Source organism: Melospiza georgiana, chromosome 3, assembly GCF_028018845.1.
Source record: "Melospiza georgiana isolate bMelGeo1 chromosome 3, bMelGeo1.pri, whole genome shotgun sequence".
Lineage (NCBI taxonomy): Eukaryota > Metazoa > Chordata > Aves > Passeriformes > Passerellidae > Melospiza > Melospiza georgiana.
In genome coordinates this window covers 14,698,545-14,841,798 of record NC_080432.1, presented here as the reverse complement: position 1 = coordinate 14,841,798, position 143,254 = coordinate 14,698,545, and the positions used below count along the sequence as shown (strand labels likewise).

The 143,254-nt window shown below is 44.9% G+C and overlaps 1 protein-coding gene across 3 annotated transcripts; it reads left to right on the top strand.

Moving 5' to 3' along the window:
• Positions 1–28,493: 28,493 nt before the first annotated feature.
• CCDC85A (coiled-coil domain containing 85A) lies at positions 28,494–97,343 on the top strand. Of its 3 annotated transcripts, XM_058020241.1 has the most exons (5): positions 28,494–28,727; positions 31,213–32,128; positions 80,354–80,430; positions 89,868–89,987; positions 95,364–97,343. In XM_058020241.1, the coding sequence occupies exons 1-5, from the start codon at positions 28,509–28,511 to the stop codon at positions 95,451–95,453; spliced, it is 1,422 nt and encodes a 473-aa protein (XP_057876224.1). In that variant the 5' UTR covers positions 28,494–28,508; the 3' UTR covers positions 95,454–97,343. The 3 variants fall into 3 exon arrangements, with proteins under 3 accessions (XP_057876224.1, XP_057876225.1, XP_057876226.1); XM_058020242.1 differs by lacking the exon at positions 89,868–89,987; XM_058020243.1 differs by lacking the exons at positions 80,354–80,430; positions 89,868–89,987.
• The last annotated feature ends 45,911 nt before the right edge of the window (positions 97,344–143,254 follow it).

Genomic DNA, 143,254 nt, shown 5'->3' with positions numbered 1-143,254 from the left:
CTGGAAGTGATTAACCCAAGTGCTCATACCTATATTCTCTAAGCATCCTCAAATAATATAAGGCTTCATTCATGTTCCTTAATAAGGAAACAAATGAAAATTGTCTCCAGCCTTCATTCTGTGGCTTGTGTGTGACAAGCTGTTCTGCCTTGTGCTCATTGATGGCTGTTCAATTGTTTGTGATTATGCTGCATTTTAATTACAGAGCTGAAATGCTGTTTGTAGAAATGGAACGTGATTCTCATCACAGCCATGACCCACGGAGGGAGAGAAATCAGATAAGGATGGGAGCCACCTGAGCAAACAAAACCTGGCACACTGACCCTGCACACTCGTGGGGATGGGGGTGGGATTGCTTGAGTTATGCCTAAATTCCTCCTGGCCTCTGCAGCATCAGAGTTTTCATTCATTGAGGGACAACAAGGAACAAAACCTGGGGGATTTTGTTTATCCCTGCAGGGATAAAGCCCAGCAACCTTTGCACATTCTGGGTGAACTCCTCTCCTTTTCTCCAGAAAGGGGCAAAAGAAGAAGGGCTGATAAAGCAGTTTTGCCTTGTCTGTTCTGGGAATATTCCTGGGTGTGTTTCCACACTAAATGAATTTTTGTATTGGCAGGAGCATGGACTGTGCCACGCACATAGAGAGGGAGGCAGATACCTCCTGGGACATTCCTACAGGCTGTCATTTAACTCTTCCTACGCATAAAATGTAGATAAACCAAGATAGCCTCTCAAAAACATGCAAATTAATACAACTTCCTTCAAATTGGTAGCATAGTATGTCACAGATTGATAAATAACCCATACAAAATTTCAAGAGTTTCTACGAGACCACAAAATAAAAATCACTGTACGAAATTCCTGAATTATAAATTCTGTAATTGAAATTTCTTCTTTTGGTTCACTATCAATTGTGTGGTTCTCACAGCAGCTTTTCAGTGATTCCTTAAAAGGGATTATTCTCATGGAATATTTTTTTACCTTTAAAATCACTCCAGTTTTCAGTCTGAACTTGTATCCATGTTTTCATTGATGTCTCAGCTGGATATTGCAGGAGAGAGACACTGCATTGGGAAAGCTTTGAAGAGAAGCATTTCCTAAGCCAAGGTTTTTATCTGCAGCATTGCACAGCACAAAAACTTTTGCATAGACCAGTTTAATTTGACAAATAGGGATATAAATGCTATGGGAGGTTTGGATGGACTTTTAATATTAAGGAAGAAAACAGATATGAATCAGGTCCTGGTTTTCACCTGTGCTGAATCCCAAATCTATTGATGCATCTCCTTAATTTTCATGGATTTCTAACAGAGCTCAGCTCCTCCATAACCATTTGCTGAGATGCATTTTGGTTGAGTTCATCAGAGTTTGTGTTATTCTCTAATATGATGTATGTAATGGGATTTTACAGGAAATAGAATTTGTGGCTTCATTTCCTGTGCCATGCAAATGGAAGTTCTGTGTAATTCATACAGAAAAATCTGCTTAGGCAGCATTTGGCATTGGCTGCTGCTTGCCCTCAGGCTGCAGAAAGAAGTGAGAGATTGGCAAATCAGACAGGTACATTTGTGTGGGAAATGTCATATTCTGTCTCTCCCCTCAGGGCTGCACTCACTGAGGGGTCAGTGGGGGCCAGGATCTTGTGGGATCCTGCCAGGTGGACACGAGCATTTTGCATTTGCTGTGATTTTGGGCAAAATGTATTCACTGAGAAATGAGGGGAGCAGGGATGCTGTGGAAATAACCTGAACTTTCTGTGGGCTGTGAAGCCATGGGGGTGTCAAAATGGGATGGTCTGGTTTGCACCACTGAGCTTTTTTTGTGACAATCCAGTGGAACCTAGTGCCCCCAGGCCCTGGAGAGTGGAAAGAAGAAATCAGGGATGGAGGGAAGTTTCCTGTTGGGTCTGAGGTGGAAAAGGGCAGTTGAGAGCTTTTTCCAAAACCTCTCAATTCATGGCAAGGTAGTGGAAGCATTTCTGCCTAGAAATATAAAATGTAGAGGGTTATTACTTGTCCCATCTCACACAAAATGGGAGCTAGGGAAGATCCCCAGCCTCCAAAACAAACTCCTCATCTTTGCTTTGCTCTGTTTTGCCTGCTTTGGTTGAAAATCCTCGGCAGGGAGAAGCTCTCACCATGAATTACACCGTGCTTAGAACAGCCTGTCTTCATCATGGCTGGTACTTCTAGGAATTGCTGCTTTTCCAAGGGAATCCACATCATGGAGAAATAATAATACTCATCCTTACTGAATGTCCTTTCCAAATTGCAGGAACTAAATGGAAATAGAGAATAAAGCTACTTTTCTGGTTCTAAAAATAATTCTTCTGGGTCATGTGGAAAATCATCGTGGAGGTTATTTGTGGGAGTTCAAATGTTCAGTTGTTCTGCTTTCCTTTTTCTAGGAATTGCTGCATGGCTGAGTGTCAGCCTCTAAAATTCTCAAAAAGCTCATGAAAAGAGCTGCTCTGTTTCCTTTGGAAAAACTGGATGGCAGTGGAAGGAGAGAAAAAAAAAGTGTTAGAATGTCTCAGCTTTACTGGGATTTGGAAATAGAGTTTAGGATTTATCTGTTTGTGTCACAACTCAAACAGGACAAGAAATTAATTTGGGGATAGAATTAATTATTTTTAATGTATTCCACCTGTAGGACTGCTCAGGGGTGGAATGTCAATGGAAAATCATGAGGTTTTCCTTGAGAAACAATGCCATTCCTCAAAGATTGGTAGTGTGCAAGAAAGGAAGCTAATGGAGCACCTTCAGAGTTAACAAATACTTGTTTTGCATTCTAGAGTTGAGAGTTTCCTGCTTTTAAGTTGTCCTGATGTCACTCTTGAAATGACTGTTAAAACTAAGCTATGAGTTCGTTGCATTTATTTTATATTCTTGGTTGTAATGAAAAGGAATTGACTTTGCTTCAGTGTGAGTTTTTTTAATAAAATAATATTAAATTAAGTTTGAGATGCTGAACCATGGAGGGACACAGCCACCAGGGAGAGTCTGGGTGGGCTCTGGGGACAGGGTAAAGTTTGCCTGAAAAAGTGATGGGTTTCCTGAAAGCTGCTGGCAAGGGCAGGATGCTGAGGCAGCAGGACTTCTGACCAGCAATTCCTGCACTCTTAACTGGTTGCCAAAATGTAATAAATTTTTTTTATAGTCAAAGGTTGAAATAGGAAAAAAAAAGAAGTAAAGTGAATCAGTGCCTGTCCAGTGTAGAGCAAGTGGTTGCTAAAGCAGTTGTCAAACCACAGGTCATCAGCTGCACAGTTTGCAGCTCTTTCTCTGGAATAAAAGGAAGTCAGAGCTAAAGAAGCAGCAGAGAGGTTCCTCTGGATACACCTACACTGTAAAAGGCTACCTTGCTCTTTTTAGCTGATATACCAGCATGTGTATTTAAAAGATAAATGAATCAATCAGGACAGGAGCTCCTAGCCCTTTGCCCTCTGTAATATTTTTTTTTCCAGCACAAAATGTCTTTTTAAGCCAGGGAGTTATCTCATATATGGGAATTCCTGTGTCCTGGTAACAAAAAAGGGAGATGGGACAAAGTTAGCAGGACTATGAATGATAGGAAGCTATATAGCCCGTTTTCATTTTCTCCAGCTCTGTCCCATTTCTTGTGAGTGTCACATGTTAACAGAAGTAGAAAAAAATTGGTTCTGTAGCCTGTATGTTGCATTTTTTGTAATCCGTTTGCATGGAAGAGAAAACTCTGATGTTCCTGTAAAACTTTTTACATCAAATAATGGAAGAAATCAGCTCACCTGTCAATGCTCATCTTGTTTCCAGCACAAACATTTCATCCCATGCTCTTTGTTGTGTGCTGTGCAGGGATGAGGGAGGGGGACACCACAGCACTACTCGTTTGGAGAAGAATCTGTTGTGCAAAAATTGGAGGGATCTTGGCCTCAAACTTTCTATTTCTTGATACCTGTCAGCTGCAGGAGCGCAGCATTTGCTTTTCTGCCTCTTCTCTGTCATGTCAGCAGGCTGAGAGAGGCTGAAATGAGCTGATTGTCTCACTCCTGAGAAAAATCAAGGTACAGCCAACAAATAACAAGCACAGAAATGAACACCTGACAAGCTTTGTCTTCTGCCTTAATAAACTTCCTTGGCTCTGAGATCCAGTCTGCCTAGGTACACATTTAGCAACGAGGTTCGCAGAGCTGAAAAATGTTTGCACTATGAGATATAACTGCTTATCATGTTATCCAAGCCTGATAATAGATGTGCCACCCTGGGAGCCAGAGGTAAGATCACTTAGTTTTAAGGAAGACTAAATGCTGAAGGGATTTTGGCTTAGTGAAACAGCCATAGGCAGGAAAAAAATTAGGATTTTACTAAAGAAATATGTGGGGGAGGGGGGGGGGAGTTTTACTACTGTCTTTTTTCTTGGCTTCTCAAATATATAGAGAGACTGGAGAATAATTACTGAGTAATTTGTAGGGAGAATTAGCTGTGTTCTGCTGCGTTAGATGTGTGTGTGTGCAGCATTTCTTCCATGCCTTCAGCCACAGCTTTCTGTGCTGCTGCTGGTGAGGATGCTGACTCCCAGGTGATGAATATTCACCATTCCAGGCATGGCCTTTGTGAAGCTGCTCTCTGAATTAGGCCCAGTCCTGCTAGAGGGGCCCTGGAAACTCGGGAGACCTCGCTTAGGATCTTACTGGGGCCTTGGGCTGACTGCTGGAAATTCTCCTTTCCATGAGCAGTTTAAACCCTGTGGAAAACTCCCACTGACTGTGCAGGGATTATCCATTTGTGGAAAGTTATTTGGAGGGAGGTGCATTCCTTTGTAGGACAGCTGGCAGTGGGTCTGGGCAGTGCTGAGGTCTCAGTCCTGGCTGTGGGTTTTTGTTGGTCCGAGTCTGTCCTGTGCCGCGTGCAATGGGAACGCTCTCTGTGACTACTGCTTGCACTTTCTATTTTTGTCCCATAAAAATAATCATAAAAAAGAAAGCAAGACTTCAGTGCATAGGTGTTTTCAGATATTAGACCCCTTGGGCTATATGATGTTTGTGTCTTTGTGCAATTCTGCTTGAGAAGCACAAACCCAGCATGACCTGTCTTTTGCCTGGACCTTTGGGTTCCCTGGTGAGGAAGTTGCATTCTAAATGGAGCAGTGTTTTCCTTAATTTTGTGAGCATTGTTATTAATTGTGCTCTTTTTCTATTTTAATGCCTTGTAATTTTATTTCTATTTGTTTTATATTTGATCTCATTCATTGGTGTATTTGCAATAATATTCCAATATTCAATCTGAAGGCAAAGTGGAAAAGTTCTCATGCTAATTCATTTAAAGAACATATTATCTGCTGTCGGCTCAACACATTTCCTGTGATGCTTTAGACAGAGAACCCTGTGCTGCTTTTACATTTAAGGGTTTGCTAGTGAAAATACACCTCTCCTGAGGTTATTTAAAATCAGGACCTGCATTTCTCACCTCCCCCTGTTGTCTCACATACAGAATCCCATCTGATACTGCTGTGCCAGAAAATGTTAGCAGATAAAGTGCAGAGCAGGTCAGGGTATTCCTAATTCAGATTAATGACCCCATTCCGCTGCCTCCTTAGCAGGAAATTAGAAAGTGCTGGGCAGGAGAAAATAGCGATTCATAACACGGGGCTCTCTGTATTGGCACTTGCACTCATTAAAGCCAAGATATTGTTTTGATATAAAATAATTGAGCCTGACTTATTTATGGGATGTGGCTCATGGAGATTCCTCCAGAAGGCTGCTGGCTCAATGTCTGGATCCCCCTTCCTAAGGGCGAGCTGGCCTTCCCCTGAATTCCTGCTCATAGGATATGAGTTTCTGTGCAGAAGTAAAATTTTTGCCTGGCTAAAGAGTCCCAGTTCAGGAGCATTTAACTCCAGTCCAGCATGGAAGCATGGAATTCTCCTTCAGAGAGTAACATCCACCCATGTCACACAGGCACGGAGTAGGAAGGAGCTCTGTGATGTATCAGGTGAGGCTGGGCAGAGGCCAAGGTGTGTATGAGCTTGGATTTTCAATTGTCAGCACTGGCACTGGTAATCTGCAGCCTGCTGAAATCCTGTGGCAGGTGTATTGGGTGTCTCTTCTGACTCTGGTTTGGCTTGTAATCTTTAGGGACTGTACTCACCAGATACTCCAAGGCGGCCCCATGCACAGCTCAGTGTTGCCTTGATTGAGCACTGGGGTCGGAGGCCAGCAGGAGCCAGAGGTCCCTGCAAAGCCACCCCATGCACGGGCCCGCCGAGCTCTCTGCCTCTGTGTCATGAAGACAAATGGCATTTTTTAAAATTCTCCCAATGAACTAACATTCATTTTCTGGTATCTCTTCCTTCTTTATTGCTTCCTAATGAGCTTTTTTCCCATCACCTCTATCCTCCTGCTTCCCACCCTGCCTTTACACCCTGGCATGGAAGAGAAGCAAATTGAACAAATTAATTAAGTTGACCTGTCTAATGAAACGGTTTTGGTGACTTCTGGGTTTTTGACTCTTGCTTTTTACAGGAATCTCCTATAAATCTTTAATGGCCACAATTGCTGGGCTTTTTATCTTCATGGTTGGCAAGAACATCACATTTTCTTTGTATGGTGTCTCAGACTTAACTGAGAACATTTCATTCTCTGACTATATTTATATTTATATATAGATATATATGTTACGTACACGTGTATTTTTACTCTTTATTTTTATATTTATAGTAGCTATTCTGCCTCCTTGTTTATTTTTTTAGCAATGGAATTTTCATAAAAGTGCTTTTCAGGAGCTATTTGGAATAGCAGCTGTTTCTTAGGAAAGGGGATCTGTGCTGTTACAGACCACAAAACCTCCTCTTGACCCTGGACTGGTCAGGGTGTATTTTTGTTCCTGTTCTTCTCATGCTGCTTTGTTTGCTCTTGGACAAGTCAAGAATGGTTCAGAGTCAAGTGTTAGCTAGATCATTATTTCCTTGCTCTTGCAGATGACACAACTTCTAACACAGCACCACTCTTACCAGATGAAAGTGCCGTGGATTCTTTCCAAGGAATATGTGAACAATTTTAAATTCCTCTGCTGACACTGCTTTTACTGAACCTTTCCCCTTCCAGTCTGCACTGTGTTTTCACTTTGAAGTAATAAATACATACAGGCCTTTGGTATCTGCTTACCTTTCCTCATTTTCATTCCACAGCTCATCACTTCATCATACCTGAACAAAGTGATGCTCCTGTGAAGTGCAGCTTGTACAAAATGCTGTTCTGGTGTGAAACAGAGCCTGAAACTTCTGTGGTGGTTCATGTAAGGGCTTACATGTCACTTGTTCAAATCCCAGTGGGAACCTGATTCAGCTGCCAGTTTTGCTACCCTGTAAACTTCAGTGGTGTTATGGCACAATGAGAAATATCAATTTTAAACTCATCCTTCTGTTTAATTCACTGCATATAAGCATGTCCAGGAGGAACAGCATGAGATTTTTGTTCAGAAATTATTGTGCAGTGTTTTGCCATTCTGCAACCAGAATGTGTACAGATGGATGATAAACAGGAGGAAATGATCATTTTACACACTTGATACATTGTAGTGAGTACAATGGGTTCATTTCAGTCCCTGGGTGTGCAGTTGCTAATACAGTCTGAGAAGGAACAAAGGAGATCCAGAATGAAACAAAAGCCGTCAATTGAGGGTTGTTATGGAAAGAAAGAAATTCTCAAAAATTCTTTCAGCTGCATTCTCTTTCTATCCTTGTGTGTTCTTTATGTGCTCTTGGTGTCTTTATGTGTTCTACTACCCCATGATAGAAAGGCCATAACAGCTCCCTGTGGGGAACTTAAAATGCCAGAAAGTGCTGCAGAAGACATGAGCCAGGTCAGGGCTGGCACAGTGTTCACCTCTGGAGTCAGACTTGCTACTTGGAAAGCTGCAGATCACTGGTGGGTTTACTTGTGGTTGTTTTCTTTTAGTTTGAGATACCAGGAAAAGATTATCTACGCTGAGAAGAGTGGCAAGGGTGCCCTCACCTCCAGTGAGATTCTGGACAATTTCATGAATCCTTCTGCACTCAGGTTCACTCCAGCTTTTTCTTAGTTGAAGGACCCTCTTCCTGTCTGCAATTTCCTGCACTTGAGGCAGTAACAATTCAGCTCTTTTGGGAATTTTGTGAGCAGTTTGCACTCAAAAACTGGCACTAGGACTTAAGAGAGGAAGCACCCAGCAGTACTTGCTGAGATGGAGGGTACCTCACAGCAGGATGAAGGTGAAATAATTTGTTGAAAGCTGCTGTGCAGGAGCAGTGGCCTGGGAATGATTCAGCCTCCTGGTGCCAGTTCTTCCCAGTGCCTCCCAGTCTACAAACAAGGGTGTTTGGCCTCACAAAGGCATAAATTCAGCAAAACCTAGATTTTGTCACCACATACCTGTCATGGCTCAGGAGGAGCAGTTCCCTTGCTTGTGCTTTGGAAAGGGGCTCTCTAGGTAATGTAGTTTTGTAAGGAATAATCCAATCTCTTTAGATATTTAGGAAGAAGCCAAATAAGGAGGGAGACAAACCAAGATGTGCAAAGGACCAAAAATAGCATGGGGGGTTTTGTCAGTTTTCTTCAGGAAAAGAAGCCCTGACAGCTCTGTGCTCAACATGTCTGATGTTTACTCACTCCATGGGATCTGGCCCTGCAGAGAGTATGTATTTATAGGGATGTGTTCACACGACTTTGATTTGCACACACTACTGATTTAGATGTCTAATTTAGGAGCACAGGCACCCTCTGTCGTCAGCAGAGCCTGAATGAAGGTCTCTGAGCTACCCCCTGACAGGAGGCACCTTTCTCCAGCGAGTTCAGAGCCACCTGAGGTTCCTAATTTAGGTGCATAAGCCACATGTGCAGTGTGTGAGCCTTGAGTAAACAGCACTCAGGGATTAAGGGCTGGCCCTGGCACTGCTTCCCCCACAGGCAGTGAACTCTTTGGAGATAGGTGTATGGCTAAAGAGAAAGATCACCTTCCTTCCCTGCTGGATGTAGCCAGGTTCATGGGCCTCAGTGACTCAAGGGCAGACACACACTTGCATAGGAGCATGCCCAAAATACCATTTATTCAGTGAGGGAAAAGGGAACTCCCTGCCCTGGACCCAGCTGTGCATGCTCAGCCTCAGGTGGCAGGGCAGGAAGAGGCACAGCCCCTGCAAGCTGCTACGTGCACACCTGGGTAAATGGCTGTTATCCTGGCATGGACAGAGCTGCAAAAATAAAAAAAAGGCAAGAAAACTCCACCCCAAAGCAGCCCCCACCTCTGCAGAAGTGGAGGTTAACAAAGTGAGGACCTGTGAGCCCCTGGCTCCTCCATCTGCCTCAGCCAAGAGCTTTTCCTGTGACCCCGCACAGATTGTGGAGCTCTTGCTGCTTCTCCACCTCTCTGCAATGAGAATGATTTTATTCACAGAAGGTGATGTCACGAGATTGTTGGGAGGGGATGTGACTCAATGTTTGTATAATGCTTTGAAGATGAAGAGTGCTAAGTATTGTTATTTGAGATGGCAACAAAATAAAACAAAATATGTTCGGTGCAGCTGTTCCAGCCAAATCCATTTTCAGTTAATCTTCCAAGCAGGAATTCAAAATCAAAGTAAAAATCCTTGCCAACTGGAACTTTACAGCTTGATGGGAAAGTTAGAAAGAAATTAATTGGGTTTTAAATAGTTGTAACTGTATTGTGATGGAGCGTGGAGTGCTCATCTACTCCTAATTGCCAGTCAGTTTGGAACTGGGAATTAAGGCTCACTCAGGGGAATCTCTTTTCAGAAAAGGAAAATAGTTGGGCTGTCTTGCATGGCACACTGTATAAACTGTCAGAACTCTGTCTTGCGTGGCACACTGTATAAACTGTCAGAACTCTGAAAACATGTGCTTTTTCCACTTTATGCTGCCTTTTTGCAGTAATGCAAACCAGCAGAAGATGTGGAAAGCAATGAAACTGCCAAATGCCACCACAGAGCTCCTTGGGGGAATCGCTGTCCCCTCCCAGGCAGCTCAGCCTCTGATCCTGCCCCAAAGGGCTGCTCCAGTAGGGCAATGGTTCTCCTGGCCCTGGGCAGCTTCTACCTGGAATAATCTGGGATCAGGTGCTGTGCTGGCCCCTCCACATCTGCTCCTGGTTGCTCATACAGGGGTCCATGACCAGAGGATTTTCCCTTTGGATTGGGGATGTCAGTTACCTCACAGCACTCACAGTGTGATAGAGCACAGTGTGTGCTCCCCTTTAGCTCCTCTCCCCTCAATTTTGGGAACACAGAATTTCCTGTGCTGAATCAGACTAATGCTTCAGTGTTCCAGCAGCAGCAGCTGACCTGACTCCATTAAGGACAGATGTGCTTCAAAATTGTTTCTACCTCGTGGCTGATGTTTCAAAATCTGAGAGCAAAAATCTGCTTCCTGCAGTGTGCCTATAAAAAGGACACAATAATAACACCTTCACTTCCCAGGAGCAGTGCTGAACCTGGACTGTTTGCAAAACTTTCAAATCCTGGACTTAAATTAGCAAAGCTCAGCTATTTTTACCTCCCAAAGACCTGCCCCTTTTAAGGAAATGTACATTTGATTTAGAGTTTTTCCTGATGTTCAAAGGGGGCTTGGACGTGTCTCTCAGCCTCTTGTGTTTGATGGGATTTGTGCATGTGAAGCACCTTCATAAGAGGGTTATTCATCACTTCTCACTTTGAGTGAACTCTCTGTTTTCCAGCTAAACCCTCCTGTTTGAGTTTTGCTGTCCTGTGCAGAGGTATGCCTTCACATCTCAGTTTTTGTTTTCTTAATACTTTTGAAGTTACTTGTTCCTAAAATACGGCTCTCAGTAAACATTTCAGCGCTTTAATTTGGCTTAAATTTACGCTTGAGCATTAAAGTTCCAAAATAGTTTTATGAGCAAATAAAAATACGATGGCTCTGAGAGCCTTTCTTTTCAATATCTTTTAGTTATGTTAAACTCTGTACTCAAGTAACTGCCTTATAAACAGCTTTATATCGCACTCCATTGCAAGTCATTGGAACAACATTCTGTAATGGGTTGCAAATGCCATAATATTATGTGCCCCAGTTTCTGCAGCCAGAAGGAACAAGATCATTGGAAAGGTTGGTGATAAAAGTGGACATAAAAAAGATAACCTTAAATCTAAACCCTCTATATCACAAGTAATAGAACAAAGTTAAAAAAAAACCCATATATTTTTCTTCTCAGAAGCAACATGAGCCAGCTCAATCCTGCTTGCTGAAATGCTTTTTTCTTATCATATTCCAAGTAAAAGTTTTATTTCCTTTAAAGCTGTGCTTTCTGTGAGAAAAAATGATTGCATAAAAAAAATGATTTCCTCACCTTGTGAAAGCTGATTCTCTCTGAGAATCAATTAGTTAGCTGATAGAAAAAAGCCTGGATCATATATTCTGGAACACTTAGTGGGCAGAGCAGTGTTGAAACACCCGTGGCAAATGTTCCTTACTTGAGGTCTGGCAAAATTAAAAAGTGCAGCACAGGACTGACATTTTTTCCCCATTCTGCAAATAAACCTGTATAATTAGATGCTTATATTTCTTTCTGAGGTGTAAATCTTTTCGATTTGTATGAATGTTGCCATCAGCTACAAAATGGGAAACAGCAGAAAAGAAGCTCAGTGCTTTTATGGTATTTTGCAAAATCTTGATTGCAGAAATATCATCAAGTCCCTGAAAGATATACATATTTTCCAATTATTATCTTGAAAATCTTGGTATTTCAAGGGCTTTCTGGAACACATCCAGAAACTTATGCGACCCAGTTCCATGAGGTGCAGCATCTTATGCCCCTCCCGAAAAAACCCACCAATGAAATACCTTGCCTGAGAAGTTTTGACAGAAAATAAAGCATTGTTAAGTGAGAGACGTATGTGCCTGCTTTGTGTGGGCAGTGTTTTGGGTGTCAGCTCTTTGGTGATCATGCATTTTAATTAAGGAAGGGCACAGTGATGTGTGCACTTTACTTGAGCTTGTTCTCCCTTGTAAGCCTAATGAACTTAACCAGCCCCACAGGCAGAACAAGGCTGTCAGGTCCCTTTGCCAGCAAACTCTGGCACAGATCATTGAGCAGAGTGTGAGATGGCATCACTCAAGAGAGGGAATTGTCCTATCCCATAGAAATCCAGCTACTGGTTTTAGTAAAATTCAGTACTCTAAGGTGGGGGAGGCATGTTTTCCTCCTACCTTTCTGTGAGGAAGGCCATGCACTGGGGGAGGAAGATATTTCCCAGACACATTTCTAGGAACAAATGCTTTTGGAGGTGGCTACATCACTCAAATTCTGGCTCTCTTAGTGCTTATTTTATCAGCTGCTCTCGAGCTTATGGGCTGCAGCTGGATGGACTGTGGTCCTTTTGGGAAATGTGCCTTGGTTTTATTTCCTCACAGTTTGAGAGCTGTAACCATGAGTTACTGCACAGTCACCTTTACATGCACTACACCGCAGTAAAAGCAAATTGCTCAGGTTTTTGTTTTTATTTTTATTTGATTTGATTTGATTTGACTTGCACAGACTTTCCTGACTTGTATGCAATAGAAGAGAGTGAGGCAGGAAGATCAGGTGGCAGTTTTCACAGGGATGGTCCCAGTGGTTAGAGCAGCAGTCGAGGATCAGGATTTCTGTCCTCAGCCATGGCTCACTGTCACTGAGACCATTCACCTCCTCTTGCTGAGCTCATGTTCACAGGGATTTCTGTCTGATACAGTGTGAGAGCATTGACTCCTGGTGTGGTGCTGAGAGAATGATGCTAAAGCACAGACTCAGACAGGAATCCTGTTCTGCTCTGATTTACATCTCTAAGCCATGCCTGAGCTTCCATCCTCTATCAAACAATTCTGTAATCCTGGATTTTTTTAAGGAATCCCCTCAGTGGGTAACCTCAAAGTGCCCAGCAGTACAAAATGTCGTGTGCCATGTCCATACACAACAACTGTGAGGGGAAACCCTGTAAAATGGTGGTAGATTCTTGGGAATCACCCGTGGAAGTGGCTCTTTGTGAGAGTTACAAAAGGCGTGGGCCTTTCTCTGGGGAGGCAAAAGGAAATTTCTCTGCAATCGCTTTCTGTGGTGCCATTGCCTCTTGGCCAGTACCAGGAGAGGAGGCCGCAGGCAGGTGCAGACCCTGAGGTGTGGGATGCTCCAAAGGCCGTTAAGGAGCACGGCCTGAAGTGAAGCCCCTTTTTTCTGTGGAGATAAAGCAGGAGGGAGTCTCGGGCTGCCGGAAGAGTACTGATGTACTTATTTATGTAAGTGTATAATTTCTGTGTATTTAATACCTGTCGATGGCATTGGGGCCGGAGCGCTCAGGCAGCACTGTGTGCGGGCGCCACCTGCCGGCCGCAGGGCCCTTCCCGCCTTTTTCCCGCCCTTTTCCCCGCCGATCTCTGTGGGACACGGGTGAGCCGTGAGGGGAATTGGTTGAGGAGGGAGCCGCCCGCGCAGGCTGCAGGTATTTTGAGCTGTGGGCGATGTCCACATGCCGTGTTACATGTCACTCACATTTATCCCTCTTTATTTTTAAGTTTTTCCAAGGGAGAGCCAAGCTCTGAGCCCCAGAGGAAATATCCTCTGTGCTGTGGGGAGATTCCCCCTCAGGGGAGATGCCCGCTCATCTCTCAGTGTCTCCACTGAGTTAATGCCAGCAGGGATTTCTCTCAGGGCACCCTGTTCTCCATTAGCAGCTATTCCCACCCAGGGTTGCCCTCCCAGTGCTCCCAGCCTTGGTCTCTGGTCTGTGGTGCTGAAGTCACACATTTTTCCAGCTCTCTCTGATGGAACACACGGCCACAAAGGCCTGGATCTGCCCTGTGTACCCTGTGGGCACAACGGGCCTGAGGCAGGCAGCCCTCACCGCGGGGTCTGTGAGCTGGGGATGCATCCAGAGGCTCCCAGAGAGCTGAGCCATCCTCTGAGATCCCACTCACCCCATGGAGTGACTGGCTCCGTGTGGGCACATCTGGATAGGTGGCAAAGGCTGAGGAAGACAAGCCTGCGTCAGAGTTTCTTCACAGACAGGTGCAGAGCAAGTTTATTTAAGCGGTATTTTACTTACCTATATAAAAGCCAGACAGGAATGTAACTCTTGGCTCCTCAGTACTATTATGTTTTATTTGATGCTTTATGTCTAATTTCTGCCATTTTAGTGCTCATATTAATTATTTTTGAAAATTTCAGTGAGTAGGTCAGGGGTTAGTTTGTTTGTCTGTTTATCTCCAGGTGATGTTCACTAAATAACAAACCCATGCAGTTCACTGAGCTGACTGAAGTCACTCCACGGCTGTTTCCCTCCTTCCCATGCAGTACTTCTCATGGACGGATGAGGCTGCTATGGAATTGGTTATTTCAGCTGGGGGAGAGATGTTTAGGGGACTGTCCCCTCCCTGCTTGATTCTTGCTGAGGGCTCTGACAAGCCTTGACACAAGCAGTTACTCCTGCCTGGCTTCTTCTAGTCTAGGTCACCATGAAGTGGAATAACAGAGGGCTTGGAGGCTTTGGGTGCTGCTGAAGGTGAGCAGGAGTTTCACAGTGTGACACCTGCACCAGTGCTCCCTGTTCTGTGCCAGTGTCACCTCACTGCCACGGGCACATCCAAACTTTGGTTTGCATTTAGAGGGCACAGGGCTGCCTTGAGAGCTGCTTCTCCCTCCTGCCAAAACATTCCTGCCAGGGCTGCTCCTGCTGTTTTTTACCATAACATTAAGCTTGTAGATATTAAAGCACTGTCAGCTGAAATCCCTGGCTCCACCACTGACTTTCAAATTTGTAGCCTGGCCTTAACCTTAGCACAAGCAAATGCTTATTTAGGTTGTTTTGCAGGTGTATGATTTAATGACATCACAAAATTTCTGGCTAATCAAGAACTTTCCAGAAGCAAACAATAAATGGCAACAAACCATATCCTTGAAGTAGATTTTATGTACAAAAACTGAGAATTAACAATCTCATTTTCAGTAATGAGATAAAAAAACCCACAGAATCAGTTTTTAGGATCAAGGATACATCTTGCTCTACACATGACAACACATTGTGTGGGATGGTGATGTATAACAAGCAGCACACCTGACACCCCCTCAGTGAAAAGCAGTGTCTCCAGGCAGATTTGGATTGATAAATTCAGTACCAAACTCTTATAAATCCTAAAGAAAATCAGGTTATATTGTCCCAAGAAGGAGCATCAGTTAGAGCAGACCCAAACGTTATTTTCCCCCAAGGGAGCACATTGAATGAAGCACATTATTCTCTAGAAAATGGACAAAAACCTTCTTTATTATGAAAACTTTATGCCCTTTCATAGGCATTAATAATGCTGGGGGTGTGTGGGTGGGAGAGCAGGTGGGTAGGAGTGCTGAATGGAAAAGCAAAAAGCAGAGTTATGAGGCTGTAATTTCTCATGAAATATTGCTCCATATGATACCTCTTTGCTTCAGAATATTTTTATAGAAGAGAAATATTTTGCATTTCCTGCAGTCTCCAAGTTTTTGCTGGATTTTGGGACTGCAGTACTTCTGAAAGGCAATGGGGAAGGGACAGCTTAGGAAAGCCTTTATTTATCCCAGTGATGTACAGTACCAAGCAGTGGAAATTTCCTTGTGCTCTGGGCCAGTGCCTGAATCTTGTCTAAAATAATCTCCTAGCTCAGAGCAACATCTCTGCCCAGCTCTCCCAAGATGGGACTCATTGCTGTTCTTCCAAAACCATTTCCTGTGCTGTAGAAATTGGGTGGTTTTCCCTCATTGTCCTCCTCAGGGGTCACAGGGTGATGGTGGCACACAGGGATGGACTCAGGGGCACTCCTGGGGAGGGCTCCATGTCAGAGTACCTGGAACCCTTCCATCTTCTGTTTGCTTGGGAAATTCTGTCACTGAATCTCATTCCTACCTTGTGGCCACCAAATGTTTCTGTTTCACAGCTCTGGCTCATGTGGCAAAATGGCACTGGAGGTTTTTTCCAGTTCCAACCTGTTTGCCTCACTATTGCTCTTGTAAAATTGTGAAATATTCCCCACAGTTACTGGTAAGGGTTTAAGACTGTCCTGTTCATGAGAATTCCAAAGGGAATTTCCATTCAGGGTTCAGAAAACTTTATTAGCACACTTCTGTCATCCACAGTGTCCAAAAACTTTTATGGAGTGATCAGATTGAAACTTGTCTTCATAGTTGCACAGTTTTTTCATGGCTGAAAGTAAAATCCAATGAGCTGGAAAATTCAGTATATAGACCTCACCAGCCAACTTCTGTGTAAATGAAAGAAAGAGTCCATTTTAAAGAATAATAACATTATAAAAAAATAATTAACACGAGAATGAATATTTGCAGCCCTATTAGTCAGAAGCAGGAGAGGTAATGAGCAAGATTAAAATCAGTGCTGGCCTTTCCTGTTAGAAGTTTATGGGCATTTAATGAATTTAAATGGGAAAAGGAAGCTGATAATTGAATTATTCCAAAGAACTTTATTCAGCAGGGTTTGAGTGATTGCTGTTGGCTTTCACTGCTGTGCTCCCCTTTGTCACCTCAACCTGTGCTCTGGAAGCACTCGATCTATATTCCTTTATGTAATCAGGCAAACATAGAGGTGAGCTATTGATTGCATCGACTGGGAACATGGAAACAGCACCCAGGGAAGGGGATTGGAGCAGGAACAGCTGCTCAGAGAGGCTGCAGCCACCTGAAGAGCTGGACAGGAGCAGAGAAGTCACTTGAAAAAGGTAACTTTTGAAGGAGGTGTCAGGCTGGAGAAATGCTTTTGGCCCACATGTAACACTCAACAGTTGTGTGGGGATGTGTGGGAAAAGAGATTCCTGCAGGAAAGTCTGGCTGGGCAGCTTGCAGAGAACAGCAGGGCAAGGCAGGCTCAGCCTACACAACTAGCAGGGAAAATGCTGCAACATGAATTAATTTTCATTAAAAAGGTGCGTGGAACAGCAGGAGGACAAACTGCAAGTCTCTGCAGATGGATGGAAGGCACCAGCAGGGAAAATGCTGCAAATTGGTGTTTTGGAGAAAAGGCAAATGCACTCACCCTGTCAGCTGTGGGAGGTTTCTGTTTATTGCAGGCTGTGTGTGGTAGCTAATGTGTGTGGGTCCTCGTGGCTTTGGGTTGGGTTTAGTACCTGAAAACCCTCAAAAACTGTTGGGAAAATCTAACAAGTGTGAGTTATCCAGACACTGACATCCCTGCAGGCCAGTGGTCTGCAAAGAAACCCAGAAGGAACTTTCCCCTCTCACAAAGGTCAATCTGTTTGCCACAAAAACAACAGATGTTGAAAGGAAGTAATTCTAAACTGTAAGGTTTAAATTGGCAGCAGGGGAAGACAAGTTGCCAAAATGTGTCTTTGTTTTGTGTTTCTGAAAGCCTCAATTCCTCCTGGTGGGAGACTTCCACGTTTGGCCCCTGCACAGATACAATTGCATTTAATTTAATCTGCTGAAGGCTCTGGCTGAAGGCAATCTCCTGTGAAGCAGATCCAGAGCAGTTGGCCCATGGAGAGCTCTGCACTGCTCTGCTTTTAGCACTTGAGGTGATTTTGGAGGTGCATCAGTGAGGGCTGCACTCACCAGGTATCTGCTGGGGGTTTTGCCATGTGGGAAGAAGCAATGGGATTTGGGAATTGGTCTGGAAGTTCCCAAATGCAGCTTTTGTGTCTGGGTGTGAACACTCCAGGAGCTGCAGGAACTTCACAGTATCCCCTGTGCAGGAGCAAAGCTTAAGGAAAAAGGGATTACAGTAACAAGAATCTGTGGAAATAGCTAAAAAGGGCAGAATTTCAGGGACAATAGGAGAGCAGATGTGAGTTCTCAGTGTACAGGACAACTCTGAAACTCTAAAATTGCTTTGTAATAAGTTGTACAGGATCCTTTCTGATTATTATACACACATGTAAAGAAGCGAGAAGTGTTTTGTAAATGCAGTGGTCAAATAAAGAGAGTAATTGAAATGTTAATTCTAATCATATGCTATGCTCATGCATTGATTTTTTAATTCATGTTATCCATTAATTAGTTAATGCCTGTAAAGTGCATTGAAGATAGAAAGTGCTAGAAATTACTATGGACTGTTGTTACCGTCATTATCCACTAAGCTTAATTAGTTCTTGTACATTTTAAGTGGATTATTGAGATGTAAACTTGGTGAAGATGATTTCATACCAGGAATCATCTTTCCCTCAGAATCCTGGCAAAGTGAGCAGCTGCAGTGCCCATCCATCCACATCAGGCTGCTCCTGTTTATGCAGATGGATCCAGGAATCCTCTCAGGTTTGTCCTGCATTGCATTGGTCTGATGCCTTCCATGGCTTCCCTCTCCCCAAATGCTCCTTGTTTAGGCCAGCCTGGCACAGCTCAGCCCATCCCTGCTGCACAGGGATGTGTCACGGGGCTGAGCAGTGATTTGTGTCCCTGCAAGAGGAGAAACAAGAAGATTATAGCACAAAGATGAGAAGATTTTTAATTTCCCTCTGGGACCAGCACATTTCTGTCACTGTTTGAAGAAGGGGAGTGTCTTTAAAGCAATAGTATCTTGAACAGGATCTGGTTGTAGTTTGTTCTCTTTTCTTTTTATGTCTGTAATCATGATGAAACCCTCTGACTTTGTCCTTCATTTTGTTTGAGCTTTGGAAGGTTGTATGGAAAATAACAGTTTCTATTCTATTATTTATTTATTTATTTATAAATAGCTGCTTTTGAGGGAAGCATCAACATCTGATCCTCTTGGAAGAAAACCTCTGGGAAGTTTTCCTTTCAATTTGGTCCAAACTGCTTTCCCCCATGCCTGTGATAGATCAGGGATATTCTGGGTTTGTGTTAAGTTGGAGATGGTCTGGTTCCAAAACCTGTTTTATTTCCAAAAGTAATTTCTCAGCTGCATATCTTCTTGTGTCTGTTTGCAACAGGGCTCCGTGCTCTGCATTTTTCCCAAATGTTTTGATTTTAATGGTTATAAGAACCACAGTTAAAAAATTTCCCAGCAAAATAAAAAAGGCATCGTAGTGGAAAAAAGAATGCAACCACATTTGCTCTTTTTTAAAAGAGCATTTATCAAAGTTCAATCAGCTGGGATTTTCTGACACATGGCTGACTTGCAAAATTCTCTTTAACATCTTTGCATTTTTGGCAACATAAGGAAGCACCACTTGGATTACTGCAACTGTGTGAGGATTTTAGTTGACAAGAGAAAAAAGCAGGCAGTGTGATTTTTTTTTCCCCAATTATTTTTTTATTAGCTATTTCCCTCTTCTAATTTTGTTTCTGTCATTTTCTTTGTCTAAATGTTATTCTGCTTTTAAAAGAGATGAGGACCAAGGCTGGTAAGGAGTATTTGAGAAGGTTATGAGTCCAAGAGTCCTTGCAAATAATGGAAAGTCATGTTTTGGAGCCAGTGACTTTTGGGACAAATTCTAAAATATCTAACTAGTCTCTGCCTCCATAGCACTGAATTCCTATTAGAAATGAGTGAAGTTTGTTTCTTTTCATAATCAAAACTTTCTGTTAGTCCCTTTTGGGGGTTTAGATGGTGGCATCACATCCCAGTACTTCAGGACTGAGCCCAGCTGTCCCTGTCCACAGAGATTAGAAAATTACAATTTGTTCTGTAGCCTTGAAGAGCAGGGGCTGAGTCAGCCAGGGAATCTCAGTTCTGGGTTAGATCCTCCTTGGGTTCCATGTGCTGGAGCTGCAGGAGCCTGCTGTGCAAAGGTCTTTGGGCACTTTGTTTAGCTAATGTTACAAACTGAGAAATGCTTATCCTCTGAAGGCTGGGGGTTGAGGTTTTTGGTGTCTAATATTTCCTTGTTGGAAACAATTGTTTCAACTGCAATATATCCATTTCTTTTCAGAACCACTTGCCCTTGGCATTTTTCATACCTCAGCTGGGACAGAATGTGCAGCAATGAGATTCTCTTTCCTCTCCCTGTGTATTCCAAACATTGTGGTGTGTGTCATCCCAAATTGCTGGGAAGTGACTGAGGTCAGCAGGATTCTGCTGGCCTTTCTCAAGGAATGGTTTGTGCTTTACTTAGATTAAATCTTATTTCTTGGAATTGCTAAGTTGCCCTCTCTCTGTTTTAGCTCTGTTTCTTTCAGTTTGGGATGTCCACTCTGGCCTGTGGCTGTGCAAGCCACACACAGGGGTTTCCCTACTGATGAATTCAGTAGAGAAAATCCTTAAAAACTCAAACAAGCCCCAAACCCCCTCATTCCAATGCCCAGTTCATGCCTCTCCTCAGGAATTGATTAAGCAATAATAGCTCAAAGGAAGATGCTTAGAATAGAAATCCTGATTTGGGTGTTCCTTTTGGTTTTGCTGTTCCTGTTCAGCCCAAAATCTCCAATAATGTGCATATCATTGCAGCAGTGTTGTAATGATACAGCATCTAATGTTTAGTTAGCACTAGATAGAGTGGTGCACTTACCTAATATATTGAACACAGCCTAATTAAATATTTAATGGATTTTTCCTGCTGAGAGGAATCAGCAGAAAAATTAAGGAGTGTGTTCCTGGAGATGAAAGTTGCAGAGGAAGGTGATCTGTGGGCATTGTTGTTCACTCAATAACCTCATGAGCTGCCTTTGCAGTTACTGTGCACCTTCCTTCTGAGAGGGGCACTCACACGTTGATATGGAGATGCATCTCTCAGTGGCCTCAAACCAGAGGAAGAACTTCAAAGTCTCACTGTATGACATGATGGGAAATGTTCAGTTGATTCCTGTTTGCTGAACTGACAGCAAAGCTGTGGTTTGTTCTTTCTTTAGTTTAATGTGAGTGCAGCTTTGCAGTGGGAAATGCCCACATATTAAATGGGACACTTAGATTTAACTAATTCTGCCTCTTTGCAGGAACCAGAGGTTTAAAGGTGCATCTTGGAAATTCTAGGGGAGCTGTCTTTTTATGGACTAGAATGAGGACAGTCCTCTCCTTTAGGGGCTCTACAGCCCCAGCTCCAAGGGATCCCAGTGCATGCTGGGGGTCTCATTTATTGCAGTGCAAATGAATGAATGAGGCTCAGCATGGGTAATACACTGCAGTCCTTATTCCATTGTCAGAGCTGATAATTAATCAATTTCTGCAGCCATTGGTGTCTGCACAGGGCTGAAGCAAGTGAGCAGTTTATCTGTTAGCTTCCTTCTACAGTCCTGTAGTCTCCAGCTGATGTGAAGGCAATGACTTCAGATCCAGCTGGGCCTTAATTCCAGCTAAAACTGAGAACTCCACTGGGCATTGTGATAGTTTTACTGCCATACCCTTTAACTCTCCTTTTCTGAGCAACTTCGCTTGTTTTTCTCATGAAAACCTAATCTGTAGGTAGCAATTACAAAATGGCAAAAGGTGTGTGCTGTGCTGGTCAGGCTGTGCTCACTGTCATTGTGCATGAGCCCACAGGGCTCTGAGCCTGCTCCTTCACCCCTGTTACTGCCCAGCTCCTGCAGAGCCCCTGAGGAACTGCTCAGCTGTGGGATATAAACCCCAGGAAATATTGCAGTGGGTTTAAACTGCAGGAGCAGCACAGGGAATGCACTCAATAGGAAGTGCCATGTTCTGTTAGATGAGCTCTGAATGCTTCACTTCATAGCAGCCCAAACGTTGGAAGATTTTGTTGTTATTCTTCTGGGGTTTTGTTCTGTTCTTTTCCTTTTGTTTGTTTGTTTTTTAATTAAAAAGGAATGGGAAAAAACAGCCCAGTTTTAAAGAATAGGGATAAGGAAATGGGAATTATCAGAGCTGCAACTGGTATAAAGGAAATGAATGTTATCACAGCCACATCTGCTGGAGAGGTCGTGTTACTCCCGCTGCCTTTTATCATCTAAAAGTTAAAGTCCTTCTGTCTTGGAATTGTTTCTTGCAGCAGGAGCTGTGCACCCCTCAGATGCAGCCTGGGTTAGGCTGGCAGGGCAGCATTTCAGTTAAATGAGTTGTTCCTGAGCTGCTGGCCTGGCTCTGGAGCCCAGACAAGGAGGGACATTGTGGGAAGCAGAACTCCAGGTGCTGTGGCCTGGCCTTTGGGAAGGGCTGAGATGGACTTGGGCTTGCAGTGAGGACAGGAGACTGATATGGACTGATGTGCAAATGTCTCCTGTGGGTGTTCCTTGGTTTCCAGTTTTGTGCTCAAGGACTCATGCTTGGCTGGATGAATGGTTTTGTTTGTGTTTTTAAACCAGTCTAGTATTTAAAGTGACTCTAGGGAAATCTTCAAAAGAATCTAATTTTGCTTCTGTAAATAGATAGTCCTAGTAAAGATGTGAAAACTTTGGGATGGGAAGTTTGGATGATTTGGAAGTCCCACTGAGCTGCACTGTGGAAGTTGTCAGTGAAGCAGCAAGAGACAGGGAGAAATTGGCTTCTGCAGCACAGCACTGGTGTCTCTGGGACAGAGTAAGTGGTGAATAAATAACCAATGATTTCACAGCAGAGCCACCAGACTGCAGGCAGAACCTGGCATTTGGGACATCTGTTGTAAATGAAAAAATCCCGCCCATAATCATGAGGCAGCCAGAGTGAGTGGACAGGTGACTGGTTTAAATGTTTTTTTTCTAAATTAAGATGGTTCTAAATGAAGAACAGTGTTACAAACCATTGGAGCTCTGTCCTGTTGTAGATTGGTTTTACTAAACACACACAGCTTTATAAACAATGCAGGGAGTAATCACTTCTTGTAGAAAGGTTTTATTAACAAGTATCAGTAAAGCCTTCATCTCATTCCAGTGCTTACTAAGCATGGTATAAATGCTTAAATCTGTATTGATGTCTTAGAGGAGGACAGAAGGTCTCCATCTTCATGTCTGTGGATGCTGTGCCATTATTTGCCATACTTACAGGGCTGGGGAAGCAAGGGATGATGCTGTAGGACATGCACCTTGTCTCACTCCCCACCATGTGGGCATGTACTTTATTCCCATCAACAATGGTGGAAAGAAGCATCTGGCCCCTTATTAACTCACAAATCAAGTATGAACAGGAAGCAAAGCCCAGTGTTACCCAAATGAAGAATGGGAGCACAATTAAACAACCCCCCAGATGCTCTGGTTCTGTGTCTCTGTTGGATCCCAGCCAGAACAAACTGTCAGCTCTGCAGAAAAGTTGCCAAGCCCTCCACGATAAAATCAACGCCATAAAAATGTTACAATTAATGATTTCCCTGTAACATCTATGGATGCCTGTAAGGTATTGTCTCAGGGATGTTTTGTGCTGGGTTGGAAAGGTGCCTGTTCCCATATTTGGTGCTGTCTCTGAGGATCAGCCATCAGCCCACTTGTTTAACCTTGGGCACGTCTGAGGCATGTGCATTTCCATGAGCCTCACTGGGATGAACAGGCAGCTTCAGGAGCATGGGCCAGCACCTGCAGAAGCAGTTCCCTGTCAGTTTGAGTGGCAGTGCCTTTTCCTGCCTCAGGAAAAGGCCTTTTCCTTGCTCACCTCCTGTGAGTAATCCCTGACTTGGGGATCCTGGAGGAGACACACACAAGTCTGCGACTGAAATAAAAGGCAAAGTGCCTACGTGAGACCTTCCAGGAGTTTTCATCCTATTACAGATTCCAAGTGAGAGCTGCCAGTCTGGCTGGGCCACAGGCACTGCCTAAGCTTGAGCAGGACATTCCCATTCTCATTCTCCTCTCCTCTGGGACATCTTTGGTGACTGCCTGAGTCAGGGTGTGTTTAGTCTGCTCCAAATGCAGGCTTCTGCCAGCAGGGATGGACCTGCTCCATCTCCATCCTTGGCCTTGTGTGTTCCTCCCACCTCCCTTGCATCCCACACAGCCTCTGTGAGCCATACCAGTGCAGTCATCCATGAGAAAACCAGTTATTATTCATAAATTGCAGATTTTAACATTATTCTTTCATTGACTCACAAAGCTGACCCAGCTTACCTCGCACTTGCATGGTTGCTGGACTGTAAGGAAGGTGTAGGTGGCAGCAGGAAGAAGTTCACAGAAAACTTTGCTTTGTGAGAATTTCTGAATTTTGAAATATGGAGGTAAACTTCTCAACAATTTCAAGAAGAAAAAACTCTTTATGTAGTTAGTTTTCTTACAGAATAAATAGAAACTATTTACTACAAGTAATTAAGTAAAAAGGTTTAAGTTACAACTTCTGAAGTTTTAAAAAGCTCAATGATTAATTCAAGCTGAGCTTCCCCCCTCTCTTCAGACTATTATTTTGAAAACTTTTTTTAGATTTCTTTTGCATTTTCTCCTAGTTGGAAATACATGAACTTCTTTCTCTCTCAAAGCATTTCTGGGATGAGAAAAGTGTATGTTGCCTGCTTTGGTTTGCTCAGAGTTGGCCTTTACTTTCACCTGGGGTCAGCTCAGGAGCAAAGGACGAGGATTCCATCTGTAAAGGCTTTAATACAAAGTGTCTGTACTGAAGGGTTTTGTTTGTGGCCAGCTTTAGCCAGATGACATTACCCATAATATCCTTTGTGCAGTGGCAGTGGGCATGCAGTGAAGCAGGAAATGCTGTGTGGATGGCCTGGTGTCAGACTATTAACTTTGATGTGCACCAACACTCTGAACTCTGCTGGAGACTCCATTAGGAACAGTTGATCTGTGTTGCACTGTAAAATGCATCATCTCATTTATGCTGTGCAGGAGTGGCAGGGCTGGGGTGTGAATCCTGTGATGGAGGAGCAGTGAATGGATCCTGTGGGCAGTAATTCCTGGGGCACTGACAGCAGGGATCTGGTTTTTGTGACCATGGGACCCTCTTTGGGTGTCAAGGACTGTTGGGAAGTGTTGAGGTGGGGTCCACCCGGCCAAATGAGGCAAAACCATTTTGGCAAAGCTGCTGGGGAGATCTCTAACCTAGGGATGGACAGAGAGGGCTGTGACAGTGACACAAATGAGGGAACAATGGCCAGGCTGGCAGGCAGGAGATGCATGCCTGGGGTGTGCCATGGTGGAGAGACACTCTGCAGGGCCAGGATGGGAAGGTGAGGAAAGGGAACCCGCTCCTTGCTTAGGGATGGGAAGGTGAGGAGCTCTCCCAGGGACAGGCTGTGCTGGAGAGCAGCTGATGTTGGGGATGCTGTGTAGGGTGTCAGCTCCAGACACATGACTGACGGGAGCAACATCTAGAAGCAACTGTAACTAAAATTACTTGAACTTTTCATTTTTAAAGCTCTCTCCACTTACTTCCAATTTGGGAATGACATTTTTCAAGTCTGAACTCCTCTCAAAACTATTTTTGGAAGGTCTGAACAAAAACAGTTTAGCCATCTTTGTGTAAAATGACTGCTAGGCAAGTACTTGGCTATGACATATTTTTGGCAGAGAGCTATTGAACAGCTTTAGGGCCTCATTGGAAATGTCCAAGAGTTTAAAATCATCAGATAATTATTATTGGTTATAATAATCCTTAGAGATTGCCCAGCAGTCAGGGACTCAAAGCACTGGAGGTCTGCAGACAGCCATGAAAGCAAGTCCTTGAGGATATGCCAGAGAAATTTTCCAGCAACAATTCCTTGGTGTCTGCATGTCCAGGCGTGAGCAGGACACGGCAGTGAAATGTTCCTGAGCTGGCAAAGCATGGCCAGCTATGGAGGTTTAATTGGCTGTGGATCCACACTGCTGCTGGCATTTGGCACCTGGAGTGAAGGAGCTGGAGGATGGACAGCAACTGCCAGGGATGGACAGGACAGGGGCTGCAGCAATCCCAGCACTGCAGTCTCCAAACCCATTTGCCCAGACTCTCCATTGCAGGCTGTGAATGAGAATTATTCAGGGGAGTATTGCAAAAATGCAGCTTTGATGTGAAAAGCAGAGTGTTTGTTTTGTGGTCCTCACCCCTGAGAGTAAAGCCCAGGAGTAGGGAAGTTCTTGGCATTTGGGCAGTGAGGTGGGCTAAGAGGAAAATTTTAAACTTAAAGGAGATGGGAGTAATTATGTTGCACTTCCACTCTGGTTTTGATCTTGTTACACCAGTGTGAGTGAATGTGAAATTAGATCCTCTCCTTATAGAAACGTTCCAGATTAGTTTCACTTGATACACTTTTGCTTTCATTATTAGAGCTACATTTGTCCCAGGCCTTTGAAGTTTGAACTGCTTCCAGTGTCCATGCTCCATGAATTCCCCTATCTCCCTGGTGCCTGTGAAATAACACTGTGCCTCCTGAAGAGACAACTGTGGAGGTGCTTTGTATTTGTGGGGAACACGGTGTCCCCTGGAGCTGTTCCTCTCAGATCCGTGCTTTCCATGGCTCCTCCTGATCAAAGCTGTGAAATGCTGCTCCAGAGAAATGCTGCAAACACTGAGGCAAGTGGGCACTCTTCCCTGGAGCTTTTGGATTAAAAAGTTCTTGGACATTTTTCAGTTAACTGTTTATTTCAAGGATGGAAATTAATTTGAACTTTTAAAAATCCGACATCATGTGACCTTTCAACTCATACGCTGCTGAATTAGAAGAAGAAAAGCCTTTATTTACTGCTGCCAAGCTGTTCTTTTTCAGTTGCATTAAAATGAAATATATTTGGGCATAAACGATGACAGCTCCTTTTCATGGCCTCTTACTGTATTTTTGCTGTGGCTGGTCAGATGCTTTTATCTCAAGCTTTGTTCTTTGCAGTGGAAAAAAAATCAGGGGATTTAAGAGAGTGATAGAGTTTGCAGAGAAAATAAAATTTTCACACAATCCTTGGTGCTGCTCAAGAAATGGGATTTCATGCTGGCAAAGCTCTGGGCTTGGGGCTTGGGTGGAGCTCTTGTGATGGACAGGGATGGGCTTTGGGGTTCCTCCTGCAGCTGAGCCACCCTCCTGTGGAACCAGAGTGTCTGGCATGTGCCTGGAAGGCTGGAGGCACATGGAAAATGGATCAGCTGAAAGAACATCTCTTCATGACAATTGGGAGGGGAAACATGGAGGACTTGAGTGGGGAAAAGCCCAAGTGTAGCCCAGGATGGATAGGAGCAGGAGAACTTTTATTGTGGTCAAGTACAGCTGGCAGTTCAGGGAGAGGATTAGCAGTAAGAACAAAGGAACAATGTTTGATTTAACCATTTAAGCAGCAACTTTTGAACAGGACTAAGAGCAGAAAATAATCCTTGGGCTGGGCCTCTGCCATTGGCAGGGAATGCCAAGGGCGCCGGTTGGGACAGTGATGTGGGACAGGTTCTGCATCTGCCTGTGCAGAGCCAGCTACAACCCTGTGATCTGCCAGAGCTGGCATTAACTACTTCAATTTTCCCCTCAAGAGCTAGAAATCTTCTTTAATACTACATAATTCTAAAATTGCACAACTGGAGGCAGGAAGGGCCCATTAAGCGAGGCAGCCTCCTCTGCCCGCAGGGGGGTTGTTCAGGGGGAACTTTGTGATTGAAAAATAGGGATTCAACCAATTACTCATCTAATCGTTTCAGTTCATCCACCTCTGCCTCTGAGATCTGCCGTCTCATCTTTCTTTGTAAGCAGCATGAATGGATTATCAAGTTTCATTCTCAAATCATCTGCAAGGCAGATTTATGCAGAGTCTTTGTATCTCTGAGCGAACTGGGGAATGTGAGTCTCTTGCTACACTGCGGCTGAGTATTCTTAGGGAAGGTGTATGAGCAGCCCAAGCCTAATTCCTGTGAGGGGTTTACTTTATGACGTGCGACCCCCAGCTGGAGTAAGGAGCTGCCCCAGGCTCGGTGCGAGCCGCGCTGAGCCGGGGCGGCGCTGCCTGCCGGTGATGTAATGCGTGTGACCTGCCGCGCTGCTGGAGGTGCGGCCGGCTGCGTTTGTTCCTCCATTCGCCGGGGCGCGGCGGTCACCGGCTGGGAGAGCCGGGACGCTGCCTCAGGTGTGTCCCGGCCGCAGGTGTGCGTGTCCGTCCCTCGGGTGTGTCCGTCCGTCCCGGCGGCCGCCCCGGGCTGGTCCCGGCCGCGCTGGCGGGGCTCGGCCGGCAGGGGGCGCCCGCGAGCCGCGCGGGGCCCGCGCCGCCCCCGCCCGCACGTGGCGCGCGCCCCGCTGAAAAGCCGCGAGCGGCCCCGCGCCCGCCACTGGCGCCGGCAGCGCCCGCTCCGCTCCGGCCCTCCGCTCATTCCCGCTCATTCCCGCTCGGTCCCGCTCTGCCCACCGCCATGGTGCGCGCCATCGGCACTTGGCATCCTCCCCTGCATCCCGCAGCCCGGGGGCGGCGGGTACCGTGAGAGCCACCGCGCATCCCTGCGCTGCAGCGGGAACTGGGCGCACGCAGCTGTCGCTGACCTGTTGCAAGAGCCGGGCTTGTCTCGGGGATCTTTTTGTCTCGGTCTTTTTTCTATTTTTTCTTTTCTCCTTCTCGACGGGGGAAGTTTGCTCCCCAGCCTGTGGCCCGGCTTCCTCCACGCCCTTTCCTCCTCCTTTTCCTCCTTTTTTCCAGGATCCGCTGCCTGGGGCCAGAAGAGGTCTCCCTCGTTCCCCCCGGCCCAGCGCTGGAGCTGGGGGCACCCCGCGGGCTCCGGGCTCGCCCTTTCCCCCGGCGGCGGCGGCGGGGCGGCCCCGGGAGCGCGGGGAGGCTCCGCGAGTGCCCCGGGCTGCCGCGCCGCCACCATGTCCAAAGTGGCGGCGGAAAGTTGCGGAGCAGCCCCGGCCGAGGACTTGTCCAAGGTGTCGGACGAGGAGCTGCTCAAGTGGAGCAAGGAGGAGCTGATCCGCAGCCTCCGGCGCGCCGAGGCCGAGAAGATGAGCGCGATGCTGGACCACAGCAACCTCATCCGCGAGGTGAACCGCCGCCTCCAGCTCCACCTCGGCGAGATCCGCGGCTTGAAGGTAGCGGGGTGGGCAGGGTGGGAGCCGTGAAGTTTGAGCGGTGCCTCCCGCCGGGAGCGATCTCGTCAGGTGGATGGTCTGGGAGGAGCCGCTCCCAAGAAAAGTGCATGAGGAGCGGGGTGAAAAGCGTCTGATCCCGCTTAATAATCAAAGTATCCGGCTAAGGGATCACCAGCTATTAGGCAGGCGGTGGGGCACGGCTGGTTTATGCTCTGCCCCGGTATTTTTTGGGTAGATAAAAATGCTGAAGTCTTGTCAGCTTTGTGTTAGAGTTCCTTGGTTGTGAGTGAGGTTAAATGATCCTGCCTGAAGTGCACAGAAATAAGGTTTCTGTAGCTCACGCTGTTTTCTGTCACTATTTCAGACAGACTTAGTCTGTCAGGCAGGCTGTAGGCTGCTGGAGAGAGCTGGTCGTTTCCAGGATGCGGTGCAGCCTGTGGCAGGGGATGGCAAACCCTTGGGCTCGGGTTTGGGATGGTCAGAACCAATCCCTAATTTACTGTCTGAAAAGACATCTGGTAACATAACATATCTCTGATCAAACCATTCTTAGCTGTGTGCTCCTGCAGGCTGCAGACAGAGGCAGAGCAAGTCTGTAGTGCTTTATCCACTCTTAATTTCACTCTCTTGTGGATGAGGAGCTTAGTCCCTAATGCTCCCTTCCCACTTCTGAGGACTGGGAAGAAAGTGTTGTTATTTACAGAGCAATACCTTGCTCTGTACCTTGTGGATTATAGACCTGGAAAGTTACCTTTGAGTAGGGAGAACTACAGAGCATTTTCTGGCTCATTGCTTTGAGAATTTTCAGGAAATTCCTTCAGTGAGGTGAGCTTGGAGGCAAGGAGAGAAGAGACAGAGATGCAGTGTGGGATTTTGAATTATTACAGGAAAGTGCATTAGAAGAGAGTTCTTCACTTGTACAATGGCTTTAAATGACAGAATTATTGAGAAAGTGTCTTTGATAATGGCATGGCATGAAATAAATAGCTCGTGGGGGAAGACAGTTCCTGCCTCCCAAGTTTTTGTGTTCTGCAAAGGATGTGTGTCCCTTTGGTGGTGTCTGAGGGTATAAAAGACCCACCCATGGTGGTATTGAGTAAAACTGAAGCTCATGTTTTAAATCTGGATTTCTGCAGCTTCCAGATAACTGACCAAACACACTTCAGGTGGGTAGGACAGAGTCACAAATTCCTCTCTCAATTCCAAACTCCTTGAGTCTTGTTTGACTTCCTCCTTTTGTTCAGATGCCTCAGCTGGAACTTGCAGAAAGAATCTGGGAGAAGGAGATTTCTTGAGCCCTGTGTTGGTGTCTGGGAATCTCTCTCCTTTGTCCTGTGTGAAATAACTGCTCCATGAGTAAGAATGGCTGGCTGGATGGGAGTGTCCTGCTTCCTCACTGAGGAATTGTGCACTTCCACAACTTTTTTTTATTCTACTGTGGGATCGTTTCAAACATGTTTCACTAGGTGAGGTTTTTAAGGACACCTTAAAGCCTCATTGAGATTTTTTTTGCCATTATCAAGTACAGGTTGCAATTGTTAAAATTCCAGGTTATTTGAGGTAAAAATTGGACAAACACAGGCATTCATACACCTAAATCTGATGGAGTTACAAAAGCTTCCTTTCCTTAGGGAACTTTACTGAAATGGTGTTTCCATAAGACTGACTTTTTAACAACTTTGGCTAATCTCTGGCTGTAATGTCACACATAAGGAATGGATATGTAGATGATGGGAGAAAAACAAATATGGTCACAAGTCCAAACTAAAAAGATAAAATACTGGAAATGCTTTTATTCTGCTGTAGTAATGCCCTGAACATTTTTATTTCACAGCATTTGCTTCAGACTGTTCCTCACTTAGGGAAGGGCATAGAATCCTGCACTTCATTTTGTTAAGGGTGAAAGAAAATCTATTTAAGCAGATTATTTCATTTCAGAGTGGTTGAAGCAGTCCTGGTTAAGTGACAACTGACAAGGCTTTTTATGCCAATCAGAAACAAAATCCAGCACACCCTTCTCTTTAAAAACTCCCTAAAATGGTCATCTTTATATGTGACTATGCTTTAGGGAGTCTAAATGTTAATAATTAATTATTTAAGAGAGATTACAATTTCTGATGTACCTTGCACTTTTATTTAGCAATAACTTGCAGGTGAATATTTCTCAGGGGAGTGAGATCATCATGAGAGCACTTACAATCTTTGCCCAATTTGGGAGCTAAATTACTCTGGTATTTAGGATGAAAATTAATTAAGCACCTGAAACTTTTCTGCTGTATCAGAGATTAGAAATTAGCTCCAAGCTAAGGAAAGTTTTTGCTGGACAGCAGCTTTGTTTGCTCAAAGCACGGGGCATTTCCAACGTGCCAGATCTGCACATGGGATTATTTATGCCTTACTGGAGTGCTTAAACACAAGTCTGCAGTAACAGTTTAACATCAATTCCTTTAGACACCCCTCTGCCATGATGATCTTTCTTTTCAAGGACATCAACCAGAAGCTGCAGGAAGATAACCAGGAGCTGAGGGACCTCTGCTGCTTCCTGGATGACGACCGGCAGAAGGGCAAGAGGGTGTCCCGCGAGTGGCAGCGCCTGGGCAGGTACAGCGCCAGCGTCATGCACAAGGAGGTGGCCCTGTACCTGCAGAAGCTGAAGGAGCTGGAAGTGAGGCAGGAAGAAGTGGTTAAGGAGAACCTGGAGCTGAAGGAGTTGTGTGTGTTGCTGGATGAGGAGAAGAGCGGAGGAGCAGGCAGCCGGAGCTCCATCGACAGCCAGATCAGCCTGTGCCAGCTGACGGCCGCCAGCGCCTACATCAGAGATGTGGGGGATGGCAGCAGCACCTCCAGCACGGGCAGCACTGACAGCCCAGACCATCACAAACACCACCCAAGCACCAGTCCAGAGCACCTGCAGAAACCTCGGGGGGAAGGGAGCCCTGAGCATCAGAAGCACAGGAGTATCAGCCCCGAGCACCTGCAGAAGCCCAGAGGTTCTGGCAGTCCTGATCACCACCTGAAAGGGCCGAGCCCTGAGCACCACAAAACCATTGTCAAAGTACCTGAACCACAAAAGCACAGCAGCAGCAGCCCAGAAACTATCCCAAAGCATGTTTTGAGTAGTAGCCCTGAACACTTTCAAAAGCAGAGGCCTGGGGGTAGCCCTGAGCACCAAAAGCACAGCGGGGGCAGCCCTGACCACCTGCAGAAGCACACGCCCAGTGGAAGTACAGAGCACCTGCACAAGGTGAGGGGTACGAGCCCAGAGCACCTCAAACAGCACTATGGAGGGAGCCCAGAGCACCTCAAACACCTCAGCGGAGGCAGCAGAGAAGGGACCCTCAGGAGACAAGTGACAGATGAGCTGTCCCCTCACCACAGGAGTTTGTACAACGGAATGAATGGTGGGTCAATGCTTGGAGCAAAAGCTCCCTTTGAAAATTGCTAAGGCAGTTTTGGTGTTATTGCAGCTATTTCTGCAGCAGGAATGATGTTTGGTGTGAAGTGAAAGGCAGTGAGTCTGGCGTTACCATTATTCCTTTAGCAGATAATCTCATTGGAATACATGTTTGTCCATCCAGCAGGTGTGGGGCAGATTAAAGAAGTAGGGAGAAAATGCATTTTGAGTGTTGGTGTGGGGTATCAAGGAGAAGATCGCAGCCCAGACCCTGGTCTGTGGTTGGTAGATGTAAACTCTTTGTCCCCAGGTGCATTTGTGTTTGCATAAGACAGGAATTGCATTATGTTTCTTGTCCTGCTTGTATCTGAGTCAGCAGAGTGGAGGTGAGTGTCTCCAATTTCTTTCCACCTTCCTAATCTGCTTTGTCTGTAATTTTAAAGATTTTAAAGTTTCCTGTTTATTGATTGAAGGCTTCTTTTATCCTTATCCATAAACTTTGGAAAAGACCCCAGGTAAGAGTAGGCTCAATAGAAATGAATCTGATAGCTCCTTTCAAAGCCTTGAGTTTGCATATTTTTAATCTTAACAAATTAAAAATTTAAGAAGATCAAGAAGGGGTTTCTTTGCTGTTATTGCTGCCTTTTAGAAAGGTTTCCAATGAACATGCCTAGTTTTAAGTGCAGTATATCCTGACTGATGGAAATAAATTATTTGTCTTAGGAGAGTCACAATGTAAGTATCTTGTTATTTTGAAAGCTACAAAGTTCAGCCATTCTACTCTGCTGGGAAATCACTCATTTTAGACTTAGCACAATTACTATAGCCTGCTACTTTTTATTTCTTCCACGTGCTTTGGGATGTTCTCATGAAGGCAATTAGTGTTCTAGTTGAAAACCCTTTTCTCAGACCTTTACACTTCGATTTGAAATTGAGCTCTACACAGAAAGTGTTGATTTTGCCTCAGCAAATTGTCTGTGGTGGAGCTCAAGTGTTTCCATTTCATGAGCAGCTGTGAAAGCTGTGTTGGCATCAGTGGAAGTGGCCACTTGTTGGATGTGCTGTGAGATGGGTGCTGTCCCCAACCTTTGTCACACTTGTCAGTGACCTGTTGGGATTAACTTGCACAATGCCTTCAGTTAGCCCCTCTCTGCAGGGGCAAATCCACATTGATTTCAGTGAAATGTGTGTTTTTGACAGGGCTGACCAACCCCAGCATGGTAAGTGTAGAGACTCCTGTTTCTAAAGACTTGGAAAGGATTAAAAAGGTGAGTGTGTGAAAAATATGTGAAGATGTGCAATACAGAAGTTATTCAAGGTGGTCTTACACAACTTCCATTAAATGCTATATTTTTCTCCATTCAGATTTTTGGGTTTACAATTGACCTTCTGTAAGTAGCACAGAGTGTGGAACCAGATTTCTAAAAATGACTTGTTTCTTGCACCCATGAGTTCATCAGTCCACCACAGTTTATGCAGGAAGGTGATCCAAGGTTTTAAGTATTTATTTTTAAAACTCACTCACAGGGGGAGGAAGATATGGGGTTTCTGCTACCAGCACTGTAGGCTTTCTGTTTGTTTTTGGGATTTTCTCCCCAAGTAGCCTTAAGAACCATATTCCTAGCAGTGCAGTGAAAGCAGTCGTTACTTTACTCCTGAGCTGACTGGCATCCATTGTGCAGCATATTTCAGCTGTCAAAAGGTTGGACTCAGGCCACAAGGGGCTGGAGAGGGCAGCTGCTGCTCTGGGAGGCTCTTTATTGACTTTAATCAGAGCTTTGCCTGCCCTGGGCTTTATAGAAGCACTTCTACAGAGAAGTGCTCTTTGGTTTGACAACTCCTCTCACCAGAAAGTTGTCAAACCTCTCTTCTTTTATATTTATATAATTTGCTGCAAGCTTGAGGTTTAATTCTGACATCTGTCTGACCTTGATCAAACTTGGTAAGACTCTTGACAGCTCTGCTGTGAAGAGAAGGCTTTAAACTTCAGGGAAATACTTGGTCTTCACAGCAAGGCTGAGTCCTTCTGGGTGTTTTGTGTTCTGATTTTGTCAGCTACTGTAAAGTTGTGGGGAAGTGGTAGAAGTGCTGCTCATTATAAATTGTTATTGTTGTGAAAATAATGTGTAAATGTGAATTTGGATGTTGTATGTGTACCTGACCCTGCCAGCTGAGAGTAGGCAATAAAAATCCTGGGCTTGTTGTAAGCGATGCTGAAATTGTGACAATGGGAGTTGGGAAATGGCCTGGAAACCTGGCCCCAGACTCTGCTGAGCAGCACAAAAGGACAATATTTGATAATGATCCCAAAGCCATGCTGTACATACAGTATTATATCACATTGGTGCCATCCAGTTTGCTTTCAAATCTGGAGGATCTGTAGCTGACAGATGTTTGCACATCTGTGTCATGAGTTTGCACAAGTTCTAAACTTACTGTAGTTCTTGTGGGCTGTCATGTGAGCAGCAAGAGTGAAGTGCTGGTGATAAACAGCAGAGACAAACGTGTTTTGATATTTAAAGGAGTAAAATAAAATATTTTAACTGCATAGTCAGAGTTTACCAGAGTCAGTACAAGCCTGTCCCATCTTCCTTGCTCTGAGCTGGGCCCTGAATCATGTCTGAGAGGAGAAGTTATTCCTCTGCATGTCAGACCTCATTCCAAAAGTGCTGTACTCTCTACCTGGAGCTGCTGCTCCTAATTGGGAGCATGTTTGGGAGCAGCCTGGCTATTCCTGGAGAAATGGGAGTTTCCAGCAGCTCCCCTTTAGCTGGATTTGCAGTGCTGTGAGCACAGGGAAGCAGTGGATCCCACAGGGGGTGTGAGCTCCCCAGAGCTGGGGCTGTGGGTGAAGGTGTGGGGTGGAGCAGAGGGTTTGCAGGTTGCTCCCAGAGTGGGGCTGCAGTGTGACATTGCAGTGCCATCAGCAATGTGCTGTGTGCAGCTGGAGCTGCTTTGCAGGGTGTGTTTATGCATTAATCATTGGCCTTCATGCATGTTTTAAGCTATGGGGGAAGTTACCTCAGCCTCTCGCTCACAGGCACAGCTGGAGGAATAAAGGATGAGGTGATAACATTTCCTTTCATAATTCTTCTCATCTTCTATGCTCAAAGGTTTGATCTTGGTATTTTTTCTTGTATGACATGTCAACTTTCATTTATAAGATTTATAAGGCTTTAAAAATACCCTCTGCTTCATGGTTCTCCTACATATTTTCCTGAAATGAGTGTCCTTAGACTTTGGAGTGACAGAAAATGGGATGGGAGAGCTAAATTTGGCCTGGTGCCTGTTAATTGAAAACACATGTATTTAATTCTAGAGGTTTTAACCAAACAAAACATTATAATCTTTTGCAGTAATCACACCTAAATGTTCTGGGTAATGAGAACAGAAGTATTTGGGATAGAAAGATTGCTGAAATGAGAGAGAAAATACCAGCAGTAAAAACATTTTGAGAAGAGAGCATTAATAGACCCTAGAAGAACACTTGACAGTTCAGCTCTGACACAGATATCTGGGTGTAAGTGCCTCTATAAATTGATCTGATTTCAGCATTTGCAGTCTGAGTGTTGGTTTTTTCATCTAAGTGATTTATTTTCAACTTTTCTATTTTAAGAAGTCCTTTGTTTTACTCTGAGCTTTGACTTTTGTGTGAAAGGAAGGATCCAAAGGCTTTCATGTGTGCTTCTTGCTTCCTGCTGAGGTTATTAATGAAGAGAAGTCAAAGTGCTGACTAACACCTCCTGTACTGCTGGAGGTGTGAGGGCTCTTACAGAACAGATGCAGCATCACCTCTCCTTGAGCAAAGGTGTTTGCAGGCTAAACAGAGACTCAGCATAAATTTTGGACACTTTCTCTTATAAATGCATTTGTGAGGAGGAAAATTAAATTAGAAAACACTGCACTGAGTAAAAAGGGGAAACTGCAGTGTGACTCCAGAGAGAAAAAACTCCTAACAATGTTGCTGAGTTAAGTGATACCCTCTCTGTGCAAACAGCTCCCCTTGGCTGGCTCAAGAGTGGCATGATGTCATGTTTCCATGTGTGTTTTCTTACACTTCATGTTTCTTCAAGTTGAAATGCAAATAATCTGCCTGTCATCAATGGCACTGCACACACTCTGGCTGTGATTTGAGCTGTCCTGGTGGCACCCAGCACTGCACAGCTGGGAGCCTGGGGCAGCATTGCTCACCTTGCAGAGTGAAACCAAAGGCCACCAGGATCAGTAGAATTTTTTTTCTTGTGATGTCATGTTTATTTTGGGTATTTAATTTAGAAGTGTGGAGCTCTGAAGCTTTGTCAATCAGAGTCTTTCAATTGAGCTCTGTAGGTTTGATGTCAGACTTGTAAATTGGTTCTGGCTGTTACACACTGTAAGAGAACTGGGGCATGAGTTGTGAATATGGATGTGACTACAGCATGCTGCATTCATTACCCAACTCATTTTTTTGGGGGAGTGATTTAGTATGTTGAAAATGTGTTTTGTAGTATGAAAACAATGAACCTGCTAGAAAGCCACGTTGTAGGACTTTTGGGAGAGGTTTACAATTCCATGTCCTTAACTTCCCTGACATAACTCCTTTAGATGTGAATGTTTTAGTGTGCAGTGGATCATCCTTGCCGCAAACTCTGGCTGTGTCAATGGCAGATTGAGCCTCTCCTTATGGAGAGTGGCCTGGTGTGGTGGTGTTTACAGGGCTCTGAGCATGAGGGAAGAGACAAGGATCTGACTCCATGTTTCAGAAGGCTTGATTTATTATTTTATGATATCTATTATATTAAACTATACTAAAAGAATAGAAGAAAGGATTTCATCAGAAGGCCAGCTAAGAATAGAAAAGGAAGAAGAATGATAACAAAGGCTTGTGTCTCGGACTCTGTCCGAGCCAGCTGATTGTGATTGGCCATTAATTAGAAACAACCACATGAGACCAATCACAGATGCACCTGTTGCATTCCACAGCAGCAGATAATCAATGTTTGCATTTTGCTCCTGAGGCCTCCCAGCTTCTCAGGAGGAAAAATCCTAAGGGAAGGATTTTTCAGAAAATATCATGGCTACAGCCTGGTTTCACACGTTGTCTGGATGTTCAGCACTGATTCCTGCCCAGCTCAGAGGCTGATCCGAGGCGCTGGGGGCAGGGCTTGCTGCAGTGGGATGTGCAGGGAGACTGAGAACACCCCAGCACCTTCTGGGAAATCACTGCTTCCAAGTTTTATTGGCTTCTCCTTTCTCCCTGAGGGTGCATATCCTGATGGTTGTGTTTTGTAGTGAGGACTTAATGCTAATTCGGCCGTTCTTGGATGGAACAGAGGCATTCCCTTAAGCCATGTGCAGTGTACCTGGGCTCTCTGGGAGCAGGGTCCCTGTTAGTCTGTGCTGCCCGGGATTTGGGCGCCGCTCCCGTGCGGTGCCTCCCTGCAGCCCCGGAGCAGTGCCCGTCTCTGCCGAGCGGGACGGAGGGAGGAGCCGCGCTGGCTCCGTGACTGGGGACGTGTGGCCATCCCGTGTCTGGAGTGTCCCCTGGAATGTCCCTGGCCCCGGGAGGGACGGGCAGCTGATCCATCCCAGCGCCGGGAGTGATCATGTCCCCACTGTGCGAGCCAGCCCTGCTCCCACCCCCTGGCTGTGGTACTGGTACACCTGCTATGGAGCTGGCATATTCATCTTCTGTTTTCTTTATTTCGTTGGGCGTTTCTGAGAAACAATGCATTTTCTGAGTGGTGAGTGGGAGTTTGTTTTGCTGTGTACAGGAAACAGCAGAGAAGCTTATTTATTTTTCATGGAGATTGGGTCAAGGTGTGAGTCACTTGCCTTTACCTCAGAGAGCTTGTCAGGAGTTTGCAGGCTCTTGGTGCTGTCTGCCTGAAATAAGTGGGCACATCTGTGTGTTGTTCTATTCTTTTAGTGCCAGAATGGCAAATCCTCACATTAAAGCCTTGTCTGAGCCCTTGCATAAGAGAGAGTGCCCTTAACCTGAGCTCAGGACCTCATGTATCAGTTCTTCACACAGCTTTTGGAGTTAGTGCTATAAGTTTAGAAAAATAAAATATGGGTTTAGAAATATTAGTGATTGAATTGTAAAATTCTCTGAACTATGGCACTTACAATACAATCAGTATATTACAGTAATTTTTGGTGAGTGATGCTTGTTTAATACATTCAACCTTGTAGTGTGTATTATACTTGCCAGTCAGAATGTCCTGTCTCTTCTGTTCACCTATTCAATGTTTTTTATTTGTTTATTTTTAAGTTTTATTATGAAGTTAACAGTGGAGGGCTGTGCAGGGCTTGGAGCTGAGTGGGTTAAGAGTTAGGGAAGAGCTGGCAGGCAGAGTAGTGTGGCGTTCACATTTTGTACTGCCACACACACAAAGTGCAGGGATGTTGACAGGAGTAAGGGACAGCAAGGCATTCCAAATTACAGGGTATTTAATGAGCTCTAATAAAGCCTTGTGTTCATAAGAAAATGACTGGCATTGAAAATTCATTGGCTTCTGAGCTGGTAATGTCTTTGTAAGTTATGTCTTAATTAGTAAACTGAAGCACAGCTTATCTTGGGTCATATTGTCATGTGCAGAGATATATAGTTACTGAGGGAGCACTGAGAATTATCTTCAAGTCATGATCTTGATGTAAATCTTGTCTGCCTGGGCTTCTTCACTGGTTCAAGGGTGGCCTCTGTGAGGAGAATCAGCAAGGACTGAAGCAGAGCTTTCAATTTTGCTTATTGCACAAAGCAGTACAGTAATTGTTGGAGAGGGAAGGAGTTATACAAGTATAACATGGGGGGTGAAGGGCATCAACTAAAATTGCCTTTGGAAAAAGAAGCAGTAATGATATTACTCTGTGCTTATTTAGTGAACTTGTACATTTATTTTAAAGTGTTTTTAATTCTGCAAGGCACACAGAGGAGGGCCAGGATTGTAATCTGTGTCCATGAGCATTTGGTATGCAGCATAGAAGTGTGTGCAAATTTATTGATTGTGAATGGGAAAGCTGCTGTCTTGAGCTAGGCTGTCTTAAAAGATGAACAGTTCTGTGAAGGCTGTGAATAACAAATAGTCTCAGTGCTACTCCTCATTTCTGCTATCAAATTTGGGCATATTTGCATTGTTTCTGTAACATTCATGGGGAGTGAAGAAGGCAGCAGCTCTGGACTGTGTAGCTCAGCAAGGACATGCTTCTTCTACCCTGTATTTTTTATTTGCACAATTCATGTGAACTTTACTGGTTTGTAAAAGTCCATACAATGAATGGAGTGGTTATTTGGACCAGTGAAACAGCAGTTCAGGCACTGTCAAGAGTAAAAGATGTGTCATAGCTGGAAAAGCACAGTGAGCCATGTGGCAGCCACAGTATGGAATGTCTCCTAAAGGTCTCCTCCATTTTGGTACTTCCTCAAGGTTGCACAAATTATTCCAGAGCCTTTATGCCTGTAATATTAAACACCTCTAATCTGATCAGTGGTGAGATAGCTCCTTCAAATGTTTGACCTCAAATCTCACCAGATTTCTTTCAGTGCATCTCCCTAAGCTCCTGTGAGCTGTGAAAATTTGCCTTGATCAACAGTGGAGCCTGTACCTGTGACTTGGATTCAAAGGAAAATGTCAGTGCTTGCTACCAAGGGTGCAAGGCTGATTCATCACTCTGTGATAAGCTCCATTTAGGCCAAGTGCAGCTGGAGAAAAGCATTGATTCCTGACCCACATCCCCTCTTGGCTCCTGAGCCTGTCTTTGGTTTACAGTGAACCAACTTTCATGATGTTCAAAATCCATCTGATGACTTCTGTGGTCAGCAAACGTTGCTGAGGACATTAAGATGAGCCTCTAAAAATAGTGTTGGATTATGAGAAACAAAAAGAACATTCCACTGGAGGCAGATGAATATATCAAGCACAACCACATGACTGCTGTGAGGCAGAACCTGCACATTGACTCAGATCCTTCCAAGGATTTGAGCCCTTCACTCCTTGCACTGAAATGGGATGCCCAGACAGAACATGATGCTTAAATATCCCTGCTCATGCAGTGCTCTGAATGAAGTCATTTGTCTGTCACTGTCATTCACCTTGTTTGTTTGGGTCCATTTTAGAAATCTGTGTAACCTGAAGTTAAATTTTGAATTTTAGGTTTTTGCAGTGTCACTAAGTCCAGAAAGAAAACATGACAAAGCATTGCAGCAATGATTTTTTCCTAACCAGCTCTCCAACCACTGAGACCAAAGGCTCTTCAGTGTTAACTGAGCAGCAGAAGACACCAAATCTGTCTCCTCCAGGTACAGGTGCTGAGAACTCTTTGATTCATTCCTGTTGTTGGAATTTGATGCCTGGCCTGTCCTCCAGCCAACACTGCTGAGGGCTGCATTGGGACCACTTACAACCACAGCATGTGAACATATTTTGGAGAAAAGATCCTGAGTTTTTATTGAAACAAATCCTAATTTCAGTGTGAACTCATTGGGATTTTATGTGTTTTAGCTTCTCCATGAACATAATCAAATGCTGAGGTTTTTTTTTTTCACTTTTGAGTGGACTGGAATGTTCCATTCAGCCTGAATTCCTGCATTGGTCAAGAGCATGGAAGTGACTGACCAGACTGCCTTGGAAGCACAGATCCCAGAGTTTTGTGCTGTCAAGCCACTCCATCATCCTGGATTTGTCAAGAATGAGTAGAGCAGTGTTGATGCCTTCTATTGATTGCAATATTGCAAGCACAGCCAGTTGTATCCATGGAATCCTGAAAAGGTGCCTGTGGAACTCCAAAAGGAGATGTAGCACAAAGGGCTGGCATGACCCACTTTGTACAGCAATGCAAATTCCAGTGTATTTACTGATCAGCTGCCACCTGAAGTGTGTCCTTCAGGCACTGAGCAGCTTATTCTATTCTACTTTTCCTGTTTTGTGGTGTTTTTATTTTATTCATTTTTCTTAACTAAGAAAACCTGACAGTTAATTCCAGTGTCACTTTGGAAAATGGATATTTGAAGGATTGCTGAAGAATGTTTGAATGAGAAACAATTTCTTTTGGTGTTGAGAGCAAAATACTGCTGAATTTATCACTGCAAAGATCTGTAGTTGGGATGTAGCAAACCTTGGCTGTGTCTGCTTTGTGCTCAGTAGAGCTGCACTTAGCACATGTATTTTTAAGTCAGTTGATGTTAGATATTAATCCTGCATGTCACTTTAGGATTTTTGAATATTCCTTGTCCTTGTTGCAGGGGAAACATGATCTTGACTGCAAAGATGCAGTCAGGTGATGCTTTTTCTCAAATTTAACACTTTAAGTACTTCTAATACCTTCCCAGTTTTGTTAGATTTTGATTTATTTGTTTGTGCAGTGCTGCTCAGAAACCTGTAATGATGGACAGGAAGCAAAGAGGCTCTGGAAAATCTTGGGCAAGAATCTGTAGTGAAAGATAAAAGTTACTGGTAGGTTTTTACTCCCTGGAATGAGAAAAATCCAGATGGTATTTGCATTTTGGTTATTGGGAAATGCTGTTCCCCAGGGAAGCGGGAGCACTTTGATGCCAGACACTGAAGCTCTCTGGTCTGTCAGGTGTCAGGAGAGTTGGCTGCTGCCTCAGCCAGCTGCTTGATTTGCACCTCAGCTCATGGAGCTGCTGGTATGGGGCCCAAGTGCTAAATCTGTGCAAGCAGACATGGTTGCATGGTTGGGAATGGTTTTTGGGAGAGTTTCAGGGTTCAGCTTCTAACCGAGGGCTTGGCCAGTCTGTGGAGAACCAGGGGTGGATGAGATTGTAGACCTTGGCTTGGCATGGTGCTGCTTTGCCCCCTGTGGGTCTGTCCATGCCCAGCTCCATCTGTGTTTATTCTCCATGCCTGGAGAATTGCTCTGAATTGCTCTGACAGCCTTTAGCCCAGCTGATGGGTTTGCTGACCATGGGGAATTGTGGGATTTTGGGGAGAGCTCATCAGACACGGGGGTAATCAGACTTTGCACCCCTTTTTGCTCTGGTTTTGTGAACTTGTGTTTTCATGTATGTGTTGTGCAGAAAACTTCTCCCTCTGAACACGAAGCCAAATGCTGAAGAGCCCAAACCCAAGTGTATGGCAGATCTGAAAGGTAGCAGAAGAAATATTCAGTGACATCTATTTTCACAGGTTCACAGCTTATTCTGAGTTGGAAGGGACCCACAAAGTTCATTGAGTCCAACTGTTTAAGTGTAGAAATTGGACCCACAGCCTTGGTGTTATGTGCTGAATTCACCATCAGAGGGAAAGATGATGTAACATATTGGTCATCAGATTAATGACATTTATGCCTCTTCTGGAAATGGCCTTTGCAGTATGTCTGTCCTTTTCAGGCCCAAAATTCTGATCTGGTTTGTGCTGCAGAAGCTTTCTGAGTTCCATGGAGTTCTGTGAGCATCTGAAAAGTCCAGAGCAAGTCTGTGACTCCTGGGGTACCCAGGGCAGAGGAGGACATTGCTGTTTTCCTTTGCTCCCTTGCTTGCTGTGCAAAGCCATTGTCAAGTCCTGTCCTTGCTCAACTTTTAAACAGGAGTTTGAGCCTGCAGAGGGTCTGGGAGCAGTGTTGTGTGAGTGAGGAGAGAAGGCAGCTCTGCTCACAGAGTTTGGCTGGATGAATTCATGGGGTTGTGGCCCTGGAGAGCTCCTGTGTGTGAGCTGGGGCAGCAGTGATGTGTGGAACATTGATTTATGTGTGAGAACGCTCCCCTGGTGGCAGCCCAGCCAGAAAAAATGTCTTTATGGAGGTGAGACCTTGATGTGTATGGAGAGCTGTGGGTGTGCAGTTACCCTGAGGAAATCTTACACCTGTCAGTAGTGCCTGCTTCTGCTTGCAGCTCTTATCAATACTTCTGGAAACAATTTACCAACCACAGAAATATTGTCGTCATCACCTGTGTGTTAGGAACCATGAGCTAAACAAAAGACAAGACAGGATTAATCAGCCACCAATTAGTGCAGGTTTCCTGAGGTTTTGCTGCTGATTATGCCATTGCATCATGTCAGTTTTCTAGCAGCTTTATTCTTAGATTAATCTGTTCTCAGCATGGTGTAGAAACTGGGGCTGAAGTTACTCACATGCCTAGAAAACACCTTGATGAACAATGAGCTCGAGACAAACATTTTCAATGTGTTTCCTTTCGAAATCAACTTTTAAGGCAATGCTTCCTTCCTGAATTTCCTGAACTGGGCTAGTGGGAAACAAAGCTATTTTTAATTCTCTTTTGTGTGTGCAGCATTCCTGTTAGAAGCCATTAATCTACCTTTTGCATTTACAGGGCTGCTTAAAGATGTCTTGGCACACAAAGTGATTTACAATGGATCCCCACCTGAAGGGCTGTGATAGCTTTTCTGGAGGAAGCTCTGTTTTCTGTCCTGTTCCTCATGGCCTGTTTTTACTCTTCCAGAGTGTTTGTGTGGCTGTAGTTGTTTTGATCTGGGAAATGAAGGTGCTGGTACCACCAGAGGCATGGGCAGTGCTCTGCTGTGGATTTCAGGCTGCTAACTGGTAAAATCCAGAGGAGCATTTGTCTTCCATCAGAATAAAATTTGAAAATGAACATTCTTGAGCTTAAAACAAGAGAGAACACAGTATTTTGGCAAGATGGTCATCTGGCCCTCAGCATCCATCAACAGTGTGGCATATTGTGAGTGTGCCAGGGAGGGGGAAGTGGTGCTTAGTAGAAATAAATCTGCACGGCGAGGCTCAGGCTGAACATCTGTGCCTTGGCAGATGTGGAAGGGAGGAGCTCGGGGTTCAGAGCTGTTCTGGCTGCCTGCCGGCAGATCTGCTCTGGCAGGTAGGTGGCTGCTGCTCTCTGTCAAACTCTGTGGGCTGAAATGTTTGTTTAAAGTCCTGCGGAGCCGGGGCTGCCTTCAAGGGAGCGCTGGGGAAAGGTTCTGCTTGCTGCCAAAAGCTGGAGCTGTCCTGGGCGAGGTCACTGCAGCAGGGGCGCTTCAGCAAGGGATTCACCCCGCCCAGGGCTCGGGGCCGGCTCCGGAGCTCCCCAGCACCGGGTCTGCCATCCCGGGGTGACAGCCCGGACATTCCCGAGCCGGGGTTTGCCATCCCGGGGTGACAGCCCGGACATTCCCGGTGCTGGGAGCCGGGATTTGCCATGCCGGGGTGACAGCCCGGACATTCCCGGGGTTTGCCATGCCGGGGTGACAGCCCGGACATTCCCGGTGTTGGGAGCCGGGGTTTGCCATGCCGGGGTGACAGCCCGGACATTCCCGGTGCTGGGAGGAGGGCTTTGCCATCCCGGGGTGACAGCCCGGACATTCCCGGGGTTTGCCATCCCGGGGTGACAGCCCGGACATTCCCGGGGTTTGCCATGCTGGGATGACAGCCCGGACATTCCCGGTGCTGGGAGCAGGGGTTTGCCATCCCGGAGTGACAGCCCGGACATTCCTGGTGTTGGGAACAGGGTTTTGCCGTCCCAGGATGACTGCCCAGACATTCCCGGGGTTTGCCATGCCGGGGTGACAGCCCGGACATTCCCGGTGTTGGGAGCAGAGGTTTGCCATGCCGGGGTGACAGCCCGGACATTCCCGGCCTGGGAGCTGTGCTGACAGGACACAGCACCGATCCTGCCCGGGAGCACAAAGTTCCTGCAGTTCCAGCCGCTCCCGGCCGTGCCAGACCAGCCCTAAATGGCCCCTGTCAGCCAAAATGTGCTCTGAGTGCAGGCCAAGGTTTCAGAGCCGGGCAGAGGTTAAAGGGACGTTAATACGGCTCCTATTCTCATCTGCAATTGAATTGGGATTGCAATTCAATTACAAACCAGAGCAAACACCCGGTTGTGTGTCCTGAGCATGATTTAGCAACCTGTTAGTCTTTTAATTGCTCTGATGATTTGGTACTTGAAATAAGTGTGTATTTTTAAAATCTCGTGGCAGTAACTTCTGGAAAAAGTCATTGCTTTTCATTTTGCAGGCGTTTTGTCTTTCATGCTGAAGTAAAGGAACATATGGTGCTACTTCTGAGGTAGCACTTGTTTAAATATCTTTCCTTGTAAAATTTTCTGCAGAGCCATATAATTTTCTCCTGTAAAAATATTCCTACTGTGTTTAACTGGTTTTACAGCTACTTAATGGGATTATCATGTTTTTATAATTGCAAACATTTCATGGATGTGGGTCAAGAAATTAAACTCTGAACCCTGAATAAGACAAGTCAGCAGTAAGCAGTTAGAAATTCAAAGAGAGTAGTAAGAAATAATGATAATAGTATAAAGTAAATAAAAAAGTTTATCAAAACACATCCCAGGTATTTTGAAAGGGTCAAAACAGTAATTTTATTTTTAACTGAGCTCTTGGCAGTCAGTAGACTTGGAATGCTCTAATACAGTGTCCAGAATCCTCACATGGAAGCCAGTTACATCTCTGTTTGTGCTCAGCCTGGTGAACAGGCTTCCCAAGTCATGGTGTTCCTTCTGCCTGAGTCAGGAGCGTGTATTAAAAAATGTAAACCAGCAGCACATTCATCTGTACACAATGAAGGGAGACTGGAAATGTTCCTGAGTGTGGCACAGCCAGGAGAGTCAGAGGAGTGGAATAACTGGAATATTCTGTATATTTTTTGTCTACATTGCTAGACTCTTACCCAGCATGAGAGATGATTAGTGAGAGGCTAATTGGCCTGTTAAACAAACATATTTAGAAATGTATAAAGATCCATATCTCAGGAATGATGCAGATCTGAAACCCTTCTCACACAGCAGTGGGAAATGGATTCCAGCACTCCAGGGGCAGTGTGCCAGGCTCCCTCTGCTGCCTCGGACATGCTGAGCCCAGGCTGGAGCTCTCCACAATCCAGGCACCTCAGAGAAAGCTGCAGGGATGAAACCTCCAGGCTCCAGGAGAGGAGGAGCTGGCCCAGCCTTGCCTGGGGGGCAGAGCCTTCTCCCCCTGAGGGATCCCAGATGGAGCAGCAAGCACACAATTGCTGGAAGTGAGAAGGCAGGAGTAGGATGGACTGCACAGGATCTCCCTTCTCCTGCAGCTGGGCTCAGGGCTGATTGCCATCTCTGGGGAAACATCACTCCCGTGTGGAGGTGGCTTTTGTGGACCTGCAGTGAGAGCAGGCTGTGTTTAGGCTGGAGTTTGGAGTCCCACCCTGCTGAGTGCAGACAATGGAGCTGCTCAGAAAATTGTTTCTGAGGGGTTTTTTGGGAAGAAGAAAGTGGATGAGGTCAGACAGATTCAGGGTTCTATCTAAGAGTGCACATGTTGTAAAGTGAAGAACTGAAAAAACAAAAATGTTAGAAGGAGTCTGGGCAAGGGGAAATGTCACAATCCAGTTACTTAGAGTTGGATTATGTTGAATTTGCCCTGTTTTGAACAATATTCCTGCTTCCTGAAAATGGAGCTGTGGGAGAGCAGAATTAGGGTACAGGACAACCAAAGCTCCAGCATTTCCAAGTTTGAAATGGTAGGAAAAGCTGTAGATAATGACCATTTATATATCACTTGTTTGTGGGTACTGAATGCACAACTGAAGGGTTTTGTCAATGGCTGTAGTTTTTCAGTCAGTCGCAGTTTCAGTTTGGTCTCCTGCCCACCTCATTCTGCTGGCAGGTGGAAAACAGGACATTTGTCACAGTGCCAGCCATGGCCAGTGACCGTCGTGGTGCTGCTGCTCCTCACCAGTTTCTGTTTCCATAGCACCTCTGAGCTCCCCTTGGCTTTTAGTGTTTGAGCACCTGGAGGAGCTCCTCCCAGTCTCTCCTCATGATTGTGAATGGGGTTTTGGCAGTCCTGGCAGCTGATAGTCCACAAAAGTGAATTCCTTTTTGTGTGGCCTCTTCTCCTCTCTCAGAGTTCTCCATGGAGCAGGATTCTTCCCCTGTGTGCTGCAAGGCAGAAATCTTTCATTATGGAGTATTTAATTTTTCAAATGACTGCTGCCACTGGATCAGTCAATAGTCTGTGTTAGTTGAACTCTGCTGCTGAATCTGAGCTTTCCTATTGAAAAAGTAGAAAACAAAATATGTTTTTTTAATCCACGTTTACTAAATGAATCTTAATGATTTGTGCAAGTTGTTACTATGAGTCCTTTGATTATTATTGCTGGTGGAAAAGCAATTACATTGGAAAACCCACTAAAAGTCAATTGTGAGATTAAAATTTGCAGTTCTAGATCTTTTCCTTGATTTATTTTTGGTAGTGGGTGATTTATTATTGAGAGTGTGACAAGGATATAGGAATTCCTCCTTGTTAGTCCCTGCCTAGCAGCTGTTTGAATCTTATGGCACTAAAAAGTTCCTACAGATGCTTTGGGGCTTGGAAAAATATCCCAGGTGAAGTGAATGTGTAAGAACCTGATGGTTCATTTGATACGCGGCCATACAGGGTAGCAGCTCATTTAGGGGACCACTTCTCCCATTTTAATTCAACCAGGAAATGCTCACTCAGCTGCACAAATAGGACTATCCATCTGTACACCTATGATGGGATCAGATTAATTAAGGTAAAAGCAGTGAATTAACTTCAGTTACAAAGGCTGCCATGAATTGCTCAGTAATAATTTAATCCTATTTTACACAGGTAGAAGGCACCATATAACTAACATGTTAAACTACAAATTTCTGATCCAACATGAGTTTTGAGGGTTTTTTTATTTTGTTTTCAGCATTGTCAAGGAGCTTAGCTAAGTAGCTTTACAAAGGTAGAAGGTTTGAAAGCTTTATTGAATATTTTTTAATGCTTAGTTTTAGCCTTAGGACTATTTCTAACTATAACCTGAATAATCTCTCTGTTTGTCTAAATGGTCATTCTGATAAATTTAACATGAATCAAAGGTACTGTGGGATGGAAAGCTTTTATGGAAGGTTACTCAGACAATAAATAAGTTTGGTTTGAATTGCACAGGTTAATATGAAACTGCCTTTTTGGTTTGCAAACAGAAAGTGATCATGTACATTTGCCTGGGAATGAAGATCCATCCCTCCATCCATCCCTCCCTCTGCCAGGGTGTTTGTGAACAGTCAAAATGTTTATCAGGGAGGGTTTTTGTATTTCCAATTTCACTGTAAGGTAATAAGTGCTTTTCAGGGAAATCCAGAGCTGTGGGCTGCATTCATTCACAGCCAGCACACCCCATTCCCTCCATGCTCCTGGATGGGTTCCAGCTTGGATGTGAAGCTCTTGGTGGGAAATTTCAAGTCTGTAGCAGGAAGGTTCTCTGGGGGTGACACAGAGCTTGTTCTGGAGCTGTACAAATAAGCTCAATATTCAAATGCACAGTCCCTCTGAGATGCCACAATAAGGGAGAAAATAAAATTCATACAAGTGTTGCCAATCCATTACTGTCCTGAGAGCAGGAAATCAGCCCTGCTCTCTGCCACAAGTGATTTTATGGAAGGCTGGGAGCCTTCCTTGCTGGGCACCAGGCTCTGTCTTGTGCTTCAAAGAATTGTGACTTGCACTCAGGCTGTGACAATCTGGGATTGCATTTCTGGAGGTTGGAATTGGGGTTTGCCTGCTTCCTTTTGACATCTCTCTGGTGACAGCTGAGGGCCAGCAGTGTTTGCAAAAGAGATAATGGTAGGCTCAGGGCTCTTCTCCTTGAGGAAATGCACATTTTAGTCACTGATAATTAAAAATTACAATTACTGTGTGATCTTGGGTGTGGTTTGGAGCTTTTTTCCTCTTAAACTGAGAAATTTCTTAAAGCATTTCACTGGAAATTGGAACTAGATGGAGAAACATGGTGCTGGTTAAATTGTGGAGAGGGTGAAGCACAGAATTGTGGAACCTTTGGATGAAGTTCTGCTGTGTTGCAATTACTCCTGTGGGCATCACAGGAACAAATATGGTGCAGTGGTAAGCCCAGAGTCTTGGGGATAAATAATTTATTGAATGTATCCTAACATGAGATGTTCTGGTGTTTAAATATCTTGAATGAGAAGAGAATCATGTGCTTTTTCAGTCACTCCCTTCACTAAAGTTGTAAAACAGAAAAATCCACATGCACTTACAGCCAAGGTCATTTCTTACACACTCAGGAGAGAGATTTGAAGTGGAATCAAGGAAATACTGAACTGGGATTGTTGAGCCTGTTCTCCTGCCAGGAATGCAGTCCTTGAAGCAGGAATAAGAATTAGGATTGCCAGGAGCAAACACTGACCTTTCAACACTTGGGGAGCTGGAAGTTGGCAGATCACAGGGTAGTTCCAAAGCAGAGTTCCCAGCCTGTTCAAGCCCATTTTGATGAAAAATGGGATGTCAGAGGCAGAGGGGACATTTATCTTGCTGCAAAGAACCATTCACACAATGATTATCTTGATTTTATTTTCACAGGAACATATGTTTCATGTTTAATTGTCAACACCTTCCTTAAGTCTCTGCTTCCCACCATAACTGAAGTATGAAAAATCAGTGGGAATGCAGTGAAGGAAAGAAGTGGGGTTGGAATAAAACCTTGGCACAGTTGGCCACATGTAGAACATTTTTTAGAGCCTTAACAGGGGTGAAAAATGTGGCCAGTAATCCATAGGGGGGTGAAGGGGCAGAGGAATTTGACTTTAATTTCATTTTTAGTGGGAAGAAGAAATGAATTTGAATGAGAAATTGATCATACACAGTTGGATCCTCTTGCAGAAATATTGCCATTGATTTCTGGAGGAATGGGATGTGCCACCTTGTCTGCCTGTGGCTGGGCTTTCCTCTTGGTACAGGGTAACTCACTGACACTCCAAAAAACCCCAACCCAAACAAAACCCACCACAAATAAACAAAATCTACTTCACTGCATGGAGAATAAATTAGCTTTTAAATCTCTAATATGATTGTTATGGAGCCATGGAGGCTGAGGAAAGATTCTGAAATTTTGCTGTTCAGACAACTCCACACTGTTCAGTAGTGGCAATGGTTAATTCATTTTCTAAAGATCACTTAGATACATGGGGCTGAAACTTTGTGATTTATTTTGAGCTCTGAGGAATATAATGTGAAAACCTATTCAGGTTTTACTGGCTGGCCAGAGCCTGCAGTCAGTTTAATGAGACACAGCTAAATTTACCATGATAAAGTGCTGCTTCGTGCACAAAATAGATGCTGTGGCCCTGTGCTGGTGATTGATGATTTATTGCCTTCAAAACTGTTGAACCAATGTGCAGAATTAATTTTGAGTGGATTATTCATTGTTTTTATCCCTTGGAATCTTGTCTGATTGATACACAATTTAAAAGAAAAAAAACCGAACTAAAAAATGAACTATGAGAGATTTTTAGGTGATGCATTTCAGAACACCCCCGTTTTCCCCTGAGATGTTTTACAAACCTGATGCACAGCAGTTTTGTGCTGCAGAAGATGTTTATAGCTCACTTTATTTGGTTCCTTATCAAATTCTAGGTTTTCCTCTGTAAAGCTCTCCAGGGACTGAGTGAAGCTGCAGTGTGTGGATGATCCTGTGCATGGTCCTTCATCCCTGGGCTGATCCCAGCTGACAGCCCTCCCTTTGGAGCCCCAGGCACTGGGAGATGCCCACAGCAGGGGAATTGTCAGCTCCCAGTCTTGTAGCTGCTTTAACCCTTTAACTTCTGGGGAGAGAAACCAGCTCTGGCAGAGGATTCAGAAAACTGAGAGGAGAATCCAGGAGATGGAGAGGGGAGAGGTGTTAGAGGCAAGGAAAAGGATTAAATGTGCTGTGGTTGTGTCCCTGTGACAAGCACACCACAACACAGAGTTTTGGGGTTTATTCTGATTTATCTTTCTAAAGATAAATCTATCTGATTTATCAAGCAAGCCTTGGCTCTGCCTCTGGCACTATGGGGATTTGAAAAATCCTGTGCTGCTCCCCCAGTGGGTTCCTTACGCTCAGGGCTCTGTAAAATCCCCATTTCTGTACTGGTCTGTCCTGGGGGTCTCATTTTGGCCATGCTGGGTCTGTAAGCTGAGCTCTGGTGAGTCCTGCTGGAGCAGGGAGCAGCTCAGCTCAGCAGTGTCAGCCTCCAGGGCTGTTCTGTCTGCTGCTGCAACCATCAGCTGTGCTTCCCACATCCAGGGACTTGGGCAACACAGGATTTGTGCTCTGACAGGCTCCACAGCAGCTAAATGTTGGACTCAGGTGGAATTTTGTGGTCTTTAAGCAGTTTTGGTCCTTGCCCTGATGACTTTGCTTTGGGAGAGGTTGTTTCATAATCCTCCTTTAGGCTCCTGTGCAGGTTTGGAGTGACACAAGGGCTCAGCAATGCCTTAGCTGACAAAAGCAAAGGCTCTGTGTTTCATTTAATCCTTTATTTATTTAAAAGGAAAGAAGCTGTACTTTTGCAAGCAAGGCTCTTCTCAGCATCTGAAAGCTGAGCAGGGTCAGTCTGGATCGTTACCTGGATTTTTAACCTCTGGAAAGAACACAGGTGAGCTTGTGGTGGAAAAACCATTATCTTTGAGTCAGTCATAAATACTGAGAGGGTAAAGGTTGAAATATTAAACTGAGATTCTTTCTACTTGCTCTTTGAAATACCAAGAGCTTGAAAGTTTTCCCAAGGCTCTCTGCAAACATTGGTGTGGAATTATCATTCAGTTTTTGTCAGGAGCTGCTGTGCAGTGCTGCCCTGGGCTCCAAGCAAACACAGCCTGTATCCCCCTCTCCTCTGAGTCCTGAAGCTGATTTGTGTTCCCTTCTCTCATCACAGCACCTATTTATGCTCTTTATCACAACCATCCTTACATCCTCTCTTTGGCCCCTGTCCCTGCTGCTCTGCTGGTGGTTTGGTGGATAAAATAGATTTCATTATAATCAACAATGCCTGCTGAGGGTGGCATGGTGCAGGACTATGTCAAGAAGAATCATTTAATGCTGGGGAAAAATCGTCCCTTCTCTGACCTGTTTTATCTCTTGGAAATTCTGTTTCCCTTATGCTTCCCTACACATCTTCAGAAATTTCATTGCTAAAGAACTTTATGATCTCTAAGTCAGATTTTTAGCCTTCATCTTTGAGTAAATAAGTATCAGGTGACTGTGCTGCTCAGACTTGGAGCTGCTCACAACTCCTCTCTCCATTACAGACACCAGGCCCTGAAGTGCAGCAATCCAGGGAATATTCTGTTGGATAAAAATCAATCATCATATTCTTTCTACATCTCCTGTTTTGTTATCTGTCACCTTGAATTCATCAGAATGATCCATGTTTGGGTTTTCATCTCTAAATCTGGCCAGACTGTCTGACAAACAACTGTGGCCACGAGACACTTTCCTTAAAGGGCTCTTGGCACTCAGTTCTCACCCCTGGACAAATTGTGAGAAAATGAAAGATGTTGTGGGAGACATGGGATTGTTTTCAAGGACTAAGTTTTATGCTTAAGGTAGTCATAGAAGAGTGCTTTCAAATTATTGATATCTGGAATGTGAAATCATCAAACTTCTACAATGGAAAAATCTTTTTGTATTGGAGAAATGTATCTGAGGTCAAAAATAGTTTTGTCTCCTTCAGCAGCCAAACCTCTGTGGGTTCTTTGTAGCTCTCTGAAATGCTCCTCATGTGGCTGGGCTGGTGCTGGGTGCTCCTCCCTGGGCAGGACAGAGCAAACCTGCCCAGACTGAGCCCTGTTTGCTGTTCCTCTGGAAGAGGCTTCCCTCATCTCCTCGAGGTGTTCTGCCTTATTCCAGGTGCTCAAGGCATGAACTTTCAGCACTTCTCAGCCTTGCCTTTGCTTGCAGTGGTCAAACACATTTTACTGATTTCTTTTGCAAATGCTGCTTCAGTTTCTCTTCTGTATCCGTGGTGTACTCCTCACTTTCCTTTCAACAGAAATAAGAAACCTTTCTATTGTTATTATTATTACGAGTAATGGGGAAATCAGCATAGTTCTGGATCCCATTGTAAGTTTAAAACCCCTTTTGGGTGCTGTCAGAAGAGACACCACAGTTTGTTCCTATCCTTGAGACAGGAGCCCGTGTCTATCAAAGTCCTGATGGGTGATGATCAAGCTCCTCTTGCTCAGGAATGTGAGATGTGGCTGACCAAACAGTTGGCAGGCTGGGTTTATTTTTATGTCAGAGAGATGCTGTGTGTTTCAGTGCTGGTAGTGTCCCTTCCCTGGATATTTAGCAAACAAAAATGGTTCCTCAAGGTAAGAAAAAGGGTAAAACAGCCTTTGGCCAAGAACAGCATATGCATCAAAAATGCTGCTTTTTGGAATATAATTAATTAATAGAATTAAAACTCCTAAAAAGCTGGGTGTTGTCAGCAAGGAAGGAGAGATAATCTTGAAACAGGATCAAACTTTGAGATAGAAAACACTGAAGGGTTCATAGCCTACTTCGATGCCTTTAAAGCAAAGAAAGGAGATTGACTGTACTTCCTAAAGCCACAGGTATCATTCCAGCTGCCGGTTCTGGAAATTCAGATGACTTCAGCTTTGTGATTCTGATTAAATGTTGACAAACTTCTCTCTCTTCCTGATACACTTGCGGAAACTTTGTCCTGATGTCCCAGGGCAGAATTTGGATTTGATGCCTCCCTGAGGATAAATTGCACTTGATATTACATGCTCACTTTGCACTGCATGCTTCAGTTTAGCTTTTCCTGATTGAAAGGCAAAAAAATGGCAAAAAAAAAAAAAAACAGTAGTGAAGGAATGAATGTCTGATATTGGGAATCCAGAACAAATCTGAACCAACTCTGAGTGTGTGAAGTTGTAGTTCCTCTGTACCTGCTGTGGTGAAAGGTTTGTGTTTAATTCAGAGGGAACAGAAATGAAACTCTTGTACATGAATGAAACAGAAACCCCAAATGTTTGCCTGATTAATGAGCAAGGCAATTTGTTTAATGGTGTGATTTGTTTCTTATTTATTTTAATATTCTTTTCCTTAGAGAAAGCAAACTGAACTCCTTCCCCAGCTGAGGTTTTGCAGGTGGGCAGTGTCAGCAGGAATGAGGAGTCTCTGAAGGACAGGAGGATGGGGAATAGGGCGCTGGGTGGTTTCTAGGCAGTATTCCTTACACTTAATGCCATCGGTGCCTAAAACAATAAGCAGCTTTGGTGTCAAGTTTTGGAGATTTTGTACCAGAGTCAAGAAAAGGGAGAAAGGCAGGAAGCCCTGGAATGTGCTGAGGGTGCTTGTGTCTGGTAGGACACATAAATAGCAACTGTTTCAAAGGGAAAGTAGAGGTGGCAGAGCAGCAGAGCCCTGAATTGCTGTCAGGGCTGCTTTGGGTTGTGCTGAGTGTGCAGACCCTGGGAACATGTTCTGTGTCAGAGCAGGAGAGGACAGCTCTGCTCAGGAGATGCCTCAGCTTTTTGCTTTTCTATTCTTCAGGTTCTATTCTGCTTTAGTGTGCAAGTCTGGGCTTCATATTAGGGGATGTGAGCTCTCTCCACAGAATAGGGAGGCAGAACAATTCCTTCTCTAGCTGGGGACCAAGGACAGCCAGTCCAGATCTCAGGCCCAAGAGCACAAACAATGTGGACTTATAGAGTTTCTAGAAAACAAGCAGGATGGGACTTCATAACCCAAAGCTCTAATTGGACAGGTAACTCCAATGTGCAAATGGACCAAAACTTATAAAAGTGTGAGGCCCAGTGACCTGTTGTCCATTTTGTGGCCATTTGGGGTTGTGCTGCCCAAGGATCTATTTGAGGCCTCTTAATAAATCCCTACTTTTTTTTTTACCTCCACCCAGTCTCTGCTCTAGGCCAGCCTTCACAAGGCATTGAGGAGTCCTGGCCTTGGAGGGGTGGGCTGGGGCTCCCTCAGCTTGCCCAAGCAGCATCTTGATGAAATCAAGGAAGACTGAATTTGTTTAAAGTTTTGAAGTGGAAAGGAAATAATAATGATGCTTTTCTTGAGGCCAGTTCTTTTTTCAGACATTTCTTCACTTCTGTCCTCAGTAAGAGTAGGCTCTGACTGCAGGAGCTGCTCTAATCTGATTTAGTAACAGCTGGAATACAGAGATTTTTTTTTTGTTTAGCTGTTTATGCATCTTAATACATCTTGTTCCTTTCACTTTATTTCTCCCCAAAAGAGTTTTAACAAATGCAAAGACACTGTAATGAGGAGGGAAGAAAATGACTCCTGACCACAGAGCTGTAGAAATTAAATCCCTCCTTTCTTTTTCCTTCTCTCTTGCTAGAGAAGGACCTTGTGAATGTGACTCCATGCAACCAGCCCCCTGCAGCCACAGGGGATGGGAAATGGTCTGTGTGGGTGTTCCAAATCACCAGATAAAAGAATAAAAATGGAACAGATGAGATGCCAAACCCTTAACTAATTTAAGGTGGCATAATGCAAAGGGCTTCTGACTGATGGAGAATTTGGCTTCATTTTTAGATCTTCAAGGCATTTCATACATGACATCAAATAATGACAGCTCTTCTGAAAGCTGCAAAGATTTGGATAGTGGCCACCCCAGTGATGCAGAAGTTTTCCTTTTCCATCTTCCTTCCATCCCCTGACTTTATTGCTTAATAAAATAGTTCATTTTACCTGGCAAGCTCAGCCAGTGTATTTTATGAAATTCATGATAAGGATTTGTCTAAAGCTGTGCTCTACACAGTGGATCTGGTTACCAGGTGCAGCCGAACTCCAAAAATGAGATTAATTAAGCTCTGGAGGGAGTTTTCTGGGTCTGACCATTCAGCTTTGGGTTTCCAAGTGAAGGAATTCAAGCTCCATACCATACTTCATGGGTTCTTTTATTTAGAAGTAAACAGCTCAGCTGGGATCTCTTAGCCTGGTATGAAATTCCAGCCTGATGGTTTTCTGATAAATAGTCTGTCTCCTGGCCTTTGCTGGAGCTCTAGGAAGAAATGCAAGCTGCATGTAAAGCTGCAAGCAGAATAAGCTGTATTTCACTTTTATAGAGATTTTTAGCAGCAGTTATTTTTATAGTGCTCAGACATTAACCCTGCTAATTTTCCCTTTTGTTTCCTTAAAGGCTTAAAACTAAAGCTTATCAAAAGACAACAGGTTTTCCAGTATTTCCTGGGAAGGTAAAGGAAAAGTCCAATGAAGAGGCATCAGTTAAAACAGGATATCCATCATTTTACATCTGGTGGGCTGGGTATGTTGCTCATGTTTGAGCCTCTCTCAGCTGCAGCTTGGGCTCTGTAGGGGTGTGGGTGGGCAGAGCAGTTTTGTGTCAGCTTCAAACAGGTGAGGATGTGGTGCACATGGGGTTAAACACCTCTGACTCACAAGAGCATCTCTATTGCTCTGTGTTTGATTTGTACCTGAAAATGTGTCTAACAGCTATGTGGGCTTGTATAAACCCTGGCTGTGAGGTGGTCCTTACTCTGAGTTTGAAATAATTTCATTAAAGAAAAGGAAGCGAATGCCTTCATATGCATGTAGAGTAAATCTCTTTTCCTCTAATTTTATCTCTGTGCATTTTGCTCTTCACTAAGTGCAGGAGGAGGTCCCCAGCCCTGTTCCCTGGGCTCTTGCTGAACCAGTGTGAGAGCAACCAGGGAAATAAATGCCTCCAAGTTCCCCAGAAAGTGGTTTTTGCTGTCAACAAAGTATTGAAGGATTGACCTTGCAGAGGAATGGGAGCTGCTGGTCCCTCCCTGCTGAGTGCTGCTGCTGTTGTCTCCTGTGGGCTGCACTGGGGGAGCACTGGCATTTAGCTGGGCAGGAACCCTGCTCCTCACCTGGAGTGTGCCATCAGAAACCCAGGTATTTATAGCAGGGCACCCCTGTGGGAAGGGCTGCTGTTGGATTTGGGACACTTCAGTTCCATATTTAGCTCTGGTACCTCCAGTGCTACCTCACATTCTGCCTGCTCATTTTCCCTAGCTTGCTCACAGCTCATGCCACATGTCACTTCTTTTTGCCTCTAGACAACTGCTGCCATATGTCTGGGGCTTCCAAACCAAGGAGAATGAAAGAACTTTCATGCAAGTGATGAGATTAAATTGACACAGTGCAGGACTGGAGCTGAAAGTGTTAGACTGCTGCCGTGCCTTCTCAAATGCCCTTTTAGCAGCTGAGAAAATCTGCCTTAAAATGGTTGGGACATGAGAAGAGAGTGACATTTAAAGGTGAACAAAGGGAGCATCCACAGAATTCATAACCAGGTGTGAGTGAGATCAGAAGAAAGCCCCAGGTAAAGCAGTGATTGACCAGAGGTTTCTCCCAGAGGAGCTCTCAAATATTTATTCTTCTGTCACTATTTTAGCAAAAGATTCAAATGTCTCTGGGAGTAAAACCACACTCTGGATGGTGTTTGCTTTAGAAGTGAGTCATGCTTGGGAAAACAAACTTACTCAAGATGCATCCCAAAGCAAAACAAACTTATTTGAGATCAGCTTACTTGAATATCATAAATTAGTCCAATTCCACTGGAATTTGATATCAATTAACCTAAATATAACCTAAATACAAATGTATGTGTTTTGTATAAGCTTCATTGTTAATAATAAGTGAAACTCTGGTCATCTCCTCCCTGGAGACAAAAAAAGAATTAATTGGTCAGGGATAACTGGAAAAGACTTTAATCTCTGAGGAGAGGCAGGAGGGAAAGTGAAAATATATAAACAATGAGTAACTGCAAAAGACATATTGAAGCTTCATTTTACTTCAAAAAGATATTGGAGAAGCTCTATGAAGTGCAGTATCAGGAAATTCAAAAGCAATGAAAGAAATGAAGATGTTGTTTGAACATATAAATAAAATTTGATACTTAGAAGCAATTCATAATAGCAGAAAGACTGAAATGTGGCTGTCAACTCATGAGTGACAGAGCACTGGTTGCAGCTCAGCATGCCAGATCCTGTGTGCTCCAACATCAACTTGAGTGGACCATTTAAATGAAGCTTCATTTCATTCTCAAGTCCTACCCCATCAATTGTTGGTAATTTTTTGTTAGATCAGGCACAGAGCTGTGCTTGTTTGGAGGGGATCCCTCTGTGCAGGGCCTGCCTGCATTGGCAGTGCAGCTACAGGTTGTGTGCCTGGTTTGGCTTGTGCTCCTGAGGATGCTGTGATTTTAAACACTCTGCCTTATTATGGGTATAATTAAGGGAATTTGCAGGTAGAAATTTGTTTGGGCTGGATGTGCAGATGTAGCAGCACACAGATTGCATTCTAAAGAAACACACATAGCTCTGTGTCAGAGTGGAGCTGAGCAGTCAGGGAAGAGGCTGGGCAGAAATAAAATATGAACCAAGGGAGGAGCCCTCCAGCAGTGCCTGTGAATGACAGCAAGGAATCCTTCCTAGAAATGCACCAGCATCAAGAGGAGAGAGCCACAGGACTGTGGAGTCTTGTCTTTTTTTTTTTTTTTTTTGTTAGGGTTGGGATTAAATGTGTGAGCCTGTATTTCTTGTTTGAACTTAGATGTTTTAGTTCTATTCAAACTACACACTCATAATCTTGGTTCTGTCATTTAATTTTGGAAGTCTTTATGGCCTCTGATCAAATGCAGTGTTTTCTTGGGGGTCAGTGCCTCTCAGCACAGAAAATCTGAAATTCTCAGTAACCAGGGTTCTAACACAGCACCAGAAAGGAAGAGGTGGAGGATGTACAACCCCATCTATTTTTACACAATCTATTTTACACTTGTCTTCCACTCCCCTACCTTCTCACCAGCCTTAATTTGTTTTATCTAAGTGAATAGATTGAAATGAAAAATTAAATTAAAAGGGACCAAGTCAACAATTTTGCCTTGCAACTTCCTGCAGGGTATGGATTTGGGCCATTTGAAGGAATTTAAATTCTTGACCAGAAGCAGGTGAAAGGTTGGTGTTTTGTCTGTCATTTTGCTGGAAGTGTAATAAACCCCAGGTAACAGACATGGATGTTATTGAAGTGCTGCTCAATTCTTTTAAATTACACAACTACCAAATTATAAACAAACTCTGTGGAACACAAGGAGTTCTTATGAATTTTATCTTTCATTTTGCCATGCTCAATATCCTGCCCTTTATTAAAGCACCTGAGGGATGGACAGTGAGAATGGAGAAATCTCTTGCTGTTCCCAGGTGTGGTATTTGCAGGGTTCCCTGTCATGGGGAGGAAAGATGAATCTGACTCCATGTTCTTAGAAGGCTAATTTATTATTTTGTGTACTTATATTATATTAAAGAATGCTATACTAAAACTATCCTAAAGAATAGAGGAAGGATACAGACAGAAGGCTTAAAAAGATAATAATGAAAATCTTGTGACTTGCCAGAGTCCTGACACAGCTGGACTATAATTGGTCATTAAGTCAAAACAATTCCCATGAAACCAATCAAACAATGGCCAGTTGGTAAACAATGTCCAAACCACATTCCAAAGCAGCAAAACACAGGAGAAGCAAATCAGATAATCATTGTTTTCATTTTTCTCCGAGGCTTCTCAGCTTCCCAGGAGAAGAATCCTGGCAAAGGGATTTTCCAGAAAATATGACAGTGACACCCAGGGGCCTCCTCCTCCACCTCTCAGTTATTGGACTCCTTGCTTTCACCAAAATTGCTCTCATGTAGGAATGGTGTCCTGCTGCCAGACACACACACACCTGCAGGGAGGGGAGGTGCCATGTGGCATTCACATTCTCTGAACAAATTCCTTTGCTCAGGATTTTTCTCCTGGGAAGCTGCGAAACCTTGGAGAAAAGGAAAACAATTCTTATCTCATCTGTTTCTCTTGTGTTGTGCAGATGTGGAATGTGTTTGGGATTGTTTACCCACAGGTGATTGTTCCATTGCATTCTGTTGGGAGTTGTTTTGGCTCTTTGGCTAATTGGGGCCGAACTGTGTTGAGACTCTGGAAAGAGTCACAAGTTTTCATTATTAGCTTTTTAGCATTCAGTAAGTAGCTTTTCTGTATTTAGTATAGTATTCTTTAATATATAAAATAGTAAATAGTCCTTCTGAGAACATGGAGTCAGATGCATCATTCCTGCCTTCATTGGGGCTTCCCTGCAAATACAATAGTGGCACTTTCTCAGTGATGGGGACATGCAGACCATGCCCCCTTTGGTGTCTTGTGGGGGATATGAAAACCATCTCTGAAGCACTGGAAACTTTCCTGCTTTGTGCCTCTTCCTCCTGGATGTGGGATAAATCCCATCTTGAAACCTCACTGTGGAGTGAAGCCATGAGCAGTGCTTCGGAATGGATTCTAGGTCACAGGGGTTTTTGAAATTTTATTTTATTTTACTGCTTAGGATACAAATTTAGAAACTCATTAAAGCTTTGTCCTTATGGATTAGACATACTTAAAACAATGGCAGGATTTTCTCCAAAGGATATGATGGAATTTGTTGACAAGATTAAGGAGAGGCGAATGGTGTCACCCAAAGCCCACAGGAGTTACTGAGAAGTTCACTGATAAAGGATTTGGATCTGGCCTCTAGAATTTTGCAGGTGGAAAGGAAAAAAAAAGAAAAAAGGCAGCTTATTTCCCTTCTTGGATAAGGAATAATTCATTGCTACTTCCTAATAGAAACCATGGGCATTGATTTTCCATGGATTTATGTGTGGTGGTTTACAAGACTAATTTTTATAAATGGTTTCTGTTGGCAGATGTAAGCAGCCTCCTGCTGCACTGGCTGAACAACTGCCATTAAACAAATGGCTGTCATTAGCAGGTACTTTTTTCAGCTTCATTTTGTTTAAGCATTTTTTTTTAAGTCCAAATATCTGCAGAATTGCAAAATGGGGGAAAAAATCCATATTTAGCTCAAATTGCTGAGAAATCTTTGGGAAATTTAGGAAATTTATAAATTTATAAAGCATCTTAAAAAGATGGACACAGCTGTACAGTGTTGGCTGTGTAATTCTAAATCCTATTAATTCTAAATACACTTTCATGAAAAGGAAGCTCAGGGAGAAATATAAATGCATGGGATAAATGGATTTCTTAAATACATAGACATTCCACATGGAACTTACCTGCCCTGAATTTTTAATTCAGTGATAGATCTCTCTTTTCAGCAGTTTCTTTTTAGAGCAACACCTTAGCCAAGGGAATGTGAAAATTATAATCTCAAAGTTCTATTTCTGGAGGTTTCTAACTCAACATTGAACAATTTATTCTGAGGGGAGAGCTCCTGTGTGAGGTCTCTGGTGTCCTGGATGGAAAGCTGGAATTGCAGGTTCCCTTACCTGCAATTTGGCTTCTGGGATTTGCACCCAAATACCTGAATTGGCAAAAGCCTCTCTGCATTTTAAGAGCCCCCGGTTTACCTGATACCTCTGTAGGAGTTATTTTGTTAATAATTATTTGCTAGAGATCTGTTAATGTTACCTTTGCCTTGAGGACACTGAAGTTCTGTTGGTTCCATGGGAATTGCAGCTACTGATTTCAGCTCTTGGAAGTGCTGGAAGGGATTTTTGGGTTTTGGGCTCTGTCTGCCTGGGTGTACCTAAACCTCTGGGTGCTGAGGATGATGTGCTAGGGATGGGATGGGAGATACTTCTGAAACCAACTGGGATTTATTGAAGATGTTGCCTTTGTCCTGAGAACTGTGATCCACAGCTAAACCTTTGTTCTTTTGATGCCAGCTCTGAATGTGTGCTCAGTGACTGTTCTAGGCTCTTATCAAAGTAAAAATTACTTCCTGCAAGTGCTTTACTACCCTTTCAATTAAGGGATTTAAAACTTCTATGTGATGCCATTTTCATGACACATTGTTTATTTAAGGTACCTATTAATACCTTCTTAAATATTCATATAACTTAAATTTGATGTGCTACTGCCACAAGACAGATCCTTCTTCTTTGAGAAACATTGTAGTGTTGTGTACTAAACTTCAGGGCAAGGTCAAGACTCAGTCATTCTGCATTGTATCTGGATTTAAGAAACAGAAGAGTCATGCATTTAAGAAGCAGAGAAGTTGTGGGTCTCAATTAACTCTTGCTCCTTTTGGTTGTCACATCTGTTATAGCTTTGATGTGGAATACCTGCAAACTGCAAAATTTCAACTTGAAGAATTTTTTTTAGTGTTTTCAGTTTCTCTAGGCTTCTTTTGTTTCAGTGAGGTTTTGAATCACTATACAATTAAGAACTTTGAAAATCTTGAGTCTTTATCTGACTCTTGTGAAATCAAGGGAGATTTTTCTTCATGGCTTCAATGGGAGCAAAGCTGGCACTTGGCTGCCTTTGAAAATCAGACCCATAACTTAATAAACAACAAATGACTGTCAGCATTTGCAGTGGGTGTCAGCATTTGCAGTGGGTGTCAGCGTTTGCAGTGATGTCAGTGTCAGCATTTGCAGTGGCTGTGAGCAGCATTTACACCATAAATATCCCATTAGGTCAATCCTGACAGGAGTGGAAGGGCTCTGTTAGCCAAGCCTGGGCTGTCCAGGTTTGGCTGGATGCAGAGGGCTCCTTCCTAGGGAATTTGTGCTGGTGGTGTGGTCACTGTGTATTCTACTTTTGGGAACATCTCCAGTCCTTTCTGCCAGGCTGTGCTTCTTGACTCAAGCCAAGGTTCCTCTTATGGTGCCTGGAGCAATTATTAATGCAGCAGTTGTGTGAAAATGCAAATAACTGTACCTGTTTTGTATGGTATCTAGGTAAATATTGGAGCAAAAATCAGATTGTTGTGCTTTCCCTGGGCTCAAGTGGGAGGAACACAGAGAGCAGCAGTGGCTGTGCTGCAGCAGAGCTGCCCTGAGACATTCTCCTGTGGTGGGGAATTCCCTTCTCAGCCTTCTCTCTACCCAGGGAGCCCAAATCAGTGCATCTAAAGAGCCCAGTTGGGATCTGGCACCCTGAGTCCCCCCCAAATCCTGCTCAAAGTGTCTAAAACTGTTTCAACTCTACCTTGCACCCAGAGCCTCTGTGATGGTCACTTGTTTGTCCCTCTTCAGAGCCATCACCAGCTGTTCCAAGGGTGCATGTGCCAGCTCCAGACCTTTGGGAAGAGCTGTGCCTCTGCTCTGTTCCCATTTGCCAGGGGTCCAGGGGCTCTTTGCAGATTGTTCCCCACTTGGGGACAGCTGTGACCAAATTCTCAGAGTCCATCATTTCAGGTACTGACTTCACAGCAGCTTTTATGTGTTGGCTTTGCATTTTTCTGAAAAGGAAGCTGGAAAGGTTTTATGATCTTCTGACATAAGCCAGAGAGAGAATAAAGAATACAAACCTTTCCCTGCATTTCTAGGGAAAATTGCTTCCCTTCACACCTGCTTGCATTGACTAATTCAAGTAAATAAATCAAGAGCAAATTTTCACTCATCCCTTGCATGATTAATCATCTTATCCATGCAGCTCCCTGTTGTGGCTCTTTAGGATGGGGACCTTGCTTGAGCTGGTTTATTAGAGAAAATACATGTCATGGTCACTCACATCATAATGCTCATTACATTGGTGACACTATCAGAATTAGAAGCCTTTAAAAGAAAATGCCACGAGTGCTCACTTCCCCTGGAGCTAAATGAGTGAGTGAATAATCTCTGAGATGAGCAGAGTAATTAGACATTTTCTCTCTGGAGATGGGACAGGCTCCAGGAATAAATATGGGCAATTCCCATTTTGAAAGGAGCATTTGGAAGGGTTACAGTTTGTTCCTGTAACAAAACAGGCCAGTTAGGAGCAAAAATGTGGGGGACAATTGCTGAAAATCCCCGTGGAAAGAAACAAGCCCTTAGTCCCTGGCTGGCTGCAAAGGGGACACAGAGCAGCAGTCACAATGCCAGAAGTACCAGTGACATGACAGACAAATGACAGAGGTGACAAGCCACCTGCTGGGCAGGGACAGCCCCTTCCCCTGCTGGATTAATTAACATGCAAAAGGTTCTGAGTGAATTCTAACCCCTTGAAAAAGGCCCTAAATGGCACCCTTGAAAATGGACTTTTTCACTCCTTCCACACTTGTCCCCTCACCTTTCTTTGCAACAGGATCTAACTTCATTGGAATGTTATTTTTGGGGGGAGGGATCATTATTTTAAAAATTTATTTTTCTTAAATAAATCTTAATATTAAATCTTCATTCCTATGGCCTTGACCTGGCTGCCTTTTCAAAGCATATTTCTCTTGTGTGGGTCCTCCAGCTGCAAAAATATACAATGTGAATATCTGCCCCAGGGCCAAAGTGGTGCTTCTGAGTGTGAAATTTAACAATGTGCATATTTATGCAGCTGATAAACATGTCAAATGTAAGAGATGTGTTTGACAGGGAGAGAGGAGCAACATTTTGAGGGCATGGAGGCAGATGTCCACTCTTGGTGCTGTCTGTGCTTTCAGGTGTTTTTGTTGGCACCTCTCTGTGTTCAAGGTAATGGTTTGTGTTAATGGGTGATATGAAGATGTAAGGAAGTTAATTACTTAGTTAATAATTCCCAGTCTCAGGAATTATCAGGCAACAAGAGTAATGAGAATGGGGGAAAATCTGAAGAGAATTTCAATAAACCCAGAGTAAAAACTGCAGAAAGGCTTGGGAGTTTGCTAATTGATTGTCTTCGTGGAGAGAGAAATCATGTTTAAAATTGTCCATGCATCATTTGTTCTAATGTAATAACCAAAAACTATATAAAAGTAATTTTATTGGGGGGCAAAAAGTAATTAACCTGTCCTGTTACAATGAAACAGATTTTTTTCTAGAGAGAATTCTGCTGGTGACAGCAATCCTACCTTTGATTATGTGCTATTGCATTATGGAAACTGCAATTCAGTCATATTCATCTTTCATTTAACAGATTTTCAATTTAGTGGGGTATGAGCTAACTGAGCTTAAATTTGCTATGAGGCTCCTTAAAGGTGACATTTCAAATAAACTTATTTTTTCTGCAGAGGAGCTTTAACAAATGAATGACAGATGTGAAATAATCTCAGAGTCCAGAAATATGACTTGGATGTTTGAGTAACAACATCCTTAATTTCTCTTTCACTTGATTAACTTCTGTATTGTGGTTCCCAGGAGCAGGAGGAATTAATTGCAGTGTGAAGTGACTCACTGCCTGTGCTCTGGGAGATTGGAGGGTTTAAGGTCTCTCCAAGTCTGGAGCAGCAGGTGAGAGGCAATTCCTGATGAGAACTGGGAGCTCCCCAGTGAGCTGGGACCTGACTCCCAGCAGGATGGACACACAGAGCAGTCCATAACATCCATTGCAGGCTGCTGGGGAGGGAAGGGATTGTCCTGGGGGAGCTGGAGCTGACTCCCAGCAGGATGGACACACAGAGCAGTCCATAACATCCATTGCAGGCTGCTGGGGAGGGAAGGGATTGTCCTGGGGGAGCTGGAGCTGACTCCCAGCAGGATGGACACACAGAGCAGTCCATAACATCCATTGCAGGCTGCTGGGGAGGGAAGGGATTGTCCTGGGGGAGCTGGAGCTGACTCCCAGCAGGATGGACACACAGAGCAGTCCATAACATCCATTGCAGGCTGCTGGGGAGGGAAGGGATTGTCCTGGCAGAGCTGGAGCTGACTCCCAGCAGGATGGACACACAGAGACCAGTCCATAACATCCATTGCAGGCTGCTGGGAAGGGATTGTCCTGGGGGAGCTGGAGCTGACTCCCAGCAGGATGGACACACAGAGCAGTCCATAACATCCATTGCAGGCTGCTGGGGAGGGATTGTCCTGGGGGAGCTGGAGCTGACTCCCAGCAGGATGGACACACAGAGCAGTCCATAACATCCATTGCAGGCTGCTGGGGAGGGAAGGGATTGTCCTGGCAGAGCTGGCCCAGCCCTGCTCTGGGGCTGCAGCTCTGAACCTCGCAGTGTTTACAGCTGGCTGGGCACGAGGGAGAGGCACATTTGTACCTCTCTTGGTCCCTGCTTTGGGGACTTCAGTTGGCTGATTTTCAGTGGGATTTCAATGGAAACTCTGGAAGGGGGAGCCTGGCCTCCCCTGGGGCTTGGTGAGCCCCAGGTTACAGCAGCAGTGGCACAGAGAGCAGGGGATGCAGCTGAACCTGTGCCAGCTCCCCCATAAGTGAATGTGATCAATTTTATGCATTGGAATTAAGAGACAGTTTTTTGTTTTTTATTTTTTTCTGTTTTTAGAGGTGTATTTATGTTTTTAGTGGTTATATTAGATGTTAATATTTAAATTTGAATATTGATTGGTTTGTTTATAACTTTTTGAAAAAATTAGTTTTTTATTAAACTAGGATATTTTATTTTTTGGTTTTGAGAATATATATTTTTAAAATTATTATTTACATAATTGTGGAAGTTTGCAGGCAGTCCCAACATGGGAAGAGATGAGAATCTTGACTCCATGTTTCAGAAGGCTGATTTATTATTTTATGATGTATATTATATTAAATGAGAATGATATATTAGAACTATACTAAAAGAATAAAGGAAAGGATTTCATCAGAAGGCTTGCAAGGAAAGGAATGGAATGAATAACAAAGGCTTGTGACGCTCAGAGTCTGAGCCAGCTGACTGTGATTTGCATTAATTAGAAACAACCACATGAGACCAATCCCAGATGCACCTGTTGCATTCCACAGCAGCAGATAATCAATGTTTACAGTTTGTTCCTGAGGTCTCTCAACTTCTCAGGAGGAGAATCCTAAGGAAAGGATTTTTCATAAAATGTGTGTGTGACAATCCTCTGTCCTTAATAGACTGGGAGGGGCTGCTCAACATGGAGGGCAAAGTAATGCTGGGTCTGACTGGATTAGTGGCAAATTCAATCTAGGGGATGACTCTGCTGATTCATCAGTGTCCTTTTTCCTAGGATCAAAGTGACTTTGGCTCGACATGTGATCTGCTCAGTACCCTGAATGAACTGTAGGCTGGATGGGTTGGATTCAGTATTTCAGCAGGACAAGGAATTTAATTTGAGAAGTTGCAGTGTACAGAATGGGAAATTATCTTTTTACAGCATGGGAAAGCTTTTCTGTAATGCAGAATTTCCTCAGATGTGCTCCCCAAGCTGCATGTAATAAATCACAAAGATGTTTCCCCAGAATATCAGCACTTACTACAGAATTTGTGAAAACTTGTGGTTTCCATTATCTTTTTCAAGCCTGAATCCAAAGGACAAATATCCTTTTTCCTGTAAAGAGGTTTATCTGACTCAGCAGATTTGACTGAATGTTCTTACAACAGGAAGATGAAAGACTATGTAAATAGGTTAAGCATGGGCTGAATTTTAGTGGGAAAAGCCTCCTGAGACTTCAGAAGCACTTTAAAAATTGATACTCAAATCACAAGTGTCCTGCTTTAGTCCTAGGTCAGTGTGTTAAATATTGAAGAGTGAAGTGTCTCTGATTAAAGACTAGGAAAACTGATTTGGATCTTGAAGTAATTCATGTCTATGATGGCATGTCCTGTTCCTAGGAAATCCTGTGACACAGGGGGTGTCTGAACCTGGGAATTATGAACTGAGGCTGCTATTACTGCAAGGGCTTTTGACAAAAAACATTTTCAACTTATTTTAATATATTTATTTTGTTGTTCTGAAATGTGCTCTGTTGCTCCAACTCAGACTGTTCTGTGGCTCTGTGAGAGAAGCTGATTTGGTGGCCCCAGCAGTGGATGTTGTTTGGGCTCTGGCAAAAACAAGAATAGGGTAGGAATTGTCATGACACAGAGAACAATTACACTGAGACAAAATTGACCACTGCCAATATTTACTGTGTCCAGTGGCAAATGTTTGATGCTCAAGGGATTGGAGACTTTGGATGTAATGGATGGCAAGAAAAAAACACAAATTCTTTACAGGGAATTCTTTACTACCACATGAGAAACATTGTGGTGATGCTGAAAATGAGGCAGTAAAGATAAGGTTCTTTTCTGGAAATAAGATTGCTGATAGCTACTCACTTCCTCTGATTTTACTTTCCCAAACAGGTCTGCATTCCTCTGACTTCCACCAGGAGAGATTGTCTCACTTGTTAGTTTAAACTGAGGTCATGTTTCCTTTCTTTGACTCTGCCACCCTGTCTCTCCCTTCCAAAAGCTCCAAATCCAGGTGTGAGTCTATCCCTCAATCTTTCACTTACTAAAAGTTCCAGTCCTTTAGAGATCTAACCCTTCAATCTCATATTCTAAGACAGAGCAATAACTTGTGTGTTCATGCTTAATTCAAGGAAAAGGATTTTTGTCAAAACATAAAATGTCCTCAGTAAGGACAGGAATCAGCAAGCAAAAATCTGGAAGTTGACCCAAGTTTAGGTGGAAATGATGTCTCATTAAAATGTTGGCCAGGCAGCTCTCAGTCCTTTTACTGAGGGACTTCACCAAAAAGGGCTGCCACAGTCATACACCTGGGTGAGCCTGGTTTGATCCTGGTGTTGCTTTTCCTCTTTCTGTGAGCATCCCTTGGAGTCAGAGTTCCTGGGAGTGTGGGAATAACCCTTCAGGGCATCCTTGGATCACTGACTGAAGGAAGGAGTTCACTAAAATCAGGAAAAACCCTTCTAACAACCCCCTCTTGTCACCTCGTGTGTTCTGCAGTGGGAGCACTTTTCTTGCTGTCCTGCCCAGTGTAAATTGTCCCTGGGTACTGACTGTGGAGCCAGACCAGTCAGCACAGAACAAATCCTCTCAGCAGAACTCAGCCAGCTGTGTCAGCTGTCTCTGCCAGCATTTCCTCCCCAAAAAGTGAAAATGAAACCTGGGAATATCATCTTTGAACAAGCAGGTGTGGGAGCAGGAGGAGACTGAGGTGGGAAATCTCAGTGCAGCTTCCTGGGATATGGGCTAGAGATGTGTTCAATGTCTTTTTTGCCTTCTGACCAAAAAAGGTACAACCAAACCAACCAAAGCTCTACAAACAAAGCAAGTGGAGCAGTTCCCATTGCTTCTCACTCCATTTGCTGCCCAAGTGCTTTTTGGCTGATGAGGAATGGTGGGACTTGCCACTGCTGGAAGAGTTCAGTTCCCACCAGAACTGGAACCTGAGTGCCCAAAAAGGGTTATTTCAGCTGTGCCAGAAAGTTCTCTTTCCCTTGGGAAGAGCAGGGAAAGAGCAGGGTAGGGAAGTGTGGAGCTCTCAGTGGCTGCTCTGCCAGAGGAAAGGTTCCTTGTTTTTCAAGGAACCTCCTTGAAATGTGTTTATGCTATGGGAAAAGTGAGCTTATAATTTCCCTGAGCTGCTGGCACCTTCCCAGGCAGGCACTGTTGTGTGTGCCAGCCCTTTCTGAGGTTGGTGTGCTGTAATTGCTGCTCTGGGAAGAATGGGAGGAGAGGAGATTCCTTTTAGTCTCTGTTTTTCTCCTTTTGTGCTCTGTTTTTCTATCAGTCTTCCTTAGGACTGGAATCTCTGTGGGCTTGAAGCTGAGAACAGATCTCTGTACCCTTAGTGAGGCCAGGATTGCTTGTTGCCTTCTAGGAAATACCAGGGAGGTGCTGGGGGTCATATTTGTGTAAGATTTAGGGATGTTGACAGCTGTAATGTGCCAAATCTTGGTGCCACAGAGGCAATTCCATACCCTTGTGGAGCAGGTGGATGCAGGAAACACTGTGGGATGTTCTGTGGTTTTTATCTGGGGCGGATGGGTTTGCTTCTTGTGCTCAGAATGCTGTAAAAGAAGTGAGAAAAAAGCAGTTTTCTCCTGCAGGTAATTGATACAAGTTTCCATAGGTGAGCATGAAAGCAATGTTGTTTTAAGGAATGGCAAAAATAGTGCACATGGACTGGAACTGGTTGTCAGGCTCACAAAATCCATGAAATATATAATCCTCCTGCAGTAATTTATTGCTACAGATCTTATGTTCATGTCCTAAGTCACACAAAAAAACCTCATTCATAAATTTAATTTTGGTCCAATTGATTCTGCCAAGATTTTCTTTACAGGAAAAAGCCCACAGATTTCTTTCAACCATATCGACTTCCAGCAGTGAAAAGGAAACCAGGCATTCCTGGAATTATTATCAAAATTCCTTTGTCTCCACAGGGCAGGAAGCCAGACTGCTTTGTTTTAATAGCATTTTTCTAGCCTTAAACCTCCAAGGCTGTCTATATGTCTCAATTTTCTCCAGAAATTTTGGGATGCTGTCTGCATTTGGTTACAGCAGCTGCCCTGACAGCTCATTTATACTCTGATTATACCTCCCCTGCCCACAGCACTACAGTATCTGAGCTGATCCCCCTGCAATAAAGCAGCAGGAATGCTGCTTTGCCTGTGTCTCTGACATGACTTGCTGTGGTCATACATATGTCATATAATGGGATTTGGAATCTCCTCCCCCCCCCCCAACTGTTTTACTTGGAGTTTTCCTGCAGTTTGTAGTTACAGTCACATCTGTATTTTGTGCCCAGAACCCTGGGAATAATACTTTTTTTCTTCATTCTAAAAAATCCCAGGAGATTCAGTGCTACTTTGCAGCTGCGGGTAGAGAAAAATGTCAGGGTTTTTTTTTTAGTTTTCTAGAATTTATTCTATTTCACAACATTACTATATTTTAGTTTAATTAGTAGTATTAATCAGAGATGATAAATGGGAAATGCCTACATGTCTCTTGTTGCTTTTTGCCTGCTGATGGGGCAAATTCTTCTTCCTTGTAACCCTATAAAAGCAGCTTTCAGAGTGGCCAGAATGAAATCCTGGTAATTCGAGGGCAGGAGAACCCTCCCCTCACACGCACATGCCCACACAAACACATGCACTTGATTTTTGAGTCTGACTCATCTTTCAGTGTGTGTTGAGTGGCCCAGGAGGGGCAGGAAAGGGCCCTGAGGAGCTCCCTGAGCCAGGGGCACGGATTAGTCATGGGCTCCATGTAAACCTCAGCCAGAAGGACACAAACCATTCCAGCAGCCTTTGAAACCAAAACCCTGCTCAATTATTTGTATGTTTGGGGAGAGGAAATGCGTAAATTGCTTTCCCATTAGTGAATAACCAGGAAATAAACAGAGGAGACCTTGTTTAAAATGTTTGTTTTGTTCTGATGGTGAAGATAAGCAGCTGGGAGAGTTCTCAGGTTGGGCTGCTCTCCCTGAGTCATCCCAGCTTTGGCTGGATGTTGAACACAGCACTGTGATGGGTGAATACATCCTGCAAATGGATGCAGGTGATTTAGAAACTTGAGGAATTATTGCAATGCTGATTTGCCATGTTGAGGTTCTAGAGCACTTCCTGCATTGGCTGATTTCATCCCTGTTGGATGAAATGGTGCTTGGAACATAAAAGGAGAAGGTGCTGGGGCAGCCAACAGCAGTGGCATAAATTCCTGTGTTTGAGAAGGACAGGGATTTGGGAATGGCTGTGCTGGGTGGCTGATTTGGATGGACACACATCCACAAGGGTGGACAGACCATTCCATGGAAGGCAATTGAATCTTTTAGTTAGGACTGCATGGAGAGATAGTTGAGTCTTGGAATTGTACTAAAGTGAAAGTGCTTCCTTCACCTCTTTGGTCAGGTATTGTATTTGTGGGGTTCCCAGACAAGGGAAGGAATGGTGAATCTGGCTCCATGTTCTCAGAAGGCTAATTTCTTATTTTATGACACTATATTATATTAAAGAATACTAAACTAAAGAGTACAGAAGGGATACTGATCAGATATGCAGATCTTCAGAAATTAGGGAAATAATGAGCTGAAACTAGGGCAGTATCCTATGTTGGGTAATGTCTGGTCTGCTCTGGAATCTTTCTACCCCTGAGGTCAGAATGTTTGGGCTGTCAGGAACATGCAGGAGACATCTGCAGAGCTTTCCTAAGTGCTGAAGTAGCTGAGTGGTGATTTCAGCCAGAGCTGGACACACATTACTGATCCCTGAGGTCCCTCTTGGGGCTCCCCCTCCCAAGGGTTTTGTCTGGAGACATGGATGCTCCAGCTGTGGAGATGTGAGTCCCTAGAGAGCATCATGTTTGCACTGACAGATTTTTAATACCTTGTCATTTGATTATTTCTTTCTGTTATCCCTTCCCCAATCATTCCAAGAGAGTCTTACAGAGGAGATGGAGACTGCACCAAGAGCCTTTCCCTCTGCTATTGTGTAGCTGCCAGCTGAAATGGATAGAGCTAATTTTTCCTTGGAATTAGGTGCTGTGCTGAGATTGCTGGTGCAGTAATTTTACAAAATGCTCATCTTTCCTGCTTTAAATGTGCCCAGCTCAGGAGGGACAGGCAGGTGTTGCTGTACCATGGCTCTTTAATGGGCTCTGGAAGCAAGAGGGTGGTTTCAGTCCCCAGGACATCTTTAATCTTGTAACATCTTTTACTGCATTTAATAGCCTGTCCTACATCTTAATCACTCAGTGTAGAGAAATTAATCCAAACCCTCCTTTGTCCTGATAATTTTAAATCTCCTCTGGCTTTGCCCAGGTTGGCCTGTCTTCCTCTGGCAGTTCCCCAGCTCCTGCCCTTGCCTGCACATGACAATGCTCCTCACAGAGCTGGATCATTGTGCACATCTTGCTGCCTTTTCCCTTGGATGTTTACTGGGTTTGTAGTTTTTCCTGCTGTGTTTACAGGTGGCTTTGGATGCTGTGTGCACAGCACAGCTCATGCAGGATGCTCCTGTTGCAGGGAATGAAGCATCAGCAGGATCAGAGTGAGGCAAGGAGCTGGGAACAGAGCCTGAGAGTGGCCCTGCTGCCCCTCTTGCTTTCCTGGCACTGCCTGCTGCCCAACATCTCTTGGAGCCCTTCTCTCTCCTTCAAATTTACCCCACATACACCCAGAACAGGGACTGTTGTGGGCTGGCTGTTCCCCCACATATTCATGTGGCTATTGATCTTTGCTGTGAGTTTTGGCATCTCTTTTGTAGTTGTAGCAACAAAATGTTCAATGGTTCAATGGTTTCAGTAATGAGGGAGCTTCTATTTCTGTACTCTCAGGGACATTGTTTGGATTTGGGATTGAGTCACACAAACAATTCCCCATAAAAGAGGAGTTTACAGGTTGGATAACTGCCTCCTAACAAGGCACTAGATGAGCATAAAAGTGATTGAGAGGTTTGCTCTGATTCACCATTCCTGGAGATGTGGTTCTCAGCTTTGGCCTAAGCTGCAGTTTGCCAGGTGGAAGCCAAGGTATTATTAACCTGAGATTGCTGTACCAATAGCGAAATTCTCACCTAAACGAACTTTTCTAAACCATGTCTCTTCAACATCTGATAATTGGAGCTTGTGAAATACAATTTTATGAACTAAGAAAAGTGGCTGTGAGCATCTGGGGAGAATTGTGGGGATTGTGAGTGACTTTTAGTGCATGTATTTGGTGTCTCAGTCAGTTTGATCCCCTGGTTTTTGCACAAATCTTGCTGCTGCTGGGAAGCTTTGTATTTTCATTTATAGTATTTTTTTTTCATGTTATCCTGTAAATGTTCATTTTACAGAGGCACAGCAGAACTGGGAAAAGCTGGAGGTGGCTCTGTGGATACAGTGGTTTCTCAGTGGCCACAGGTTTGGAAGGGACCTGGGGTCTTTTCAGCAAGGGACACTTAAAAGATGCAATGACACTGGTGTGAGGTCGAGATTCCTGTGTGAAATCAGCTGGAAAAGACAAGCCTGAGAACAGCCTGGCTTGGGGAAGGAAGGAGATGAGGGCAGTGGGTTGGAGAGAAGAATGAGTGCCTCATCTCCCTTCCCTATGCAAAGCTGTTCCCAGCTGGTGCCTTTTCCACCTTTCCATTGGGTTCCATGCAGGATCCTGCTGAACTTCCACTCCCCTTTCCTTCTGCTGTGTTTCCTGGCCTGGGGCTGTGCCTGCTTTGGGGACACTCCTGATGAGCCCAGGAGAGCGTGGTGGCACAGGCACAAACCTGAGTAAATGGAAGCAATAAAGATTTTACCCATCATAAACCACAGCAGTCAATAGCAAAACAAGCTGCCAGCCAGTGGGAAAGGCTTCAGCAACAGCATAATGGGTTTGATTTTCTCTGTTTCCATCAATACTGTGCCAAATGCATTTAGCACAGGCTGGAGGGGAGCTAACAGAGTATCAAACAGGCCAGCAAGGAAAGCCTTGCTGTTGTCACCTCTAGCACCAAAAAACCTCAAACAAAGCAAGGTTAGTGTTTCAGCAGCCCATTAGTGTGACTGTGTTATCAACTGTTAGCAAGAGCATTGCCTCAGCTGACATCTAAAATGATTTTTAGGTGCTGCTGTAGTTGAATCCTTCATTCTCCATGCAAGGTTTTTAAACCTTTTTTTAAGCTTTTTTTTTGAGTTTATTTTTTTCCAGGTGAATTGAACTGGAAATTTTGTTGCACCTAAAGCTAAATGTGCAACAAAACCTCCTAAGCCTAAATCAGTAATGTTCTTAAGTGGAAGCCAACATTACATTTCTAGTAAGTTGTGTCACAGGCAGCATTTGGGTGACCTGGGGCATTGCTTGGTGACCTGGGGAAGAAGGAAAGCCTTGGGAGAGCTTCACCACAGGGGAGTGTGTGCACAGTCAGCCCAGACCTGCTCACTGAACTGCCTGATCCACAGTGGCACCTAAATCCAGGCAAATGCAAACACCTTGGAGTCTGAGTCAGACCCCATCACTGAATGGGTAAAGGCATGGCAAGGGCTGCCTTAAGGTAAGGAGGGTATACTTTCTTCTAATAAACAGTTAATCTGTGATTAAAAGGTTTTCTCAGGCTGCACCTGAGAAAACACACTGTTTTTGTGTGAAATCTGAATAAAAATCTCTGGTTACAGAGATAAGGTAATTAGCACCTGTCTGTGTGTAATGTGTGCTGAAAGGGGAAACATGGCACACAGTGCCTGAGAAGTGGCAGGGCTGCCACTGCACCCTGGATATTTGAACCAGCATGTGCCAGCTTTTCCCTTTGCTAGGATGCAGTTTTGACACACTTGGTGAATTAGCTCAGCTTAGTTAATGATATTTTTAATTACTGGGAGAAGTCAAGAATTGCTGGATCCATAATCAGGAGGAATCTGAGCTTGGGGCTGGAGAATTCCAGACAACAGCAAGACTGAGAAATGCAAACCCTGTCTTAGTGCCATGGTGCTCACTGTCCCAAAACTTCCTGAGAATATGTGCCTTTGTCAGAAATAGCTCCTAAACATTCTGGTGAGCTTAACAAAACCCTGCCTTGGGCAGATGTCTGTCTTTCTTTCTACATGGCAGCACTAATCCCAGCATTGCTGCATTTGGGGGAATTCAGCTGCACAAGGAACTCTCCAGCACTTCCTCAGTCAGGGATGTTATGTAAGATGTGCAGCCCTGATAGAAAATCATAGGAGACAGGGCTAAAAATGACCTTGGGAGGTCTCCTGATCCTGCCCTGGGGAGGTGGACACTGCCAGCACTGAGTGCAAGGGGTGTGAATTGCTGAGAGTGTAAATCCAACAGTGCCATTTTATTTTTTTATATCCAAGCAAGGTAGCTGAAAGGGGATGGATTGCAGTGGTAGCTTGTCTCAGTCATGAATATTAATATTGAGGCAATTAAATCAGATGACTAGGAATTCTAGGACAGGGAGATGGTTTGCATGTCATTGAATCTGCCCCCCAGTTAGCAGAGAAACCCTTTCCTAAATGTGAGGAGCTGCCAGGCAGTTACAGGAGGGTTTAGAGCGTCCCTTGCACAACCTTGGTTTTCATCTCCCATTTATTGAAAGATTATTTAGTTGCCACTGCAGTGTGCTGGGTGTGGATTTGAATGACCAAAATCTGATTTGATGTGCAATTATGAAATTCCTGCCAGCACAGTGCAGGAGTCTCAAAGGTATTTTCCAACCCAGTTAATTCTATGGTTCTGGAAGAGCAGCATAACAAATGGAGTTTGTTGAAGTTGGATGTACCTCAGCCAAACTCTTATTGCCACACATCAAAGTATCCCTAACCCAACATGCTGAATTGTTTGCCCAGGTGAATTGTTGGAATGAGTTTCCCTTATTTTTACCCTGAGTGTTTAAAAATGTGCTTTGGGATGTGGCTCACAAGGATTCTGGAGACCTCCTTTAGGAACATGAGTACCAAAGCAGTGAGAGCTGCTGGTAACAGAACCCAGGTGAATTTTGCATTTTCACCAAATCACGATTTTCCATTTTCTGGCCATGAGGATGTGAGGACTGCCTTGCGTCTCCCTTTCTGTCTTTCCCTCAAGTACTCCTTTGTTGGATAAAATCCCTTTCCCCTGCCATACTGAGCTTGTTGCTCCAGCTCCTATGAACAAGCAGAAAAGTTGGTTGAACCTCTGGGTTTTTGCCTTCTGTGGGGTTCTCACCCATTTTCCAGGGATATAATAAGTGTGTAGAGGATCTTGGACTTTAAAATGTTCTCCAGTGCAGTCCCACAGCTGTCTGTGAGTTGTAAGCCTCAAAAAAACAAACCAAACAAAACCAAACTAACAAACCAAAACAAACCCAGAAAGAAAAAGGAAAATATCAGAATTTAACATGACATCCTCCCCCATTCTAAAACAGCAGAGGATAATCTGGCTTAAAGAATATTATGAATTTCTTGCTGGACTGAGACCAGGCACAGTCATATAAAAATGGATAAATCCAATGCACAAATATGCCTTTGGCAGCAGTGTAAGAAGTGTCTGATAAAGTTTGACATAACCCCAAAATATCTCCTTGCTTCAAGAGTGTGGTTGTCAAAAGAAAAAGAGATCAGCTACGTAAATATTGATGTTCTCTTACAACATGTTAGAGTGACAGATGTGGAGAGAGGGTGAATTGTCACTGCATTTCCCTAAGAGCAAGATATTTCTGTGTCTCTAATAGCTCAGAAAATGGTTTTATTTCAGCCCTGGAATGAAGCACCACGTTGATCATGTTCTCAGTGATGTTAAGAACACAGGAAGCTCAAGGAGGGGACCTCATTTGGTGGTAGCCTATTCCTGAGAATGAGGATTTTTCCTGACTATTACACCCTTAGCAGTGCCTCACAAAGAGAGATGGGAAGGAATGGAAATCTTGTAACCAAGGGGCCTACAGAGGTCAAATCTGGCAGTAATAATGTGAGCCAGTGACTGACCTGTTTGCACAGGAGGTTTCAGAGCAGAAGAGATGGATCATACAGGTCTTCTCATAAACACTTTGAGTGCAACTTTTGTTGGGTTGAATCTTTTTAAAGTTTGGTGACTGTGTTTCACTTTCACTGTGTTTTCAATTTCTCTGTCTGCTGTGTCCTTGGCTGGCTTTTCTGCTCATTTTTCCTCTAAGCTCATAACATCCCAGCATAAATATATTAACAGATCCTGAAATATATATGTGTCTTGTCTGTGTGTCAAGAAGACTCACATACATTAGGATTTGCTTGCTCAAGCCTTTAGTAGATGACCTAATTTTCCCTTTTAATCAGATTACAAGAGAGATTTAAGTAACTGTTTCACACTTCAGGAGGGTTAAGAGGCACAGAGATTCCAGACCAAATCCTCAGCTGGCATTGGGAAGTTGAGAACTGAGGCAGAATTGTGTGATTTGCAGCAGCAGGGATCTCTGCTCTGGACTCCCAACAGACAAGTGAAGGAATAAAACTGATAAGAGGCAGATGTTGCCTAGAGGTGTGTGTTATCTGAGGAGATAAGGAATGCTCAGGCAGGAAATCACAGAAGGCCTGGTGTGGTGGTGTTCACAGGAGTCTGAGGATGAGGGAAGAGACGAGGATCTGACTCCATGTTTCAGAAGGCTTGATTTATTATTTTATGATATACATTATATTAAAACTATACTAAAAGAGTAGAAGAAAGGATTTCATCAGAAGGCTGGCTAAGAATAGAAAAGGAAGAATGATAACAAAAGCTTGTGTCTTGGACCGAGAGTCCGAGCCAGCTGACTGTGATTGGCCATTAATTAGAAACAACCACATGGACCAATCCCAGTTGCACCTGCTGCATTCCACAGCAGCAGATAATCATTGTTTGCATTTTGTTCCTGAGGCCTCTGAGCTTCTCAGGAGAAAAAATCCTAAGGAAAGGATTTTTCATAAAATGTGTCTGTGACAGCCTGGAGCTGAAGAGAATCCAGAGGGGAGCTCACAGGGAGGGAACAGCTGGGAAGCTGGACTGGAGTGTGATGTTCAAGCCCACACTGACACAGCAGTGAACCTGTAACCAATGAATTTAGGGCTGGCCAGTGCCAGAGGGAGCTCCTGGTCCTTCCCTCTGACATAATGAGTGCTCAGGAGCCATCTCACACAGAAAACAGCAGAGGGGAGGGTTGGGATGTGCTGGGGGCTGTTGCCTGTGCTAATGTGATGTGAGGGAGCTCCTGCAGCCCTTCCCAGGAGTGCCTGTGCTGGGAAGGAGCTGATTTGGTGGGAGGGTCCCTGTCGTTGGCAGTTAATTGAATGAGTTGTTCATCTCCTAAGTGCTCATCTGAGCCGGGCTCAGCGCTCTCCAGAGATGCACCTATCACTAACTATGAAACTCCTCAGGCAGCAGAGCCTGCAGAACCTCAGATTACCTCTTCCTCTTTTATTGCACAAGGCTATTTTTAATCCAGTGCCTGGCTGGGCATTAATCATCTTTGACAAATTACTGTTTGTTGTCTTCATGTTGTGTAAATTCCCATGCATATTTTAGCCTATTGCAGCCTTGTAAGAGCAGTTAGTGACACCTTATTTCCCTTATTTTACGGGCAGGCTGCATTAGCGTTGAGCTATCAGAGGAAATTCATGCCCAAATTCATCTGTCAGTTTAAACCAGTGAACAGCTGTGCTGTCAATGCAGCTTTGAAGGGCTGTATCAGCATCAGCAGTGCCTCAGTACCCATGGATTCCATATCATCAATCATCAATTTTGCTAATTACATGGCAATGTGAGTACAAATGTGTGATGGGAATTGACATCTCATGGGAAGTTGAGTGGCTCACTGAGTCAGGAATGAGTACATGCAGAATTCCTCCTACACACAAAGAGGTGCAGGAGTCACAGCAATTTTTCTGCACCTTTTTTCTTACACTTGAATGCTGCATTCCTAGACGTGTCTCCCTCTTAGATCCAGGACTTTGAGAGCAGCACTTCTCAGTGACTCAAAAAATGTCTGATGGTAAATCTCATGGGTGCTTTTAGTGCTGGATCAGGGATCTCCACTTCTTATGTCAAGTTTTTGGGAGCAGACTGGGAGTGCCTCACGTTCTTCACAAGGCACCAAAGGTTGCCCTTGTGGAGGTCGGTGAGTGCCTGGTGAGTGGAGCAGGCAGGGTTTGCTCTCTGTGCACTCCTGAGGGCAGTGGGAGTGTGTCTCTGGTGAGTGGGGCAGAGGAGGACATGCCGTGAGCTGCTCTGTGCCCTGGCTGGTCCTGCTGTCAACCAGCTGGGGACCTCCCAGGCCCTGGGGACACACAGCTGCTTCCAGCCTGGCCCCGGCTGTGGCAGCACGGCCTGGTGGAGCTCAGGAGCTGCTGTGCTACTGGGGAGGCTGTGTGTGCCCCAGAGCCCTGGGAGGGTGTGAGGGGTAGCCCTGGCCCCTCTGCCTGCACAGCACCCTCTGCACTCCCTGGGCTCTGCAGTGCTGACCTGGTGGGATGGTGAATTATCCATATGGGTTAGTGCATTATCCACATGGGATAGTGCATTATCCATGTGGGCCATGGGGGACGGTGCATTATCCATATGGGATGATGCATTATCCATGTGATAGTGCATTATCCATGTGGGACGGTGCAGTGTCCATGTGGGACGGTGCATTATCCATGTGGGATGGTGCATTATCCACGTGGGACAGTGCATTATCCATGTGGGACGGTGCATTATCCATGTGGGACGGTGCATTGTCCATGTGGGATAGTGCATTATCCATGTGGGATAGTGCATTATCCATGTGGAGTGTTTCCAGGTGGGGATGAGCTGGAAGAACTCAAGCCTGTGTTGTCTTTCTGTGAGATTCCTTGGTAGAGTAAAAGCAGGGTGACCCCAACAAAGACAAGAAAATGATAAGGAGGACTCCATCTTATCAGAAGGCTAATTAATTACTTTATTATTCTATGTTATATTACACTTTGTTACACTGAATCCGCTAAGCGCTCAAATGCCCAGAATCTTGTGACTGTCAGCCAACAGTCCCAACACACACATGGATTCAATTGGTCAATGAATCAAAACACTCACACCAGAATCCAGTTACCAATTCCCTTCAGGTAAACAATCTTCCACAATGCATTCCACAACACAGGAGCAGTAAATGAGATAAGAATTGGTTTTTCTTTCTCTGAGGTTCAGAGAATGTGAATCCCAGAAATAGCCTTGGGAAGTTGTGCCTTGCTTTTCTCTGTGAAGAGAATTGTGGCTACACCTTGGGTCTGAGAAAGGACCACCTTAAGGTGCAGAATCACAAGCAGCAAGGAATTGATCAGTTCCAGGGTCAGTGGTGTTTGCTCTGCCCTGGGAGGAGCAGAGTGGGATGTTCCATGGATATTTGAGAGAGGCAGTCTGCTGTGAGTACAAGTGAGAGTGTGGCACAGGCTCTGGCACTGGTGAACACGAGCAGATCTCTGTGGATAATACGAGTTTTTTTCTGTTTGATTTTTTAGAATCAACCTTGTCCTATGTTAGGCAGCTGGAGGCCAGAGTAAGACAGCTGGAGGAGGAAAATCGGATGCTGCCCCAGGTGGGTGCCAGCCCCGCGGGAGCGCCGGGCTGCAGAGGGACCAGCAGCCCTGTCCTTCCTGCCTCTCCACACTCACACACCTAGAGGCTCCCACATCTGTTTGCTCATCCTGCTCTGTTCCACTAGGGGGTTCATTTAAGGCTCTGCAATGCTTTCATTAATTATTTTTCCTTTGCAGGCTTTGATACTTTGTTAAGAAAAAAATTCCTGGAAACAGCTACTTCTAATTAATTAATTAATTTATGGGTTGGGAATCACAGTGAACTGACCCTTTGCATTCTGGTTTTATTCCAAGAGGTTCTTGTTAAAATATCAACTACTTTTTATAGTTAACCAAAATATTTTGCTTTAAAAGTGCAAACATTATAAGTGATAATTGGGTTATATTATTTTTAATGCTTGAAGGACTATATTAGCTACATTAATGCAATTAACTACATAATGCAATTGCTGAAATGCAATTGAATAAATAAGCAAATATGATCTTAAAGGTTTTCCTAACATGTTTCTAAGAATAAAAATTTAAAAGTCTGGTACAAATGAATCAAAGACACTTGTGATCCTCATGTATGCACATACTTACTAGAATGTATTTCTATTATATTTCATTAAATAATGCTTAGAAAAATCCATCAGGTCTTCAAATGAAGCTGCCCACTGGAAAAGAAGTTGGATTTTGTTGAAATTGAACACTGGTCTTTGGTCTGATGAAGAAAAGTGAATTTTGTTGGACTTAGTACCGTTGTCTGACTGTAAAATCCAAGGTAACAGTGATGGAGTAAGAAGTGAAATCCACTGGCTCAGATTATTGCCCTTTTCCTAAAGCAGATTTTAGGTAGAGTGTGGTGGATTTTCTCCTCACCTTTCATGTGACAGTTGGAAAGGCCTCTACAGCTCTTGCTTGGTGACCTTGGGCACTTTTCTTCTCTCTACCTTAATTTTTGAATCTGGAAAAGAAGGACAGAAAGAAATGCCTGCTCATTAACATGTAGTTTTCAGTAGGAAAGACAGAGGTTGATCCTCAGTGATAATTAATATTATTTTCTTTTCAAGAATGGTTTTCAGGGCAAATGTTAACAAACCCACCCAAAAATACTGTGTGGTTTGTCTTGGGTCTGGAACAACACTGGGAGATAATTGTGCAGAACAGTCTTCATGGGCCAAATCTTTAGAAGTGTCTGTGTGTTTAATGTTTGATTTGTCTGGGTCTGAGGTGCTGAGGCAGAACCCACAAAAAGCATTCCCAAATCTGACCAAAGCCTGGAACACCCACCCTGTGTGCATTGGGTTCAGTGAAAACACCTTGGCTGGGGTGCCAAACTAGAGAATAGTCCCTGTAAAAACAGCCTGGCACCTAAGCCTGAAGCTGTTGCAAAAAACATCGAAACAAAATATGCTGAGGGTAGGGGTTTAAAAGGGAAGAGTGAGGCAAGCAAGCCTGGAAACTGCTTTTTGTTTTCAAATAGCCAGGTCAGTTTGTCTTATGTGTGGTTTTGTTGGCACAAGGATCTGTGGTAGAGTTCTGAACAATCTCCTCATATCTCTGGTTACTTCATTCTGAGACTTAATGAGTGGAAAGAGTTCACATTTCCTGGCATATTTTACTCTTCCTCCTGGTTGAAGTCATGGCTTTGGGGAGAGAAAGGAAGTGCAGACACTGAGCTGATTCTAACTCTGCTCTCATCACCTCAGTGTTACCTTTGCCTGAGTTTGTTTTGGGGTTTGTTATTCCTGTGGGTCCCACCTAGAACGTGCTCACCTCAGTGTGATCAGGCCCTGTCCCAAAGACAAGGATGCAGGATGGAAATGCATAAACTCCTGGCACTGGTTTGATCCCCTTTAATGGGACGAAGGGGAGTTTGTTGGGCATGAAGCCAAGCCAAGTGCTTTTGACAAATAAACTGAAAATCTACAACAAGCTCCACAACTGATGAAGGTTTTTGGCACAGCCCTAACTCAGTTACAGTGTCCTGCCTTAACATTTCAGCACTGCCTCCATGAGAGATGCCTTTTGCTTTTTGGATAGTCCCTCTCTGATGGGGTGCTGGGGCACTGGGAGGGTTTGGGAATTGCAGGATTGCACTTAGGAGAGAGGTGAGAACTCACAGCTATAAGTGTGACACCTCTGCTGTCTTTGCTGAGGAGCCCTGGCCTTGTCTCAGGCTTTATTCTCTCCTCCTACCACATTTTTCTTCTTTTTCCTCTCTGCTTTCAATATCTTTTCTTCTCCCCCTTTTCTGCTTATGTGCCACTCACAGAAAGGCACTGACATATTTGTCGACACCTCTCCAGACAAATCATTCTGTTCCTCTGTCACTTAGATGTGGTGCTTTTCCAATTTCTTTTGCTTTGCTTGTCTCCCTCCATATGTATTAGTTTTCTTTTCAAAACCCCATAGACCTCTAATGTAAAAGTTTTATTAATATTTAGTGGCAAGGGCATTTCCAAAGCAAATGGTTTTAAGTGCTGCCACCTCTGTTCAAAAGGAACCTGAGTTTCAGCTCACTCTGCTGTACCGAAGGGTTCCTCTGTCAGGGGAATTGCAGTACCACCACTGAGTCAACATTTTAGTTTGGTCAAGTAATAGAAAAGGTATAAAAATGGAATATTCACTTAAGCCTGTTAATGTCTCTTGCTGTGCTGCACAGTTGTGACCGTGTTCACAGGGGTCTTAGGATGAGGGAAGAGATGAGGATCTGACTCCATGTTTCAGAAGGCTGATTTATTATTTTATGATATATATTATACTAAAACTATACTAAAAGAATAGAAGAAAGGATTTCATCAGAAAGTCAGCTAAGAATAGCAATAGAAAGAATGATAACAAAGGCTTGTGTCTCGGACTCTGTCTGAGCCAGCTGACTGTGAATGGCCATTAATTAGAAACAACCACATGAGCCCAATCACAGATGCACCTGTTGCATTCCACAGCAGCAGATAATCAATGTTTACAGTTTGTTCCTGAGGTCTCTCAGCTTCTCAGGAGAAAAAGTCCTAAGGAAAGGATTTTTCAGAAAATATCATGGTTACACACGGTGGTTGAGAAGGTGGCTCAGAGCATAGGAGGGGGTTTCAGAGTTACAGGGAGTTATAGGTTGCAGGTTTGGTGAGAGCTGTTCTTTTGCTGTTGTTGTTCTGTTTTTCTTCTCTCCAGTAACAAGATATGATCCAGACCCTTTCAGTTTCTGGCCACAAACAGGACTTTTGAGCAAGAAAGCAGATCCTTCCCAAGATTTATGGCACACAGCTGGGTGTTCTGTTGGGAATGCCAGACTGTGCTGAGGGGTGAGCAGCTCACCCTGGTGCTCCTCAAACACTGCTGAGGGCAAGGCTGTGTGCCAGCAGGGCCTGGGGGCTGCAGGGCTTGGGCAAGAACGTTTCTGCTTTGCTGGATGGGAGTTCAGGCCAGAGCAGCTCCCCCTGGGCTGAGGCAGGAGCAGCACATGGCTCTGGCAGTGCCTTCTGCTGACTCAAAGCACACCTGGAGCTTCAGCACCGCTGGGACCAGGCTGTGCAGCTGCCATGGAGAAGGGAAAGTGCAGCATCAGCAGTGCTCTAACCACCTCCAGCGTGCTGACCCTGGCTGCAGGACAGGTGCCCACCAAAGCTGCTCCATCACTGCCTTCCTAGCTGAGCAGGGGGAGAAAACACAGCAGGAGGCTCATGGGTTGAGGTAAGGACAGGGACAGGTCACTCCCTGTTACTGTCATGGGCAGAACAGGCTTGGCCTGGAGAGTTTAATTCATTACCACTCTAAACAGAGCAGGATAATGAGGAATAGAAACTAAATCTTAAAACACCTTTCCCTCACCCCTCCCTTCTTCCCTGGCTCAGCTTTACTCCTGATTTTCTCTATCTCCTCCCCATCAGCAGTGCAGGGTGGACAGGGCATTTTTTCCTCCTCAAATATGGATCTCATGTGCACTGAGCTGCAGGGCTGGGAACTGGGAAGCCATCCCTAAAGCCTCCCCATTACTAAAACCCTAAATCTTCCCCTACCACTCAAATCCTGTCACACCAGGATATAACACCTATGGTGCTGCAATGAAGATGCTCAGAGATAATCAATAAAACATGTAGGGATCAAAGATTGGATTTGGATCCCAGCTGCAGCTCCCTGGGCTGTGACAGCCCTGTTATGTCAGGGAGTAACTTCAGAGGCCTGGAAAGAGGAATGTCCTCCCAGGCTTGCTGTGGTGCTTGACTGCTCCCTGTGTCTTGTGCTGGGGGAAGCCAGAGCAGGATCTGGCATCCACACGTCAATTAGCTGCAGATATCCCTGAGTTTTTGTAGGGATGGTATTTTAGGGCTGATCAGCTCAGCTGAAATGCTCTGGCAATGTGGACATCTGTCATACAATGACAGTGGATGCATTTGCAATAGACAAACTTGGCAAGTCACCCAATTTAAATTGCTTCAGTTCTTATTTGTTTCCCAGGAGGAGGAGGAGACTTTTCCCCTTCCAGCTCTTTGTCCTTGTAATTCAGCTTTCCCTTTCCATTGCCAGGATGCTCAGAGTGCCAGTGGGGCTGGAGCTGGGCTGCAGGGAGTGAGCTCCTCAGCACAGGAGCAGGAGGCAGTGCTGGGCTGGGCTGAACTGGAGCCCTTCTGCTCCCTCTCACCGGGGCTCTTCTGCCTCTGTTTCCTCAGTCTTGCTTTTCAAAGGCTTCTGGTCCTTTTCCATCTCTTTTTGCTGTATTTCTCTCACTTGCACTGTTGCTTCAGCCCCTTTTTGGGGGGTTTGCATCCTTGTTAGTCCATTCCAGTCCTGGCATGTTAAACTGGGAAATGACTCTTAGGCACAATTTACTTTATTTTTAACCTCTTCCAACATTTCCATTTCCTTCTTTCTTTCCCCTTCCATTAGATTATCACATTTTACTTCAACCCATTTCCAAATCTTTCCAAAACCTTCCACTGAGGTCTGGGTTTTTTTTTTATTTTCCCTTTTCATGGTATTTTTAAATTATAATTCTAATTAGAAGATGGGAACTGTTTGGTTAGTGTTTTTTTCCTAAAATCTCTGTCACTCACAGTCCCAAAGTGTTTATCTCCTGCCTTCCTTAGCATGTAGAATAGAGAATCCTTCAACCAAAATGTAATTAAAAGCCATTGAACAAACTGATATTTCCTAATCATGTCATCAAATATTTGCTGAAACAAAATGAATTAAGAGCACCCACCCACCCAGTTCCTTCATGTGCCCCCATCCCCAGTGTAAATTAACAGGCCTAAATTAATTAATAAAGGGCTCCAGTTCCCAGCACTGAGGTTCTGGGCAGAGCCTTTATCTCAGGGTGTCCATTGTGCTTCACAGGGGAGGGCCGGAAGACAAGAGCTCAGGAGCTTCAACTACTGAGACACAAATTCAAGAAAAACTTGGTGTACAGAGAGTTGCAGCTCTCAGAGGACAGACAGTGCCTTTTTCCAGTTATAACTCTAAAAGTCTGGAATTATTTTGTCCTTAGGATTTTCTAGTAGACTCTACAGAATCTTCTGGATTTTACATGTGTGGCCTCCAAAGTTTGAAGAACATTTTTCTCTTTCCTGCTCATTATCAAAGGAGGTTTCTGAAGGCCCTGCTGGAAATGGCTGTTTCTGAGGGGTGAAGCCAGCAATGGTTTTGGCCACTCAAAGATCTGAGTGTGCCTCTGTGAGAGTGTGTGGATTTTGGCAGCACGTTCCTGCTGAGGTCTTTGAGGACAGGTGAAAAAGTGCAGCATTTGAAGATTATGTATTTTAATTGACAGGAATGTTCCCTTAAAAATGTCACTTTTCTTTAGTGTGTTATTAATCCAGCAGAGCAACATGCTGCAGTTATTGCTTTCTGCTTTTCCTTCTCCTGCCTGTTTGAAACAAGCTGACAAACACAGTCTGTGTTTGCTTTGAGCTGTACAGGGAAATTGAGGGCTGGAGAAATCAGGAAAAAAAGCTTTCAAAATCAGGTAGTGATTGAACTGGTGTGGCAGCTCCCCAGCAGGAAGGATCTGTTCCCAGTAAAGCACTTGCCTCTGGGATAAGAGGCTGCTGCACAATGAGGTGGGGCTGGATGGTGAGTGCACAGAGCAGTGCCCAGCAGGCAGGAAACTCCTGCTCTCTTGGAAGCTTTGATGTGGCTGTGAGTGTCCTTGGGGCAGCCATGGACTCCTTTTCCCTTCCTGCCTCTCCCTGCGTGCCAGGCACCTCTGGAGGGGCTGGCACAGGGACTGGGCTGGGCACTGGGCTGGGCACTACAGTGGAATTCATTCATGACTGTCCTTCTCAACAATACAGATTGAAAAAATGAAGCTTTCTACTGACTTAAGTAGAAAAGCTCATGATTAATTCTCTCCATCACAAAATCCACTGTTTTACACAGAGGTCTTTATTCTGACCCTGACCAGGGTACAGTGCAGGGTTTGTGGGAAAATGGCCTGAGTAGTAACATTTTGCAGTTAGTGTGAGTGAAATTCTAAATTTCCATTCATCTGGGCTTTTTGTTAGGTGATATTACAGGGCTGAGTCAGATTTCCTGTTCTTTATTCACCAGAGTCACGTTTTGGCATTAGATGTTTTGTAGATTTACTTCTAACAGCAAATGGATCTGTGCATTCAGGGATGCTGATCCTTGTGGGAAGCCATACACAGGATGTGGTGTGGGTTTTACCTGCTCTCTGCAGTGGGATGTCCTGCACACAGATCCCTGTGGCCTCAGGGGAGGCACAAGGGCTGGCCAGGACCAGGGGAAGGCTGGTTGTGTGGGATGAGCAAAAATGTCAATTATTTCTCAGGTGCTGACGTTGTGCAGCGCTGTTTGCTCACAATTACTCCAGATTTTTAAGGTTTCTAGAGCTTTCAGCACTACAGAGCTATGACTTCATCCCTCCTGTCTGATTTGGATCCACTTTCCCAGTTTGTTACTGGATAAGAAAAGGAAAGATCTGTCACAGGGATGATGCTTCCAGTGGCTCAGTGCAGGTGCTGAGTGCAGCTAGGGAGGAGGAGGAAGGGAGCAGATTTCTCTTCCCATCTTCGAGGTCCTGCTCAGGATCCTGTACTCAGGGCTCTGCAGACCTCAGGTCCTTGTCCCCCAAAGTGCCTTTTCATCCTGCTTTGCTTCCCTGCCTCAGGAACTCCCAGTGCTCCAGCTCACAGGGCCATGCTCAGGCTGGGCATCCCCATCACCCCTGGAAAAATCTTCCTCCAGGGGAGGCAGAAGCTTTGCTGGCCTCACCTGAAATGAGAAATCCCTGAGCTGGGGAAGGGCCTTCAGGGCTGCAAAATCTGCCTCACTTTTTAAAGAAAATTTATGTCTCTTATCAAGGACAGAGGGAGGAAGGAGAAGGATGTCCACAGGGGAAATATTAATTTTCAGTCTCCTACCAACATGTGCTGGCTGCTGGAAGCATTGTGTTCACAAGTTTCTCTTTCTCATGAAAGGAGACAAAATGTGCTACATATGGCAGGGAAGAGGCTGTGGAACACAACTGCCTGGAGGAAGGCTTGAACTCTGAGAGCAGCAGCACTTGCAGGAGCTTTGGGTTTTATTGTGTTCAGGAGGCTTTACATGTGTAATCTGTTCTCATTTTCTCTGCATTTCAATGGCAACATTTCTATTTTCATTCAAAACTGACCAAAATCTTTGCTGCCTCTGGAGTTAGTCAAGAAACAGAATACCTTTATTAGTAAAAGCTCCAAAGCTGACTGACTGAATTTATCCTAACCCAATCTGCTTTATTACCCCTTTTCCTTCAACTTTCATTTCCTTTCTCAAAGTACAGCATTAAGTCTGGCCATTCACTTACAGATCTGTAAATCCTTCCCAGAGCAAAGTGAGTCCTAAAACCCCTCCATGCCTCACAGCAAACTGCTCCTGTCCCTGCTGGGGATGGTTTCAGGATGCTGCTGCTGTCAGCCTGGTTATCCCATCCATTGGTGCCCACTCTGATGGGTTACATGGATCCTGGGCTTAGCAGGAGGACAGGTTTGTCTAGGAAATGAGGTTTCAGATTCAGGCTTAATGTACCTTTCCAGGCTTAATGTACCTTTAGCATATGCAGCATTCTGAGGTTAGGTGGTTTTTAAAGGTATTTAAATTTTGTAGGGTTTTTTAAAGAATATGTGAGGTCCAGTCCAGATGACTGTGGGGGTGGAGTTGATGTGTTGGGTGGCTGGGAGGGTTCTCTCTGCCCCTTGGCACTGCTCTGAGCCTGCACTGTTGCTTAAGTGACCTTAGCATATCCCAAGAGCATCAGGACTGGGTTACTTTCCAGTGAATTCCAGACTGGATCTGTGAAGTTCAGCCTCGTGTCTTCACTCTGTGCCCTTTCTCTCCCACACCCCCTTTCATCTTTTCCTATTGTTTAGATTAGAGACCCCCCCAAAGCTCTGCCCTGTGCCGTGTGCTTGCTCAGCAGGGCAAGTGGCTGCACAGGGGGCACCGATCCTCAGCAGAGGCTCCTTCCACTGTCATTATTTCTCCTTCAGAAACGCATTTCCCACACATTCCAGCAGGAATTACTGCTACATTATTTCTTAATGTTTCCTATGCTGTTTGTTACTCTGTAAGGGATAGGAAATTTCCATCCCCCGGTCTGAACCGTTTTGCTTCTTCGTAGCTCTCAATATTTTTTTGCCCAAAGTTGTGCGTGAGGGATGAAAGGGCAGGGCGGGCTGGGAGCAGCTCGGAGCGGGGCTGGGGCGGGCCCTGCGGCTGCAGCGCTCCCCCCGCTGCCCACGGATGCTGCAGGGGTATTTTTAGCACTCCTCCTGAGCTGCCTGCTTGCTCAGGTTACCTCACTCCAGGAGATGCTTTACATCCTGCAAAGCTGGAGCTGACTGGGCTGGAAGAGTTTAGGTAGCTTGCAGTTTTTAGCAGTGTCCTCAGGAGCCCTTGCAGGTGTCCACTGGGAGGACAAAGCCTCCGAGGTTGTCACTGCTGGGGACAAGTTGACATCTCTCAGGGCAAGGGGGCCTTGCCTGGAGGAGCTGGAGGCTGGGAAGGAGGGAGCTGGCAGCCTGGAGCTTCTGACTCCTTCCCTGGTCAGCTCGTGTTGCAAACCTCACAGCAACATTCCAAAATATGAGTTCTGTTGAAGGAACAACCTCCAGAATCATGGAGATAAAATTAGACCTTCTAAAAACCTGACAGTGAGGTTGAAATTATCTCTCTAAACTTTGTAGCACTTCTGTGAGGCGATGTACACACATAAGAAATTTTGTTACTATGTCCTGATTTCCCAGGGAGATGCCCTTGAGGGCCACAGCGTGCCAAGCAGTGCCACCCACACTGCCTCAATGGCCCTTGGTTACTGTGGCACAGAAAGAGGGGGGCTTTGGAGTAACACACACCTTCAGCACTTCTCAGCCTTTTGCAAAAGAGCAATAAATGCCTGACATCTGTTTAAATCAGTGACCAAGCCTTTTGTGTATTAAAGAGTGTTTAATTTCTTGCCAAGGATGCCCTTAGGATGCCAGGAGGGGCGGAGGGGAGTCACTGCTCTGCAAACGAGCCAGCCAACGTCACTGCACATGGCTCAGCCTCTCAGCAGTCTGACTCAGTGGTAAATGCTCTGAAGGTAACGCTGCTCCTCTGGTCCAGTCCATGCAAAATGTCCTGTGTGTCCCTCAACACGTGTGTATTGTCCTGGCAACATCCCCGTGGGCACCACCGGGATGTTGCTGTCATCAGTGGGGTTGTTCTTGTGTGTCACTCATTGCATCTGTGGGCTGTGTGTTTCCTGGGCAGGGTCCAGCCCTCTCAGCCATGTTGGTTCCAGCTGTAGCTGCTCTCCATGTTACATTTGTAGTTTTTCTTTGAGGCTGGAAGTGGTGTTTTGCAGAATAAGGAAGTCTTTCGTTGTTTCATGTTTGTGCTCCAGTGGAATACAAGGGATTCCTGTAACCTGTGCAGAGAGAAAGACTTTAATGCAGAGAGAAAGCCAAGGCACACAGTATATTTGTGTTAAAAATAGCAAAGACCACAATCTCAAGGTCAGTGTTGAAACTCCCTTGGGAACAGATGTGTTTTACCCTGAAGTCAGGGCTGGATTGCAAAGGCCTGTGTGACATTGATACACAGCAGTTGACACAAATACTCAGAGGGGTAAAGTTTCAAGTTCTCCCTTCTGTCAGCAGTAAAACTGTTGCAATTAAAGAAACTTAGAAAGTGCTACAAGATTCCAAGGTTTATGGGGTGACCTGAGACAACAAGTGGCTGAGTTCACTGTCCCACTGCAGCACAGGCACCAGCGGGGTCTGTGTTCCTCTGGAGGGAATAAAACTGAGGGAGAGCTGAGCAGAGTGAGGACTGTGTATTCCTCTCTCCCAGTGCTGGCTCAGTTGTGGTCGTTTGGGGCTTTGGGCACCTCTTCTCTCCTGTGCTTCACTCATTTTTAACCTGCTTTAGGTTCATTGGGTGTTATTCCCCACCTACACAGGTATTGCAGGGACATCCTTGGAGGGGGAGGTTTGTCCTTTTTCTGGAAGGGACTCGTGCAGACATTTGCTCTGGTTTTGAGCTCAGCAGTGCTGTTGACTTAGCTGGACATCCGAGTTCCTGCACAGGGTGATTGTGACATTTGGCTTCACCTCGGTGGAGCCTGAAGAAATGGGTTTGTGCAAGTGAATGGAGCACAAATGACAGCAATCAGATCCCTTCCTGTACCACAGCCCCGGGCATGGCAGCGCTCCCCTGCAGCCACCTCGCTGTTTTCCTGGCATCCCGAGGGGAGAGGCAGCGGGGGATGCCATAGGAGGGCTCCGGTTCTCACCCTTGTAAAACGTTCCCAGCTCCAGGGAGTGCCGGGTTCAGAGTGCTCCAGGTCCTCTCTGCATCTTCCATGTATTTGCAGAGAACATAAAGCTATGCTGGGTAATTTTGTCGAGAGATCATGTGTCATTATGGAAAGAAGCCTTTTGTAGTTCTCTTAAAATCCCCCTTGGCAAAGGCTCTTCCCTGAAGGGAGCATTTAACAAGGTGCTTTTGACAACCTGTAATAACAGCTGGTCTGTGTAAGTGAAATATTGGAACAACAGCTGATGCTTTGCTTGCTGAAATGGATTGATAAGAAGTACACAGAGTTTACCTCAATGTGATGTGAGAGCTGAGCTGGAAGTTCACTAGCAGGTACTGCAGCAATGGATATAAATGAAGTGTTGTGTCCAAATGGAGAGTGAGCTGTCAGCTCACAGACTGCCCGAGTTCCCCATCCCCAGCCAGGGAGCAGACCCTGCTGTTTCCAGGGGGGACACCTGGCTTTGGTCCCTCCTTTCTGGGCAGTGCACACTCTGCAGGATCAGGTGCAGGAGAGGAACCAACCAGCACCAGCAGCCTGCTTTTCTGTGCTAATTTGGCAATTTGGAATTCCTGCAACAAAGAAATAGTCTGTGTTATAAAACCTCGTTGTTAGTGCAGCCACTTGTGCACAGCAAGAAACCTAAAGAGCAGGACTGTGTTTTAAAAGGATATTTCCATTAGGAAACAGAGGAGGGAGTTGTTAAAATACTGTTGTCTTCCTGGCTTTGAAAACAATGAAAAAATATTTAAACAATTGCCTGAACTCTCCTTCTGGTGGAGGAAGGGGGGAACAGGAGCAGAGCTTTGGCATGCAGCTGCTTGGCCAAGGCTTTTCCATGACCTGCTGGAAGAAGTTGTTGCCACGTGTGTGTCCCCATGCCTGGGCCACTTGTGTCTGACCAAACTGCCTGTGGTGCTGCACACAGATTTGCTTTGCACTGAGGCAGCTGGGATAATGTGCAGGCTAAGTTTAAGGTGTTTAATTTTACATTCCATATTGAGCCTGGAAACACCTGAAGATGCAGAGTAATCTTTGTTTAAATGCTGACAGTACGCCCTTGAAGATTTTATATGGAAATTAAGTCAATTACTGTTTCTGTAATGCAATTACTGTTTCATTAGGAACACTGCAGTGTTAACATGCAGGTTAGTATTGATCAGAAAAATCTATGTGTATAATATATCTGGGATAAAGTAGTGTATGACTCAGCTGACCTGAATTTATCCTTCATAAGAATAAAACTTGGCAAATGTGATGAAGCCTGACAGCCTCAGTTTCCCCACCTGAACAATGGTCCTTTTATATTTTTCTGCCTGTGATATTCCTTCACAATTTATGGCTAAAACCCCAGTTTGTAAGTTATACATATTTAATAGTAATTCATAAAAATTCTTGTGATGTAAGTAATGCCACTTCCAAAATGCTCAATTTGACATTATCACTTCCTTTGTGTAAATCTCAAATATATACTTGTATCCCACCTTGTCCCTTTGTTCCCCAGCCATTCAGAGCTCTGCTGCTGACATTGAAATGCTCCCTTTTCCTCTGACTCTTATAATCTGTGCCTGATTTGACTATTGATATATTATTATACTTTTTAAATAGTTGGTTATTTCCTTTCTGGTTTTGTCTTCTCTTACACCCACCCAGCCCACATTAAAAGCACAGGGGATTTGTGATGAACTAATTATAATGTTTCTTTTCTTTTGCATTCTCCTTGCAGTCCCTGCCAGGCTGTAACTCAGTGTTTAGCTGCAGCCTGATGCACTGTGGGTGTTTCACAGGAAACATTTGCCATGGCATCCTTTTGCCTGTGAAAACAGTGGAACGATGACAAGTTTCACTTTGAGCTCCAGAATTTTGAAGTGTGGTGTTGACTGGTACCAAAATGCAATCTGGTACCAAAATACTGCAAAATGCAAATATGGATGTGTAATTCATGCTGTAGGAATTCTGTGGTGTAAATGATAGTGCTGTTATTTTATTAAGATAACAGAGGTGGGAATTCTCTCCTCAGGATGTGCAAATGGAATTGGTGCCTCCTCATCAACAATGGATTTGGGAATGGTTTTGCTTTGCATTTATAACCTTGTAGTGCCTTTTGAGAATGTAGCCACATGTGGCAGCAGGTTTGGAGGTAGTTAATGGGGTATTAGAGAGCATGGGGGTAATTCCAAAGCACAGGAATGTCTGGAGGGATGTTATTCCTGATTTTTCTCAGGTTACTGGGAAGTTTTGTTTGTAATTCACTTGGGAAGGGAGGCCAAGGGAAGGTGGGATACACCAGCTGGGATTAGGGGTGTAGCTGGGCAGGAGGGCTCAGGGAGCTGAGAATTCCAGGGGTATTTCCTGGAGTCCCACAGGGCTGGAATGCTGCTGCAGATGTAATGGCTCTCCCCTGCAGCTGGGTGCAGGCTCCTCCATGGCTGCATCATGAGCCTCTCAGCTGTCCTTTAGCTGAGGTTTCTGCTGAAATTTGGAATTATTTTGAGGGACATTTTGACCCCAACTTGTCACTTGTGCTTAGGACATGGGCTCTCTTGTATGGGCTTGTTGTCCCTTCCTAGCAAGCAGAGGGTCATTCATTTAGTTGGGACAAGGGACTGTGGGAAGAGTCACCCCCTGGTTTGTTACTGTGTCAGCATTAGCTGCGTGGTAAATATTGTCTAAATGTTTATTGAGAAGAAAATTTGTTGAAAGTAATAGGTAGGTGCAATGTGCCTTCCCACAAAAGCTGTCCAGGAGATCTTCCTCTCTGCTTGTATCAAGTTAGGAAAATCAGGAACCAGAGGTTGGAAAGAATGGTCAGATCCAGCCTGGCTGTGCCACACACACCCAGTTTGGGAGGTGCCCATTTTTCATGCTCTCACCTCTGCAGTGTTTCACTGCACAGCAAATGTGCCTAAAGCACACATTTTTTATGATGGTGACTTGGGATTTCTGGCTGCAAGATTTTGTCATATGGCAAGTTTGCAGGGTTTGGGTCATGCCCACCCATTGGAATTAAAGACACTTCCCTTTAAAGACTTGACTTTTTTGGCCCTGTGCTTTAACACTGGAGCCATCTTGCTTCCAATCTAAAATGTTTCTGGTTTTCATGCTTATACTCAAGTTTCCTTCAGCAAAGGCTCAGAGAAACTGAGTTACTTTCCCATCTCTTGCACAGAATCACAGTAGGACCTTGGGTTTGTTCTGCCTTTGCTCATCAGCTATAGGAGCTAGCTTTTCAGGATGTCAGCTCCCAGGATCCACCTGCTTTGTTTTTATTCAGTGCCAGCTAATGCAGAGTCTGTACACTGCTGGACTTTAGGCACTGGTAAAATACAAACAATGAATTATGACAATGGAAAACAGCTTTTACCTTTCTTGACAGTCTCATTACTGTTGTCCTGGAGATTAGTGGGTGATTTAGTAGCAGTTACAAAAAAATAATCTGAAATTGTGATACAACTGATAGGAATCACCATTCTTGTCTCTTGTTGTCCCTGAGAGGCCTGGGGACATGATACAAACTGCTGTTCTTGTGCTCCTATTCCATCAACCTTTCTGTAAATCATTATAAAATACTTCCCTGAGTGTTGGGGAGTACCACTTCTCTGCCTTTTTAATTCCAGTATTGTAACATGGATGTAAAGCAAAGTGAGGGCAGGAACAATTCCTCTGATTTCGAGGAAGAGCTAGTGGAGTGAACACTTGTAATGCCTTGCTTGATTTTAAGAGAACAAGTGAACCCTTGGAAACAGAGAACTGCTCTGTGGTTTTTAAACTGGAGACATTTAGACACCTCTGGATGGATCTTTGTGCTTCTGAATCACATCCTGCAGGAGATGTGGTTGGGGAAATTGTTGGACAGAGTTTCTGTTGAGGTCTGCAAACACCCTCAGTCTTGTGTGTGGAGCGTGAAGTATCCCAGTGATGCACTTGCCAGTTCATGTGTCCCTGTTTTTAGTCATTTTTACCTGGCAGCATGTGCTTTCTGTGTTCAGAAGCAATGTTGTGTCCCTTGAGAGGCAGTCTCTGCTCCTGTGTGTGTCCTGCCCTGTGTCCCAGCTGTGCTGCATGGTGTGTGTGGCATTCCAGATGCATGTCCATAGGAACACCGGCGCTCCTTCCCTGGGAATAATAACTGAGCTCTCTTTCCATCCCTCCCTCTAGGTTGTGTGGAGGAAACTTGGAGATGCTGCAGGGTCGTGCCCTGGAATTAGACAGCACTTGTCAGGAAATCAGTACAAAGGACCCATGTAAGAGGCCCTGAGCACATCCTCTCTCTGAAGAGCACGGCCTCAATGCCCAGGAGAGGGGAAGCACCGCCTGTGTCCGCCCAATCCCCATCTGAGCACGGGGTCTGCCCTGCAAGAGACTGCTGGAAAGGGGGGACATTCTGCACAGGGGCCTGCCAGGGAGCTGTGTGGCACTGTCCCCCAATCCTGCTGTTCCAATAGCCCAGCTAACGAAGCTCCGCGCCCTCACTGCAACACTCCATCCTTAGAAGCACTGAGGTATTGCCATCCTAACCAAAAGATATTTGGGATTCTGCAGGCGTTACGCGAAATAAGTTTTATTTTCGTTAGTTACAGTGAATCTCTGATAGGTCTGAACGAGTTTTCCACTGGATTTAAGAGAGGTTTTCAGCAGACTGGAGAGACACTGATAAACTGTGCCTTTGGTCTCCCAGGTTTGAGGAAGTCGCTTCTTAGTAACTCACACTTCAGTTTGTAAAGGATCCGTTAATGGTGCTTAGGCAATTTCCAGGTGATTTTTTTGCTTTGGTAGAATACCTGCCTTTGGAGGTGCTAAAAGACCATAAAGTCCTAACCAGCCGGTAGTGTAGCATAACTACAGTACTTGTAGTGATCCACAATTTCTTTCTAAATGAAAGTCAAGATAGCTTTCTTTTTGATGCACATCTTCTGAAGAGGTGTAAGGTGTTTAATGAACGGCCCTTTAATGAACAGAATACTTAGGCATTATTATTACAGGTCTCAAGTCAGGATTTCCATTAGAATTTATTTTGGAAATTATATCCCAATTGTCAGGATGCTAATTTCTACTATTTAATTTAGAGACATGCTGGTTTGTTTAACAAAAGCCTACAAGGATCTAAAAGATTGCACTGCATTATTAAAAAAAAGCTTTTCTTGCCACTGTAGCGTTCTTTCAAAGAAAAAGGTTTTATTATCCTCAGAGCATGCCTTTCATTATTATGAGGCAGAAAGCTCTTGTTCAGATTGCCTGAGATTTGACCAGACGGCGCCCTAGATGTGCTTAGTTTATTTTTATCTCTGTGTATGATCCTAGTTGTGTGTATTGAATTACAACGTTAGATATTTTGTGTATATCTTAAAGCAATGATAGTTTCATGTATGAATGTGCAACAGGCTTGTGACTGAATGCTGTTGCTTAACTTTTTACCATAGCCGAGTATCAAAAAGACTAATAAAAATTAATTAAAAAAAAAAATAGGAATGCAACAATTCCTGGGTTTCTGGTTTGTTCTTGGTTACTGAGATTTGAGCCAAAGTCAGAACCTCTGTTTTTCTGAGCTTGGACTGTATCCGTGGGCTATCTGCAGTGAAATGTAGCTCTGTTGCTGTACAATCTTTTGTTATATAGGAGTATGATGTAAATCTGCTATCTGTCTTCAGAAAAAGTGTGTTCATTTGCAGCAGTAATTCTGTTGGTTTCTGTTGTTATTTTCACTTGGTACCATTCAATGTAAGGCCTCTGATCCAGCGTTGCATTCTTGGGAAAACTCCCTTTCACTGCTTCTCCTTGAGTTGGAAGTGCAGAATCCAGCCTTCTGTTTTGACCCATTGCCCTCCTGCGTGGTTTCTGATATAACCCCAGCCCAGCCAGAGATCTGTTCTCTTCCCAGGTTGTTTTCTGCCCTATATTGTTTGCAGAGTTCAATTTCAATTGTTGTATTCCTATCTCTGTATGTATGAACAGCTGTATCACCTGTACTTGTGCCTGCACCCTGGGTGTGCAGGGGCCAAGAGAGGGACCCTGGTCTTTTGACACTACACTTGTGTAAATTTTGATACTGTATTAAAACTATTTTTTTACAGTTCTGCATACGATGGGGTATCAAGTATTGTGTTCATCTTAGCAATGGTAATAAATTATAGAATCCCACCCTTGTTTTCTCTCCTTTACTGACTGAAGCTCTGAGCTGCTTGAGCTTACAGGCAGGCGCCATTGAAAATGCTTGGCTGAGAAATTAGCAGCACACTGTGCAGTTTTCTTCATTTTCTTGCCAGGTGTCTTAAAAAATCCCAGCAATGTGAAGTTGCTTCTCTGTTTTCTGCTTAAGAAGAAATAGCTGTGGGTAATTGTGCACAGGTGCAACTCGTTCAGTCCTCAGCTGTGCTGTGTTTGCAGCCCCAGGACAGTTGGGCTGCTTCTTTCTTCCTGCCCTCCTCACAGAGCAGTTTTGGGGTGCAGACAGGAGAATGTGGAGCTCCTGGAGTCTTCTTGCTCAGGTAAGGGGGTGCTGGTGGGGCGCGCGGTGTCCTGTAGTGTGTTGGTGGCCTCGTGTGTCACCACGTCCCTGTCCCAGGATGGGCTCATGTGGGCCGGGAGAAAGGGCTGGCTCTTGGTGCAGAGCAGAGAACTTTCACTGAGTTCTCTGGAGAAAAGAGATACTTAGTACAATCAATATCTCTGAGCTAATAAATCCCATGGGAACTCCTTAAAATGCACCTTCCTAAGAGGAGAAAGTGGGCAGTGTGTGGAGAAGGGAGTCAGGGCTCTTGGGAGAGTCTGTAGCCTGCTGAAATGCCTCTGTGCTAATGAATAAAAATTGCTGTTGTTCTTGGGGACCTTCAGCTCCTCTGTCTTGCTCCCTGCCCCTGTGGTTAAGCCTTTTTCAGTGAAATGCAACTGTGCCAAGCCTCGTGGACTCTTTGTGTGGCTGTTTTTAGCAGAATTCTGCTCTGGCTGAAGATGTTGTTACAGGGCCTTTCCCAGGATCTGAGCTGAGCCTGAATGAACTATAAATTCATTGTGCAAGTGAATTTTAAATAGCACTTGTGTAGTGGATGTATGGAGTGGATTTTACCTTCTGTACTGCAGGAAAGCTGCTTTGCTGAAGGGTTAGAAGGTAAAGAATGGCACTTTGTTTTCAGCAAGTGGCTGATTTCAGTGGAGCCTGTTCCCCAAAGGCTGCACTTGATGGACGTGTTTATGAACTGGCATGAAGCCAGAGTGCCCTTTGTAATGTTTTGAGCAGAGCCAGCCCAAACAGCCTCTGTGGCCTGGGGACAGTGCCTGGCCCAGTGCTCCTTTGTGCTACCCAAACCTCTCCAACACCAAATGCCCCCCAGGCTCTCTGTGTTGCCTCCCCAACAAATACCAGCCATGCCAGGGCACTGGTTTGTTTAGTTCCCCAAATGTTTTTGAAGTAAGTCCCAGGGTGGTGTGAATTCTTTATACTGATCTCACCACTTTAATAGAGAAGAAAATGGCTCAGCCACTTTTTTCTCCCCACTTTTAAGTGGAAAAAAAAGGCTTTATGAGACTGTCTTTTATTTATGAGCAGAATGGGCCAGCAAATGCAGCTGCTGGGTATGGAATGCCAAAATCTGTCTCCACACTTGTGTTTTCCAGACTCAGGTGAAGCAGCCATGAATGTCCCCAAACCAGCACCAAACTGCAGCTCTGGTCATCCAAGGTCCCCAAGGTAAGAGCAGCTGGCTTCATAGCAGCTCTGCCTGGAATTAGTAAATAGAGGCTCTGCATTAATTAATCAAGCAGCAAACAGGGATCTTCTGGGCTGATTTGTGGTTATGGCACTTTCTAGCATGTGCAGGAGAGGATTGGGAAGTGGTGTTTGCCAGAGCTGGCAACTCGGGTCTGATGTGTGCAATACTGGGGATGAGGGGGAAGGGGAACTGCCAAAGGAGGAATGAGCAAATCCTCTTGCTTGGAATCACTCTTTTCTTAAAGAAAAACCTCCTTCCCCTCCTGCTTGATGGCTCCAGACTCCTTCTGTTTGGTTGGGGTTTTATAAATCCCAGAAATAGCATGGCATGGTTGAGGTTTTCAATGTGGGGAAGGCTTAACAAGACTGTGGGATTCGTAAGGGTCAAGCAAAGCAAAGATGGTAGTGTGAAGGGAAATGAACTTTTGAATACTCTTACATAAATAAAAATATGACTGTGTTTTAAAAGCTTAAGATAACATAGACCAGAGACAGAAACCTTACTTGAATCTTCCTTAACTGTGGAAGCTCAGACAGTTCTGTGTGAGTAATCCTGAAATTGAGAAATATTGGTGGGGATGGTGGAAATAAGTAAAACCACAGAGTCCTGTGATGTTGATATGAGGGCTTTGCTGGAGCCAGGCTCTGGGGAGCTCCAGCCTGGTCCAGGCATCAGTGGCTCTCCTCATGCTACTGGCTTGTGGGGAAGGACCCCAGAGACTGCATCACCTGCTCCTGTCTGAAACTGCTTCCTAAACACCTGGTTCACAAAGACCTGCCAAAATAATAATACTGAATTATTTAATGTGTTTGTTAGAAAATTATTATTACTCTCCTCTTGAATAAGAACTTGCTGTAAGGATCTCTTCAAAGCACTGGCTGTGGCCCTGAAGTTTGAAGTTTCTTTGGATTTTTTGCTCCCCGCTACTGTGTATAGGTTGAAGTAGATTAAAATAAATATTTGTGAGGCTGCAGATAAAAAAAAAAAAAGAAAAAGGAAAAAGTAACACTGGGAGCCCATTGCCAGGGGATGGGTTCCTGCCCTGCCAGGCTGCTGCAGGTGACTCTCATGCTGTGTTTAGGTGGGACAATCAATTTGCAATGAGCTCACCTGTGTGTGGCAAACACTGAGGGAGAGAGAAGGTGGTTTAACCCTTTCACAGGTGACTTCATTTTATTTTTCTCATCACTCTTGGTAAGTGCCAGGGGCTGGGATTGGCTTGTGAGCAGTGATGTTCCCAGGCCTGAACACCTCCACTGTGCAGCAGGATGGTGTGTTTGGGTTTTTTTCCAAGGAGCTCGGGAAGTGCCTGGTGTGACACAGGGAGGGCCATGCTGGCTCAGGCCGGTGTGCTGAGCCCTGCTAAACCACAGCTCCACTCACAGCTTAAGTGTAAAGGTCAGAGTGAAAGGAAAATGTTCTCTTGGTTTTGGAGGTGCCCTTTCCACATGGGATCTGGTTTGTTGTCAGAGCAGTGGGATTGGCCTGAACATCAATCAGTGGTGTGGGGCTGTGGAGCTGCTCTGTTTTCACAGGCATTAGGCTTCATAAGAGAGGAAATACACAATCTAAAAATACAGATTTTCCTCCCCCTGCTGAAGGGGAAGTTTTCACAGACTGCTGCATGCTCCCATTTAGGAAGGCCCAGAGCCCACCCTACCCAACCTTGAGAATCCCAGGAAAAGCACACCATGAAAGATGGGAATGTTTCCATGGGAACTGTTCCTCTACTCCTGCTAATAAAACAGACCTATAACACCAGTGACAACAGGTCCCAGTTTCTGCACCAAACTACAAACAGTGAATGCTACAAAGGGAGCTGGTAAAGAGCAGGAGTGTAAATCAGCAGAAGTGCTAAATTAGCTATGTGAATGCCTCTCTGTGAGAAAGCACAAGCAGATAAACAAAGCCCTTGGGGAAAAAAAAGATCATTTTAATTACAGCACATCCAGCCAACATAAACCCCATGGATTGTGTGAAATCAGGTTTGTTCCTCTGATCCACAGCAGGAAACCCTGTAGCAGATCAAATGTGTTCAGGGAGGCTGTCCTGCTAATTGCTGCTCCTAGCTGAGCCAAAGCAAACTATTTAGACAAAGGAGAGAATTCACTTTTTATTTAGAATTAATTATGAAATAGCATGTCTTGATGGGCTTCACAATCACACTACATTTCCTGGGGAAAAAAAAAAAAAAGTAGTTTTAATCCTGTGAAATAATTGAAGAATTAACCCATTGCTTCAGGCCGGAGCCCCAACATGTGCATACAATTAGGTGCAAGATGAGTGATGTCATGAGTAAGGCCTTTTCTTCAATCAAAACAAATTATGAAACTCAATTTAAAGCCTTTCTTACAAGTATTCTTGTATATTCCGATGTTAAAACTGTGTGGGGTTTTTTTTTCCTTTTTCCTTTCTGGTATGATTTTCACACTTCCTTTTGTTTTTTATTTTTAAGCCTGTTGTGGCCATTTTGCAGCATCTCTTTGGCTTCTCACTAGAGATTTCAGAGTTTTGCACGGACCATTTTGAGGGTTGAAGAAGTTGTGTTGGTACCCTGACAGAATGGGAAGTGCAGGAATATCTGTGCAGAGCATCCATAATCCATATGTGTTTATGTTAAGTAAATAACTTTACTGTGTCCAGGAAAATGTTTCTGTGAGCGCTGATGGAAAGCTGAGCTGGATGGGAAGGCAGGTATGTGCTAGCAGAGAGTGCTGCTCTAAAGGCACTTTGGAGGCGTTTTCAGGTGTAAAAATGAGCAGTTGGTTAAAAAAAAAAGGCAAATAAATGAAAAATAGACAACTTGAAGCTTTCCCAGCTGCTTCCCTCAGCTCTTTTGAAGCTGCCTTCTCTTTTCTTAGAGGACAGTTCCATGTGACAGCCAGCTTGACTTTTCCCCTGCTAATATCCCTACCTTAGCAGGAAAAAGGGAACAATGGAGAGAAGAGGCAGCCAGTGATCAGTGCCCAGACTGGCGTTGATAAGATTTTATCTTGGATCTCAATTAATTAATTGGTGCTGAGGTCTCAGTCGGAAATGTGCTTGCCTGGTTGAGGGAAATACCGAGGGCTTGGTCCTGCCGCATCCCAGGATTCTCTTGCTGGGATCAGAGCAGGGTTGTTGGGGTGTTTCTGTCCCCTCAGCTCCCCGGAGCTGGTGTTTGCAGTGAGCTTTTCCGCATGGTGCAGCCAGGATGGCGGGAACCGGCGGGAGCAGCATCTCCCTCACACAGCCCCTCGGAGCCTCATCTCCCCTCACAGCTCCCATCTCACCTCACGGCTTTCGTCTCTCCCCTCTCACGGCACCATCTTCCCTCACAACCCTTCTCTTCCCCCCTCATGGATTCATCTTCCCTCACAATTCCCTTTACAGCCCCATATTCTGCAGTCTCCCCTCACAACTCTCCTCTCTCTCTCTCCCCTCACGGCCCCATTCTTCCCTCATAACTACCCTGTCTCCTCACAGCCCCATTTTCCCCTCAACGGCCTCATTTCCCCATAACTCCCCTCTCGCTTCCCACTCTCTCCCCTCACAACTCCTCTCTCTTCCCTCACAACTCCCCTCTCTCTCCCCTCATGAACTCCATTCTTCCCTCACAACTCCCCTCACAGCCCCATCTCTGCCATTTTCCCTCATGGCCTCATTCTCCCCTCACACCTTCCCTCACAGTACCATTCTCCCCTCCTAGCTCCTCTCTCTCTCCTCACAGCTCAATTTCTCCCTCATGGCTCCATTCTCCCCTCACAGCCCCATCTCTGCCGTCTCCCCTCACAACTCTCTCCCGTCGTAGATCCTCTCTCTCTCCTCACAACTCAATTTTTCCCTCATGGCCCCATTCTCCCCTCACTACTCCCCTCTCTCTCCTCACAGCCCCATCTCCGCCATCTTCCCTCACAGCCCATTCTCCCCTCAGAGCCCCATCTCTGCCGTCTCCCCTCGCAACTCTCTTCCCTCACGGCCTCATTCTTCCCTCATAACTTTTCTTTCTGTCTCCTCACAGCTCAGTTTTTCCCTCATGACCCCATTCTCCCCTCACAGCCCTGCCTCCACCATCTCCCCTCTCTCTCCCCTCATGAACCCCTTTCTCCCCTAACTCTTCTCTCTCTCCTCTGAGCTCAATTTTTCCCTCATGGCCCCATTCTCCCCTCACAGCCCCATCTCTGCCATCTCCCCTCACAACTCTCTCCCTTCAGAGCCCCATTCTCCCCTCATAGCTCCTCTCTCTCTCCTCTGAGCTCAATTTTTCCCTCATGGCCCCATTCTCCCCTCACAACTCCCCTCTCTCCCCTCACAGCCCCATCTCCGCCATCTTCCCTCACGGCTCCGTTCTCCCGTCACAGGACCGGGCCTTCACCTCCAGCACAGGTACTTGCTATAAATACAGAAAATAATGATCTGGGAGAGTCTGGATGGGAAAAAGAAAAAAAAAAAAGTGGCATTTGGAAATTTCCAGTCTTTTGTGTCATAGAGGGAGGGAGCTTTTCTTGGTCTGGATGCAATCTACATAAGTCAATTGTGCTTCCACCTATGCCTGTGAGTAACTCAGGAGCTGTTGATGTCACAGACTGAGGAAAAATTTCTGAATGAACATTATAAAAAATGGGTTCTAAGTCATATTTGCTGCATTTTAGTTTTCTGTCATCATAGAAAATATGTAAACAGTCCATAAATCAATGTGATTGCAAGAGGGAAAAAGATGTTTAGTCTACTTACCCCATGCTATTCATTTGGTTGGGGAGGAAATATTAGGCTGGCTTTTTTCTTTTTCTCCCCTAGGTGTAGTATTTAAATATGTTCCCAAAAAGATTTTGGGCTAAACTGCCTCTTAACCACATTATTAGTTCCTATTTTGCATATTACTAACCTCAGAATTCCAGTGGCCTGAATGAGAGGAGCTGAAATTATATCAATTAAGGGATGGTATTAGAAGAGAGCTGTGTAACCAAAGTTACTCTCTGCTTAGATGTATCCTGTGAGTTTTCATTCTTTTCAGATACATAAAGATGTCCAAAGGGCAGCAAAAATGACTGCAGTGCTGAACTGTAACTGCACACAAACCCAAGTTTTTATTCTGTTTGCCATTACTTGAGTGATCCTTACAATATTCCAACCCACCAGAAAATTAATGCTGATTTACCAGATATTCACTTAAAAAAAAAAGGCCCAAATCCCTTCATGTTTCTATTGCTGCTTTACACAGGCAGTCCTGTTAGCTGGGATTTCATGGGTATAAATGACTGGAAAATTACCTCAAAACGATGCAATTTCTATTCTTGTTTTGGTGTGTCTGTTGCGATTTCCTGAGGAGTGGGAAAATTACATGGGAATTGTCACAGGCAGTGATTAAAAAGGATTAAAAATCAATTTCACCTTACAAGTTGGTGGAGAGGGGTAACTCTGTATGGGGTTTACTCTGGGTGTGTGGAGCCTGGGCCTGAAAAGCAGGCTTATTTTATTTGGTCTTAGCTTAGTGTTTATGTGGTGTTATTTGCTGTGGTACTACTGGAAGGCATCTGGGAATGCTTGGTGGCCTTTGCTTGGGAACACTGCTCAGAAAAATCCTCCTGTCTGAACTTGCTCCTGAGGGAAGGTCCCTCCAATCTGCTGCTGACTTCAGCCATTCAATCCTTCAAATGATTTCAGAAAAGAAAGGTAGATCCCAAACAGCCTCATTAACACCATTTTTGTTCACACATTTTCCCTCAATTTTAAACCTTGCAACAGGTGTCTGTTTGGTTTTTTTTTTGTTTACATCAGTGTGAAATATTTATTGATGTGAAGAAATGCCTTCATCTCTTTGAGAGACAGGTTTGCTCTGCACATGTTCCTGCTGTGCACAGGAGGAATATTTGCTGCTGATTAGAGGGGCACAGCTCTGTTTGCAAAGCAAAGTGCTTGCATGAGCAGATTTCTCCCCTTTGCCTTCTGGTTTCTCTTCCCAACTGGAGTTTTCCAGGTGCAAAATGGTCTTCACTCAGAGAAAAGACCATCTGGGTTTTGTCAATGCTCAAAGAGGAATAAAACTTAGCAGCTGAGAGCTGATTTCAGTTCCTCTCCTTGGGTCTGGAGTTGGTTTGTGGCTGTGCCAGGCAAGCTGGCAGAGGCTGCTGGGCCTTGTGAAGTCGTGCTGGGCTGTGGCTGGAGCAGCTCCCTGCTCCTTTTATCCTGTAGGAGTGTGTTTGTTTTGTGTAGGAATGTCAGGGAAACAGCTTTTCTCCTGCAGACAGGGACAATAAACATTGCATTTTGTGGTGCTTTAGCTCCAAGTCCAGCATTCCACTTCCCAGCCTCTGCTGTCAGCACGGCCCAAAGCAAAGCTGTGGATGAGGGAGAGAAATGATGCACAAAGGAGAATTCTCTGAATTCCTTTGCTGTAGTGGGTGCTGTGAACCTCCCTGGAATGTGTTGCAGGCGTGGTTTGGATCACTTGGTATTTGTGTCTCCCTCCTGGCCATGGAGTTCCTGGCAACCAAAAGAGGTTTCCCATTTGTTGGCAGGAGAATGAGTAACTGCTAAAGTGCAACACCTCAGCAGTGGCATCTGTGTGGTATTTTTGGGGTCCCCCATTGTTGGGAGAAAAGGTGAATCTGACTCCATGTTCTTAGAGGACTAATTTATTATTTTAAGATATTATATTAAAGAATACTATACTAAAACTATACTAAAGAATAGAAAAAGGATATTTAGAGAAGGCTAAAAGATACTGAAAAACTTTTGACTCTCCTCAGAGCCTGACGAAGCTGGCTATGATTGATCATTAAGTCAAAACAGTTCACATAAAACCTATCAAACAATGGCCAGTTGGTAAACAATGTCCAAACCACATTCCAAAGCAGCAAAACACAGGAGAAGCAAATCAGATAATCATTGTTTTCATTTCTCTCTGAGGCTTCTCAGCTTCCCAGGAGAAGAAATCCTGGGCAAGGGATTTTCCAGAAAATATGACAGTGACACATCTGGGAGGTTTTGGTCAGTCATGTGGAGTACCAATGCAGAAATGTTTTCTGTGCTTTTGCCATGTCCAATTGCTTGCGTGGTGAATGGGGGAGCTGCGTTTTTGGGCTGTAAATGTGGGCTGGTTCTCTGAGCCCCCTCTGAGGGGAGCAGGGCCCCGGCGTGGGGCAGGACTGGCACAGCCGCCCTCGGCTCAAGCGTGAGTAGCCATTGCCAAAGGGGCCGAGCAGCGTTCCCAGCAGCAGCTCCGATGGAGGAGAAGCCAGGACACCCCAGCTGTCTGCACATGGTAGGTGACAAAGTTCCTCAGTTACTGATATGTATGTATATATATATATATATATATATTTCTTTTTTTTAATTTTCAGGAATGCTGATTCTTAGCTGGTAGTTTGTACAATATATCACTTGTTTGTGTAAATAGGTTTTTTACCTACTCCAAGAATTACCTTGGCATAGGGCTTAATATATTGCAGGAGACAGGAATGAAGAGGAAAGCATAACCTTTAACCAGAGCATAAAGAAATAATGGATGTAGAATTTTTTTTTTTCATCTGTAATGAATGTACAGTATTTTTCTCCATTACTAGCTGTTGGCTTTGGAGGTGAAAATATAGAGGCAGGCAAGGCCATAGAAATGAGGAAATACTAGTACATAAACCCATTTGCACTAAAATATTGCACTTGTCTAGAAGATAAGTAACACTGTGTGTTAGCAGTGGTAGCAGAGTGATGGTTTGCTATCAGACCTCATAATTTATCCCATGCAGAGCACTGCCTGTGGAGTAAGGGCTTGATAGATCCTCTCAGCCATCCTGGTGTAGCAGGAATCAAGGTTTTGTGTTTCACTCTTAACTCAGTGCATCAAGAAAGAGAAGCCAGAAGGCAATTTGATTATTAATTTTCAGGGTGTGCATGTTATTATTGCTGCAAATCTGTATGGCTTAGTCCACCTGAGGATTGTGTGGTCTCCAAGTGACTAACTACATGTGCCTGCTTGCTCCAGGGGAGCTGGTATGTTCAAAAAATTAAAATTGAAGAGTTTGAAGAATTTTCAGGAGTCTTTTCTTGAGGCCTGTAGGTGGGCAGCTCAGCCACATCTGAGATGGGGGCTCAGAGAAGGTGGGCCCAGGGTTTCAGTTTTATTGTCTGTGCTCTCTCTTTCTCTAAGTGGTTTGAGTCAGTGTGCTTTGAGCTCAAAGGAATGTTGCTGAACACGCTACAGGTTATTAAAAGTGAGTTTGATGCTGTTGTAGGGCAAGGGATCACTGACTAGTGGGGTTAGCCCTCAGTCAGTGCTGCGTGGCCATTTAGGAGCTGATGATGCAGCCACAGGTTGTTAAACAATTTTAAGCAGGCCCATCTTCAAAGCTTGTAAAACTAACATTTAATGAAGTGAAACACAGATCAATTGTAAATTTTGTGCAGCATCTCAGCTGTATTGATTGCAATGTTCAAAGACTTTCAGTATGGCCCTATTAAACACCGATAATGTTAGAACTGAAATGATGCTTGGCAAATGCTAACAAGGTTGAAAATAATTCCTGCTTTCCAATAATCTGCTGCTTCCCGGTCAGCAGGGAGGGGTGGGAGCTCTTTGGTCACATAGCACTTGCTCCTGGGTCAGTCTGGGCTGGAGCAGCAGCAAAGACAGCATGGCAGCACCTGAGGCTGCTGAGGTGCAGGTGTGGGAGCTCTCCCTCAGCACTGTGCAACTCCTGTCTGCCTTTCCCGATGGGATTTTGGTTGTTCCATGTGGACAGGGCTAAACCTGGGCCAGTGTGACAGCCAGGGAGCAGTTTGGCCCCTCCGTGCCTGGGCTGCCGTGGGTGGATGCGCACGGAGCTGGGTCTGCCACAGCGGCTGCTTGGCAGAGCCGCTGAGTGTAATTTAGCTGTGCTTGGCTTTGGCTCGCTGAGAGCCGGATCCTGGCTCCAGCCCGGTCCCCCGGTGAGAGGTCTGTAATTTGTAACCACTCAAGGATGCCGCCGGCGGCTTTTCCTCTGCTCCGTGGATTTGTGCCAGACTCTGCAGGCTCGGCTGAGCCGTGCCCCCTCCTGCCCGGCAGCGGGATGGGAATGGGAAGATGTATGATCAGGCAGGCAGTACGGCAAAAGGAAAATCAATACAGATCAACTGAAGGGTTTTAATCCTGCCTTGTAATAACTCCTTATCTCTCCATGCCCCGTATTCATTACAGTGTGGTGTCACTGAACGCTGCTCACTTGCAAATCAGAATGTCCCCATGCCAAGTAGTGACTATAAATGTGTGCACACCCACCCACCAGGAGTGCACCCCTTGCTGTGAGAATGGGGGGTGTGCATGGAAACGAACCCAGGCAGCTTCCAGGGCAAGTACAGCAAGGCTGGGCCTTAGGGAGAGAGCAATGTGGGTGCAGTGTTTGACCCTGGCAGCTCCTGCCCTGGGTCAGCTGCCATCCCACACCTCACACCTGGGCAGGAAGGGCTGTTCCTCTGTAAAACAGCAGCTCCCTCTCCTGCATGTATTCTGACTACAGCAATTAGAAACATAGCAGCACACTGGGGAACTGCTAAATATAGAATGGCCTGAAGAGATGAGCTAATGTTTCCTGGATTTTTTTTTTTTGTGTGTGATTCCCCACCCCTACCTGAGAATTTAAAGATCAGGTGACCAAACTACCTAAGAAAGAGGAAAAGGGATCCCTCCTTCTGCCACTGTGGTATAAAGAATAGGAGTAAGGAAATTCCACTGGGAAATAAAGGACCATTAACTCAAAATGAGATTTTGCCAGCCTGTGGTGGATAAAGCTCCTGCCAGTTCTGGGCTAAGGAGGAGGGAGCAATGCTGAACTAAGGGAGTGTGGGAGCCTGAGCAGAGCAGGATGTTGGGCCTGCACTGGATCTCTGAGAAGGGGGGCTTTGCTGAGGCCCTGCCCTGACCTGGCTGGGCCCACAGTGCTGTGGGACATCGCAGCTCCTCTACAAGAAATCCTGCCTTTGGGAAATTCTTTCCCTTTAGGAAATGCACAAAGAGCGAGCACTTTAATTCCTGGATGTCCTCATTCAGAATGAGTTGTTGTCACTGCTGCAATAACACAAATTTTCCTCGTGCATACTATATTATTTATTTAATGAAGGCTGAATGAAAGAGCTCCCTTGCTCCCTGTCTGTGGTGTGCAAATGTCTGGGGAGGGTTTGGTGCTTGCTTCAGCAGCTCACACTCCTAAAGACTTGACATCTTGTTTATATTGCCTAAATAGATACATGCTATTTCCGGAGCTGGAGTAGGGCTTTTATGACAGTTTCACACACAGTTTCATTTTTAGTGTAGGAGAGGTCACAGCGTTTTGCCGACTCAAAGTACCTGACACTGACAAGAGGAAGCAAATTTCATTAAATAAAAAAGGGTCAGCACTGCACAGGCTGATTATTTATAAATAGTGCCACCAGCCAATACCTGATGGTTTATTGGACTTAATGAAACTCCTGTAGCCAAATGTGTATTTTAAGAAGGCGTTTGACCTTGGGCATCTCTCCTGCTGAGGGGATGCTGTCTGCTGTGTCAGTGGTTCAGAATCAATAACCCCCAGCACTGTCCTGTTGAGAGCTCCTGTACTTAAGGGTGATATTGTAAAACGTGACAATATTCTGCTGATGAATGACTTGATACCCATATCCCTGTGGGGAGGGGTGGGCAGGGTTATGTGGTGACTCTTAAAATGCTTTGATAATGAATGAAGAAAAATTCTGCTGGGGATGCCACTTTATCCATTTAGCACTTGGAGCTGCTGCCCTTGTGTCAGCCTTTACCAACGCTGTCCACAGGGGTCTGAGTGAGGCTTGTTTGCTGTGTGATTCACAAGTTTCATGAGACTTTTTAGGGCTCTGGAATTCAAACTTTGCTGTTCTCCTGCTTTTAATTATGGTACCGGGGTGATTGCCCTATATGCCAAAATTATGCTTGTCCTGTACACAAAAATCAGTGCCCAAGCATCACTTTAAGGGCTGACTGGATGCTTCAGGCTGTTGTCTACAGATAGTTTAGGGGTGACGATCAGAAAGGGAGAAGAGCTGCCTGATCCCAGAGTAAATGGAGATAAACTGGCAGTGGCTGCATTTATTGTATCAGTTGGAAGAGAATCTCAAGCTAGAAAAATAGTCTGCCTGTAAGGACCAAAGCAAAAAGTTGATGTTCCTTTTAGGTTAGACATTTAATTCATATAAGGGGATGCACATTGGTGGACTGATGGGCTTGTTGCCTTGCAAAGGGCTTTTTAAAATATTTAAGGCTCCAGACTAACTGAGATGCTGCACATAGAGGAGTTACATGCCCAGCAGGTTGTTGGCCCTACTTAATGGACCGGGCAGAGCTTGGATTTCTGAGTTCCTGCATTTGGAACAGGGGTGTAGAAGCTGAGGTACTCTGTACACTTAGTATGAAATACATGTTGGAAGATGTGTAGCCTTTGACCAGGACAATACTGTAATATTTCCCTGGAAACATCCCTAGCATGGCTCCAAACCTCTGGCTGTGGAAACGCTCATGTGTCTCCTGTTTGATGCAGGCTGACAGGAAGAGAAGCAATAAATGCAAGTGTACACATAGAGGTGTAATTGCAATTTTCCAAAATAACTTTTTTAATAACATCTTTTAAATACTTTATGTATCAAAGAGCTCAGCGGGTCTCTTCTTAATATACAGTGTGATTAATTCAAATGAGAAAGAACAGTCATGCAGACAGGCTTTTCAGCTAATGAACAGGATGCATAAAATATGCTCTGCCTCACTGAGGTATTATTGTCATCTGACATTTTTGGAAACTCCCATGGAATTTATTTTACATTAGCTTCTGGTAGTGCTGATGGAGTGGGTGAATTATTGCCTCTTTGTCTTGAGACTTGAGCTAGTCCTCTGTGCAGATTTTTGGAAGTTTCTTTTGCAGTTTTGAGTTAGACACATCACTAAGAGAATTGCACTCAGAAAAGGTTATCCCAGCAGCACAGGCAGAAGAGGCACCACTGTGGGTGAGGGCAATAGACTTGCACATCCCATTTTCTGTGCTAGTAAGAGTTAGAAGCTGTTGCCTGTTTTAGCCCCTTGTACATTATCTGTAACATTTTTAAAATAGGTTTAGGGCCTTGCCCAATGGGGCTGACTGCCAAACCTGAATGGATCTCAATGGCACCTTCTAGAAGGGAAGTGAAAGGGGCTTTGGGATGATCAGAAGCTGCTTTCTGGCAGGGGCTGGAGTGTCTCCAAACAGCCTCCCAGAACACTGCCTGTGGGTGAAACACTCTGTGCTTCGGTCTTTCAAAGCAAATGTTCCTGAATGAAGGGGGACCAAGCCTCCCTAACATCCACTTTAAGTAATCTCTTGGCAAATATGGTTCTAGTCCAGAGTGAGTATTTCCCAGGACTTGGGTATGGGGTTTGAACCAGTGTCCTTCATCTCTTTCAGACATTTGATATGAGTAAGTGCATTGCTGTTCTGAAATTACAGTTTGCAGGCTAAACTTAGCATATGTAAAACCCAACTTCCTCCCCAGCCTGAACAATGAATGTTTTTGGGAAAATATCTTGAAGGGAAATTCCTTTAATAAAGCATAGTTGGTGGTTTTCTTCAGTGAGCTTTGATGTTGTTTGAATGTGTGTCTGTCCTGGATGATGTGCAGGGCCTCTCCCAGTATTCTCCACCTGAAATATCAGCAAACTCATCCAGCAGGGAGTCCTTCATTTCCCTTGCTCAATCACAAAGCTGAGTTTGCTCTCTATCTTCTGAAGTCATCTTATTACAGAAGAGATTTTCTGCTCTGAAAGAAAACAGGCAAAAGAAAACAGAAGAGGAGTTGCTAAAGAGATAAATTTAAGACTCAGCCTTAAACCCTGAACTTGCAATTTATTTGCAGCAAATGTTCAGGGAGCACTAAGACAGGACATCTGTTTCAAGTTATTCCCAAAGCAACCTGCTTATTCAGCTGCAGACATCCCCACCTGCTCCTCTAATGAGCTGGGATCTCACAATATTCCATGTTCCCTCCTTTGAACCTGGGCAGAGCTGTCTGAAGCAGGGGAGCACTTCCTAAAATTCAGCACAGAGAGAGCCCTCTGCATATGTGCTGTTGGAGTCTCCCTGACTCCCACACTCCTGGAGCTGTGGTGGCTAAATCAGGCATTAGTGTACATGCTCCTAATGTAGGATGTTGTGTGTGAAATGGAGCAGATTTGGGGCTGATGAGGGGTTTGGGATCTGGCCTTCAAGATGGAATTTTTCAGTGTGATCCTTTTCTAATGCACTCCTGCCATTTGACATTTACCATTGACTGCTTATGCAAACTAAGGGGTAGCAGAAAGATACTGATTTCTATTTTTTTCCCCTCCCTGTACTTTAATTTTACAAAGTAAATACCAGGAAGAGCAGCTTTGCAGGTGCTTTTTAGCACAGTGAGCATAACGCTGGGGAGTGCAGCTGGAACTCTTGGCCAAGGCTGCAGAGTCACTGTGTTTCAAATGCATGACTTTGGTGGATGCTCTGGACTAAGGGCTCACAGCCTGCAGAGGTGCCCTCAGCAGTGGGAAAGGTGCTCCAAAGTGGTGCAGTCATTGCTCAGGGAGCCTTCTTCGGGAGGAAGGGAATGCCCTTGGAACTTTAGAGAAGGGACAGAGCCTGATCAGAGTCCCCTGCTCTGGAGGTGTCCCTGGCAGTGTGAGCCTGCCTTGCTTTGGAGGCTGGGCATTGACAGTGGTGTTCCATTGTACCTGAACATTCTGAGCTGGCTGCTTGTGACCTGTACAGAGCACAGCAAATGGGGCAGCAGGTGACACCAAGAATGGCTTTTGTGGACTCCCAGGGAAAGATTCCTGTTTGGGCAGAAGTGGCCCTGGGAGCCTGGCTGTGCGTCCTTCCTTACACTCTGCTATTTTTGGCTCCCCCTGCAGTCAGATCCCCTCAGTCAAGAGGGATCTTTGGTGTCTGTTTTGTACTAAACATTCTCATTAATGAGCCTTTTACTTAATGGGATGCCTCTTGCCTTATATCAGCCACTGATTCCTGGGCTAGTTTGGGCAGGGGAGGTCAGGTCTCATGGGTTCCCAGGAGGGCTCTGGGAAGGGTCCATTAGGATGAGAGCAACAGCGAAGGCAAAGGAGTGAAAAACTGTGTTGTGCTGGCACCTGCCAGGAAATATTCTCAATAATTTAAACAACTTGATAGACTCAGTGCACCAAACCTTCCAGCAGCAAATGACGTGTTCTGCCCTAAAGCCACAGCAATGGATGTGTGTGGGGAGCAGTGGGCAGCCCTAAGCCAGGGGGCTCTGGAGCACCCGGCTAGATTCAGGCACGGGGTGACGTCACTATAAGACATGAAAGAACACAAGTGCACACTGCTGCTCTCAAGGTGATGAAAAAAGGGAAGTTTATTTTCTGACTAACATTTGTAGTTTTCTAAGTGACAGTGGATTGGAGGGTGCTAGTGCCACCTCTCCAATGACACTGGACAAACCAACAGTCCATTAAATTTCTCCTCCTCCATAAGAGAATGCAAGAAAATGAGTTATTTACAGAAAGTGTGTGAGAAAGTTCATTTCAAGAATGTAAACATCAGAAGGCTTAGAAAATCTTAAAAAATCAGGGCAACAGAGTGAGGGAGCCACCTTGCTGTTGTACAGTAGTGTAAAGGTGAGTTAGGTGTGGACTGGGAGAGGGGATGGGAGTATCCAACAGTGATGGTGCTGTCTGTAGTCACAGACCAGAAAGGGAATTTCTGGAACTGTGAAAATGGCTGCTCAGTGCCATCCCAGATATAAATGCCTGTGGAGGAGACAGATTTACTCTCCTGATCAAATAATCTTCCTGCTTTTGCCATCCTGAGCAAAGACCCTTGTTGTGTGTTGGTTTTTCATTTCCCACTAATTTTTCAGAGGATCAGGGTAAATACCAACAGTGCTTTTTGGTGCCAACAGAATCCTGGATGTGAGACTGGGATGTGCCATGGTACAGGTGGCAACCAGTTCTGGGTGTGGTGGCTGGGGGCACCAGGACTGCTTTAGCAGCTTTATTTGTGTCTCTGCTCCCTGTCAGGAGCTCTGGGTCACACTTGTGAACCCTGCCACGTGCCAAAAGCAAGTGGCAGCGAGGCCATGAGCTGCGTGATCTTTTCTGTGTGAAATCCGAAAGCTCTGGCACGGAGTAGAGGATTTTTAGAAATCTCCTGCATTGATGCTGGGTTGAAGGAGTCTGTGGGATTCTCTGTAACAGGAAATTGTGTTTGTGTGTTGAACCTGACTGGATGAAACCTTGTGGCAGTGGCAGATTGAGGGATGTGTGAAAAAAAAAATAAATCTGCAAACAGCAACTAAAAATTGCATAGAGTGAAAGGGGATCTGCAAGTGTTTCAGTGCACCAAGGGAATGATCTTTATCATAGCAGTGATATCAGGTCCTCTCTGCTGCTGTCTCCCAGGAGCAGCAGATCCAGAGAACAGAGCTGTGACTCTCTCTGTTGGAGTGAGCAGGAGCAAATTGCCCCTTTCTCCCCAAGAACAAAACAACTGGCAGTGGTGTTTGCCTGCTGCGCAGAGCTCAGCTCTTGGATTGTCTCTAGCTGCAGGCTTTCCATTTGTAAAACTTCTCATGGTAATTGCTTTTATTGGGTTGGGCCAGCTGCCGGGTAAAAAGCTGGATAACGCAGCATTGGCATGGTGCTCCACAGGTCCAGACATGCTCCATTTCCAGTAGCTTTTGGAGTCTTTAGTGACTTGTATTGCACAGTTATTGCACATCCTGAATCAGTGGAGGCAGCACAGTACATATCCAAGTGCCCTTTGCAATGCCTAGTGTTAAAATTTATGGTATTTAAGTTGCTGTTTAGATAGAATCAGGTTTAATGATTTTCTCTTTGTAAATTGGGTGGATTTTTCCTGGTTTTGGCAGTTAGGCTTGCTGGGGCAGAAAAATAGATGAGAGCATGGAATTACAACAGGCTGTAAACTCAGTTTAGCACCAACTATATATAATTATACTTAAGAAATGACAATAATAGCTGAAAACTATGGCATGATAGAAAAAATGTGACTCTTCCCTGGAAAAATGCCTTTGCTATTTGTAGCCAGTTTCACATGCTTAGTAACTTAGTTCTACATTGATTTCTGTGAAAGGTACTGTAGCTCAGGAGGTGGCATTTGCCACATTAAATGGAGTAAAGAGGGGAGTGGCCCCTCAGAGGGCACTCAGGGCCCTGACAACTCTTCACTGGGACTGTGAGGAGTGGGAGGCTGTTAGAAATATTCTGCACACCATCAAAACTCACCCCTTTCTGCCCAGAAAAGGCCAAAGCACAGACACCGGCCTGGAACCTGGGGCTGGGATGTGCTGCAAGGGGACATCCTTAGGGAACCACTGATCCCTGCTGTGTGTACCGCAGCTCTTCCAGACCTGACCTTTTCCAGACCCACTGCTGCAGTTATTCCTCCAGTGACTAAAAAATCAAATGTGCACAGCAAATGTGAGACCCACTAGAGCACTGATCCTAGTGGAGGGGCACCAAAGAAAGATGAATAGCAAACCAGCAGAGTGGGATGTGACTGGGTTGTTGTCCTGCCTTCTGAATGGCCAAACAGTTCATTCACTCCTCATTTAGAAATTAAAATTAAAAGGGGGAATCTTCAAAGAAGTGCAGTCCATTGTGAGTTAGGAATTTGTTCACTTGTGTGGCTCTCTAGCCTTGGCTGTAAATGTGACATTAACCCTGATGGGTGTCTGCAGAGCTCAGGAGATGATGGCTGCAGGTTCACAGTGTGTGGGACAGGACGGTGCCCCAGAGCCCCCTGCCCCTCCCAGTGCCCCCCACACCTCTCAGCCAACATCCAGGCCCCTCCCAGTGCCCCCTGCCCCTCCCAGCCAACACCCAGCACCCACCAGCCAGGTGTGGCAGATGCCAATATCAGCTTGTGCCCGTTTAACCACAGGCATGCTGTGAAATTCTGTCCTGTTTAAACAATTGATGAACTCTGGTGATGCCTTTACCATTATCTCTACCAGGCAATAGATTTGTCATCATCTAAGTCCTCCTTTATGGACAACAGAGTTCTTGATACCTCAGCAGGTATCAGCTTTGTTTAAGCACTGTGATAACTGACTGTAAGGGGCTGATTTCATTCATGTAATACCCATGTTAATAACAATAACTTTTGAGAAACCTATTAAAAGTCTGCAGTGGTAATTTAAAACAAAGGTCATATGCACTGTTCCCCATTCCATAATGATCAAGTTAGTAACTTTTGATGGGTGCATTAAATGATGCTGTCATCCCTGGGCAGATCCCAGAATCAAAACAGGTTCCTATTTCATTCAGAGTGTAACACCTGCAATGAAATGCTCTTCTGGCTGAAACAGGTGTTTCCAGCAGAGGGAAGGTTTGCTGTTTAAACTGCATCCAGCCAAGACTGTGGGTGTCTGCCAATGGACAGAACCCATGGTCTATATATAAATTAAACAAAACCCCTTCATGACAAGAATATTATTAAAGCTGCAAAGTCAGATGCTCTGAGGTGAAGAAATGCCAGCATCAAAGTTTCCTGGGTGACCTCAGTTTGTCCTCTCCCTTGGTCGTGCACACGCATAATGATGCAGTTTGTAATTATACAGCCATAAGTTACTCCTTTTAAAATGCCATATCCCCATATGAAATGCCCTTGCTGCTGGGGCTGTGCAGTGCTGGGCCTTGGCTCTGGATTGTTGTTACCTAAACCAAAAAGTGACTTATGGAACAGCACCACATTTATGCCCTGGAGGGGAACACGTTGGGCCGTTCTGTGGGTGCTGCTGGATTTTCAGCATCCTGTTAAAGGCAGCATTGCCACACTGTGGATGAGGGGTGAGAATGGGGCTCCACAGCTGCACAGGTGCTGTCAGAAATGGCCTGTGGGCTTTGCATACAACACTGTAAGCAAAAATTATGCTGGAATCTTTGAGGAGTTTCTCCTGGTGTTCTGGAGCTCTGTGTCTGGGAGCACATGTGTGTCTGGTGGGGTTTTAAGCTCATTTGGAAATAGAGTTTGTGCTTTATGAGGCAATGTATTCCTGGGGAATTTGGAGCATCGTTCCAAAGAACAAAGAGGACAACTTTGGCTCCAGCATTTTAAACTTCTTTCTGCATACTTCAGTTCCTAGGTACATAAAAGATTATTTTAAAAAACATTTATAGCATCACATTTATATTGTGATGATTCTTGCACAGTGATATTTGCAACTCTCAGAATGAACTAATTGGGTTTGATTTCATATCTCCTCTGACAGACTTAGCAGCACTGCGGCCACAGTGTCTGATGGTGCCTGCAGATCTCACTGGCCACTCCAGCAGATCCCTCCCTCCCTGATCTGTGGCTTTTGTGCCCAAATCCCTGGCAAGGCATGGAGAGCTCTCAGCATGGCTGGCAGGAGCTCAGCCTCCACATCTGAGTGTGTGTGAGGGGCCATGGCTGCTGCCTGAGGTACCTCAGCTGGCTCCAGCCTGCTCCTGAGCCCTTGGCTGTGCTGAGCCTCTGCCAGCAGCACCTTTCATTTCCAAGTAAATGAAACTGGGACTGGTCTAAGTCAGTCTGCTGTGCCTCAGCCAGAGCTTCCAGCTGTGCTGAGGGCATGAGATCAGCGAGACATCAAGGCTGTGCTGTGTCCTCAGCTTATCTTGTCTGTCTGCACTGTCTCCCTTTTTGTGCTGTGTCCTCTCTTCTCCCTGTCAGTGAGGGCTGACTTTGTGACCCTGTCTGTGCTGCTGGGGGCAGGGGTGTCCCAGCAGGTGCTGCTGGTGCAGGAGCCGCCTGCCTGTGACACAGGGACCCGTGTCTGCCAGGCTTTGTGATCTCTGGGAAATCTGAGTACAACGTGCAGATTGAAACTTGAGAGGACAACCCAGGCACTGAAATGAACAGCAAATCAGCTTTTCTATATTAACTCTTCATCTGCTCTGACTCTCACACTGTCTGTGCACAGTTGTCTCTTGTGTTGAATGTATTTGTTGTACTGTCAACAAAAGGGGAAAACCCTCAGTTTCATTCAGCATGGGATTTTTATAGAAGTGTTAGAGATGATGGATCAGTTTTAAATTTCTAGAACAAATGTGTAGATTTACACATGAAAAGTTCAATTGTTTTCTTTTTAAATAGAAGGTTTTATTTAATACTTGAGTTTATTCTTGCTTCAGAAGGCAGAGGAAATCCTGGTACAAGGCCAGAGACAGGGAGTCATAACAGAAGTTAAACTGAAATTAGACATGAAAGAATTTTTTAAAAAATCTTTTGTCTCTGGAGCCTGTGAGAATGATGTGAAGGCACCACAAAAGGGGAAATTCAGCCTCATTGGAAAACACTTTATTCCTCTGAGACAGAAGGGAAAGTCTGAGCAGAAATATTTTTAAAAGTGTCAGTCTGTCTCTCTCTGATCAGACTGTGCAAACCCAGCACTTCTAGCCTGGTGTGGGAGTTACTGTGCAGTTGTAAGCCCCTGGCAACTGTTGGCCCAAATATCAGCAGACACTCCATCAAACCCCTTGAAGACATAGGGGGAAAAGAGAAATTTATTTACAAGTTTATTCCTTGAATAGTCCACACAAAACAAATTTAGCAAGGTTGCATCCTGGCATAAGAAGTTTGCAGAAACTTTGAATTTTTGAAGTTTGCATAAATGGAGCAAAATGTGAGGGTTTGCAGATCAAAGTGAGTGGCACTCACCTTCTGGGTCCGCTCCCTCTGGAGCTTTTCCTCAGCTCTTAGTGGGGCTGTGTGAATTATCCTTCAAATGTGCTTCTGTAAAGGAAATCCCATTCCCAGAGGCAGGATCAAGCTGCTAAAGGTTGTTCAAAGGAAAAATAGCACTGGTTTTATTTACAGAGACAAAGCTTAGCCCACGAGGTGTGCAGCATCAGCCTGCCTTTATCCCTGTGGTCACAGCTGGGGCAGGGACGTGCAGCAGGACGGGAAAGGACTTGGGCTGGTGTTAGGGAGAGCTGTGTTCACACAGTGTTTGCTGTTGCTCCCTTTGGGATTGCTCACAGGGGGCTGTAATCTTGTAAGCCTCTGTTTCACATAGGGATCCAAAATGTGGAAGGACATGCCTAAATTGCAGAGATCTGAAAACTCATGTGGAGCTTTGCTTTTCCAAACTCCAGTGCTGTCAAACTCTGCAGAAAAGTGTTATAAATGTGGTGTAAGTGAAAGCCACATCAGACTTGTGGTGTAAAGCCTGCTTGAGATAGGTGTCTCAAAGACAATGAATGTATGCAAGCCACACTGCAGCTACCTTATATCCTTGGGCAGAACTTTATCACCTTCCTAAGCTCTTAATGTTGATTTTTTTTTTTCCTGGCTGGAGCTGGTGACTGAATCTCATATGCTTGCAGAGGACCAGCTTGCTGTCATCTCGTTGGCATTCTGGTTTGCCACTCGCAATTAAATCTAAATGTTTCTACGTGCCCTTCCCAAAAGACAGGAACCTGCTTGCAATGAGCTTCCCGGTGACAGGGATCCAACTTCCCACTGTGCTCGCTCGTCTGACCTTTGGAGCGTGGAAGGTTGCGATGCACCAGCCTGCAGGGACCGGCACGGTGTCTCTTAATTGTGCTCTGTAATCAGCGGCTCGTTCGCAGCCCTCTGCAATGACACAGCTTCGTCCTCCGGCCGAGGGCACCACGGGAGGCACTCGGCAGGCAAAGGCACGAAGGAAGATCGAGGGCTCCTGGCAGCTCTGCTGGGAGGCTCCTTGGAGCTGTGAGAGGGACCTCAGCGCGTGTTTTATGGTGCATTGATTGGGAAAGGAGGCATAAAATACCCACATTCTCCTGGGGAGCTTCCATTGCCCAAGGCAAAATGGGACCCAAAGGGCTGGGATCCTAAACAGTATTAATTCCCTTGTAAAGATGTGTGGTGACCTTGGATCAACCCAAAGTCAGGAGCAATAGGTCCCACCCAGTGTTTTGTGGGAGTTTGCAGGCTCATAGGGAGGAACCTGTGATACACACCACAATAAACTGCTGGGGGAAGCCTTCATTGCATCATAGAGGGTGAAGGAGCTGCAAAGGTTTTCCACTTCTAAAAAAAAAGAAGAGTGAAGGACCTGTACTGTGGCTTTTCTTTGGATTAGTAAAAATTTGTGTATAAGTTCTGTATAGAAATGGAGGCACCTCAGAGTTTTGCACAAACACCTTTCACCTAAGCAGCAGTAAAAATGGACTTTTGGAGAAACGGCAACTACTGGGCATGGTCCAGGAGAGATGTGACTTTGCTTCTTCAAGGTGTCCATGGTTCAGGTGCTGCTCCACCTTGAGAACTGAAAATGTAAGGGCAGAAATGGCAAAATCAGCCCAACATTGAACCAAAGTGCCATGTGCTCAGAAATGGGTTGAAGGAGATGCTCTGTGACCATGAAATCACATTTTGGAAAGGCTGAAGTAAATAAAGTCAGTGCTGAAGCTGCTTCAGCCTTGTGCAGGAGGTGAGCCTGCAGTGTAGGATGGCTCTCTGAGTCCTTCCTGGAGTATTTACCTTCCAGAATCCTTTCTGGAGCATTAGCCTTTCTCACATACAACAGCCATTCCCTGCTTTGGTGGACTCTCCGGAAATATAATCTGCATAAATGGAACTGTTGCAACCCTGTCTGAATTGAAACACACAATGTTGTAGGATGGAAAGAAGTAGCTGTGTTTTTCTTCAAGGCAAAATTTCTTATGTTCTTGACAGCTTTTGAAAAAAAAAAGGTGGTGTATGTGGAGTGAAAATCTTTGGGGAAGTGAAATAAAAATGAATTATAGCTCAGTTGTTTCACTTTTTAAAGGTGAGGTCTTAAATTTCTAAAGTGGTCATCCAGATGCTAAAAGGCATAACTTCTACAATTTATTGCTGTCCATTTTCCCCTTTATGTCCTATAAAACACTGTAGATGTTCTTGACCATGCACCTCTGTCATAGCATGTGAGACATACCTGAAATGTATTCATTCCCTCCAGGCAGGGGCCCACAGGGCTGTGCTTGCTTTAGCCTGTGTCACTGGTCCCTGTGAGGAGCTTTAAGGAGGAGTTGGAATGAGCTTTAAAAACCTGAAGGGCAGTGATGCCAAACCTGCAAAACCCAGCAAAATGGTGAAAAGGTCATGTAATCCATGTTCTCCTGCATGCAGTGGGCTCTAGAGCAGGCCTGGCCTCCTGCGGGCTGTGCTTGACCAGGAAAGCAGATCTGTGCTGCAAATGCAGTTTTTGTACTTTTATCCTTTACTGTGGGGGAAAATGCATCTGGATGTTGTAGAGACCGAGCCTTACGAACACAAGGAGGGCAAATGCAAATAAAGAAGAGCCATGAGTGGTTCTGTGCCTGGGAGGGAAGAGGAGGGGAGCAGACAAACCCCACTGAGGAGTGGCTGCTGCTCTGAGTCCCCTGACTCCAGATCGTGGGGTTTCAGGGCAGGGACAATATTTCTGCTGGCATTAATTCCTGCCCACAGCTGACGGGCACTGGGAGGGCTTGGCTGGGCACCCCAGGGCTGTGTGCTGCAGAGCAGGGGGGCTCTGCAGGAGGGGCAAAAGGAGCCCATCCCAGGTCTCAGAGCTGGGATGGTTCCAGCCCTGGCAGGGTTTGGCAGCCGCCAGTGTTGTTGTACACGTGGTGAAAAGCGATGAGAAGGAGGGGATTCTGTGCATGTCCTGGTCCCAGCAGGGGCATCTTGCTGTGCCTTTGGTACTTTGGCTGTACATGCATGGCCCTGCATTCCAGGGGAATCAAATAAATCTCACTGGATTGCCCCCAAAGTGCTGCAAGGAATCAGTGGCTGGGCAGAGCTCAGCACAGGCTGCACTGGGACCTCAGTGGTAGCACAGAGACCTCAGAAACAGCTTTTACATGTGATAAATCAGTAATTTCTTACCTGCCACAAGGGAAAGCAGTGCACTACAGAAAATACTGATATTCAATTTGCATTTAAGCATCTCCATATTATATGGATATTTAACATTTGTATTTATTAACCAGACATTCTGGTTTATGTTAAATGCTTTAAACATACAGTGAACACATCATGTAGCCAATATAATAGATATATAGCATTTTTTCTTACAATAAAATACTAGCTATATTTAGTTTACTACACTTTCTCTTATTAACACGAGTTTTAATTAAGCCTAGTAAAAATGTTGTCTCCTGTAACAGTGTGGTAGAGAAGTAGGTTCCAGGAGTAAATGCATTTAATCTCTTTAGGGAAAAGGGGAAAAAAAAGGTGTTTTATGCATTCTAGTGGTGAGCATCAAGGACAAGATCCTCTAGGAAAATCTGATGTTAGGTTAGAAATTGAACAATCACATTGTTCCTAAGTAAATTGATCCTGCATATCAGGATCATGCCCTTAACTGGACATGAGGCTGATTTATAGTGGGTTGCTTCCATGCTTCAGATTCAATGTATAGACATTTTAATGGGGTATTTTCCAGGGTGTATCTGGGATAAGGTAACTAACAGGCAAAAAAAGAGGTTTCCCAAATTGTCAGTATTTTTACTGGTGTACATAGGAATAGCTCTGCCAGGACATTGTGGTAGATGGCCCATGTCTAAAGATCTTTCAATGCAATGGGAATTTTTCTATTGCTTTCTCTGGCATTTGATTCAGAGTCCCTGAAATTTGGCTGAGCAGCCTCACTAAAGCTGTACAGAAACTGTTTATTGCCATTGCTGCTTAGCAAACCAACCTGACATGGAGTATAACATGATTCTGGAGGCTTAGTTAGGTTAAACAGGGCTTTTTTGTGTGTGTGTTCACAGGCTGCTCCCTCCTGGCCTGTGGATTTCTGGCACAGGGTTTATCTATTGCTCTTGTCTGGCAGTCAGGAGTTGGGTGGGTACATCTGGGTACATCTGTCCTTTCCCTGGCAGGCTGCTCTGGTGGCTCAGGGCAGCAGTGGATTCAGACATCCTCTCAACTGCCTCCAGCTCTACTGAACCAAAACACCTGGTCTTAAATGGGGAATGTTTGTAGTGTGAATTAGTGTAGGAGCACATTGGGAAGGCTCTGAAGAAAGCCTTGGGTGTGTTCATTTTTGTTATTGCTGCAGTCTTGGCAGAGATGTGACACCCAGTCAAATGATGTGGGATCACTTCTGAAAAACTCTGTTATCACATCTTCTTTACAAATTCTTTTTCTGTACCAGGTCAGAGCACAAATGCTGTGAAAAAATGTGATTTATTGGTAAAATAGTGATTTTTTTCTGAGAAAAGTTCAACAAAAAAAATGACAAAACATCTTTCCCATCTGTTTCCCAAGAAGTACAAACCCTGCCTTGAGATATTGTTCTTTTCTTCCATGCTTGGGGACAATAGAGAGCCTGATTCCTTCTCCTGAGAAGAGTAATAGATTTTCTTCTTTTAGACTGGAACTGGTATTTGAAATGCTCTTGGGGTGCTTGCCTTCACTTATCTTCAGTTTCTTATCTCCTGGGCCTGCCACTAAGTCACTGGAAGGGTTTTTTTTGTGTGTTGTGAAGGGATTTTTTCATTCCTTTCCATGTTATATGATGTCTTTATCATTTCTATCCAGGGCAGTTCTAAGAGCACAAGGCTCTGTGGCTTGGGAATCTCAGCTCTGCACACATTTGGCACACCTTTTACTTGCAGGTAGAGTTTGAAATCTATTTTAGGGTGTTTCTTTTGCAATAAGTGCAGAATGGCTGTCACCATGAAACCCAACTCTTGTGCTGGGGTTTGTGGAAACATGAGCCAAGAAGAAATATATTTTACTGCTTGTGGGTAGGGCTCTGTTCCAATTCTGTGTGTTGTGCTCTGATCAAACTGCTGAAGGCAGCCTGTGTGAGAGTGCAGATGTACTGACACCCTGCCTAAATTAACATGTCCTCACTTTTCCTGGGTCTGGGGTTTTTGGGTAAACCCTGTGCTTGTTTGTGATCCACAATTGCTTCTGGTCAGTTACATTGATGGAGGGATGGATGTTGGCTCCTTGGGGAAGGATCCATGGCCCTCCCTGACTCAGCTGTGGTAATTTACACAAAGTTCTCCCTTCCTGAGCAAAAGGAGTTTCAGACATGACTCTTCCAGAACCACAGTGAAGAGTGTCCAGATGGGTGTGAGGAATGGGATAAAACCTGGGAGAGCTGCACAGTGAGGATGTGGCCAAAATGTCCCTCTCTGGCTTTCCTGACATTCTCCTGGCCCTTCCTGCCCTCTCCCCTTGCAAAAATCCACATTTTCCTTTCTCATCTTTGCTTTCCAACTCTTTATGGCTTTAGTAATACTGAAAGGATCTCCTGCTGAAGCTGCCAGCCAGGCAGCTTGTAATAACAGAGGCACAAAACCAGCACTAGAGATTTCCTGGTTTGACTGGGATTTATGTGCAGGAAATCTCCTCCTGAGCCCATGTGAGTGCAGAGGAGCTCTGCAGCCCAGCAAAGCCCCAACCAGCCCAGCAAGGTAAAAGCACAGCCAGTGTCTCCCATACCTGTTCCACTGAAGGCAGCACTTTTGGGTGAGCCCTCAGCCCCCTCACCCTCTGTGGGCCCTGGCTGCCATCCAGGGCAGCAGCCAGTGTGGGACCAGCATTCCCTGACCTGCAGCCTTGAAAGTTTGTTCTCTGCCTTCATCTGATGAGCTGGGGTGGAGCAGGGTATCTGTGGGTGCTGCACTGCAAAGGGAAGCCATTCCAGGAGGTGCTCAGGGAGAGGCTGAGGAGCCTTCCATGGCACTTCCAAAGCAGAGCTGTTCCTGAGCTTATTAGCACTGAGCCCTCTTAATGCCAAGAGGCTGCTCCATGGCCACTCGGGAGATAAGGGGAGATTAAACACAAGAGCATAAGTGCTTGAAGATGAATCCTTAATACCTGTGATGAAAAGGAGGCTGGATTAAGTGAGAGTTACACCTCTCTGAGCTTCATTTCAGAGCAGGGATAGCTGATCTCACCCTCAGCTTCCCCCAGCTGCCACTGGAAATCAGCTGGTTCAGGCTGGAGAAAAGTTCAAGCCATTCTGGCATTAAGCTAAAATCTCTTCTGGAGATTTACACTTTAAAAAAATAGTTGTGTAAGAGGCTGAGTGGAATATTGATTGAGACTCTCAGGATCTGGTGGCAAAAGGATTGTTTGAAGGGTGGCATGAGTTTTGTAAACACACAAAGGATGAAAATGATGAATCAGAGGAATGTTCTGTCAAAGAATTGCCTTTGTTAAAAGATACTCCTTCCTCTAGAAAGCCTCTTACAGAGAGCTAAAGGGAAGTGGTAAAGTGTGAGCAATAGTCCTGGTTCTTCTACTGCACTTTGGAAAATAAGGACAGACCTTGCTGCAATTCCTGTGCATTTCAGCTCCTGCAGTTGGCAGCAAGGGCAGCCCTGGACAGGAGGATTCTCTTTCTTTGGGTTGGACTCCATCTTGGCTTCAGGCTTGTCCATAGGGATTTCACCTGCAGAAGGCATTCTGTGGGCAGGGCTGCATGCCAGTGGTGTGGCAGTGGTGGGAGGGTTTGTAAGAAAACCAAGAGGATAGTTGGGGGTTTTTCCTCTTGGAAAGTCCTCACAGGAACAAGAAAGTAAATGTACAGGAGCTCCTGACTCGTGCTGCAGCTGCCCCAGGTGTATCAGCTGATGCTGGGTGCCCTGGAAGGCAGCAGATAATCCACGTGTGAGTGAAGGGCACAGAAATGGCTCTTGCAAGAGTTCCCATGTTCCACTACAAGCTGGCTTGTCCTGGGCAATGAATTCAGCTATAAATAAGAAACCCAGCTGGGTTCCATGAACCAGTCCCTGGCTGAGTGATGACAGGATGGGTTTGAATACACACAGGGACTTCACCCTAAGCTGCAGACACCTCACTGCCTGGGCAGCTGGGTGCTGTTGAAGTCCCACCAAAGAGCTGTCTGGGCTGGGACGTTCAAAACCTGCTGTTTAAGGAGAGTCCAGACAATGCAACATGCTGCTGTCACATGAAGACCTGGACCTCTGTTTCCAACCTGCTCCTCCCTCTGTAGCATTCCCATAAGTAAAACTGAACATTGAACAAGGAGGTGGCCTCTTCTCTGCCCCTTCTCCAAGGATATTGGCTGTTTATTAAATGGGATCTGACCTTGACCTTGCCTGTTTGCACTGCTGCAGCTGATGGACACTGAGTCCTTGACCAAAGGCTTTACTGGCAGATCTGCCATAGAGGAGTCTGGTGCAGCTTTGCCCATGTCCTGACTGCCGTACTTGAGCCTCTCTTAAAGTTTACCTGGGGACATTTAAAAGTCTTTTGGTGTGGCCCTTTCCAGCAAAACGATTCTGTGTTACTCCTGGAGAGCCAATTGCCTTGACACAGCTTTTGGAAGGAAAGAGGAGCTGAAGCTCACAACTTTGAAGGGACTAACGCTGATGTATTTATTTCTAATGTTTTTGTTGGAGCTTAACCATTTTAGGAAAAGAAAAAAAAAATTTCACCTTTGTCTGGATTTTGTCATTCTCTGCGAGCTCTGAGGTAATAGAACCTCCTGAAATGTGCCTGCAGCCATCACTGTGGGGCCTGTTTCAATACACACTCGTGCCTGAGTGGGTGTCAGTGCCCTTCCCTGGCATTGCCATCCCTGCAATCCTCACTGAGGTGCCATGGATGGCATCACTGAGCAGAATGTTGGCTTTGTGCTGATTTCCTTGCATTGTGCTGCTTTAGGCCTGGCAGCAACTGGCACATTATCAACCATTGGGAGCCAGGAGAGTCCAAAGGGAGGGGACCAGGCACGTCCCACCTGAGGGAGATTCAGCCAACTGCACCACTCTGTGCAGGCTCCCCTCAGGTCTCCACACCATTAAGTGCTTTAAGATGGCATCAGTGATCTAAACCCACAAGAGCCAGGGATTTTGGACTTTGGGATGAAGCTCAGGTTTCTAAAACTCCTGTCAGTGCCTCAGTAGCCCTGTCTGTCCTCCACGCAGAGTTCCTGTTGGAAGTGGGAGCAGCTGGCACAGCCCAGTGCAGGGGATGGGCTCTGTGCTGCACCAGGAGCTGTCTCTGATGTCTGCCGCTGGTTGCTGCTGTCAGGGAGAAATGCAGTGCAGTCAGCTGAAGACACTGATCTGATTATGGTGACAGACTATGAAAATAAACCTTTCTCTAAGAGCAGAGTTTTGACAGCTTTTTCAAGTGCATTCACGAAGCTTGGGATATTATACTTTATTTTCTTACTGCTCAAAGTGAAAGGTTGCATGCACTAGACACACATGGATATGTGAAATTAAATGCATTATGAAAACAGTAATTTTGAGCCAAATGTGTACCTCTTGAAAACTTGTTGATTTTCTGGCTGTTTTGGGTCTGCCTGAGATGGAGTTAATTTTCCCTACAGTGCTGAGCTTTGTCTTGGTAGCTAAAAGGTGTTGGTCTGCTCCAGTGCTCCAGTGCTCCGAGCAGTGCCTGGAGGGGGGAGAGAGCATGGGACACAGCCAGGACAACAGACTCAAACTGACCAAAGGGATCTCCCATTCCATATGGCATCAGCAGCAAAAGCTGGGAAACAGTAGGGGAAGGAGAGGCATCCATCATTATATTGTTTGTCTTCTGGAGCAATCCCTATGCATCCTGAAATCCTACAGCCCCAGAAGTGGCTGGACATTGCCTGCTGATGGAAAGAAGAGAATAAATATTTTGTTTTCCTTTGCTTCTGTAAACTGCCTTTCTCTTGATCCATGAGACTTTTCCCATCTGATTTTCTCCCTGCCCTGTCCTGCTGGGGGAGTGATGGAGCAGCCTGTGGGGCCATGGCCTCCAACCAGGGTCACCCCACCACATAAAGGGACTTGTCCTCTTAGCTGGCACTGGGATCAGCTTTGCAAAGGCAGCTCAATGGCCTGAGCTGGGAAGTAATGGAGCCTGATTGCTCATGGATTTATATGCCACAATTGATTGGGCTTTGGCAAAGCCTTTCCTGCAGGACAGAAATGAGTAGGGTGAGAGCTTTATAAGAAAGTCAGTTTGCAGTCACTAAAGAAAGGAAAAATTACTAATTATATATGCAATCAGTTCTGCTGGTGAAACAGTGATGAGCTTCCTACAGAACCATCTGCAGAAATATCTTTGTCTTTTTTTGGAAACAAAAACTCTTGGAGAATACTTTGGGGAAAGAAAGGTCATGACGTTTGAGAGGCAAAAAAGAAAAACACAGTAGAGTGATTTTTTTTTTCCCCTCACAAACCTCAGATCTGCAGTGCCTGGGCTCCATACTTCTGTCAGCAATTTTCTATCTCCTCCTATTTTTGCAAGAGAATTTTAGTATGAGTTTTGTCATGACTTGTGAGGCACAGGAATTGCCTTGATTTCCCCTGGCCCACACTGTACCTGTCCCTGCCCTTCTGGCACAGCCCCTCTCTGTGTTGTCCCATAATAACATCTTGAATAATGAGTGTGTCATTCAGGGAGTGAGTTGGGTTGGGTTGGGTTGGGTTTGGTTGGCTCCTGTCAGCAAACCCAGAGCCATCAGCTGGGACGGCCATGGAATTCCCTAAAGAGGTGTCAGCTGTGCTAAACTGCACCCTGAGCTAGGAAGATTATCTGAAGAGAGGCCATCATCCAGCAGAAAATAAAGAACATTTATTTGTAATCATATCTAATAATGAACCATAAACTGCATCAAATCAAACATGGATTCCCTGTTGAATCAGCAGGTACTGGGGCAGTGTGTGCAAGGGGCTCTCTGTACCTGGGTGCCATCATCTGCTGTGACCATTTCTGGCCAAGGGAGTGATCTTTGAAAATAAACCCAGCTGTCTGCTGGGATCTGTGTCTGAAGGGCAGTGGGAGAGAGGTGCTGCTTATCGCTGAGCTGCTGGATTGTATCTCTGCTGTTTCTCCCTCTGCAAGTGAGCTGAGGATGTCTCAGAGATCTCTGCAGAGCTCTGCCCTGCGCTCCCAGGGGAGCAGGGTTAGCAGCACTCCTGTCTCCAGCTGTGAGGAGTGCAAATGGGCTCTGCCAGGCCTTCCATAGCTCTGCCACTTTTGTCTCACAGTTCAGTTGGTTGTTTTTTTTAAGATTTGTTACAGAGCATTTCTATTGTAAAGCAAACCAGTGCCATGAGTCTTGCATTTAAATAAATGTGTGTGCTCAGGTAATGCAACCAGTACAACACAAAAGTAAGATTAGAGGTGATTTGGGTTAATTCTCCAGTCTGTGGGAGGGCAGAGTCAACTTCCTCCACACACAGTCTGGGGAGTATCTGAACTGCTCAGTGCTTTGGGACAGAAAAAAGTGCATTTTGTACCTTGTTGTATCCCAGTCAGTGTGGTGGGCTTGGGGCAGAGGTGCTTGTTTTTTTAGCTCCTCTTCCCTCTTGAATGCACTACATTTGTAAAGCCTCTTGCTCTGACAGGTAAAATCTGGCACTCTGCTGCTTTTATTGAAACCCTTTTTTCTTGGAGAAATATTGGAAATGTGCTGTATTGAGAGTACCCAACTCTGTTACCATTGGGAACCACCTTGTTAACAACTGAACAGTTAAATCTTTCCCTTCTGTGGTTGAAAGATCTTCATTCCTCACTGTTCCTAGTTACTCCTCTCCTCAGTACCTGCCATGGGCAAACATGTAAATTTGATGGGATAGGGAATCAGCTTGGCTCAGAAATAGAAAAGCTGAAAATCTTGTGTCTGTGTGAGACTGGATTTAGTGGCAGCATCCTGGGGAGCTGATGCACGAAATTTCACATGAACAAAGCATGGCCAGCACTCGTGCAAGGGTCCCTAATCCTGCCTGGCCATGCCCAATGCCACTTTGGAGGGACTTGCTGGAGTTCAGGAGCAGCCACATCACTGAGGTCGATTACTGTGTTTCACCTGGAGGGCGCAGAACTGTCCCTGGCAAGGCAAAATCTGAGGGATTGCATTTGCACTCAGTGAGGGAAATATTAGAGCTTACAGGAAGCAGAGTTGAGGTATGATATACTTTACCATTTTTTAAGCCTGTAACACAAACAGTGATGGGTTGTTCTTATCTGAGTGCTTCCAAACAAGGTTTTGATCCCACCCAGCACGTTGCTGCTCCAGCTGAGGGTGTAGGAAATCAAAGATAAAATGCTGAGATGAAATGACCTTCCCCTCCTTTCTCCCTACAGGTGATTTACATTTAAGCCCACATGCAAACCTAGATTTCACAGCTGGTTTTCTTAGTGTAGACTAAACCAAAATCTTGGATCCAAAGCTTGTCAGTGTTCAAAGTAAATGATATCATAGTTTGTTCTCCTTTCTGGCAGAGGTGGAGTGAAATTCTCAGGCAGACATCTGTGTACAGTGAAGAAAGCTCCATGGAAATGCTGCTGTTCACTGGAATGTATATTTATTTGTTCAAGTCCTGGAAATCTACATGAAAGACAGGGAAGACAGAGGGATTGTCCCAATGAAATTGGCAGCAATAATGGTAATGAAAGCAAAACTGTTTAGGTTTGAAACAGAGTCATTTATATTTGAGCAAAGCTTGGCATTGTTGGTTCTCTCCCTTTCTGACACTGCAGATGTGTTTCTGCTAAACCATTATGTGTTTGACTTCCATTAAAAACACACTAAGATTGTGGGAAGGGTTTTGTCACAGCAGTGAATCCCTAAGAAGAGCTGAGTGTGACATATCAGGCCAAAATGGTGATTTCCATGTTTAAGCAGTGTCAGCACAAGGCACACAACCCCTTTGGAAATGGGAAAAATTGGGGATTGCTACAAATCTTCCTCATCACCCTTCTTTACCCATTTGGTGCTGCTGAGCAAAGGGTTGTGCTGCACTGAGGATCTCGCTGGAGCTGGGAATGGAGCTGCTCCCTGGCCAGGGAATAATTGATGGCCATTGCATGAAAGGAATGCCATAATTAGCTCCCACAGCTAATGGGAGGGCTGGTGTGGAATATGTCCCTAAACCAGAAATGTGCATCTCTGGTGTTAGGAAAAGTGCTGCTTTTGTTATGCTTCCCTTCTTCAGAACTCAGGAGAAATCATAAGAGCTGCCCAGACAAAGGCAGAAATGGGGATATTTTGAGTGGAAAACCTTTGGCTTCAGATTTTATTTCCTCCACTGCTGTTGAGGGTACACAATAAATCTTCCCTGGTTATTTTCACTTGAGGCAATGATGCACCAGAGTGATGTGTTAAAGCTTACCCCAGTGCAACAAATATCCTCTATTTACTTTTTATAAGCCTGCTAATTTTCACAGATTTCTAGAACCCTTTAGGAACCGAAGAACAGCTGGATGATAGAGAGGGATGTAATCCCCCCCACCCTCCAAGCACAGAACCTTCAAAACACCTCTGGTGAAGAAGCAGACAGACAGACCAATGCATTTCTATCAGAGAGGTGAGACCCCTCAGTGCTGACCCTTCATCAGCTGTCCCTGGTGCAGCATTGCTGTCCTGGGCCACATCCAGAAGTTTTGTAGGTGACTGGGGTGGCACTTGGTGCCCTCTAGTCCAGATTGGAGATTTTTGCTCGGAGCCCTTTGAGCAGGAAGGAGATGAATTATGGTTTCTTTTTGCTCAGAGGGGCCCAAAGGTCTTGGAGGAAAATCAATTTGCTTGACAGACTTGGCAAGGAGAGCTCTCAGCTGGTGGCTGGCCTGTGTCCAAGCTCTCCCTGTCCAGGGACAGGCAGGATAATTGAGCAGAGCCGGTTGCAGCAGAGCGGGATAACGCATTCCTAACGCATTCCTGCATGTCCAAGGGACTGAGGAGCTCAGGGCGAAGCACTGGGGAGAACAAATCTCTTTGCTGCTGGCTCTTCCTGCCCGTGGAGACAAGGAATGTGTTTGACCCTGTCCTCTGGAGGCACCACTCCAAAGTCACTTTGAAAGGGAGCAGTGGAAAGCACTGGGATGGTCCAAAATGTCCAAACATTGATTTCTCTCCAAAGTGCCCAAGATTCCCCTTCAGTCTGGGGACATACCATGACTGATTTGTTTTATCAACAGCCAGCTGGTTTTTCCATTTTTCCTCAGTGTTTTTTTTTTTTTTTACTGCTTTAACTTTTTAACCTTCTTATCACCTCTAGCTGTGTGTGTTTTGGGTGCTTTTGGATGAAATTTCAACACTGCTCTTTGTCAAGAGAAAGCATTGCTGTTACTGGTGTCACACAGCAGTGGAACAATGTGACTCTCCTTGAACCCTTCTCTGTTTGTTTTCAGCATCACTGTGTGCCTTGGGATTTAGGGATCTCTGAAAACTTTCCCTGCGTGCAGTCCCTGGGAGGAGCCAGTGTGTGCTAGCACAGGGTGCCCTGCTCTGGTGGACAGATGAGTTTTGCAGCTCTCTCCAATCCCAGTAGTGGCTGTGATAGGAAAACAAAAAAGAGGGGAAAGGGGCTTTTCTCCTTCTGCAACTGCCCCATGTCAGCCCTGCCTTCAGCTCTTTGAACACCTTGTGCTGTCACAGGAAAGTGTTGCAAAAAGCACATTTGTTGTAGGAATGTGCCTGGTGGTGTTGGCAACGAATCCTGTGGTTTATGTTGCATTTCTGGATGGAGGGTGCTTTACATTCATCACCCTTTCATTGAGTTTGTTCTGTGGGGCTTTCATTCACTGCTGTCTGTGGGACCCAAATAAATGAGAATTCTGGAATATCAAAAAAAGGGTAAGCACAAGCATTACATGTTTCCTTGTTTAGCAGAGAAATGATAAAATCATTGTGAATATATGGAAATACAATTGCACAAATAAAATTTTAAGTTCTAAGTGCCCATCTTAATTTCTAACCTGCATTTAGAGGAATCTTGTTGTCCTGCTTGGGAGAGCCAAACACCTGAAAATTCCTGCTGTGAGGGCTCCCTGCTGTGGGGCTCAGCTGCCCCCGGGCTGCACAGGGAGTGGGGCAGCTCTTGGCAGGGGTAGGGCAGAGCAGGCTCTGGCATTGCACATTTAAGGGCTGCTCTTGGGTTCTTCAGACAAAGTCAGGAGTGATTTAGCAGAGCTGATTCTGCCCTGAGGAGGAAAAAGGAGTAACTGACCTGGGAGGATCATTTCCCACTCTTTTCTTGATACTGTTCCTGTTTCAATCCTCTGGGACCCAAAACTGAGCAGCATTTTGCATCTCAGAGTCAGCCTGAGACAAGGTTACTGAATGGAAAACAAGTTCATCCAAGAGTATGGGAGATGAGTTTGCAGAAGTGTTACTTGACACCATTAACTTGTGCTTTTAATCATAAGAAATGTACCTGAGAAACTTGGTGGCATCCTCCTCTTCCCTGGTAAAAAACGGCATAAGAACATGTAAGAAAAATAACTTCAGCCCCTTATGCCCCATGTCTGTCCCAGGTGCAATGGGGTAACAGATTAACAACTCAACATTTCCTTCAGAGCCTCCCTTCTCTTCCCAGGAGCAGCCACGTGTCCCCTGTCCCTGTAGTACAGGGAAGGACAGCCCTTAGCTGCCACCTCTCCACTTGTACCAGAGCTGTGCCAATTAAAGAGACTGCTCTGTATTTATTATGGAAGAGGAACTTACACCCAGTGACATTTCTGCTGGCTGCTGTTAAAATCCTCCCCACTCTAAAGTCAGCAGCTTCATCTCAGTGACAAACAGAACTGCTGCTGAAGAAAATGTCGTCTCCTGAAGTGTTGAATGTAAAATTATTTAACAGTAAATAATACAGCCTGCAAAGTTATGCTGGGAAAATGGACTAAAAGGAGAAATCACATTTAATGTTCTTTGGGTTTCTTCTCTTTGCAGTTACAGGAATTGATCATGCACAGTTAGTGAGAAGGGTAAGAAAACTCAAGGGAGACAAACACCAACACGTCTCAGGAACAAAAACCACAAAGGTTTCAGAAAAATGTTCTTTCCTTTCCTTTCTAGTTGTTCTGCTTATTATTTGTTGTTGTTTTGGGGCTCATTTTTTTTAAAGAAACAATGAATTTCTTTTATCTTCCCCTCTTTCTTCCTTTTCATCTTCTTTCTTAAATGTCTCATTTGTGCTGTGCAGTTGTGCAGGATGAAATGTTGTCAGGCTGTGCTGATGAATACCTCTCTGCAAGCCTTACATAATCCATGGCAGCCCCAAATCAGGTTAGTGCAGAAATAGAGCTTTGCACCTTTGAACTGCCAATTCTGCAGCAAGGAGCGGCCGCTGGCATCCAGTGCCAGCCAGGCTGTGCCAGCACAGTCAGGAAGACATTGCACTAACTTTGGGACACAGATATGAGGAGTTGCAGCCACTGACATTGCACTAACTTTGGGACACAGATATGAGGAGTTGCAGCCACTTCTCCCACGTCCTTTGGAAGTCTTCTACCAATTTATTAACTTGGAATTGGGTGCCCTTTTTTTCATGGCGACAAAAGTGGAAAATTTCAGTATTTCCCAGACCATACTCAATAATGGCATTAATTTTTCTAGCTCTCCACTTAACTCATTATTTTTCCTGGCTAACTCTGGGGCATAGCAGGGAGACTTCTGTGTAATTCCATTATTGCCAAGGGCAGATTGTCACGTTTGAGTGGCGGACACAGAATCAGAAGGGACCCCCAAGGATCATGGAGCTCCAACTCCTGGGCTGGACAGTTGCATGTGCAACAGTGTGGGTGCAGATTAGGCTGAATCTATTGAGATTATCACCCTTTGTGCTCCATGCAGGAGCAGCTATGGCAGTTTGTGCTTCCAAAGCCATCCAGGGAATGGACTTTTACAAGAAAGGCTGACAGGGCTGCACTTTGATTTTTCTTGGTTAGTCAAGAAAATGTTTGCTGGTTTCACAGCATCCCTAGGGAATCCCTCAAAACCAGACAGGGTGCTCATTATTTTTCACTAGGGATGACCACTGTTCTGTTTTAAGGCAATTTATTATTTCCATGTTTGCTGTCAGAGAAGGGTTTGTTTTGTCTTATTTTAAACCTCCTTGAAATCTGTGCATAAACATTCACCTGTTGCTCCCTGGCAGGTAAATAAGAACTGAGCCTTTTGTATGCTATGGGAATACGATGGAAATGCTGCACTAAGGATGCAAGCAAACAAAATAGGATTATTGGCTGATCTCTTGAAAAATGTATGTGCATTTCCCCTGGACCTACTGTGAAATGAAGAAATCTGAGTAAATGAGCATCCCTGAATCTCTCCCCTCTGCTACTTACCTTAGATATTTGGCTCCTTGTATGTTAGGGCAGCAGCAGCAAAATGCATTAGAAAACAGAAGTACAAGTGAGAGCTGCAAGAAATGAAAAACTCTTGGAGGTGGTGAAATCTGCAAAGAAAAATGTGTTGGAGTAAATGGTCCTCTCCCAAAATGGGAGCCTGGCTGCAAACAAGGAATCAGAAAATGGGGAAAGTGCTTCCCACAGGAGTATTCCAGGGAAATCATATGCTACAACTTTCTTGTAGGCAAAGCACTAATTTAATCTCAGAGATAAAACGTGTCCTATTTCTGCACAGAACATGGTGAAATTACTGGCTCCTTTTTTTCAGGTTAAGTGCATGTGCATAGGTCATACCTCATTTTCCAGATTCCTCCTGCAAGCAGAATGCTTGGACCTGCTGCATGGAGAGGCCTGAGGATGGCTCAGGAAAAGGGCCATGTCCAGTGTGGAGGCAGAGGAGGCCTTGGGGGCTGCCTTGGCGAAGGCCTGGATTTCCAGATACTTCAGTTTTCCTTGCTCAGTCACATGCCAAGTGCCAGAGCAAAGGGACCTGCTCTTCTCTTCCCCATTTCTCCGTGTTTGCTGCCTCTCCCTGGAGAATTATTAGGTAACAAATACATAGACACACACACAGATTCTCATTAAATGAAGAAGGACTAAGTAACAGCACATTATTGACTTCAGTGGTTCCCAAATGTACATCCTGTATTCCTTCTGCATCTGGGGCAATCCCAGCTCTGGATGTCAGCTTTGCCTGCTCTTCTCCAACACAAAGGAGCCTTTCAATGAGAGCTGCACTCAGTGCAGGTTACCATGTGATGCTTCTGGCCTGCTCCAGGTACTTTTACTGCAATAAAAACCACAGGTCCTGGTTTGTGATGTCCCTGTCAGCTCCTCAGTGCAGGAAGTGCAAGGGGGATGATGGACACTCTTGGGATGCTCAGAAGTTAAACACCAATGTTCTGTATTTGAGGCTCAGGAGTGAGGGAGGAGACAGGACCACAGGGGGAGTGAATGTGGCTGATTCCTTAGTGCTGATATCCCTCAGGGAGGGTAAATGGGCTAGAGGGAAATTCAGCCACTTGAAAAGGAAGTCTCAAATAGAAGGTTTGCTGAAAGCTGAGGAAGGAAAGGCAGAGCAAGGACCTGCTCCTGTATCCCACATTAGGGGATGCTAATGTGGCTCTCAGCTATTCAAGGCCAAACAAGACATGAGGAGGCTGAGCCCCCTCGGGAGGGATGCTCATGGAGAAGGGGAAACATTCAACCAACAGCTCTGTGCAATTTAGTTGGGCAGAAGGTATAAAGGAAAGAAACTGGAAATGAGAATGCAGTCATAAAGAGCAATGACCAGGTCAGTGCTAGTTTTAGTTTCCCATAAAGTTATGGTTCTATTTAGTGAAGGAAAATGGGGTAAATTTCTCTCTGCCATCAGGCAAGGATAAAGGAAAACTTGAACCCTTCTCTCTTACTTCTCACTTTCTGACTAAAATCTGCCAATGGGTTTTTTTTCCCTATTTCTACTTGTTCAGTCTAAGATAAAATTACCTGCTATTTTTGTGGTATGCCAGTGGTGTTGTTTGACTGCTTATGGGAAGACAGAGATGTCCTTCCCTGCAGGCAGCTCACACCTGTGGGACAGGCACCCATCTGGAATAACTGGGGAGCTCATTCCCTCCTTCTCTCCTTATTATTGAGTGCTTGGGTTGGTTTATTGCAGGTGTTGGGAAGTGCTGGGTTTAAGGTGGGGCAATTCACAGGCTGCCACAAAAGCTGTGCTGAGGAGGGGCCTATGGCAGGAAATGGGAAAGTGAGAGAAACAGGAATGTGAGCCTGAACATCCACAGGGTGCTCAGCAGAGGGGGTGGGAGAAGGAGCCTGCAGGACAGCACTGCTGCTGCTCTGGGCACACACCCCTTGGAGCCAGGGAGGCTTCCTAGGCCTGGAAACAGCTGGGGTGGCTCCAGGGCTCTGTGTCTCTTCCTTGTGTGGATTCCTCTCTTTTAGCACTGCACTGCTGTATCTGACTTTTCAACACAAGCACTACCATTTTGGTGAATTTTGAGATGAGAACATTTCCCCCCATGACTCAAATGCCCATCTCACAAAGATTGTCAAAATCTAATTATGAATAATTACCCTATCAGATGTCTCATCATTCATTCCTGTACTTGGATTTGCAGGGCTGTGCTGAAAGATGTGTAAAATGATCCAGGTTTTTGATATTTGCCTTCAGAGCCCAGAACCTCTGCAGTCAATGGCTGTGGCTGTAAGGGACACTGAGCACTTGGAGCACTGCCAGCACTCCAGAGCCATTTGTGTGCCCTGCCTGGGGGATCCTGTGCTGGGCACCATCAATGCCATCCAGAGAGGAGCCTCCTGCTGGAGCTGGATGAAGCCTCTGGCACTGGCAGCTCACGCAGGGCAAAACTCCTCCAGGTTTGGGCAGTGAAGCCCATGGCAACGTGGGAGCCTTCCTGTGCTCCTTATTCCCATTTTTGCTTGAATTCCTGCTGAGCCCTGGAGTCTTTTTCCTTTGCCACATCTGGGTCAGCTCCTGTCCTCATTTGGATGTTGGGTCAGTTCTGCCTTTGAGCAGCTTTTCATGAGAGCAGCTGAAGGGAGAGACTGGCCCTGGGAAGCTGCTGGAAGTAGGAACATTACAGATCTTATGGATTGTGTAAGCAGAGGGGGCAAAAAGGACAGCAATCACAAGAACCACTCTCTTCCCTGTCTTGTGGAAACAAACTTCTTTTCTTCTAGGACAAAGCCATTACTGTTTATACAGAAAATCTGGTTGTTTTGTTGTTTTAATGGATTTACAAACGGAATTTGTTATTAGCTGTAACTCCGCCATTGTGATGTTAAATGGCAGGCAATTGGCTGCTCTGTTGCAGCACCTCTTATTACCTTTCTCTTCTCTTCTCAGGCTGGTTTGAACCCTGACCAGGGACATCAGAGAGAATCTGGATTTAGTTCAGTTAAAAAGCTAAATTAGAGCAATTGAGCATTTCGTTCTGATGATCACAGACTCCCAGGAGAAAATCCTGAAACATCTGTAAGAGCCAAGGGGGAATGGCTTTAAGCTGACAGATTCAGGGTCCAGAGTCAACATTAGGAAGAAATTGTCCCCTGTGAGGGCGCAGAGGCCCTGGCACAGGTTGCCCAGAGGAGCTGTGGCTGTGCCATCCCTGGCAGTGTCCAAGGCCAGCCTGGATGGGGCTTGGAGCAGCCTGGGACAGTGGGAGGTGTCCCTGCCATGGCACGGGGTGGAATGAGATGGGTTTTGAGGTCCATCCCACCCAAACTCTTCTGTGACATTTGTAATTGAAAGACAAATCAAAGCCTTTCTTTAAGGACGCTGTGGAGGTTTTGAGGCTACTCAAGAGAGATTTTTGCTTTTATTTTCAACCTTGGACTTGGAACTATAGGCACAGTCCTGTGACACGACCTGAAGTATTTTTATCCTTCACAAATCAGACAACCTGCCAAAATATGCTGGTTTGGTTCACTTTATGATTATAATAATTATTTCTATAAAGGAAAGAGTTTAATTTTGAATGGATTGATGCTCTGCATAGGTTCCGTTTTGAAGGCTTTGCTTAAGCAAAGTTTCCAGAGTTCCCCCAGTGCAAGAGAGATTTCCTGAGCCCAGAGCCCTGGGAGCTTAGTGGGATCCTGTGAGGGAGACACGCTGTGGCAAGGACAGCAGGAAGGTCAGCCCAGAGAACTCTGTGAAATGAAAGCTCTGTAGGCAAGGAACAGATTGCAGAAAAGTCAGGGGCAAACTTCAATGAAATATCAGCAGAACAACTGAAAACAAAAAAAATATAGTTATGAAATCTTCCACAATGGATTCATCTGGAATTGTGACTAATGCATCATTCTGGTACTCAGTGAAACAAACCTCAACTTCAAATTTATTATATTTTCTTTTGCACATGTGGTTTTCATAGGTGCTGGAATGAAAACATGAAGACAAGCCTATAAACCCCTGTATATTTAAAGTTAATGACACAGAAATCTCAGTATAGCTGGCTTGCCAAGAAAAAGATAAACCACATTCTGCTCCTCTTCCCTTTTTGCCCTTTTTTGTGGTACTTTTGCTTTCTTGAGCAGATTTTGTCTTTAAAGCAGTTCTCAATAAATGGCAATTCATGCCACCAGAACTGCACATGATTTCAGCTGACACTGCCAGGCTCTGGCTCCACAGCACAGGGCATGAACCAAATCAGAAATAAAAGTTGCCTCTCAGCTGGGCAGGCCTGTGGCCCCTGCATTAGGTGTGATGCTGATTTTGGAGTAAATAATGAGCTCAAACAGTCTGTAGCATTTTGTGTGTTTTCCTTGAAATGTGCTCCAAAAGCTCTTGACTCTAAAATGGCTTTTTTTTTTTTTTTTTTCCCATGGGAAAAAAATCCCAAGACTTCCTATTGAAAATAAATTGATAACATGACCTGGGTGCTTCCTAATGACTGAAATGGAGGACAAAGAAATCACAGTGTGTGTATCTCACTCACCTGCTCCCTAAGCAAAACTGCTTTGTCTCTTCTGTTCTTCCATGGGCTTCAAATTTTAAAACTCATTGCACAAATCCAACCAAAGTTTGCAAGAAAGAAGAGCAGAAGTCTCACAAATGATTAGGTTGTTAACAATTTCATGAAATGAAGCAGATGGAAGTAAGTAACCTGCTCCAAGTCCAACCCACATACAAGACTCCAGTAAGGATGTTTTTACTAGACGTGAAAAATTTGATTTTGGCGAATTTGATCAATGTAGTCTGGGAAAAGACTCACTGATGTCTCTGCCAATCTACCAAAAGATACAAATCAGTATGAACAAGATTTTACTGGGTCATGAAACAGCCTGGTCCTAAAAGGTGTCTGTTGCTGTTTTGCAATTCTCATGGGTTTTTTCCTTTTTTTCTTTTAGTGGATGATCTCATTATATTTTGGAGAATTGCAAATGTTTAGGTTTGGAATGTTTCCTTATTAAAATCACAAAGCCATTTCAGTCTACCAAGCTTCACAGGAACTATGCCTGCAATTAGGATTAATTTACCAAATGCAATGACCTCTGGAGCAAGCAGGGCTTTCCCAGCCATGAGCCATCCCTGTAATGCAGGATGAGAGAAAAATATTTACTAAGGAGAAAGGAAATGACAGCACTTTGCTGAGTTAAAGGAACTGTGTGTAAATAAAGATACCCTCTGCTCCCACAGCCCAATTATAACAGTGATGTGCGTGATCTGAAAATTACATGTTGTGAAAATAATCCCCAGCTACAGACCCGCCTCTGACTGGCTCTCCTTGATTTCAGACACACATAGGATAATTGCATGCTCCAACAGAGATCTTAATTTGAATTATTCCACAAGAAAAGCCTTTATAAAGCAGATTTCACCGCAGGGCTCTCAACCAAGCCTGTGGAGGACAGGGCACAGAAGAAGGGTCTGTATGACATTTGGTGAGACCCCGTGGCTGAAGGCACAGTGGGGTTTTGGCCAGGCCCTGTCTGACAGAAGCTGCAGAGCTCAGCCCAGGAGTGACTCTGGGATGGCTCAGTGGGTTTGAATGTCCCTGTGGCCTGTGCTCCTGTAGGTGAACATCAGGCCCAGGTGCAATGGGTGAGCTTCCATGAGAGAAAACCCATTAATTCTGCTTTGCACTAACTGCCATTATCAACTCTCTGTGTTTGGGACAAGGGAAGACTTTTTCTGGAAATATGGGCCATATACTGTTACCTGCCTAAAAAATCACTTTATTGGAAAGCAGCAATGATTGCAAACATCCCCAAACAAAATGCTGAAGAGTTTCTTTTAAAGGAAAGGATAAGAAAACACGGTGTGCTCTTGCTGTCAGACATAGCAGAAAGCTGGGCAAGCATCTCCTGCAGGATTATTCTATTTTTGTGGTAATTTTGCAGACATTTATATAAGTGTGTCTGAGCTACTCTTTGATTGGCAGGGCTGGGCTGAACTGTGTATTTCCTGCCTGCAGCAGAGAAATCCTCGAGAAAGTAAATGCACTGCCCTGATGTTTTGTGAGCCTTGTTGAGGTTGCCAAATTACACGTTCTGGTGAACAAGCTGAGAGTTCAGCATGTCCCTTGAGTTCTTCTGCAGCTCTTTAGAAGCAGTACCTCTGTGTCCCCCAGCAGGGACTGGCTGTGAAGTTGATGTAGGACAGATTTGGGATGGCTCAGGGGCTGTTTGTTCCTGTGCATACATTGCATATTCATGATGAGCTGGATCCTGACCCTGCTGTTCTGAGTCAGGTGCTCTGGAATGAGGGGGTTCTGTGTGGAAAATGAACGTGCTGGTGGTTCCATGCACTGACAAAAGGCTGCTTCTTCCCTCAGCTCGGGAAAGGAGCTGCTGCATAATAAATTGCCAGTGTGTGAACTGGAGAAAAAAGCATGGCAAGAACCTATAAAAATATTCCATTCACTGCTTTTATAAACAGGCCTGACTCAGTGTGGATGCTCAAGCCTTAAAAGCACAGGCTGAGCTACTTGAAACGTTCCATTGTGATTCAAATTAAAATAATAATTTGAATAAATAACTCTAAAGTTGCAACCTGATCAAGCACTAAGGCAGGACTTGCAGCTGCCTGGATCTCTGTGTGGGATGTGCCTTCCCATCTCCTGTGGGCATTTTGTGTTTCCTCTCTGTGTGGAAAACCACTCGATAGCAAACATCCCTGGGGCAGAGAACATTGGTTTGCTTTATTTAAAGCAGAGCCCAGTGGGACCTTATGGAAGGAGAGGGAAGCTCCTTCCCTTGGAGATTCATGGGACTGACTCAAGAGTGAGCAAGAAACTGGGAAATTGCTGGGAGGTTCAGAGCCAGTTTTCTAAGGAATGGGTGAAATCTCCATTGCTGGGCAGGAATTTTGTGTATTTTCCTGGCCATTCAGGAGATGATGGAGGTGGCTGGGAGGACAAGTTCCTTGAACAGGGAGGGAACTCAAAGCTCCCACACCAGGGTGCAGGACAGGCCTGTGCTTTTAAAGGTGTCACTGGGGAAGTTGAGAGAGGAAAACAGCTTCTCTTTTCCTTCTCCTTGCTGGACAGATGCCCTTATTTTGTTTCAGATCATTCAGCTTTATTTTTGCCAGGGAAAGGTTATTTATTCAGCATTCAAATGTTTGGTCAGCTAATTAATTTTTTATATTGCAGGAGCTTTGAATATTTCTCTTTGAAATGCCTTAACGAACCACCTCTTTTTTTTTTTTTCCTTTTTTTTTTTTTTTCCTGGGCAATGTACTTGGCTCTCCAGTCATGACCTTCTCTCTGAAGTTGCCCAGAAAAATAACCCAGGAGAGATCTCCAACTCGTGGGTGTCAGAACAGGTGGGACAGTTTATGAAGGAGTTTCTATTACTGATACTGAGAGGGGCATCCCTTTCACAGCAATTCCCAGCGCTCACACACCACGTTCAGTACAATTCAGTGTGTGAGGGATCTGAGCCTGGCAGAGCCCAAGGCCACAGGGCTCCCAGGGGAAGCTGGGGGCTCTCCTGGTCTGCTCTGGTGTCCTCCTGGCTCTGCAGCCTTGGTGTCCTTGCAAACCTGCCCCTCATTGGGCTGCTCTGAACTGCAGATAATGCCCTGAAGCCAAGGGCTGCACAGGGCCTTTGGCTGAGGATGAACTGCTGCCACTGCAGGCCAGGGATGGTTTTGTGTCCTACTGTTACCTCTGGTGGAGCTTCACCAGCTACAGGAGCAAGTTCTATGTGATGCTGAAATGAACTAAATGTAGAGAGGTTTTTTGTTTCCTGTATATTTTCCTTCAGGCTTGCTTCCTTTTTTTTTTTTTTTTTTTTTCCCTGTATGAGGAATGTAAAAAAAGAAGTGGCATGGTCTTATTCTCGTTGTTTTCCACCAGGCCACAGAACCACAGAATGCCCCTTTCTTACAAAACCTTTCTGGCTGAATTTACCCTTTCCAACTTCTCTTGCCTTCATTTAATATTAATCCCTAATTAATTTTCTTTGGTTGTTCTCTGACAGAGTAATTTTATTTCACCAACACCCTCCATTACATTGCTGTTTTCTGATTTCAGAGCTGCAGGCTGCAGAGTGAATAAATGAAGGTTCCCTCTCACTCTATGCTTTGAGTTGCCATTCCCTCCCACAGCCTGCTCCCCAGGCAATTCATTTTCACATCTCCAAGTGGAAGCTGGGAGCTGCTCTGCCCATCAGCCCTTCCTTATTGCCCCATGTCCTGTGTTACCTTGTTAGATGTGCTCTGGTGCCCTGCACACCCAGCCCAGGTATCCTCTGCTCCCACTTTATGACTCTGAGTGGTGTCTCCCTGGGG

What these genes read in the sequence shown, in the direction of transcription:
- CCDC85A (XM_058020241.1), top strand. Translation starts at nt 28,509, where the DNA reads ATGTCCAAAGTGGCGGCGGAAAGTTGCGGAGCAGCCCCGGCCGAGGAC. An exon ending in TTTGTACAACGGAATGAATG is followed by an intron (nt 32,129 to 80,353) that starts GTGGGTCAATGC and finishes TTGATTTTTTAG; the next exon opens with AATCAACCTTGTCCTATGTT. An exon ending in AAAATCGGATGCTGCCCCAG is followed by an intron (nt 80,431 to 89,867) that starts GTGGGTGCCAGC and finishes TTTCTTGCCAAG; the next exon opens with GATGCCCTTAGGATGCCAGG.